Below are 123,469 nucleotides of genomic sequence, written 5' to 3'. Positions count from 1 at the left end.
CCCATGTGATAAACATGTGCATGTGGGGACCCGGGGATTCAAAAGGAGGGCCCCTCTACCCATCATGAGAAGGCTTTCCAAAAGGCAGGGATGAGAGAGCTGGGGCCTGCAGGTTGAGCAGAGCTGCCCAGGCAGAGGAGGGAGGAGGGGCTTCAGGCGATGGGAGGCCCTGTGCAAAGGCCCAGAGGTGAGAGAAAGCTGAGTGCCCCGGGGTGGCTGGAGAGGGGCCACTGGCAGGGCATGGGGAGTGGGTAAAGGCCCCCGCCCGAGTCACTGACTTTGGCAACTGAAAGGCTTTGCCAAGGATGTGCCTTCTGCTATGAGTGCAACCATCGCCCTTCACTCTCCTGATTGGCGGGGCTGGAACCTGGTCTCGCAGACACCCTAGACCTTAGAGCCAGGAGGTCAGTGGGGAGGAAGAGGGTGAGGGAGCCGCCCCACCTGAGAGCCGCGCTGAGCCCCTTCCTGTGACTTGAGTCTTCATGGGCACCTGGGCAGGGATTGTCCTGCTTGGCTGGGAATTGTCCATCCTCTGCTAACACAAGGGGAGGGAGAAGGTACCTGGGTTTTCCCTTTCACCTGCTGTCAACCTCAGGAAGTAATCTGAGCACTGCACAGGGAATCAGGAAAGCAATTGACTGCGTGGCCTTGTACCAGTCACTTCACCTTCTAGGAACTGGGCATCCTTTTCTGTAAAATAGTGAGCTTGAAATGGATGGTCCCTCTTTGCACTGGTATCTGAGTCAGAGGAATTTTCTCAGAGCCTGCTTCTTACAAAACCACGGGCACTGTCGTTTGATCCTTGTTTAGCTTTTATTTCTTCAAGGGGGTCGTTTCCTATTCTGCCTTCCTCTTGAGCTCTTAAGAAGCTCTCAAGGCCACTGACAATCAGAGGCCTGCCACCTCCTTTAAAACAGCCCCCCACGGAGGAAACAGAAACAATGGGAATTGCTTCTCCAGCAGCCCGGGTCCCCTGCCAATGAGAGGTGTCCAAACTGTTTATCTGGAACTACGGCTGTTCTCCCCAACCCCACCACACCCTCTGCCCCGCTCTCCCTCTAGGCTGAGGTTCCCCATGGCCAGGACTGCAGGATTGGCCAGGATTGGCCAAGAGAGGCCACCTTCTGGCCTTTGTCCCCTTCCATCAGCTACCTCCCAGCCCTGCACTGGGAGTTATCTTTCCCAAGGCTCAGCTCAAGGCCTCCTCCTCCATGCAGCCTTCCCTGAGCTCTGCTGAATGAACTGGTTCTTCTGGACACAGCAGCAAGTCTTCACTGTTTTTTTCTGCTCTGTTAGAGTTAGCTGTTAACACAGGTGATCCCACAGCCTTATGCTTGCATACAAATGGCAACCCACTTCAGTATTCTTGCCTGGAGAATCCCAGGGACAGAGGAGCCTAGCTTGCTACAATCCATGGGGTCGCAAGAGTCGGACACGACTTAGCGACTAAAGGGAGAGAGAGAGGGGGGCTCCCAAGTGGAGCCTGCTAACGCAGGAGACATAAAAGATGCAGGTTCGATCCCTAGGTCAGGAAAATCCCCTAGAGAAGGGAACGGCAACCCACTCCAGTATTCTTGCCTGGAGAATCCAATGGACAGAGCAGCCTGGAGGGCTACAGTCCATGGAGTAGGACAGAGTTGGACACGACTGAAGCGACTTAGTACACACATACAAATGATGTGTTAGTGGTGGGAAAGGAAGGGACAGAAACAGTACAAATCTCTATTGGAAGCCTGGTAGCACATCTGGAACAAAACTAGTCCCTGTTTGTTGCTTTCTGGCCAACATAGAACAAAGATCTGTGCAAAGCATGTGGTCTCCAGACACCTCCATGGGAAAGCCCAGCTCAGGAACAAGGAGGTAGACTATCACGAAGTTCTCCTTGTGTAACTACTGACAGCTCTAGAAGAGTCGCTCGAAACGAACCTGCTGCTGCCCTCAGCTGCCCCTCACTCTGAGCATGTGGACTGTGTGTGTGAGTGGCAGGGAGGGTGAGGCCCTGAGTTTCAGCTCAGGGGTCTGGTCACAGGCCTGCCCTAGGTATGACCTGGAAGGGAGTGTAGTTTGTTCCACACGCTGCCCGGCCTGACTGATGAGCAGCAGGACACCCAGAGGGAGTTGGGGGTGCAATAGGAGCGGATGAGTTCAGGGAGGTGAGGGCTGGGGGCCGTGGAGTTGGCGATGGGACATCCTGCAGGGTTCTTAGTGACAGAAGGCATGGCTCCTGGCTTTGAGCAGGTGAGGGTTGGACCTAACTTCTGTGATAAAGTCCCTATGAGGAGGGACTGTCATCAGCCCAATTCACGGATGAAAATACCGAAGCAGGGATGGTGAGAGACTTGCCTGACTGCTCTCCCTCCCCCACCGCTATCAGAGGGTGTCACCTCCATCTCAGTGCTCTGCTCCGGGTCGTCCAAAAGGCATTTGCTTCACTCTCAGCTGCTCCCTCTTTAGGGGGTCTCCCTTCCCGCACTTGAGTCAAGCTCCATGAGAGCTGGGCTGTTTGCTTCCTTGCGGCATCCTCAGTGCCTTGAAGATGCCTGTTGCACAGGAGGAATTCAGTGAGGCTTTGCCGATGAGGGGACAAGGAGAGAGGGAGTGCAGACAGCCGCGAGAGGGGGTGCTGGAACACCTGATACTGAGTTCTCGCCAAGGCTCAGTACTCAATGTTCCCTCAGGAATTCCTGGGGCTCTAAGCCAGCCTGAGGTCAGGTGTGTGGGTGTCTGCCTGGGACTTCTCCCCACCCCGCCAAGGCATTGACCCTCCAAGAGTCAGAGAAGGGTGCTTGGCTGTCTGCTGTCATTCACTGATCAGTTTCTTCCCTCTTTCACGTAGTCAGTCAGCTGTCCACGTACTCAGTCAGTCAGCTGTCACGTACTCAGCTGTCCACTAAGCATTACCTTCACACCTACTCTGGGCCAGACACTGAGATACGAGCGCCTGCAAGTAACCAAGTTCTAGTGTTTGCCCCTTGCATCCTTGGGGGGACGGACCAAAGGGAAAAACAAATGAGTGTACAACTGCTATGAGAGAAGGAAGTGAGGGACCTTGAGTGAGTGGGCAGCCAGGCCTGTAGGAGGACAGGACACCCTTGGGGCAGGGGTTGCTGCCAGGGAGAAAGCTTTGCAAAGCTGTCAGAAGCAGGGCAGCCTGCAGGAGGTAGGGGGCTCAGAGAAAGGGGAGCCAGTGTGGCTGGAGCACCCAGAAAGGGAGAGGGTGGGAGGGGAGTTCCGGGGAGAGGTGACAAGCCTCAGCAGAGAGGGTGAGTGGAGGGGCTGGTCCTCAGAAGGGGTTGGGGGGTGGCTGTGGAATCCATGGTTTGGAAAGACCCCCCGTTAGATGCCATGGAGACTGACTGGGCCTGGGTGGACCCTGCCCTGAGGGGTCTTCTGGGTGGTTCTGCAGACCAAGCCTGTGGTCAGGGTCCCGGAAGGACAGTGCTCACCGGAGTCCCATTTTTAATTTTTTTTTTAATTTCTTTTTCTTTTTTGTGTATGTGTTTAATTGCTTGCTTTACAATATTGTGTTAGTTTCTGCTGTACAACAAAGTGAATCAGCTATATGTGTCCATATATCCTCTCTCTCGGTCCTGCCCTGTCCCCATCCCACCAGGTCATCACAGAGCACCGAGCTAAGCTCCCTGGGCTGTGCAGCAGCTTCCCACTAGCTATCTATTTTATTTAATGTTTTTAATGAATTGTTTCTTATTCTTTTATTTATTTTATTTTCAATTGGAGGAGAATTGCTTTACAATATTGTGTTAGTTTTTACCACACCTCAGCATGAGTCAGCCACAGGTAGAGACCTATGCCCTCTCCCTCTTGAACCTCCCTCCCTCCTCCCACCGCATCCCACCCCTCTGGGTCGTCCCAGAGCACCAGGTTTGAGCTCCCTTCCTCACACTGCAAATTCCCACTGGCTATCTACTTTACATACGGTAATGTATATGTTTCAGTGTTGCTCTTTAAACTCATCGGTCCCTCCCTCTCCTTTCCCCATTGTATCCACACGTCTGTTCTCCACCATCTTCAACCCTATTGCTGCACAACGTAGTGTGTATATGTCAACGCCACCCTCCCAATTCGTCCCACATTCCCCTTCCGGCTCTGTGTCACATGTCCATTCTCTACATCTTCGTCTTTATTCCTGCCCTGCACGTAGGTTCATCAGTACCCTTTTTCTAGATATGATACGTGTGCATTTTTAGAAAACAGAAGTGGCGGGACTTGCCAGGGTGGATGCAGGGGAGAGGGAGAGAGAGGAATTGAAGCATTCTCTGGCTTTTGGCCCCAACAAGAGGGGAAGTACCAGCTGGGGGGGAGAAACAGAAGAATGCCAAAAGCCTTTTAAGCTCAAGGCCAAAAGGGCCGTTTGTTTGTTTAATTTGTACAATGCCTATGTGCTGGGCCAGAAATACAATATACACAAGCCAGCCCTAGGTTTTTCTGCTACAGCCACAGTATTTCCTGCACGGCCGTGGTCTTTTTTTACCTTGGAGCCTGGGCAGTCACATGACTGGCCCAGTCCCTGCCCTTGGCCTCCCAGAGGGAGACAGGGACTCAGTGAACACTCTTCCTGCTGGTCTCTGCTGGCACCGGGTTTGCTTAAAGGCACATTCCAGGCCTGGGGTGGGAGCGAGGGCAGGGAGGGCTGCTTGTGTGCATGCACGTGAGGAGGGTCGTGTGGAGGGAAGGAACGCACGCGACTCGGTAAAGTCCAGGCCCTGCTGGGTGTTTCATATCACCTGTCACGTAATGATCTTATAACCAAGCACGACCCTATGGGGCCTTCCCAGGACACATCTTCCCCCTTATGCTCTGCTTTAGCTCCTCTCTGAAGAGAACAGTATTTGATGCACATTTCCTGAGTTGTTTCTCGGATGTGAAAACCTCCACCAAACGGAAGATGCTAACTACGGGATGACCATGAGTACAGAGCCCCAGGACTGATAATGTTAACCCCTGTGACTCCGCCCTGTTCCCTCATCATCAGCACAGTTGGTGCAGGATCTAATCTCATACCCTGTGACCCCTGCCCTCACCTGGGTTTTTTGAAAGTGCTTTGCAGAAACCATTTGAGAAGCTTGGGGCTTTTTAGAGCATGAGCTACCCTTCTCCTTGCATGGCCCCACAATAAACCTTTCTCCGCTCCAAACTCGGACGTTTTGGTGTGTTTGACCTCACTGCACGTCAGGCACATGAACTTGTGCTAATGATATTGATATTATTATCTTCATTATTTAAACAAGGAAATGGAGGCAGAGAGGCCTCACGAGTGTGCAAAGTCCTACACGAGACTGCTTAATGATCATAAAACCAAACCCCATCTTCTTGGTCACGTTTTCCTTCCAGGTGGAGACTGAACCACTCTTTCTGCCCTGTACCCTTTCTTCCCCACCCCACCCCCCAACATACCTTATCCTGGATATCCAAGTGGTCTTTACAGTCTACAACCCCCTCCCCACCAGCACCTTCTCATTGGAGGGTGTGTGGGTCCCTCCCCAAGCTCAGGTAGAAGCTCCTTTGTGTGGCTCCCAAAACAATTGGCGCTCGCCGAGAGGAGAGTGTGTGGACTCCCTGCTCCCTGGGGAAAGGTGTGTCCTGCTTTCTTCCCACCCCACTGCCCGTGTTATGCAATTAAGCAATGCTTCCCCTGGTGTTGTCTCAAGAGGAGGAGGGAGGGGAGAGCCAGCTGTGGGAAGTAGGGTTTGATGGGTCAGGTTGGGAGGGCCTCAGGGGTCTAAGAGAGGATGTCCCTTGGGGAGCCTGCCATGTGGACTTTGGCACAAACAACTCCAGCAGCTGCTGAACCCAGCATAACTCTGTGTGTTGGACCCAGACGTACCCGTGCATGAGTTCTTTTAAACTGTCAAGGATTTAAATTCTTGAAAGGGCTTTTGTTTTATTAACATTTATTGTTCGTCTTCTGAATATTTTAGTTACTGAAGATTTGAATGGACGAAAATGAAAAACATTGGTAATTCCACGAGCCAAAGAAACTAGAGTGGGCTTTTTCCCCATCACTCTAGGTCAAGTTTTCAGCAGCACTGTGTGAAGTGATTGTGTGGCCTGCACCATAATCTATTATAATCACTTATTTAGGAGGTTTCCAACTATCTCTTTGAGATAAATCTTTGCAAGGTGTTTTCCAAATGGCGTGACCCTGTGGTGTGCCATGAAGCATGAAAAACTGAGGACTAAGGGGACACATTTCATGGGAGCTACTGTTTTTGTGATGAAGAAGGCATTTTCAACCCTTGTAGAAAGGATGCATTGCTTGATAAATGATGCTGGGGCAATTCGCTATTTATATACACATGTGCTCAGTTGTGTCCTACTCTTTGTGACCCCTTAGACTGTAGCTCACTAGGCTTTGTCCATGGAATTCTCCAGGCAGGAATACTGGAGTGGGTTGCCATTGCCTTCTCCAAGGGATCTTCCTGACCCAGGGATTGAAGCCAGGTCTCCTGCATTGTAGGCAGATTCTTTACCACCTGAGCCACTCCAGTTTTAGATTCTTTTCCCATGTAAGTCATTACAGAACATTGAATAGAGTCCCCACAATGAGATATGTCAGACCCACCAAGGCGACTATAACCAAAAAGGTAGATAATAACAAGTATTGTTGAACATTTGGAGAAATAGAAACCCTCATACATTTTTGGTGGGAATGCAAAATGGTACAGCCACTATACAAAACAATTTGGCAACACCTTGAAATGTTATATGCGGAGTTGCTATGTGACAAAGGAATTTCACTCCCAAGTATGTACCTTAAAAAAAGTGAAAACGTATGTCCACACAAAACATGTGGGCATCAGCATCACAGTTATCCAAAATGTAAATAAAACCCAAGTGAAGATTAGAGCAAAAAAGAAAGATAACAGAGCAGGGTGTTATTTTGCCAGTATTTGAACATCACCCTGATGTTCTAGTCAAGGCTATGGTTTTTCCAGTGGTCATGTATGGATGTGAGAGTTGGACTGTGAAGAAAGCTGAGCACCGCAGAATTGATGCTTTTGAACTGTGGTGCTGGAGAAGACTCTTGAGAGTCCCTTGGACTGCAAGGAGATCCAACCAGTTCATCCTAAAGGAGATCAGTCCTGGGTGTTCATTGGAAGGACTGATGTTGAAGTTGAAACTCCAATACTTTGCCACCTAATGCGAAGAGTTGACTCATTGTTAAAGACCCTGATGCTGGGAAAGATTGGGGGCGGGAGGAGAAGGGGACGACAGAGGATGAGATGGCATCACCAACTCGATGGACATGAATTTGGGTAAACTTCGGGAGTTGGTGATGGACAGGGAGGCCTGCCGTGCTGCGATTCATGGGGTTGCAAAGAGTTGGACACGACTGAGGGACTGAGCTGAATTGAACATCACCCTGAAGGAACTGACAATTATGAACTGACTGGTTTAGCCAGAGGTGGAGAACAGTTGGTTAAACTGGAGAGGAATTATGCCAAAGAACTACTGCTGAAACTGGCTTCACTGCAGACTTCCTTTGTTCCTTTGGATGAAACTATTAAGATAATCAATAGGTGTGTAAATGCCATTGAACATGTCATCATTCCCCAGATTGAATGTACTATTGCTTATATCATCACAGAACTGGATGAGAGAGAGAGAGAAGAGTTCTGCAGGTTAAAGAAAATGCGCACACATGGTAAGTAGCTTCAGTCGTGTCCAACTCTGTGCAACCCTATGGACTATAGCCTGCCAGGCTCCTCTGTCCATGGGGATTCTCCAGGCAAGAATACTGGAGTGGGTTGCCAAGCCCTTCTCCAGGGGGATCTTCCCAACCTAGGGATCGAACCCGCGTCTCTTACGTCTCCTGCATTGGCTGGTGGGTTATTAACCTCTAGTGCAAAAATACAGAAGAAGAAAAATATTCTTAAGGAAAAATCTGAGAAGCACTTGGAGCATTGAAGTGCAGCTGAGAGGTGACAGAGCCTGCTAATCTCTTGGCTGAAAGAGAAAGATAAATACCTTCTCTTTGAATAAGCTTTCCTGCTCTGGCTCTTTCAGAAAGCCTAACATGACACCATCTTAATCATGGTGTGCAGGTTAGGTATGTGTGGCTATGTATTTTTTGCCTAAGGCTTTACAATTTCCCTGGATGTCCACATTTATGGGATTACCTTTGCAGGATCGTAATTCAACAACCATTTATCACCAGTGAGATTTGTAGAACTTGCCCAGAAACTTGTAGAATTTATTCTGCTGAAGTGTCACCCTACTTCACTTACCAATCTGTTAGAACAGATTTGCTTACCAAACATATTAAGAAATTCCCCTTAGGAAACAGCAGTGGTCTCAGGCCAACACACACAGGCTAGGGACTGCTGGAGCACTCTTTGTTCCTGCCTACTCGCACACTTTGGCACCACTGCCTGAGATTGCTACAGCCACCCTTGTGTTAGTTACTGTGGGGCTTCTCTCCTCAAGTTTCATGAAAACCTTCACTTATTTTTCCTTGATTAACAGGCCTCTGTCTTGTCTGTCATGGGAACAGTTCTGTGAATTCACATGTGACTATGGTATAAACAATAAAATGATTTAAAATGAAAAAAAATTTTGTAGCAGCTCTGGATACTGACACACATCCACACAATTTATGTATCTGTTTCACCACTGATGGACATTTGGTGGATTGTTTTAAGCTATTACCAATAATATTTGCAAAAATATGCTTGTATGCATCTGAGTTTTCTAGTCTACTATTAACTATAGTAGATTACTAGTCTACTATAAACCAAACTGCTGTTTTTATAATGACTGATGTTATGACTGTCAGAGACTCTACTTTGAGTCATTGCTTTCTCAGATCTTCAAGATATTGAAAAAAAAGAGAGTGATCAGTTTGGTCTACAGGAACTTGAGAAATGTTATTGATCTCATCATGGTCACCTTGAACGCAGAATTGTTTCTGTTTATCATTAGATGCTTAGCATCTGCCAGATACAATTGGTATGGAAGTGGGTTCCATACCATGTCAAGTCAAGATAAAGTAATAATGAACCTTTCCTGAAGTTTTTAAAGATGAAGCTTCCGTTTCCTTATTGTAATATCTTCTCCTAATTAACCCATTCTGTGGCATGACCCCACAAACCGTCCAACCAGTCTTGATAAAAACAGCCATTGTGGGGAGATTTTGATACTTATATTTTGAGTCCTCTGAGTCCTGAAATTTTTAAAAATAGTATCCTAATAACTAGCTAGAAAAGTTCTAGACTCTAGCCTTGTGGGTTCCCTCTGTAACACTTGAAATCCATAAGACCTTCCCCACAGAATAGAAACATCCAAAAGCACATACATTCCTATACATATAATTGGGGAAAGCTGGTCCTTTCTTCACTGCTTTTCAATATTAAAACAAGTTGTAGGGTGGGAGGGAGCTTCACAAGGAAAGGAACATATGAATACTTATGGCTGATTCACATTGTTGTATGGCAGAAACCAACGCAAGATTGTAAAGCTATTATCCTCCAATTAAAAATTAAAAAAACAGAAAAAACCAAGTCGTAAACACTTGGAGCTGGAAGAAATTATCTAGAAGCAGTGTAAATAGATTAGGAAAAATGTAGGATATGAGAGCAAGCATTTGTCATTATGAAGCTTTTAACTAGGGGAACAATTGGACAAAAGGTAGGCTTTAGGCCTTAGAAAAGAATTATTCAAGTCACAAAAGAAAGGAAACACCCCTAGGTGTGACATGTGTAAAAAGTCCTCTCTTCCTCTAGCAGAGATCACCCCAAATTTGATTATGGGATTGTGCATTTCCTTTTTAAACTTCTCTAAATAGCTAGTATTATGGTGCTATGGTGAGTCTCCCATTCAAAAAGGAGCTGTAGAGGGGAATTCCCTGGTGGTCCAGTGGTGAGGACTCTGTGCTTTCACTGCTGATGGCCAAGGTTCAATCCCTGGTTGGGAAACTAACATCCTGCAAGCTATGTGGTGCAGCCAAAAGAAGCACACACACACGGGTACTTTTTTGCCTTTTTTCAACAATGAAGAACTCTCTCTCAACTCGAGCCAGAAGTTATTTCTCCTCCCTTTGAATCACCAGGGGCTTCCCTGGTGGCCCAGATGGTAAAGAATCTGCCTGCAATGCAGGAGACCTGGGTTTGATCCCTGGGTTGGGAAGATCCTCTGGAAAAGGGAATGGCTACCCACTCCAGTATTCTTGCCTGGAGAATTCCATGAACAGAGGAGCTGGGTGGGCTACAGTCCACAGGTTCGCAAAGAATTGGACATGTCTTAGCAACTAACACTTGAATCACTACATTCCAAACTCCTACATAACTTTACTGATTTTCACCTTGTATTTTATTTATTTATTACTTTATTTATGCATTTATTTTACACACTTGATTGTAAGTTTCTAGGGAGAACAATGCCTCCAAATTCATTTTGTAATCCTACTGAATCTAGCATATAATAAACGTGTACGTGCATGCTCAGTAGCTTCAGTTGTGTCTGAATCTTTGCAACCCTACGGACTGTAGCCCGCCAGGCTCCTCTGTCCATGGGATTCTCCAGGCAAGAACACTAGAGTGGGTTGCTATGCCCTCCACAAGGGGATCTTCCCAACCTGGAGATCGAACCGGTGTCTCCTTCGTCTCCTGCATTGCAGGCAGATTCTTTACCCACTGAGCCACCTGGGAAGCCCAATAGAATAAATGTTCAACCATAATTCATGCATATCAATATTAAAGATTGTGATGCACAAACAAGACTAAAAGAGATTCACGCAGGGAAGACAGAGATGGGTTGGGGTGGAGGGGACACTTTACTAAACCTACTGGTTCTCTATTCTCATTCTGAGAGAGAGAGTAAAATACACATTTTCAAGCTGTCAGAGGCTGTTGTCCAAAGTGAGTTTATTTGTCTTTCTGTTTGTCATGAAAGGTTCTTTCAAAGGTAGGAATTGTGAAGTTAGTTTTAAAGTAGCATTTTCTGCCCAAGAACATTCATTCTCCAAAGCTCCTCTGTCAGAAGTTTTAATATTACTAAAATCAGCAAGGACTCCTCCTGTCAGTGTTTTAGCACATCGTTCAGGCAAATGTACTTCCTGCTGTGTTTCACATCTCCAAGATGATCTTGGATGGACACCTTACCCACAGTGTTAACATTTCAGTTCTGTATTCTCATTCCACATCCATGAAAACACACAACTCTGGCTACTTCTCAATGGATGAGCTGAGCTGTATACGAGCTGTCTATTAAGTTGATGGAATTTCTATAGCAAGATGCATTGAACTCATTTTAACAAAAATTAGCGATGATATCGGCTTCCCTTGTGGCTCAGATGGTAAAGCGTCTGCCTGCAATGCTGGAGACCTGGGTTCGATCCCTGGGTCAGGAAGATCCCCTGGAGAAGGAAATGGCAACCCACTTCAGTACTCTTGCCTGGAAAATCCCATGGATGGAGGAACCTGGTAGGCTATGGTCCATAGGGTTACAAAGAGTTGGACACGACTGAGTGACTTCACTTTCACTTTCAGTGATGATATCAGTGTTAAGTTTCATTGCATACTTTAAGGGGAACATGAATAGAGAAAGATCCTCTCTCATTTCTTCATGCTCTTTTTGATCAAACTCTAGCCAGTCTCCTCTGACTTGAAGATACCTTAACCTTGGCCTGTAAAGACTGAAGCAAACACTAAAACATAGTTTCTAACAGCTCAAGGCTGAATAGCAAGACTGATCCTAGCTCCTCATTCGCATGCCTGCCTGAGAAACTCAAGGCTACTGAAAGAAAGAATTCACTGTTTGTTCCAGCCAATGTCTAACGATACAATTCCATGTCCCAGTCTCTGTCGGAGGGAGACAGTGGGCAACCCAAAAGACTGTCACACAGACTAAGCTCACTTTTTGTAGTTTTTCACTTCCATGACTCTTCAAGACCAAGCTCACTCCCTTCCCTCCTTTCTCAGTCTCCTCTTACAATGCCCAGTCACCTCTGTACAGATCAAAGCTGGATTCAGTTCAGGTTGGACTCTGCTTTATTACAACATCTATTATGGATTAAAATCTGTCCTTACCATTTTAACTGGTGTCTGGCTTTGTTTAATCTCTTTGACAACAAAAGTTTACCTAAGATTGTCTAGACAGTCCCTTAATGGTTTTGCTTAAGAATGAAAGGGGTATTGGACAATAAGAGGTAAGAATGAAAATGGTTAAAAGTACAAACTTCTGGGACTTCCCTGGTGGTCCAATGGATCAGACTCTGAGTTCCCAATGCATGGGGCCCAGGTTTGATCCCTGAACAGAGAACTAGATCCCATGAGCTGCAACTAAGGCTCAGCACAACCAAATAAACAAACGAAAATAAATGTTAAAAAAATACAAACTTCCAGTTGTGAGAAATAAGTCCGGGGATATAATGTACTGGATGGTGACTATAGTTAGTAATACTGTGTGTCAGAAAAAGAAAAATATTGTATATTAATGCATATATATGGAATCTAGAAAAATAATACTGATGAACCTCTTAACAGAGAAGAAATGGAGATGTAGACGTAGAGGATGGTCTGGTAGACACAGTGGGGGAGGGAGAAGGTAGGTCAAATTGAGAAAGTAGCATTGATATGCATATACTACCATGTGTCAAATAGATAGCTAGCAGGAAGCTGCTGTATAACACAGGGAGCCCAGCCTAGCATTCTGTCATGATCTAGAGGGGTGAAATAGTAGGGAGAGAGAGGCTCCAGAGGGAAGGGAGATATATATATATAATTATGACTGATTCGAGTTGATGTATGGCAGAGACCACCACAACACTGTAAAGCAATTATCCTCCAATAAAAAAAGATTAAAAAACCAATACTGTATTGTATTTTGGAAGTTGCTAAGAAAGTAGATCTTAAAAGTTCTCACCACAAGAAAGAAAAAAAAAGTAACTATGTGAGGTGATGGATGGTAACTAAATGGATTTAACAATATACACATATCAAATCATTATGTTGTACACTTTAGTAAAACATTATAGTCAGTTATATCTCAAGAACACTGGGGAAAAGTGGAAGGGAAATTTATATATCGCTGGTGGGAAATGTAAAATGATACAGCCGCTATGGAAAGTGGTTTAGCAGTCCTTCAAAAAGTCAAACTATAATTACCATATGACCCTCCCAATTCCATCTCAATATATACACAAGTGAATTGAAAACTGTCTCACAAAATTTGTGCAGGAATATTCAAAGAAGCCTTATTAACAACAGCCCAAAGTGAAAAGTTATGCATAGATAAACAAAATGTAGTACATACATTTATACAAGAAGCAACGGAGAATTCCTGGTGATCCAGTGGTTAAGATTCCTTGCTTCCAATTCAGGAGGCACGGGTTTGATCCCAGGTCAGGGAACTAAGATCCCACTTGTTGAGTGGCATGGCCAAAAAAAAAAGAAAAGGGGGCTTCCCTGGTGGCTCAGTGGTAAAAATTCTCCCTGCCAATGCAGGAGACATGAGTTCAATCCCTGATCTGGGAAGATCCCAAATGCCATATGCCGTGGAGCAACTGAGTCCGTGTGTCACAACTGTTGAGCCTGTGCTCTAGAGCCCGGAAGCCGCAACTACTGAAGTCCCCACGCCCTAGAGCCTGTGCTCCATGACAAGAGAAGCCACCATAGGGAGAAGTCTGCACACCACAACTTGTGAGCAACCCCTGCTCGCCGCAACTAGGGAAGAGACTGAGCATCACTGAAGACCCGGCATAATCGAAAATAAATAAAATTTTTTTAAAAAAAAGAAAAAAAGGGATGAAGGGCTGACACAGGCTGCAATATGGATGAACCCTGAGAACATTACACTAAGTGAAAGACAGCAAACACAAAACGTCACATGCTATATGATTTCATTTACATGAAACATGCAGAATAAGCAAATCCATGTAGACAGCAGATTAGTGGTTGTCAAGGGGGGGTGGTGGGGAGGAAATTGGAACTGACTCCTGACAGGTATGGTGTTTCTTGCGGTGGTGATGGAAATGTTCTGGAATGAGTTAGAGGTGATGATTGCATTTCTAAAGCCTAACTGTACACTTTAACAAGGTGAACTTCATGGTATGTGAGTTGTACCTCAGTTTCGAAAGAGAAACTGACAATACTTGCAGCTTGAGTGTTGTGGGGTAGATCATACCTATGTCACTACTTTCTGGTGATACTCACTAAAGGTGTTTGGGCTTCTCCTGTGGCTCAGCGGTAAAGAATCTGCCTGCAATGCAGGAGACACAGGAGACTCGGGTTCGATCTCTGGGTCAGGAAGATCCTCTGGAAGAGGAAATGGCAACCCACTCCAGTATTCTTGCCTGGAGAATCCCATGGACAAAGGAGCCTGGCGGGCTACAGTCCACGGGGTTGCAAAGAGTCAGACATGACTGAGCACGTGACTCACGCTAAAGTGTTCAACACTTTGGCAGGTTAAATTTAAAAAAAGTACAATGAAAGGGAGACTGGCAAACAGGTTATTGTGTGACCAGTTGTGAGTGAGGAGACACTTTGCATATTTATTTTCTTGGGGGATTAATGGCAGAAAGGAACTTTGGAGAGACACGGCGACAAGCACTTACTGTAGGGCAACCCCAAGCAAGGAGATTCTCTTCCCTTCCCAGGCAACCATATCCTGCCACAGCTTCATCCTTCGCTCCAAGCAGAGCACATGCTGCTCAGATGAAAAGCAAATCTCCCTGCAGCAGCCAAAGAAAACAAACACAGAAAAAGCAACTAAAACTGAGAGAGGAAGCAGGATTCTGCATCCTGGCTGATAACATCCTTAAAATCAAGCCCTCCAAGACGCATGGTCACAGCCATTACAGGAGACTGGGGGACACCCAGGACCAGGCTGTCCAGAGGAGAGACAGAGAGACGGTCCCTGGCCCTTAGGGTCATCGGCCCAACCCCCTCCAGCTTTGCCTTCGACATCAAAGGGATATCAGTGCCCTTCCAGTATAGGAAGAGGCCCAGTGAGTTCCTTTGACCATCTGTTTATTCACCAAATAGAAACTGAGATTCTACTGTGCCCAAGATAAACAGGTAGGCACCCAAGCCCAGCGATGGAAGGCCAGTCTCACAGTGAGGAAGTCGGCCGTGACAGACACATCTCAGCTTCTTTCTCGAGTCTGCCCAGTCCTTGCTTCCTTCCTTCAGCCACATATTCTTGGTATCCTGGCTTCTTCCGGGGTCTTTGTCTCTCCATCAAAGGGAAAGTGTCAGGAAGCAGCTGTGGTGGGGCACCTGCCTCTTTCTTGCTGACTAGGTGCTCTTACGCGAGACATGGGATCCTGTGTCCCTGGTACAGGGGTGGACAATGTACCCATTTTCTGACAGAGGACTGCTCGGAGGACGGAGTAATAAGGTGTCTCTGAGTTCAGAAAAATAAACGACCCAATCAAAAAATGGGCCAAAGAACTAAACAGACATTTCTCCAAAGAAGACATACAGATGGCTAACAAACACATGAAAAGATGCTCAACATCACTCATTATTAGAGAAATGCAAATCAAAACCACAATGAGGTATCATTTCACACCAGTCAGAATGGCTGCTATCCAAAAGTCTACAACCAATAAATGCTGGAGAGGGTGTGGAGAAAAGGGAACCCTCTTACACTGTTGGTGGGAATGCAAACTAGTACAGCCACTATGGAGAACAGTGTGGAGATTCCTTAAAAAACTGGGAATAGAACTGCCATATGATCCAGCAATCCCACTGCTGGGCATACACACCGAGGAAACCAGAATTGAAAGAGACGCGTGTACCCCAATGTTCATCGCAGCACTGTTTACAATAGCCAGGACATGGAAGCAACCTAGATGTCCATCAGCAGACGAATGGATAAGGAAGCTGTGGTACATATACACAATGGAATATTACTCAGCCATTAAAAAAAATACATTTGAATCGGTTCTACTGAGATGGATGAAACTGGAGCCCATTATACAGACTGAAGTAAGCCAGAAAGAAAAACAACAATACAGTATACTAATGCATATATATGGAATTTGAAAGATGGTAACGATAACCCTATATGCGAGACAGAATAAGAGACACAGATGCATAGAACAATTTTATGGACTCTGAGGGAGAAGGTGAGGGTGGGACGTTCTGGGAGAATAGCATTGAAACATGTATATTATCATATGTGAAACAGAACACCATTCCATGTTCGATGCATGAGACAAGGGCTCAGGGCCGGGGCAATGGGATGACCCAGAGGGATGGGATGGGGAGGGAGGTGGGTGGGGGGTCCAGGAAGGGGAACACATGTAAACCCATGGCTGATTCATGTCAATGTATGGCAAAAACTATTACAATATTGTAAAGTAATTAGCCCCCAACTAAAATAAATAAATTTATTAAAAAAAAAAAAGGTGTCTCTGAGTTGTGTTGACGGCAAAGTAGTACTCAAGTGTCAGGGGTAATAGAAAGTGTGCTTTGTTTCTCCACCTTTTATTTCAAAACACGTGGTTTGCAAGTAGCGCTTGGTCCTGACTTTTCACTGAGCTGGGTCAAGGGAAGTTGTGCCTTAGGATTTCTCTCCAGGAAGGAAAGGAGGGCTTCCTTTCCTGCCTGTGGAACCAGCTCCCAGCACTTCCTCCCCGCCCTCTTCGCCCAAACGCTGATCACAGCGCCCTCTGGTGGAAATTTAGAGCAATTGCCCTGTAGACCCAGGGCAAGCCCAAAGGCTCGGAGGAGTAGGGTGGAACTCAGGGCAGGCTGGAACTGGGGCGCTCCATGCTGGGAAGGGGGCGATACCTACAAAGAACAGGCTCCAGTCAGGTCCTACTGATTATTGTCATGCAGAATATAGACCACACATTACCAGTTATTTTGGATTTCCAAGACAAGCTAGAAACGTCTTATTGAAAAAACCAAAACCAAAACCAATTATATAAGCCAAAGGAAACAAGTGGTAGGTAAGCGTTTGGGCCTGCAAACCGTCAGGAAGCTTTGATTTCCATGGAAAAGATGAAAAGCATTGATATTAGTTAATCCCGACATATAAACAAGGAACAGTCTTGGTAACAGAAAATCTTCTATAAAATGTAAAAATCACAACTATGAAAATATTTGACAAAGAAAAAAAAGAACAAGTTTATTCACTTGCGTCTGAGGTTTCCCATTCATATTTACTTGTTACACTGATTTTTTTAACTTCTGATATTAACCAGGGGAAACTAGGAGACTTCATTAAAAAATCTGAGAGGAAAAACACAAAATAGAAAAAATTCTTTTCATTTTTTTTCTGTTATTTGAAAAAAAAAATTATCTTAAAGGTACATCTTCACCAGCTTCCAGAGTACCAATGTCCATGAGGGTGTATTTGAATGTTTTAGGGAAGAAATCCATACTCCCCAGTACAACATACAAAGCCTGCACAATTTGGCCTCATCCTGCCTACTGGCCTTACCTCCTACTATTTCCCACAGTGTCCTGATCATCATACCAAACTATCTTCCTCCAAGAGCATTTCAGGCCTTTTCAGAAAAGCATATTTCGAACTTCTCTGGTGGTACAGTGGATAGGAATTCGCACCTGCCAAATGCAAGTGACACGGGTTCAATCCTTGGTCAGGGAACTAGTTCTTACATGCCACAACTAAAGATTTCCAATGCCACAACAAAGACCTGACGCAGCCAAATAAATAAATAATAATAATAATAATCCTTAAAAAAAATTCCAGTTTCCATGCTACCTCCTACCAAAACCCCATTTACAGGATACCTCCTTCAGGCATAGTAAACTGTCCACTCCCAATCTCTGCTTTCAAAGTTCTAAGCCCATATCTCTAAGATAACAGTCATTTTGCCTATAATTATTTATCTATACATCTTGGGCATTGGAATCTACCCACAGGTGGGCTGTGTCTCTGACGGAATGTAAAATGTTGAAAACACCTCATAGATTAGAAGCTGATAGGGTAGGTTTTGCTCACCCAAGGCCTGGACAAAGCTAGATTTGTTGTAAGTAGGATAATTTAAAATAAATTTTAAAATGGTTTTATTTTTTAATTTTTTGAATAAGTCATCATTTTCACTGTTTAAAATGCAAAGGGTATAAATGTGTGTACAAGTTGAAAACTTTTCCTCTCTCCCATGTATCCAGTCACCCACTGTCTCTGAGTAAATGATGTTACTCATTGTTTATATCTTCTGGATAAAGTCCACATTCCTTTACACACAGTGTACATTGTTTTCTACTTGGGCTGGTCTATCTTCCCAGTCGTCTCTCCACCTCCAGCCTTGGCCCTCTACTTTCCAGGCTATGCTGAATTTATTTCCTCAAAATGCCCTGCTCTCTGTCACCTTCTTCCCTCACCCTGTCTTCATTTAGCAAAATGTTTCTATCAGGCTGGCCTCAGCAGGTCTGTGATACTGGTGTCCAGTGGGCTCCGAGACTCCCCTCCCCTCACTGAATTCTTCTCCCCTTCAACCTTAATTCCCTGTTTACCGATGTTTATCCTTCTCAGGCTCTGGACCTCTTGAGATCTGAGACTACTCATTACTAAAGACTAGCGACCAGCGTCTAGCCCACAGCAGGGCGGGAATGAAAGCGGCTCTCCTCCCACTGGACTCGTTCTCGGGGATTTCTGAGCCCTCAGCCTCTGGAAATTCTGGGATTCACGTTTGCCAGCTGAGGCATAACTTCTGAGGGTGTCTCTACCGCAGCGCCCCATCCCACCTTGCCCCCAATGCTAACGCAATCTGGATGTGTTTCCTCCGCGCAGCCTGAAGGAGGCGCCGGACTGACACACAAGTCATCCTGTGAGGGCTGTTCTCCCGGTTCAGGCCCCATTGAGAGGAGGAGGAGTGTTAGTCATGTGGAGGCGCAAGTTTGTGGGCCTGCAGGGCTATTTCTCTTTGGGAGTAGATAAAATAGCAGAGTGCTTTCATCATCAGTCTCTTTCCTGAGTCCAGTCAGCTCGTGGACACTGAAAAATCAGAGGTTCTGCTTTAAAGGGCTAAAAGGAAGATTCTGGGCCATGGTGAGCCTTGCTCCCTCCTCTCTGTGGGGACATTATAGACACTTAGCTGTCTCCCGATCATCCACCCCCTCCTTCTGCCTCCACGGGGCAACTTAACAGCCCTCTCTCAAACTTCAGCCCCCGCCTCACTGAATGTCAACTTACTCCATAAATTGTAGAGTACTGTAAAATGCAAGGTGGTCATTACCATTACTATTATTGATATTTTAACTCAGATTCTTAATGACACCAAAATTTACATGTAAGATAGTGACTCTGGAGTGTCACAAACGCCTACCATATATGTATATATTTTGTACAAGGGAGGCCCTAAAGAGGCTATTTAATTAGCATTTTATTTACTCAATTTTCAAAATAAAATCTCCTTACACTTTTAAGCCCACTTTACATAGCTGCTGCTGCTGCTTTTTTTTTTACAATCACTTTAAGGAGATCTTTGGTTAATGTTTGGCCTTACAGACTTTTGAGTTGCATTCTTCAACTTACTGTTTTTCTGTTTAAGTACTTCAGTTGTTTGACTAACAAACAGGCCTTCCTATGCATTTCAATAGCTCTTGTAATAAATTAACCTTATAAATAAGAAAATTCTTAGGTTCCCTTAAATTTCCCAACACTGTTTACAAGCTTGGGATTTTTTTTTTTTTTTTAGTTATGACATTTGTCATTAAAAAAATCTGAATCAAGTAAGCAATTGCATAATTTAATTTAAATTGGAATCTCCAAAATTTCCAACTATTCTCTGATATATTAAACTCTCTTAAGTGCTGCAAATTCTTATATCATATATACAAAGGTCATTCCTATATTTAACATTCATATAGTAATAAATGTAATGAATGTTTACTTCTATATTATCTCTGTAGTTAATTCTAAATCTTCCTATTGTTTCACTGAATAATTTAAAATATCTATTTATTTATTGTATTTATTTGGTTGCAGCATGTGGAATCTAGTTTCCTGACCAAGGACTGAACCTGGGCCCCCTGCAATGGGAGTTCGGCGGAGTCTTAGCCACTGGATTACCAGGGAAGTCCCAATATAGGCTTGAAATATTTATACATTATCAGGTGGCTTCCCTGGTGACTCAGTGGTAAGGAAGCTGCCTGCCAATGCAGGAGATATGAGAGATGTGGGTTCTATCCCTGGGTCAGGAAGATCCTCTGGAAGAGGGCATGGCAACCCATTCCAATATTCTTGCCTGGAGACTCCCGTGGACAGAGGAGCCTGGTGGACTACGGTCCATGGGGTTACAAAGAGTCAGACATGACTGAAGTGACTTAGCATGCACACACATTAGTTGGAATAAAAAAGGGAAAGTGACCACCAGGGTTAAGTTCAACTAAGGGAAAAGACAGAAGTGTTCTTGGGGTGCATGAGTTCTTGGAGAGCAGCAATTCAGGACATGAGGATGGAAACCATATTGTGCGGGGATTGGGGGAAGGGTAATAAATGAGGAATGAGAAAGTGTTTGTAGATGGTGACTATAGATAGCTCATTTAAAGGTGTGATTGTAAAGACGAAGAGAAAAGGTAGATCACAAAAGGTCTTTAAAGGATGAAAAATATTTCAGTATTTTTAGTGTGTTTAAATGCTGGAAAGAACTAAGACAGTGAGAGGAGGCTGAAGTTCCGTAGAGAAAGATGACAATGTGCTGGTTGGAGAGTCCGTAGATCCCAGGGTAGAAACAAGATCCCATGCACAGAGGCTGAATGAGCCTGCAGCAGTGGGAAGGAAATGAAAGTCACTCAGTCATATCTGACTCTTTGCAACTCCAGGGACTATATAGTCCATGGAATTCTCCAGGCCAGAATACTGGAGTGGGTAGCCTTTCCCTTCTCCAGGGTGTCTTCCCAACCCAAGGATTGAACCCAGGTCTCCCACATTGCAGGAAGATTCTTAACCAGCTGAGCCATAAGGGAAGCCCTCCAGCAGCAGGGGAGACCTGCAACCCAGCGAACAGGAGGAGAGGAAGAAGGTGCACAAACGGGTGGCGTGAGAGTGTGTACACTTAGGGGCTGGATTGAGGGAGCCGTATCTGACGCCTTCTATTGCCGTGAATTCAGAGGCCAGGCCATCTACTCAGAGTGAGACAGGGAGGCAGAGGGAGGAGGACATGAGCAAAGTAATGGGCCGGAGAAATCACCAAGGAGAAAACATGACGTCGCTGGTCACCGTTCAGTGAGCCTCCTTTCCTGTGTGCGTCTCCCAATTCTAATTTCTCAGAAGATCTAATTGGGTCACTTTGTTGCTATACACTACGGATTTTTCTTATTAAATAAGTTTTGGGTCAAGTCACCTCATAGATGGTTGGTTCCCTTATTGTTACTTCTGGTTTTGTGCTCAGGGTGGTAAAGGTGATTCCTTCAACCCAGGGGACACATTTGTACAGAAATAACCCCAAGGGGGGTTTTCTCAGAAAGGGGCTGTGGAGGTGGCACCAGCAGTGGTAGAGCTCACTAGTATCTTCAGTTCCAAAGTCCCTCTGTTTACTGGGAACAGAAAGACTACATTTCCTCCTGTCTCCAACAGCTTGCACACTCTCGAGTCTCTCTACCTCTCTACCCTTGTGGCTGTGGGACTGACTTCTGGCTTCTGGATGTGAGTAGAAGTGAGGTATAGATAGGCCTCTGGGTTGGACAGCTGATATTTGTCAAGTGGAGTAAAACTGAAGCTTTGTTCTCACCCAGACACTCCAAGGTCAAAGCTAGAGGCAGAAGCTGAGCTCTGCTGAAGTAAAGAGTAAAATGAAGTAAGATGACTACTCTTGGGGGTCAAGGAAAACTTTCCTTTTTGCCCTTGCACAGGAAGACTCCTTGGGGGGGTCAAAAAAGAAGGGGTGCCATTCCATAAGTGTGGACATGTATCCACAGGTCTCTGCAGTGGGATTCATCTTAGTAAAAAAAAAAAAGTTGCCCACACATATTGGGAAGGGTCCTACGACCAGTCAGGTGTGAAAAAAGAAGGTAATTGGCCAAAGGTAAGCCCAGAAGTGTTGCAGGAAGGGGGACCCCTTCCAGGGCCCAAAACTGGGCTCTTGTCTAACACTCGGAAATGAATTGTCCGAGGAGACACATGTGCTGACAAAGCAAGAGATTTTATTGGGAAAGGGCACCCGGGTGGAGAGCAGTAGGGTAAGGGAACCCAGGAGAACAGCTCTACCGCGTGGCTCACAGTCTCGGGTTTTATGGTGATGGGATTAGTTTCCGGGTTGTCTTTGGCCAATCATTCTAATTCAGAGTCTTTCCTGGTGGCGCACGCATCGCTCAGCCAAGATGGATGCTAGCAAGAGGGATTCTGGAAAGTGGACAGACACGCGGTGTCTCCTTTTGACCTTTCCCGAACTCTTCTGGTTGGTGGTGGCTTATTACTTTCGTATTTCTTAACAGGATCTCCTGTCATAAAACAACTCATGCGAATGGTTACTATGGTGCCTGGCCAGGGTGGGCGGTTTCAATCAGTGTGCTTCCCCTAACAGAAGGACTGTCCTATGTAAGTGATTTAAATCACCTCTAAACTGTGTTCCTCATTCAGGACGCTCTCATTCCTTTCTGAGTGTGTATTTCTGTCTCGTTTCTGACGTACTGTGCTCCTCCTCCTTAGAGAGGATGCCCATACCCTTTCTCTCTGGGGCTGTATTTCTGCCTTGCTTCTGTCTTAAATTAACCAACTGCTTCTCTGTGTGCTCTTCCACAGGTTATGCTGTGTCTCTAATAATAAACTTTGTACCTGTTTTTTAGAGTTTTTGCCTCTTTGACACATTCTTGATCTCAAATGGGGGAAAGAGCCAGGGCCACTTTGCTTCTGACCTCTATCCCCTGGTGGTCTGGTAGCTAGGATTCCTGGTTTTGATCCAGGCCACCCAGGGTTAGTTCCTGGGCAGGGACCTACAATTTCTCTTCAGGACTGCTCACTGCTGTTTCTCTGAGATTAGAAGCATTTACAACACTTCCCAGATCATCCCACTATAAAACCTCCCACACAAGAACGTTGCTTGCTTTCTCCTCTCATTAACTGAATAGAGGGGAGAGCAACCACCTAGAAGCAGGCTGGGTCAATGAATTACTGGTTCCATTGTCCATCTGTGTTGAATTCGGATATGAGTGAAAAAAAAAACTTTTACTTTGCCAGACTGTTGAGATTTTGAGATGGTTAAAATATTTTAGCCTATGTGACTCATAAGATTTCTTATGTGAAGGTTTTTTATCACCACATTCTAATAATCTAATTTGTACATCTACCCAAGAGAGATACACTGCTGAGTAGTCCTAATTAATAATTCTGTTGGCTGGTGGAGATCCACATTCCTGATAAAGGCCTGGCTTAACCAAGAGCAATATTTGTCTTTTAGACTTTTTTCTCTGCTTCCTGGCTTGGTACTCTAATCAAGTGAGTTTTATTTAGATGTATCAGCACCTCGAGGCAGACAGTGATGTCTCAGTAAGCAGAAGTTTCCCCCAAACTGACAAATTAGGGGAAAAGTCAACAACTCTGAGTCACATATGATAAAAGGATATTTTCCTAAATTTACAAAAGTCTGTTATAAATCAACAAGAAAAAGATACACAAGGCAATCTTCCAAATCAAAAAGGAAAAGAAAAGCAAATAACCAATAAGATGAATAGATCTTCAACCTCCCATTGCCTCTCATAAATTCTAGCAATGAAGATACTAGGGCTGCTAGTTGCACATTACTACTAAGGAATATCCTTGGTCCCCAAAATCACCCCAACTCTGAGCTCTGGTGAAATGGCATTTGGGGCAGCCTAGGTTCTAAGTGAGGTGGGTGAGGGTAGCACACTTGGTGCTCATCATGGGAAAGTTCCTCACTTATTTGGCTGTTGGAATCGATGCCAGCCAGTACCAATCTAGAAATACAGAATTTCGAGCTGATATCTCAGAGATCTCTAGCCATCATTTTACAGATGAGGAGATGGGAGCACAGAAAGGTCAAGTTACCTGTCCAGGTAACTATTTCTCCTTTGATGTTCCACATATGACTCACACCCACTGTTCCCAACAGAGCTCATCATCTTTCTCCCCACATGAGCTTTTCTGGAATTCTTTATCTTGAAGAATGGCACCTCCCAGCCATACCCAGAGAGCTATGCCAGAAAGCTGGGAGTCTCCATGGACCCCTCTCTCTCAATCTCAGTGTTCCATCTGTCTCCACCTCTTGCTAATCTATCTCTCCTATCCACAGCCCCATCGCCAGCTTATTTTGTTTTTGCCATACAGCGAGGCTTGTGGGATCTTAGTTCCCTGACTCGGGGTGGAATCCAGGCCCCCGTCAGTAGATGCACAGAACCCTAAGCCACAGGACCACCAAGGAGCTCCCTGACTCCCATCTCCATTATTGTTTTTCCCTGATTTGGGGTTACTTCAGCCTGAGCTAGGGCACCTCTCATTTAACCACCTTTGGCGTTTTTCCTTCCCAGAGAAGCCAGAGTGACCTTCAAACATCTTGGAGCCTGATCACGCCTCACTGCTGTTCTGAATCCTGAGGGGTCTCCATGTTAAGATGAGACAGGTGCATTGTGATCTGGCCCTGCCCACCTGTCCTACCTCAACTCCCAGGCTGCACACACAGGTACATTCTAATAAAGGGGGATTTCTAGTGGCTGTTCAAACATGCCACATGCTCTTGATCCTTCAGTTTCTCCACATTGCAGGGGCTGCTCCTTTGGCCCAGAATCCCCTCTCGGGTCACTCTCCAAAGCCCTCCTTTTTGTTTAAGTCTCAGCTCAAAAGCTCACGACTTGTCCTGAGATTTCCTTGCTTCTTCTGCTCACTTGCATTGCACCCTAACCTTACCTGCCCTCCGACATTATCCTCCCAGTCTGTCTTCTAGGGGCTTTGTAAGCTCCTAGACAGTGGGGCAGCTTCTTCTATATATTAAATCCCCAGGGCCAATCTAGGGGGAATGAGCAATAAATGTGTGTGGAAAGGAACAGAAGCTTAATCAACAAGATAGTTTCTCATGTCCGGGAGCTCAAGGGCAGTGTGGGGGATGGGTTCATAAGGACCTCGTGCTAATAGTAGGCTCGTGGGGTCTGGTATCTGGAGAGGCGATGGGGACCAGGTGTAAGTTTAAACACACACCTCATTCACAACACCACACTAGAAAAAGAAATCCAAGTCTTGGTCTCTGAGCATGATGAGAATATGTGCTCTTTGAAGAGACAGAGTGCACTGGCCTGGAGTTTCAAACAGGGTCTGTTTACAGGGAGATTTTGACTTTCCCTTTGCAGGAGGAACAGTGGAAGGGAGCTTGGCTCCTTTGCACCCTGCCCTCCTCTGCTCTCCTCCCAGCCTGCAGGGCAGCCCTTTTCTGTGACTGACCAATCCTGATGGTGGGAGGTGGCCGGCTAGTAACTCTTCAGAACCTGGCCGCACCTTAAACGCCAATCTTTGAAAGATAAACAAATGACCTCAAACCTTAACTTCTCTAAGAAAATCCACTGTTTACCCAAGAGCTTGTGTGAATGGAGCTGGTAAGGAGTAGCAAAAGTGGACTTCAGTTAAAGCAGTAAAAAGGAATTTTATAGGACCAGTAGGGAAACATCTACTTCTGCTTTATTAACTATGCCAAAGCCTTTGACTGTGTGGATCACAATAAACTGTGGAAAATTCTCAAAGAAATGGGAATACCAGACCACCTGACCTGCCTCTTGAGAAATCTGTATGCAGGTCAGGAAGCAACAGTTAGAGCTGGACATGGAACAACAGACTGGTTCCAAACTGGGAAAGGAGTACCTCAAGGCTGTATATTGCCACCCTGCTTGTTTAACTTATATGCAGAGTACGTCATGAGAAATGCCGGGCTGGAGAAAGCGCAAGCTGGAATCACGATTGCTGGGAGAAATATCAATCACCTCAGATATGCAGATGACACCACACTTATGGCAGAAAGTGAAGAAGAACTAAAGAGCCTCTTGATGAAAGTGAAAGAGGAGAGTGAAAAAGTTGGCTTAAAGCTCAACATTCAGAAAACTAAGATCATGGCATCTGGTCCTATCACTTCATGGCAAATGGATAGGGAAACAATGGAAACAGTGACAGACTTTATTTTTGGGGGCTCCAAAATCACTGCAGATGGTAACTACAGCCATGAAATTAAAAGATGCTTGCTCCTTGGAAGAAAAATTATGACCAACCTAGATAGCATATTAAAAAGTAGAGACATTCCTTTGCCAACAAAGGTCCGTCTAGTCAAAGCTATGGTTTTTCCAGTAGTCATGTATGGATGTGAGAGTTGGACTATGAAGAAAGCTGAGTGTCGAAGAATCTATGCTTTTGAATTGTGCAGTGTTGGAGAAGGGTCTTGAGAGTCCCTTGGATTGCAAGGAGATCCAACCAGTCCATCCTAAAGGAAATCAGTCCTGAATATTCATTGGAAGGACTGATGCTGAAGCTGAAACTCCAATACTTTGGCCACCTGATGCGAAGAACTGACTGATTTAAAAAGACCCTGATGCTGGGAAAAATTGAAGGTGGGAGGAGAAGGGGACAACAGAGGATGAAATGGTTGGATGGCATCACTGACTCAATGGACATGAGTTTGAATAAGTTCCTGGGAGTTGGTGATGGACAGGGAAGCCTGGGGTGCTGCAGTCCATGGGGTCGCAAACAGTTGGGCATGACTGAGCAACCGAACTGAACTGAAGAGTCACACCGAATGGAATGATTATGACAGGAGTCAGCTTGTGTTTCTTTTTTTCTTTTGCGTGTGTCTTTTGTTTTTGGCCATTCATATTCAGGAGTTGGTGATGGACAGAGAGGCTTTGCTGCAGTCCATGGGGTTGCAAAGAGTTGGACACGACTGAGCGACTGAGGGGAAAGAACTGAACTCCATCTCCATGAGGTGACTGGGTTTTAAAGGGTGAATGAGAGGAAGGGGTCTCAGGTGAAACTGACAAGCATGGGGGCAATGAGATGGAGCTGGGCCAGCGATACTGATTACAGTTCAAAGGAATGGTTCTCAGGCCCTTGAGAAAGACACCTCTGAGTTGTAGGAAATTCGTACACCTCTGGAAGGGACAGAGGGAGGATTCGCAATGGTGAAGCCTTTCGAGTAAGGGCTCTAAAAGTGAGACAGGCTGGGACCTGAGACCCTTTGCTGCAATGCTTGCACCTGGACAAAGGTGTCCTGCAGCAACAAAATACAAAGAAACTACAAGGGACAAAAATAGCTGTGTGCATGTGCAGTGGGGGAAAATTATGAACAAGAAGATACAAAAAGACCCCAAACCCAGCAAAAGCACCCTGCTTTGCACTGCTCATGCACCCTGCACCTAGGACCACCAAGGGGGTGGGCAACCCACTTAAGCTACCCCTCCAGCCCTGCCCTCACCCCCACATAAGGAATCAGCAGCGCCCCTGCCCCCGTGCCTCAGGGAGCAAGCAAGGGAATCTGTTACTTGTTTTTGCTTCCCAGTGCTGCAGCTCAAGTTCCAATATAGCCTTGCTTGAATTTCTTGCCTCGCCTCTGCCTCTTACTGATTTCTATTGATTAAGGAGGCCAAGAGCAAAGGTCTATAACAAGGAATGGAGGTGGGGATCGAGGGGCCAGTCCTGAGATGTTGGCAGCAACAAAACACTGAAACCTCCTGGCAACAGTGAGTTTTCTCAGGTAGGCATTTGAATAAGAGGCTGGGGCCATCCTAGGGGCTTGGCCTTATGCAGCAAGAAGCCCTGGTGGAGTTTATCCAGAGCATAGAAGTTTCCACGGAGCGGGTTATGGGCCCAAAGTTCTGCAGTTCTCAGAGCCATCTGCCAGTAGGAGCTGCTAAACGTTTAAAATGGTCCCTTTGACTTCCGCTTTCCCTGTTCGGTGGGCTCCAATCACGCAGTTAAGTGGGCCGTGCTGGAAGCCAAGGCGCAGTGGAGAGCGGGTGGAATGTGGGCGGGTGAGGGGTTGCGTCGCAGGCCTCCAGGAAGAGGGAGCAATAAAGCGAAAGTGTCCGCTCAGAGAGAGAGAGGGCAGCCAGGCCTCCGGCTTCGGTTTCCTGATCCCTGCCTCCCCCAGGGGCGTCTGAGCATCCCGGCCCGCTCTCTGGCTCATGTCCCTCGGTTACCGCCGGGTCCTCGGCGCCGCAGTTAGGCGTCCTCTCCTTGCGCACTGCCAGCCCCGCCGCCTCGGCGCGCGGAAAGGGTGCCTGGGCGGGTGACTGGACCAACCCTGGCTCCGCCCTCTCGCCCGGAGCCCTGAGCGCCCGGGCGCCCTCCTCACTCCAGACGCTGCCCCGTGTGCGCTCAGGCCCCCGCCCGCGATCGCTGGGTCATGGGCGCCGCCGGCTCCTCGGCTCTGGCCCGCTTGGGCCTCCCCGCGCCGCCCGGGCCCCGCTGGCTGGGGGTGGCCGCCCTGGGACTGGCCGCGGTGGCGCTGGGAGCCGTCGCCTGGCGCCGTGCGCGGCCCAGTCGGCGCCGGCGGCTGCAGCAGGTGGGCACGGTGAGCGAGCTGTGGATCTACCCGGTCAAGTCCTGCAAGGGGGTTTCGGTGGACGCGGCCGAGTGCACGGCCCTGGGGCTGCGCAGCGGCCACCTGCGGGACAGGTAGGGCCGGGCGCGGAGACAGAGTGCGACCTGCCGGAGAGGGGGTGGGTTGGAGGAGCTGGACCTTGTCCCAGGGAAGGAGAAGAGAGGTTTGCCTCGTGGGTTTCCTGGCTGCTTGTTGGGTCCCCTGCCTCTGATCTTGTAGCTGGAAAGGTCAAGTTCATGTCTGGTTCAGATTTGGAAAGGTAGTGGAGGCAAGCTGTTAGCTGCAAGTTTCTGTGCCTGGAGGGCTCAGTGAGGCCAAACAACCGAAAAGGCTGGAGTTTGGAGCTTGGAGCGGAGAAAACTTGATTGCAGGGCCTTGCAAGGAGACTGGTGTTGCAGGCCTCCCCCAAACCTCTCCTGGAAAGGATTTGACAAAGCTTTTTTTTTTTTAATTTATCTTTATTTATTTGTTGGTCTGCACTGGGATCTCTGGTTGTGACCTGTGAACTACTAGTTGCAGCACGTGGGATCCATCTCCCTGACCAGTGATCAAACCCTGGCCCCTGCACTGGGATTGCAGAGTCCCAGCCACTGAACCACCAGGGAAGTCCCTTGACAAAGCATTTTTAAAGCCAGGTGAGGGTCAGAAATAAGATCCTGCACAATTCTCTTGACTGGCTTACAGTGAAGTAACATAGGGGTGTCACAGGAGTTAATGTTATCATTCCTTAGGCTCCAGGAGGCCTGGAGCTGTGTACTCGTGGTCATCTAGTAGCTAACATCTTCCATTTGGTAAGGGTTTTCATATCTGTAAAACAGCCCAGGAAATATGTATCAAATACTATTATCTAGAAAATGTGTTTCAAATACTGTTATCTAGGCATGCTGTCGTCCATGGGTTTGCAGAGAGTCTGGACTTAGCCACTGAACAACAACAAGGTACTTCAAAGAGGACCTAAAACCCATGGACAGAGGAGCCTGGTAGGCTGCAGTCCATGGGGTCGTTAAGAGTCGGACACGACTGAGCAACTTCACTTTCCCTTTTCACTTTCATGCATTGGAGAAGGAAATGGCAACCCACTCCAGTGTTCTTGCTTGGAGAGTCCCAGGGACAGGGGAGCCTGGTGGGCTTCTGTCTATGGGGTCACACAGAGTTGGACACGACTGACGCGACTTAGCAGCAGCAGCAGCAAAGCAGAGATGAGGGAGGGACTGTCCTGAGAAAGCCCCACAGGGTCCTGCTTGCTTTACAAAGTCTCTGCCCCTCCCTGGAGGAGAGGCTCTATAAAAACATGGGGATCTGATTGCTTATCTCCAATGCTGCTGTTCTAAATTTTCTGATTCTTAGTATGAACGCAATAGTAGAAAAATAAAATGTTCTTGGCACTAGTGGGTAGATGGGAGCAATGCTGAAACCAAGTCTTGTTCAAGCACGCTGGCTTTGGCCTTGCCGGGGCTGGTCCCTCACCATTTCCAATCCCCGGGGAAGGTTCCTGAGACATGCTGGAGGTTGGGGCCCTGACCCACTAATACGTAATGAGCAGAGGGCAGTCTTCTGTTGGGGAGAGGAGATGGCAGGTGGACCATGAGTGTAATACTAGCCACTAAAGGAATACTGTGTCCCCTCCCCCAGAGGCAGAGTGGTCCTCAGTGAAGAACTTTGGGTAAAGTCCTTACCTACATAGGACCTGTCACATCAGAATTTCATCCTCCTCCCTCAGAAAAGGTGCCCTGTCATTTTTCTCCCCCCAGAGGTGAGCCCACAGACATACTCCTGGACACAGAATGGTGCAGCTGCATAAGGAGAAGGCCATCTTGGCAGGTGTCAACTTAAAAAAAAAAAGCACAACGTGAGTGTTAAGTTTTACCTGGGGCAAAATGAGGACTGCCACCCAGGAGCCAGAACCTCAGATAACTCTGAGAAACTGTTCCAAAGAGGCAGGGTGAAAGGTCAGTATGCGTGTGATTTGGGGAAGGGAGAATACATGTAATCAAGCACATATTTTTCCAGAAGATTTCTACTAGTCTCGTGAAGCTTTGCTAGTCATGAGGAACAGTCATCACCTTCAAGGATTTTAGTGCTTTTCCAAATATGAGGAGACATAAAAATTGGGCTCACAAAATTGGCTCCTGAAAATGTCTAACCATCTGAGGACCTGTCTTCTCAGTTTTTCCCAGAGCACAGAGTGCCTCATTTCCGCGTGCCACCCTGAACTTTCAGGAGGTGTTGAAGGTCAGCAGCTGCAGCAGCATCTGGTTTAATCCTTGTAGAGGTAGACGGCCAGTCCCTTGGCATGTGCCAATTGGTATTTGCGATAGGGAAGGATTCCAAACCCTAGAAAGAGTGATCAAGGAAGAATGGAACCTCCTTTTTTGCTTCCTTAGGATGAAGATGCTTTGCTGTCTGGCTGGGATTGATTAGCTGTGGTCCTGTGTCTAGAGGAGGGAGGTTTGCAGATTGGTTGTTGTGGGAGCCTTCTAGTGGAGGATGTCTACTGTCCTGAGTTCACTCCTGGGACACATGTATTCTCTCTTTGCTGAAGATTGCTCTTCCCTTAAAGAAATGTGGGCTCCCACGGCATGGAAAAACTTCAGGTTGTTTTAGAAAAGTGTTGTGTGAAGCTCACAGGGGATTTTCCATCCCTTTCACCCCAGATTTCTAATCCTGGAGAGTTATTTACTTTTGGTTGTGCTGGGTCTCCATTCCTGCACACGCTTTCTCTAGTTGTGGTGAGTGGGGCTGCTCTTCCTTGCTGTACGTAGAGTTCCCATTGCAGTGTCTTCTCTTGAGGAGCACAGGCTCTGGGTGTGCAGGCTCAGCAGTTGTGGCACACGGACTTCAGTTGCTCTGCACCCTGTGGAATCTTCCTGGACCAGGGATGGAATGAACCCTTGTCCGCTGCATTGGCAGGTGGATTCCTATCCACTGTACCACCAGGGAAATCCCTGGAGAGTTTTTTTAAGACTATAGTATCCTGAGTTTCCCATCCCAGGCCTATGGAATAGAAGTGAAACAAGCTCATGTGGGGTGTGTCAACTTAAAAAATAGTCACAACCTACAAGTTGAGAACTATGTTGAGTTCTAAGTTGAGTTCTATTTGGCGGGAATTTTTAGGACTTCAAACCCGGGAGATAGCATCTCAAGTGATCCTGAGAGAACTGGTCTGAAGAGGCGAAGAGAGGAGCCAGGTTATATAAGAGTTTTGCAACAAAGGGCAGGTAGTCAGTCTGATTGTCAAAAGTTTTTTGTAAATTAAAAAAAAAACTAGATATCCCAAGTTAAGGAATTTAGTGTTTTTCTATTATGGGAAGATGCAAGAGTCTGAGCTCACTGAAATCATTCCTCTGATATGCACCACACCTATCTTGGGCCAGCATCCTCTTTTCACACCCTGAGCTCCTCAGGGCTAGCGAAGGAAGTGGCTGTACTCTGATGGTTGCTGGATGGCAGGTATTCTTCCTGAGTTCCCTCAGGACTCACCAGCTCACAAAAGAGGGCTGAAATTGCTGCTGACTGGTAAAGAACCTGTGTTCCAATACAGGAGATGTAAGAGATACGGGTTCCATTCCTGGGTTGGGAAGATTCCCTAGAAAAGGGCAGACAACCCATTCCAATATTCTTGGCTGGAGAATCCCATGGACAGAGGAGCCTGGTGCACTACAGTCCATAGGGTCACAAAGAGTCAGACACGACTGAAGCGACTTAGCACTCACGTGACATCCTTGTTTGCTGATATGGCAGGAAATACTCTATTTCTCAGGTGTTAAAGTCTCCCTAGGTGATTTTGATGCTATCATTAGAGGGTTTTCTCTGGGACCATTAAGAAGGATCTGAGCTGATTCAAGTGTGAAGGATTAGAAAAGCCTCCTGATTGCTGGGAAGACTTGAGCCAGAGTGAAGACATAAATTCTCATGCTGCACATCCAGAGAAAAGGCACTTGTGCTCCCTTCTTCACGTGAAGCACTGATGCTACTTCACAGAGGTTCAGTGCTTGCCTGTGTGTCCACTTTTCATCAGGAAGAACTATTGTTTCCCACTGCATGTTGCCACTACTTTGCTGTGACTCTGGCTTCCATGGAAAGAGAATATTTTTCCTTCGCTTTTCTGCCTCTGTAGATGTCCGAAAATAGATGGAACTGTATCAGCATTCCCTTGTTTTGAACAATATATGCTTGAGATAGGATAGCATGGTGTGGAGACTGGGGTGAGGCAGGGAAGAGCAATGGAATACTTTTATTCAGTGGTTCATACCCAGCAGACACTGAACTAAGACCTTTCGACAGATAATATAATTTAAGCCTCATAGCAATCTTGTGGGCTAGATATTGTGTCCACTTTGCAAATAAGGAAATGGTATCAGAAAGGATGAGTATCTGACCTGAGATCACAGTGATCTCGGTGAGGCGGCAGTGAAATGAGATCTTAATTTCCTGCCCAGGAATTGAACCTGGGTAGCCTGGATGAGAATCAGGAATCTTAGCCATCTAGCCAGCAAGGGCTAGAGGCTAGAAGCCATTTTTTCCCTGGATCTTTGCCCCCAGTGAAAAATGCATTTATCACAGAGGCAGAAATTGTAAATGCCGATACAAAGTTTATTATTAGCAATGTGGAGAGAAAGGATGTAGGCAGCCCTCTTAGTGAGGAGGAGCCCACCTATCTCTTGTCTCAGAAAATGCTAACAGTTCTAAGTATCCAGCCTGAAGCTCACTTCTTTGGGCCCCTGTGAAATGCAAACAGGAGGCCAGTTGTAACTATCTAACCTGGAGTCCATCTATCTCCTACAACAACAAGACCGCTATATGCTGGAGGTATTTGAACTGATATCTCTGAGGGCAATACTCATGCCCTTGCTGTGAAGCCAGTATGTGATTTACAAGGGCAAGGATCACATCAAGTCTCAGGAGACCTCCAGAGAAGTCACTTAACCTCTTCTGAGCCTCAGTTTTTCATTGGCTAAAGAGGTTGAATATGATGATCCCCAAGTCCCTGTCTAATCTATATTTTATTTATTAAGCGATAACTGAAACTGGAAAACAAACTGGAAAGAACTCTGCTATAATGCTGTTATTCTCCCAACTTGAGATTTCCATCATGAAACTATGAAGATCTAGAAGGCAGGAAAAGGCCGCCTTGATTTATTTCCGTTTTGAACCTGTGTCTTTGGAACTGTCTCAGACACTGAGCGCTTCCTCTGTAAGTGCTCTGGGCCTTCAATTTCTAGAGCTGTTCTATTCAAAGCCTTTAACGTATCTGCAAGCACTGGGCCTGAGTGCCCTGAGCTTTGAGCTGGTTTCAAGACTGTCCAGCAAAAGGCTGACACTGGCTGTTTGGCACAGATTCTGGGCTGTCCTCCTTGGCCGTATGTCTCACCCATTGATAAATCCACCCCAGCCCTTTACGAAGCCAGCCCTTCATTTCTTCTGCACAGACTATTCCCTCTTGGAGACCTGAGTCCCCTAAGTTTATTATCCCAAGTGTCGTTCCCTCCTTCTTTTACCCTCCAGCTCTCTGTGGTGGGGTGCCTGTTTCCCTCCCTTTGCTGGCTCAGTCCTTCCCGCTTCCCAGGCTAGTCTGTCCGTTTAGAAATGACACTTTCCACCTGTCTTGCCCTCTGCTCCCTGAACACTGCTGTGGGTCGTTCAGGGCATCCTTTGGAGACTTTGTTCTGGGCTCTGCAATGCTCTTCATGCCACACACTCATGTTTTCTGTGTAAAATGAAGGTGCTGGCTTTCAGGGTTGCAGGTGAGGAAAAGTGGGTCATGATCAAATCCACACTGCAGACAGATCCTTTCTTTCCCATCTGGCAGAGCAGAGGTCATTATTCACTCCTGGGCATCGTTTGTGTGCGAGAGGTGAAAAATAACATCACGCTGGTTACAGGGTAATGGGAGTGGCTGGGGTGTGTTGCCGACGGCACTTTGCATCCTCTGTTGTGATCGTCCTGCCCCAGTGTCAGGCTGCTTGCAAGTTGCCTCTTGTCCCATCCAATGCAGGTCAGCGCAGAACTTCCAGCCACCACTTCTGCCTCTTCCCAGGGATTAACCCCCAGGTGATTATACAATAAACTGGAACTGGGGATGAGGCTTGAGAACCGGAGCACAGGGTTTCAAGTGGAGAGAAAGATGGGAGGTGAGAAGACTTGGCCCAGGGAGGGGCTGACTTATAGAAATAATGGGCCGTGGGGGTGTGTGACTCCTGTCTGGTTAAGCCTGGTTGTGTGGGGCTCTCAGAGGGTGGCTCATTTCAGAGCAGGACGGGCCATGTTGGAAGTTCAGGTGCAGGCTTTGGTGGGGTTCATCAGAGCAGGGCCACCCAGGACCCTGTGCCCAAGGATGAAGCTGGAAATAAGGAACAGAGCCCAGCCCTGAGGGAACCGTTGTTGTTCAGCTGCTAAGTGGTGCCCGACTCTTTGCGACCCCAGGGACTGTAGCACGCCAGGCTTCCCTGTCCTTCACCATCCCCTGGAATTTGCTCAAACTCATGTCCATTGAGTCATTGATGCCATGCAATCATTTTAGCCTCTGTCGCCGCCCCCTTCTCCTCCTGCCCTCAATCTTTCCCAGCATCACAGGGCTGTGACAAGGTAGGCAGGAAAGCCCTGGGTCACAGAACCCACTCTCACCCTGCAGGTGAATGGGCTAGGGAACCCTGAAAGCCAAAGACGCCTGGGAAAAAAAAAAAGGAGGCCCCCTCAGAGGATCGGGGACCTAGTACTGCCCAGCATCCTCAGCTCCCGGGAGAGTAGCCGCAGCAATGCCCAAAATGCCTTTGCTCTGTCACCACCGCCGCTGCCACCACTGTACCCTCACAGCAGCACACATGCCAGGAAGCTGGGCTCAGGACCCAGCCCGCGTCTGCTGTCTGCCAGCCTGGAGGCAAGTCCTCCAGCACTTGGACAGGGATAGGCTGTCTGAACTGGAGGGTCCAGAGAGGAGACGCCCTGCCAGAGTCAGAGAGGGCGGAGACCTGGCTCACCAGGTTATCTCACCATTCCATCTGGCTCCAGGCATATTTTGAAATGTCTCCCTCCTTCCAGCAGGGGCTGTCCGTTTTATCCTGCTCTTGTGTGGGAGGCCTCAGCTTTCAGTGTGGTTCAGTCTGCAGAGTTCCTCACCCACTGCACTTGTTCTGTCTCAAACAGTGACGCTGAAACTCATTTTCTCTAGGGGCAGCACACTTAGTAATCAAATCATATGTGTGGCATAAGCCAAAATATCAGTATATGCATTACTATAGCTAAGAGCATAACCAGCCTCCCATTCCATTCTTCAGCTCACTCTGCACCCCACGCTCTCCCTGGATGTGATACACAGAGTGTGAAAGCTGAGCCTAGGATGGGGGTGGGGTGGGGGGTGGGGACTGTCTAGAAGGTGAGTTCTTATCAAACACATGATTTGCTTAAGTCATTTTTTTCTCCAGCTTTACTGAGATAACTGAAATATAACATTGTGTAAGCTTCAGGTGTACAATGTGATGATTAGATACACACATATATTGTGAAATGATTCCCGTAATAAGGCTAATGAACACATCCTTCACCGCACATGATTTCCATTTTGTTGCTGTTGTTATCGTCAGAGCATTTGAGGTTTTCTCTCTTAACAATTTTCAAGTGTAAATACAGTATTATTAACTATAGATGTCATAATGTACACTACAGACATTTTTCCCCTTAGAGCTCAAAGTTTGTACCCTTTGACCACCTGAAGGTGCTCACATATTTCCCCCACTCCCAAGCCACGGCAGCCACCAATCTCCTCTCCATTACTTTCTTTTTAAAATATTTACTTATTTGGCTGCCCTGGGTCTTGGTTGCAGCATGTGGGATCTGGCTCCCCCCACCCAGTGATCAAACGTGGGCCTCTCACATTGGGAACGTGGAGTCTTAGCCGCTGGACCACCAGGGAAGTGCCCTACTTTCTGTTTCCGGCAATTCCCAGCTTATTAGATTTCACTTACAAGTGAGATTATACAGTATTTATCTTTTTCTGTCTGACTTACTTCACTTACTATTAATACCCTGAAGTTTCATCCATGTTGTCAAAAATTGCAGAATTTCCTTCTTTTTATGGCTAAATAATATTCCACCATATAGATATACCACATTTGCTTTCTTTTTAAAAATGGTCCATGGGGTCTCAAAGAATTGGACACAACTGAGTGGCTGAGTACACACATACAGACACGGCATTGGTTTATAACGTTATGTAAGTTTTGATGTGTGCCTGAAGAAGAAAGGCTCTTTACAGGTTTCCTGATCAAGGACCACATGTCCCAGCAAGCTAAACCCAGCAGAAGCTGGTTTGCATCCACTGGCGTCACACACATTCAAGACCTTTGTTTAGAGTTTCAGTCCACCTGGACCAGTAGTCATTTAGTCAGTCCCCTCTTGTTCCACAGAAGAAAGACCTGGAAGACCTTTTGCTTTAACCAGGGAAGTCTCTGACCAAAACAAAGTCCCAAAGTGAGCAATGTATGAGTCTTAGCAGTAGAGGAGGTCCCTACACCAGCCTCACCAGGATTTTGGGGACTAGGGATTTTCATACATTGGCCAGATGCTCTTTCCCAGGGTTCTTTGTACCAAACAAACTCCTTTTGGGGTCGGGGGGTAGCACCATCTCTTGGACCGAAAGAATTTGGCTAGACTTGGATATTGTCTAGAAATTGTTGGGTCCTGAGTTGGGGCAGAAAGAGTTTGGTTGTTTTTTTTGTTTTTAATGTTTATTTGGTTGCTCCGAGTCTTAGTTGCGGCACCTGGGATCTTTAGTTGCTGCATGCACACTCTTAGTTGCGGCGTGTGGGATCTAGTTCCCTGACTAGGGATCGAACCCAGGTCTTTTGCATTAGGAGCTTGAAGTCTCAGCCTCTGGACCACCAGGGAAGTCCCAGAGAGCGAGGGTGGTGATGAAATAGAAAGCTAGAGGGGAGCTTTGGAGTGGGTGGCAAAGGCGTTTCTGAGCGTGCCCTTGTTTGTTTCCTGGCAGGTTTTGGCTGGTGATAAAGGAAGACGGACACATGGTGACTGGCCGGCAGGAACCTCGTCTTGTGCTGGTCTCCATCGCCTATGAGGACGATTGCCTGATCCTCAGGGCTCCAGGCATGGACCAGCTGGTTTTGCCCACCAAGCTGCATTCTTCAAACAAGCTCCATGACTGCAGGTGCTCTGCTCTGGGGCTCCGGGGACCTGTGCCGGGACTCATCTCCATTTAGGCTCTCCCTTGTGCTCCACCTTGCCACACTTTGTACAGTAGATGATGAGACTGGCAAAGGAAATATTTAAGAGAAGTCTAGTCTGTTTTGGGATCAAGCCAGTGGTCAAGTGTGAGTGGGTGAAATAGAATACCGCATTAAGGATATTTAGATTTGCTTTCATCAGTTATGGCAGGACATGTGGACATAGAAATGACTGTCATGAAGAAAGAAGTTTTTTTATATTCACATGTGCCTGGAAACCAGAGGCCCATGCCATGCAGGACCACATGGGGAAATACGAGGGTCTGCCAGGAGGCAGAGGGAGCAGGGGAAACTGCAAGAGTCTTTATTCTGTTTTCTGCAGGCTCTGGGAAAATGGGCTCTGGGGAACAGGAGTTGTCCTTGGTTGTCTGTATCTGACCCTGGTGATTAGAGCAGCGGACGGTGGCCAGAGTGTAAAATGCAATGCGGGAGGTGGTTGGAGTGAGGACTTTGGATTGGCTGGTTTGCATATGAAACCCCAGTGTTTTACTATCTCTCTGAATTGATTAGCCCTTGAAGGGGGAGTTCCTTCAGCATCACCAAGTCCCAAAATATCAAAGCATCAAAAATAGGAAAAGTAATACAAATATAGAGAGGATACAGAGGGCCAGTCTTTAGGGTTTGTCTCCTTTTGTTCAAGTAGGACGGACTTCTATTCAGAATTGCCAGGCAGACAAGGGCTTTCATTAGTGGAGAGGTTCCGGCCTGTATCTCTGGGTTGAATGATATGGATGCTGAGGCTTTTCCTGTTGACTCTGTGGCCCCTGAGGTCTGAGATTGAAACTAATGCACCTCCATCAGGAGGTATGAGATTTGACCTCTGGCCAGACATGCACCTCAAGCCTGGGCTTCTTTCAGTCTGTGGGATCTTGCAGGGGCATCCAGTTCCATGACTTTTCAAGGTCTTGTCCTGTGCTAGCAGGGCATCCTAGAGGCTTAGACACTTGTCATGGGTGCTCCCTTTGTAACCACCTGAGATTTCTCAGCATGTGGAAATTGGAGAGCCTCAGAATGCTCCCTGCACCCTCATGATATGCTTTTATTAGCAAAGTGTCTGAACTGAAACCCATCACTCCAGGTTCTACAGTTTTGATAGCCTGAAGCAATCGTTCATTGACCTCAGTATTTCAGTTAATTATCTCAGTAAGTTTATGAGGCAGATATCAGTACACTTTACAAATGAGGAGACCAAGCTCAGAAAAAGTAAAGGAGATTCCTTAACAGAGCCATAGGGACGACGACGATGCAGTTTCATGGATTTAATTAACTTTCATTGTTAGTTTCCCAATTCACCCTGTATGGTGTTATTTTATCTTTTGATAGCGATTGTAGAGCTTCTTAATTACCATAAGGATTTATGAACGATTGATGTTTTCTAAAAAGTCCAAGCTTATGTTTTCAAGTGGGAGAAAGAAATGACTTTAAACCTGGACAGTCCAACGGAAGTTTTTTTTTTCTTTATAACTGAAGTAATAGTTTCCTTTGAAGAAGAGATTTCTCTAGCTGGGTTTCATTCCATTATGAGATACATTGACTACTGACAATATCATATAATTAAATATTTGATATGTCTTAAAGGAATCTACATAAAGTATGAAAGTGAAAGTCGCTCAGTCGTGTCTGATTCTTTGCAACCCCATGGACTATACAGCCCATGGAATTCTCCAGGCCAGAATACTGGAATGGGTAGCCTTTCCCTTCTCCAGGGGATCTTCCCAACCCAGGGATCGAACCAGGGTCTCCTGCATTGCAGGTGGATTCTTTACCAGCTGAGCTATCAGGGAAGCCCCACATAAAGTATATGTAAATTATAAAACACAATACTGAAATGAACACCTCTAGCACCATACCCAACTTAGGAAATACAACTTGAATGGGTTTATTTCTAGTACCTTCATGATATCCTGCCCCTCAGAGAAACCAGGGTTCCGAATTTCTTTTTTTCCTGTTTCCCACTACTCTCCTTTTTATATATGGATGTGCTCCTAGATAATATATGGTTAAGTTTTGCTTCAAGTTTATAAAATGTCATTACACAATATGTATTCTTCTGTAGCTTCCTGTTCTTTTCAACATTGTAAGATTCATCTGTTGCTTGTGGCTGGAAGCTATAGTTCAGTTTTTCCACTGCTGTGTAGTTTCCACTGTATGACTTTGCTACAACTTCTTTATGCTCTTCTCCATTAACTCGTGTCATTTTACAGGTTTTTTCTAGTGTGAAAAATGTCCTAAGAACGTTTTTGTACATATCTTTAATTCTTTAGCACATGATCTTAGGAGTAGAATTACTGAGTCTTTGGGTATCTGCCTGTTAATTTTGATAAGGAAATGCCTAATCGGTTCCCAAAATTGTACCAGTTTATACCTCACCGGAGTAAGGGTTCATTGCCTCGTGTCCTCATCAGTTAGATTTATTACCAGTCCTCATCATCTGGCTTTTCTTATATTTTAAATTCTGCAGGTATCTTTAAAATGAATTAGGTGGTATCTCTTTGTAGTTTTAATTTGCATTTCTATGCATTCCATTGAAATCTGGAGGCTAAATATTTTTTCTTTATAGTTATTGGTTCCTTGTGTTCTTTTTGTCTATGAAATTACTTTCTATGTTTCATGCCCAAGTTTTCCCTATTGATGGGGAGTTCTTTAGGTTGGATCTATACAAATCTCTGGTCAATTATAAGAGATGCTAAATCCTGCTTTGTGATTTATTTTTTTAATCTTTTTTATGGTATCTTCTGAAAAACACATTTTACATTTTATGGTATTCAAATTAATTAATCTTTTGGGGATGGAATCAGCCCTTTTTGTGTGTCTTAAGAAATATACTCCATTCCAAAGTTATAAAAAATTCTCCTACTGTTCTTTTTCTAAAACTATTGAAGTTTTGCCTTTTTTCACTTATGTTTTTGCATCTAGAGTTTATTTATTTTTTTTTTAGAGTTTATTTTTGATGGTGATTTGAGGTAGAAATTCAATTTGATTTCCTTATACAATTATCAAGTGTTCCAGTATTTTATGGAACAATCCATTTGTTTCCCAGTGGTCTATAATGTCACCTGCATCGTGGCATCTTAAGATCTTTGTTGTTGTTGTTGTCCAGTCGCTAAGTAATGTCTGACTCTTGCAACCCCATGGAATGCAGCCCGCCAGGCTCCTTTGTCCATGGGATTTCCCAGGCAAGAATACTGGAGTGGGTTGCCATTTCCGTGTCCAGGGGATCTTCCTGATCCAGGGATTGAACCTGCGTCTCCTGCTTCTTTACCACTGAGCCACTTGCTTCTTCAGGAAGTGTCAGTTATTTTCTGAGCTCTCTCTCCTTTGTACTGGATTCTGTATCCATTCCTGATCCTATCCGTCACTGTCTTAATTTCTTTAACTTTATATCTTGATATTGAGTAGGATGAGTCTCCTCATTATTTTATCTTGCAAGTGTCTTGACTATCCTTGGACTTCACACTTTATTTTATTTTTTAATCAATGGCACATTGTTATTGTTTTTATTTTATTTTTTTGGCCTCACTGTGTGCCAGGCAGGATCTTGGTTCTCCAACCAGGGATCGAACCCATTTCCACTGCAGTGGAAGTACAGAGTCCCAACCACTGGACTGCCAGGGAATTCCTTCCTACAAATTTTAGAATCAGCTTGTCAAATTCCATGTAAAATCCTTTTGGGATTTTGATTGGAATTGCATTGAATTTGAGGCTCCATTTAGAGAAAATTGAAATGAATTTAGTTATTTATTTCAAGATTGCCTGATTCATAGCAGCCCTTAAATAAATGATAGATCTCACATAGTTATCATCTTTATTGTTAATAGCCTCCCTATCCATGAATGTGTTATCTTTTCTCCCTTATTTGTGTCTTATTTTATTTAACAAAGTTTCATAATTTTCTGTATAATAGAATTGTATATCTCTTGTTAGATTGAGTCATAGACATCTTATCTCTTTGTCCTATTTTAAGTGACAATTAATTTTTTTTTTCTATTTACATTTGATAGTTTTTATTCTTTGATCATTGGTGAAACTTTCCAGTAAAACTGCCTAGATTTTCTTTGTAAAAGTCCATTCAAGCTTTTATATTTTCTTAAGTATCTTTAGTGAGTTATTTTGCTTTATGAATTAGTAGATCACTAACTTTGTTGTTGTTCAGTCGCTCAGTCGTGTCCAACTCTTTGTGACCTCAAGGACTGCAGCGTGCCAGGCTTCCCTGTCTTTTACTACCTCCTGGAGCTTGCTCAAACTCATGTCCATTGAGTCAGTGACGCCATCCAACCATCTCATCCACTGTTGTCCCCTTCTCCTCCTGCCTTCAATCTTTCCCAGCATCAGGGTCTTTTCCAATGAGTTGGCTCTTGGCATCAAGTGACCAAAGTATTGGGGCTTCAGCTTCAGCATCAATCCTTCCAGTGAATACTCAGGGTTGATTTCCTTCAACCCTGAACTAAATTAGATTACTAACTAATGTAGTTCTGTTGTGCTCACTCAGGGAGATGCAGTTCTTTTCTATGGGGTGTTGAGGATAGAACATTTCGTGTAGAAAGTATATGGAAGAAAGTGAACTTTTCATAAAATTTGGAGAGAATTGCAGGAGGTGGAATGACAGAAGGGTAGAGTCTGCAGCAGGGAGGGGAGAGAGGAAGGATTAGCTGGGGGGATAACTTTCAGGGGCACTGGATGGTTAGTTTTCCCCTGCCCTGCTGGTTGCTCTCTACCTCTCAAGCAGCCGGCACTAAGCTCACCTGAGTGGGTGGAAGTGTGTGCATTTACACAGGAGGGCTGTCCTGAAGGGGTTGAAGGAAGCGCTCAGCCCAGGGAGCAGATGTGTATGGAGTAGCAGACTGGTGGAGGAGAGTTTTAGGGGAAAGGCTGAAGGTGGTGAGGGAGAGGACCAGGAGAGGACCATGGGGTTGGAACCAGTGGTTAGTATGAGGCCAAACAGTGGCTCTAAGAAGAGGGTTTAGAGAGAAAGCTAAGGTCCAAGAAACTTCAGAAGAACAGCACGGAGATTTGACAGTAGGTGGGGTGAGTCTAGCTGTTAGACAAAGACTGTGGGCCTCGGGGAGCATCTCACTGTCCAACTCCGATTCCCTCACATCCATCACCCCAGGGGCCTTCAGCCTGGAGGAGGCACTCACAGGGAAGTGCAAACACCTCCCATGGTACCTGAGGGCTGGGGTCCCTTTAAGGGAATCAGTTTCCAGATCGTGGGATCTTACAGGTTCTCTCTCCAGCTGTGATGTTACCTGCAGGGGGCAAATTCTCTTCTCCACCTCTCCTTGGTACAGGAAAGGCCTGCCCCTCCCTTGTCTTAGTAGAGAGCACTGCCCTGGGAGGGAAAACCCCGTGGGGCCCAGGCAATAAAAGAATACTGGTATCGATAAAGGAGAATGTTTCTAATGACAGGGGTAAAGTCATTCTGCAAAGTCTTTGTCTTACACCAAAATGAAGGCACCTCTAGTCAAATTGTTGCTGATAAATTATTAAAAACACTTTTAATGAATGATTACTAAGTGCCAAAGATCACAGAAGGATTCAAAGGATGAGTGGAATTATTGTAAATCAAATTCTTACATTCCATCTGTGAAGACAGTGGATTCTAAGAGTTCTCATCATTAGAAAAAAGGAACTTAAAAGAAATATGAGATGAGGACTGCTAAGTAAACTTGTAATCATTTCATAATATATGTAAGTCAAGTCGTTATGCTTTATACCCTGAACTTATGCAGTGCTGTATGTCAATTACGTCTCCATAAAACTAGGAAAACATTTGTCTCCCCTTTGGCTGCCCCAGGTGGCGTGTGAAACTTCCTTAACCAGGGTTGGAACCCATGCCTCCTACAGCGGAAGCATGGCATCTTAACCACTGGACCACTGGGGGAGTCCTAGACTGGGAAAAAATTTGAAAATAGTTTTTAGAATGTGGGCCATAAAAGAAGTCCTCAATCATGTATTATTAAAAATAGTTTTTAAAAATAGCTATCAAACTACCCTGGCATTTGAATTCCATTGCATGCTTTTAAAAGCATAATTTTATTTTAATATAATTTGTATATATTTATAATATTAAGGTATAACATATACATTATGATATAATTTTACTTTAAATGTTAATATTTACAATTCAATGGAAATTTAATGTTTCATAACAAATTAAACTTATAAAAATACAGATGGACCTAGAGAAAATCATACTAAGTAAAGTAAGTCAGAGAAAGACAAATATTATATGCTATCACATATATGTGAAATCTAAAAAATATTACAAATGAATCTATATACACAGCAGAATCACAGATATAGAAAACACAGTTATTGTTTCCCAAGGGGAAAGGGAGGGAGAGAGGGAAAAACTAAGAGTATGAGATTAACAGATATGAACTAAATACATAAAATAGATAAGCAACAAGGATTCACTGTATAAAACAGGGACACACACAGTGCATGCCTGCTCAGTCATGTCTGACTCTTTGTGGCCCCCTGGACTGTAGCTCGTCAGGCTTCTCTGTCTATGGGCTTATCCGGAAGACAATACTGAATTGGGTTGCCATTTCCTCCTTCAGGGGATCTTCCTTACCCAGGGATTGAACCCAACTCTCCCTGAACTGGCAGGTGGATTCTTTATGGTTACTTGGGAAGCCCATAAAACAGGGAACTATATTCAATATCTTGTATAACTTATAATAGAAAATAACTTGAAAAAGTATATAGCTCAATCACTTCTATTTGAAACTAACACAATATTATCAATCAACTTTATTTCAGTTAAAAAAAAAAAGAAGAAAAAAGTTTACATGTCAACTTGCAATTCTATGAGCGGTGCATAGCTTTTTTAGGGGGTATATAGCTTTTATCTTTTGAGGTCACTCAAGAAAAAAATCCTTGAAGACCACTTCGTTATCTGGTGGAACCTAAGTCCACCTTGTGAAGCAGGTAATGTATTATTTACAATTTGTAACTGAGACAGAAGGTCAGAGGAGTTTAATGATTTGCTAAAAGTCATAAGATTAGAGGTGGCAGAGTTCTAATTTGAACCAGGTCTACCAGACTCCAAGTTCAGGGTGCCTCTACCACACCATGGTCCCTCTCCCTTTCTGAAGCATCCTAAGTCCTTGCGACTTAAAGTTTGGTCCGTGGACCAGCAGCCTAGGCATCCCAAAGCTTGTTAGGAATGCAGAGCATCAGGCTTTTGAAACAAAACCGGCATTTCAGCTGTAACTGCATGAGTTACAAGCATCTGACGAGTTCTTCCGTGCTCCCTCCCGCTCTGCTTCTGCCCAGTTTTGGCCCACGGACCACTCATTGGTCTCCCAGGATGGTCAGATCCCAGCAGCCTAGCTCTGCCACCTTGACCCCACCAGTCAATGTGTTGATGTACGAACATGACCCCCCTGCTCTCTGTGACCTTTCCAGGGTGTTTGGTCTTGACATCCAGGGCAGGGACTGTGGCGACGAGGCTGCTCAGTGGTTCACCAACTTCTTGAAAACGGATGCTTTCAGGCTGGTTCAGTTTGAAAAGAACATGAAGGGAAGAGTGTCAAATGAAATTTTCCCTTTTTTGGACCAGAATTACCAGGTGAGCTTGCAGGGAGCTGCCCTTCCCTTCTGGCTTCCTTCTGGGCCCACAAAGAGCCTCCCTTGGGGCCCCAGTTAGGAAGGACTGATGCTGAAGCTGAAGCTCCAATCCTTTGGCCACCTGATTCGAAGAACTGACTCATTGGAAAAGACCCTGATGCTGGGAAAGATTCAAGGCAGAAGGTGAAGGGGGATGACAAAGGATGAGATGGTTGGATGGCATTACCAACTCGATGGACATGAGTTTGAGCAAGCTCTGGGAGTTGGTGATGGGACAGGGAAGCCTGGCATGCTGCAATCCATGGGGTTGCAAGGAGTCGGACACGACTGAGCGACTGAACTGAACAGAACTGAGGGATGACCCAGGGGGGTACTGACGGCACTACCTGGACAGGTGTCAAGGACAGAGCAGATGAGCTGGCAGGCCAAAGTGAGGTTTATTTGCTTATGTGCTCAGTCATTCAGTTGTGTCCGACTCTTTGTGACCCCATGGACTGTAGCCCATCAGGCTCCTCTGTCCATGAGGTTTGCTTGGGACTAAATCCAGGTCTTCTAAAATCACAGAAACAGACTTGATCCAAGTCCATCCTTCACAGCCAGTGGGGCATGATCATTTCTGGTGTTTAAAAGGCACCTCCCCTGAGTCAGCTACAGCCCCCAAACCAAAGGCTTTGATTCTTCAGTGAGATGAGGCTCAAAATGCATCTCGGGGTGTCTCTCCCCACGATCCCTGAACTACAAGCTCCTTGAATGCTGGGGTTTTTTATCTGCTGTATTCACACTATCTCCCCTCCTAGAACAGTGTCTGATGCATAGGCGGTTGCTTAATAAAAGCATGGGAGTGAATGGCGCAAGCAAAGGAAATCAGGGCTAGAGCAGAGCTGATTGGCAGCAGACCCTTCCCCTGTCTGGTGATGGTGGTGGTGATGAGGCAGGGGACTCAATGCTGGGCGGGAGTGAGGAACAAGAGATGAGGCTGCAGGGTAGCCTTGGCCCTACTGCTTTCTGTGTGTGCCAGGGAGCCCCATCTGCGCCCCCGGGGTGGAGGTGGGGGCTGGGGTCAGGAACCCTGCTCCGGCGCTGACCTGGCCATTTCCAAGCCGGCGGGCGGAGTCACCTCTCCCTCCTGAACACAGCTCTCCCCTTCTGCACTCTGTTGGGTTGGCTTCTGGGCTTCGCCTGGCTTGGCAGCTGGGCTGAGCCCGTTCCGCGGGCAGCAAGGCCTGACGGTGCCGTGTCCTTGGCGCAGGTGGCCTACCCGGACTGCAGCCCCGTCATGATCCTGTCGGAAGCCTCCCTGGCCGATCTGAACACCAGGGTGGAGAAGAAAGTGAAAATAAACAATTTCAGGCCAAATATCGTGGTGACAGGCTGCAGTGCTTTTGAGGAGGTAAGCGGCTCTCAGCTTTTATGCACGATGACTAGAGGTGCTGCTCCCGAGTCAGCGCCAAGTCGGACCCCCTGAGGATGGCCAGGTTGGTGGTTTGAGAGACTCGCCTGCATCTTGCGTGGTTGTTCCCTTATTGCTGCCGCTATCTCTTCGCTGGCCTCAGGGGGGCGCTGCTCACCCTTTACTGCTCTGGCCCCCAAGCCAGCAATTGGAACTCCCAAATTGTAGCAAGTCTGGGTCTAGACTGGGGCTTTCCTGGTGGGTCAGCGATAAAGCATCCGCCTGCAACGCAGGAGAGGCAGGTTTCCTCTCTGGGTAGGGAAGACCCCTGGAGAAGGAAATGGCAACTCTCTCTAGTATTCTTGCCTGGGAAATTACTTGGACAGATAAGCCTGGTGGGCTACAGTCCATGGGGTCGCAAAGATTCAGATTGAGCCACTAAACAACAACAGCAGGACTAGGCTAGAGTGTATTGATAATCATAGCTCAGAGATAGCTAAAGGGAAAAAAAATTTGAAGAGAACAGCCCATTTTTGTACCTGTACCATCCAAGAGCGCTGAAAGATTTGAGACTTCTGGAAGCTCCAGACCCCAAAGTGGAGGCCAGGAGGATATAGGAGATCTACCTGTAAACTGGGACCTGGAGACATCTCACTCTGTGGCCTGAATTATCTCCCAGAGGACTCATATGCTCTGCTATGTGGTTGGAACTAGAAATTTTCACCCTCCAAAGACTCAGCCCCTTTTAGCTCTAAAAGGACAACCACATCAGCACCTTGTACCTGCAGCCTGTATGTGAAATATATATAGTTGTGTGTTACTCTGTAATAACAAGTACTAGGAGTCTTATTAAACATTGGGATTATATTATAAAGCTTAACTTTATAAGCACTGGAAATAACAGCAACCAATACCATTCGTTCATTGTTTACTGGGTGCCAGACACAGAATCAATGGATGGCTTCATGCAAATTACTCTATTTGTTCCTTAGGACAATGCTGTGAAGTCTGTACTATTTTTTCCTTTTTATAAGGGAACAGAAGCTTGCAGGTGTTACACAACTTGTTAGGCATGGAAGTAGTGGCTTTGGATTAGAAGACAGGACTTACAGCTCCAGCTTCTGAGGAGTGGAGATCATTATTCCAATCAAGAGATCCCAAGAAGCTAATTCTTAGAGGATCTTAAATACCTTCTCAATTCTTTGCTCCCTTGGTTGACCCCCACATCCTTTTGTGTGAGTAAAATGTGTCCCGTTTGCTGGTAAATGTTGTTCTTTAGGATAAACCTTTGCATGGAGGCTAGTATAAATCCTCGTACATGAAGATACTTCATTTTATTTGATAATGAAAGCAATAACTAGGGTATACAGAAGTTGTCTACTTGTTGATATTATCCTGTTGTTTGTTATCTAATGTTTTGAATCCCTCTCTACATTTGTTAAAAAATTTTTAATTGATTGTAATTAAATTTTTTAGTTAAAAATGATTTTTAAAATTGATCATCTATCACAGACCTGGCACTGTGGCCCATAATAAGAATCCTGGATACAGACATGAAAAGATACACACCTTGCCCTTCAGAATTTCCTGATAGGAGAGGAATGGCTGGGAGGCAATGGCAGGCCAGCATGAGGAGAGCTTTAATGCACACACTTATCAGGGGCCAAGGATGCTTAGAAGTAGAAGTGCCTACACCTGCCTGGAGAAGGGAGGCGTGGGGGCAGAGAAGTGTCAGATCAAGCTACCCAGGAGCTGTGCTGTGAAGTGTGTTGTTGTGTGTGCTGGCAAAGGGGAGTGAGGGTCACGGTGGGTAAAGGAGGCCACCAGTTAGAAGGCCTAAAAGCAGCACAGGCTGTTACATTAAGGGTGCCTGGGATCATTTCAGAATCACAGGGACGCTGCAGGTAAAGGAGAAGTGGCATGAGGTGGCTGGACCCGGAGCTGGCTAGAGTCCATCATGCTGAGGAGGTTGGATTTCATTTTTTATAAATTAAAAAATCTTTTTTTCTGGCGGCACTAGATCTTCATTGCGGCAAAGGGCTTTCTCTACTTTTAGCACACAGGCTTAGTTGCCCCATAGCATGTGGATCTTAGTTCCCAGAACCAGAGGTTGAACCCGTGTCCTCTGCGTCACAAGGTGGACTCTTAACCACTGGACTACCAGGGAAGTCCCAGGAGTTTAAATTTTTATACTGTGGGTAAGGAAGAGTTGGTCATGATTTTGTGTTTTTTTTTTTTTTAATAAATTTATTTATTTTAGTTGGGGGCTAATTACTTTACAATATTGTAATAGTTTTTGCCATACATTGACATGAATCAGCCATGGGTTTACATGTGTTCCCCTTCCTGGACCCCCCACCCACCTCCCTCCCCATCCCATCCCTCTGGGTCATCCCATTGCCCCGGCCCTGAGCCCTTGTCTCATGCATCGAACATGGAATGGTGTTCTGTTTCACATATGATAATATACATGTTTCAATGCTATTCTCCCAGAACGTCCCACCCTCACCTTCTCCCTCAGAGTCCATAAAATTGTTCTATGCATCTGTGTCTCTTATTCTGTCTCGCATATAGGGTTATCGTTACCATCTTTCAAATTCCATATATATGCATTAGTATACTGTATTGTTGTTTTTCTTTCTGGCTTACTTCACTCTGTATAATGGGCTCCAGTTTCATCCATCTCAGTAGAACCGATTCAAATGTATTTTTTTTAATGGCTGAGTAATATTCCATTGTGTATATGTACCACAGCTTCCTTATCCATTCATCATGATTTTGAATGTGGAAGTAATTATTATTTTCATGCACCCAACAAATATGACCAAACTGCATAATACTGCGAGTTGCACATTTTTACCCTGGCATCTCTCTAGAAAGTGCTTGGAAAGTTAGGGAAACTGAGGCAGAAACATCTGTGCCGTGCTTCTTCCCCAGAGGGAGATCAGCCCGCCTTACCTGAAACCTGCATCAGAATTACCATCAGGCCTGTGACTATGTTGGCAGCCCCATCCTAGGTGACTCTTGTGCAAACAGTGCGCAGGAAAGTGCTGATTTAGGAGGGTGAGGGGCAAGGGTGACAGAGGGGGTGGGAGAAATAGGAGTGCTGACGTGCTCTGGGCATCAGCTGCCTGATGGAAGAGACTTGTTTTTCTCCCCAGGAATAACCCAGATTTGGTGTGACCTGAAGTGGATACAATTTGAGGGGGCTCTTTAAGAGAAGAAAAGAACAAAACCAAGATTAAGTGCAGGGTCTCAAAAGGGTCCAGAGCTTGAGGCTCAAGTCTCTCCAGAGACATTCCCAGTAAACCTACCTATTTCTGCCCTGTTCTGTTTTTCTGTGCTGATGACTAGAGGGTGCAGAAGTTCAGAGTCATTAGATACTTGTTAAACACAGAATGAAATGAGACTCGGTATTAATAATGCTGAAGACTGATCAGAAATTAGTCCATGAAGCAAAAATTCTTGTACAAGACTCCTGCTAAGCTGGCCCATTCTTTGCTGAGACACTTTCTTTTAGAGAATACAATTTTTCTTGATTTGTCTCCACTAAAGATATTAATTTTAGTTTAAGATCTTGAACCAGAGGAAGAAGAAGAAAAGATACTCCCATTCCTGGCTAAAGAATTTTTGCTTTCCTGTAACTTGCCAACTAAGAATTTTTGGCTCACCTCTAACTTGTCAAACTGAACCTAAGGCTGATGTAAGCCTAATTATATTTGCTTAGGCAGTTTGAATGGGTGGAGCCTTATTTTTTCAATTTAAAAAATGTTAAGTGACCTTGTACTCCCAAGTCTATTTGTTGTTTTTTTTCCTGCATTGTGGTGGGCTTACAGAAGTAGTATGTAAGGTAGACTATTCTTATTTGAATAGAAGAGTCCTTTGGAAATGCATATTAAAAAAAATCTTTACTATAAAATGATGCTAATGTGGCTGATTTATTCTCCTTTAAGTTATGAAGCCCAAGAGTTAAGGGTCTGATGCAGTAACCTGTCTACCTGGCACCATCTATAACCCTTCCAGTTAGCAAGACTCTGTAAATATTAATGTATTACATTAATATTAATGTAAATATTAATGTAAATGATAATGCACCTAAATATTTCATAGACCAACTAATAATAAGCATAGTGCAAAAGTTCAGGCTGTTGTTTATTGCAAAATCATAGAGCAATAGGAGGATGCATTGTGCAACATTTACGCTTTGTGACCCAAAGCACTTTGTACTTTTTCCATGTAATTCAGAATATTAAGCAGATTTTTTTAAAGCGGTTTCCTTTTGGCCAATGTGGTATGCTTGAATTCTGGGAATGTAGAGCAATGAAGTTTAAAAAATAATAAAGTTTGGACTTCCCTGGTGGTCCAGTGGTTAGGAATCTGCCTTGCAATGCAGGGGACACGGGTTGGATCCCTGGTTGGGGAACTAAGATCTTTATATGCCCTGGAACAACTGAGCCCATGTGCCACAACTAGAGCGTCTGTGAACTGCAACGAAAGATCTCCCATGATAGAAAGAAGATCTTGAGTGCTGCAGCTGGGACTCTACAAGCCAAATAAATAAATAAACAAATAAATATTTAAACAAAATAATAAAATTGACCAATGCTTCTTATCTCAGTGACCATTTCCCGTCTACTACTAGCCCCCATATGTAGCCTTCCCTGGTATCAGCATCACTCACTTGGCATTTTTTAACCAAGAATGAATCTATACTGACATCATAATCACCCAAAGTCCATAGCTGGCCTTAGGGTTCACTCTTGGTATCGTATGCATATGGTTGACTACAGGGGCTCCCCTCATCACTTTATGGCATGCCTTTCAAATAGGGGTCTCTGTTCTCCTCCAGGGAGCTTTTATGACCTCCCCACTTTGATGGGGAACCTCGAAGGACCTCAGGGAAATTAGTCCTGATTTAGAAAAGCCAACACGATGAGCACATGGCAGACAGGAGTTCTGGATGAAGGGAGCAGTCAGACATTCATGTTCCTCAAGAAGTTGTCGATGGTGTTACTGCCTTTACTTAAGGAGATCTCCCTATACCTTTGCTTTTTTGATTGCATCTTGGTATCTTGAAATATTTGCCACAGAGACTCTCAGGGGCTGAGAAAGAGGGGCAGAAGTCTGTGAAGCTAGAGCCTAGAGAGCTTCAGCTCCTCTTGTTGCTGTGTAGTCACTCAGTCGTGTCCAATTCTTTGCGACCCCATGGACTGTAGCCCGCTGGGCTCCTCTGTCCATGGGATTTCCCCAGGCATGAAGACTAGAGTGAGTTGCCATTTCCTTCTCCAGGGGATCTTCCCCACCCAGGGATCGAACTCCTGTCTCCTATGTCTCTTTATCACTGAGTCACCTGGAAAGCGGGTTAGGAGCAGATTAAATGTCTTGTAAACTACGAAATCTAACTGAACTTTTCAGGCTTCTCGCTTTATATGATAGTCACGAGGTCGGCTTTACACAGATATGTGGCTTTGATATATGAAATTCATCAGCACTTGTAAGAAGAAATGAAACAGGGGTACTAAGGAAGCTGAGCGGAGAGATGGCATTGCTGCCTGATGGGCTTGCATTCCTGTGGCCGCAGCGCCCTCGTGTGGCGAAGTGCGTCTAGTCTTGTTAGCTCCTTCCAGGCCCGGGCGCCAGGAGACTCATCACTTCCCGATACAGGAGATGTATTACTGGTCACACCCCCTGGGAGGTCACGGTTCTTCAAGAGGCGAGCCAGGCGCTATGACCGTCTTGCAGTGTTGCATTTGAACATTGCTCGTCAAAAATCCTGGCTAGAATATAGAGATTCCATTTTACATGACTTGACTTAGCGACTGAACGACAGCAACAAAGGATTTTATATGATGTGGCCTTGCCTTTTACAAGAATTATGACATAGTTCATCCCTCAATTAGTTGTTTGAAATTCAGAGTTTATTTCCACTGTTGACTTAAAAAATAGTCACAACATAGAAGCTGAGAATTATATTTTATTCGGTGGGAAATTTTAGGACTTCAGACCCCAGAGACAGCATCTCAAGTGACCCTGAGGGAACTCCTAGGAGACGGGGGTGGGGAGCGTTGGAGGGGGGGTGTTCAGGTTGTATAGAAGTTTTCGATAAATGTCAGGTAGTCTGAACATCGAAAAATTATTGTTAATTAGGGAAGACCAAGTATCTCAGGTGGCCCTAGCAGTAAAGAACCCACCTGCCAGTGCAGGGGACATAAGTGACGTGGGTTCGATCCCTGGGTTGGGAAGATCCCCTGCAGGAGGAAATGGCAACCCACTCCAGTATTCTTGCCTGGAAAATCCCATGGACAGAGGGGCTTGGTGGGCTACAGTCCATGAGGTCGCAAAGAGTTGGACACGACTGAGCGACTAACACATACACACACACACACAGATATCTCAAGTTAAGGAGTTTAACCCTTTTCTTCATGTGGGAAGATGCAACATTCTGGGCTCACTGAAATCGTTCCTTTCATATGCATCTCAGCTCTCTGGGGCTGGTATCCTGGGTTTTTCACCTCCCAGTCTCCCATCCCAACCCCCTCTCCCTCTCCTCCCCAACCCCCTTCCCAGCTCCTTAGTGCTGACCGTGGGGAGTGGCTGATGGCAGCTTGATAGCAGGTATTGTTTTTCCTGGGCGTCCTCTGGGCTCAGGAATTCACCTTTGGAGGGCTGATGGCTGTGACATCCTTGTTCATTGATAAAGTAGGAAACACTTCATTTCTTACATCACAGAGTTTCATAAATGACAGTTGGGAACCCAAGGCATCCACAGAAACCCCCTTACCTCAGTCATATCCCGCAGAGATTTCTGAGTTGGGAAGATGCAGTTAGGCACTGGACTTCCTTTTGTGCATTTGCTAAGTCTCCCCAGTAGGCCTGGGGTGGGGGAGGGGTGGTCTAGTGTTCCCTGAAAGAGGTCCTAGCATGATCACAGCCTGGTCATCAGCAGGGGAGGGGAGACGTTACCTGCGAGGCCCCATTCCCCCCTCTGCCCTGCCTCCTGCAGGAATGGACTGGTCTCTTCTCCGTCTCCAGGGCAGTGAGCTACCAGCTGAGAGGATTGGATGCCCCACTGCCTCACTTGGAAGCTGGATTTCTCACCAAATCCTCAGATTCATGGTCTCCAAAAGCTCACTTGGGTTGAGATCAGGAAACAGATTTTCAAGGCAGATTGCACATGGCTCACAGTCTCGAGTTTTATGGTGATAGGATTAGTTTCCGGGTTGTCTTTAGCCAATCATTCTGACTCAGAGTCCTTCCTGGTGGTGCACGCCTTGTTCAGCCAAGATGGATGCCAGTGAGAAGGATTCTGGGAGATGGTCGGACATGTGGTGTCTCCTTTTGACTTTTCCTGAACTCTTCTGGTTGGTGGTGGCTTATTAGTTCTGTGTTCCTTAACAGGACCTCCTGTCGTAAAACAACTCATGCAAATGATTACTAATGATGCTTGGCCAGTGTGGGCGGTTTCAGTCAGTGTGCTTCCCCTAACATATCTAGTTATAGATACTAATGGTGTATGGAGCCTAGAGTGAGGTCCTATCCCCTGATGCCTCCCATGTCCCCTTTGGTTCCTTGACAAAGGATTGGCTTGTGAAATTCAGGCTTTACAGATGGCTTTCCTGTTAGTAAGAGAGGCCTGTAACATATTTTCTTCATAATATATGTGTGTGTGTGTGTGCGCGCACACATATGTGAATGCTATATGCATGTGTGTGTGTGTGTATATATATATATATTTGTTTATGGGCTTACCTTGTGGCTGAGCTGGTAAAGAATCTGCCTGCAATTCGGGAAACCTGGATTCGATCCCTGGGTTGGGAAGATCCCCTGAAGAAGAGAAAGTCTACCCACTCCAGTATTCTGGCCTGGAGAATTCCATGGACTGTGTATAGTCCATGGGGTTGCAAAGAGTCAGACACGACTGAGAGACTTTCACTTTCATATATGTATATATACTGTAATTAATACAATCTCCATATTTATGTGTTTATATGTATGTATATATACTTGTGTATGTGTGTACAGATAGATAGGTATATAATGTGTGTGTGTGCCCAGTCGTGTCTGATTCTGCAATCCTATGATCTGTAGTCCACCAGGCTCCTCTGTGCATGGAAAATTCTCCACGCAGGAATACTAGAGTGGCTAACCATTTTCTACTCCAGGTGGTATCAGTTCAGTTCAGTCGCTCAGTTGTGTCTGACTCTTTGCGACCCCGTGGACTGCAGCACACCAGGCTTCCCTGTCCATCACCAACTCCAAATATGAATGGCCAAAAAAAAGACGCATGCAAAAGGAAAAAAGAAACACAAGCTGACTCCTGTGATAATCATTCCACTCAGTGTGACTCTTGAGTTCATTTCGGTCGCTCAGTTGTGTTCAACTCTTTGCCACTCCATGGACTGCAGCACCCTAGGCTTCCCTGTCCATCACCAACTCCCAGAGTTTACTCAAACTCATGTCCATTGAGTCAGTGATGCCATCCAACCATCTCATCCTCTGTCGTCCCCTTCTTCTCTGGCCTTCAATCTTTCCCAGCATCAGGGTCTTTTCCAGTGAGTCAGTTCTTTGCATCAGGTGGCCAAAGTATTAGAGTTTCAACTTCAGCATCAGTCCTTCCAATGAATATTCAGGACTGATTTCCTTTAGGATGGATGGGTTGGATCTCCTTGCTGTCCAAGCGACTCTCAAGAGTCTTCTCCAACACCACAGTTCAAAAGCACCAATTCTTTGGCATTCAGCTTTCTTTATAGTTCAACTCTCACATCCATACATGACTACGGGAAAAACCATAGCTTTGACTAGACAGACCTATACCAGCTGGTATAGAGATGGGAATAGTTAAAAGTTGGGTGGTTAAAAGCCCTGCTTCAGAATCAGAAAAGTTTTCAAACCTAGCTGCTGTGACCCTGAAAATATTTTGTAAACTTTCTCTGCCTCTGTATATTTGTGTAAAAATAGGACCATATTAATTCCTCCCCTAGTCATGAGGTTTGAAGGAAATCCCAAGGCAGACATTGGCTGGACCTTCCATGGTTTAAGGTTGGAAAGACAAGGCAGGGCGGTTGGCTATGGCCGGTCAGGACCAGGGGTGGTGCTGAATGGGTGCATCTTAGAACTGACTTCTCTTGGGCCATGTCCCACTCATCAAAGAACTGTCAGATTGTAACTTGGCTTCCATTGCAGCTTAGCAAAAGGAAAGAGTGGGCAGTCTTGCAAGCTTTCCACTTCTCATTATATATCATCAACTTGACCTGGAGTTGCTTGATGGTTCTCATGGCAAACTGGCCCCTGGAGAAGATGTATTTTGTTGTGCTGACAGAGGAAGGCTTCTGAGGCCCAGTCAAGAACTGTGTCCTAGAACTTCTTTGTTGGTCCAGTGGTTAACACCCCATGCTTCCAGTGCAGGGGGCGAGGGCTTGATCCCTGGTTGGGGAACTAAGATTTTATGTGCTGTGTGATGCATCCAAAAAAAAAAAAAAAAAAACAACTGTGCATCCCAAACCCTCCTTCCTTTGAGTCCTTTCTGGGGTACTTAGTGGCATCCTCTTGTACTCTGTTCTTCTGCTAGCTTCATAGGAGCAGCTGAAGAATAAACCAGAATAAGGGTGGATGGAGCCTTAATTTAAAAGATATCTTCTCCTTTTCTCCTAGGACACTTGGGATGAACTTCTCATTGGCAATGTAGAAATGAAAAGGATTTTGGCTTGCCCCAGGTAAGGATTCTTGCAAGACTGGACCTCTGGGGCGTGGCAGGGTCTCCGGTTCTTAACTGTCCCTTGACCCTTTGTTACTGTGTGACAGGTGCATTATGACCACGGTGGACCCAGATACTGGGGTGATTGACAGGAAGGAGCCACTCGAAACCCTGAAGAGGTAGAACGTCTATGTGTCTGGTGTATTTTTATATTATCCCCAGCCTCGAACCACTTGTGGCTATAGGTGCTCTGTCTGAGCACCTTTGTGCCTTCTGGTTCTTTGTGTCTGTTATTAATGTCAGTGAGTATTTGTTGCCTCCTTTCTGTTTTTTTTTTTTTTTTTCTAGATGACTCTTGTAGAGTTTTGGACAAATTTTCGATTGTATGATTCCACATTTTGAAATTTTCATCTCTCTGACTTCGATTTTTAATAACCTTTACACATCTATTTCCAAATTAAGACCTTGTTTGCAACTCTCATTTATTTATTAGAATCAGTATCAGGAGGATGAGAATAATTGAATTGTATAATGAAATAGTTGAAAGGGGGAATGAAATGAGTTGTCTGAGTTTGTTTAGTCAAGAGCTTCTTTTGTATTAGGGTGTTTTGTTACTTATAGAATTTTGGCTGACTTTCGTTCTCAATACAGAATGTATTTTTAAACTTAAGTTAACTTTTTCTGGAAGTTGTATTCTGTTTCCCTTTCCTCTGTTTCTTGTTGTTTCTAATGGGTTTAAGTTCCAGAGGAGATTACTTCTTAAAGCCTTCAGATTTGCAATTCTATTTTGTTTTTTATTTTTAAGACCCAGTGCAGTGATTATTTTTTATTTAGACAAGCCTTTAAAAAAATTAACCTCAGTAACAGTCCAATCCTGCCAACAGCACGTCTGTCTTCAGTTTTGTTTATCAAAGACCCCAGGTTTGGAGTTATAACCGTGGAGGGGCAGAAAGCCTGGCGTTCAGGGGAGGTCCATTGTGATATTGTATGAGCACTTATTTCCCATGTTTATGAAGCTGAAGGTACGCATGTGAACAAAGTATTTTAAGTGACATGTACAAGTTTTTCATTGGGACTTCAAACTGAAGCCGTAGAAAAGTTGTTTAGATTCTCAGGATATTCTAGAAAAACCAGTTTATTTCCAGTTTGACTACTTACCCAGACTTCTCTGTCCACATTTTAGAAAAGGTTTGCTAGTTATTTATAGAGAAGCTGAGCATGAAAGCTGAATTCCATTGAGAGCACCTAGATTATTCCCTTCTTGTGCCTGAGGGTGAATTTTTGCTTCTTTCAGTTACCGCCTGTGTGATCCTTCTGAGCAGTCAATTTATAAGTCGTCTCCACTGTTTGGAATCTATTATTCAGTGGAAAAAATTGGAAGCTTCAAAGTTGGTGACCCTGTGTACCAGATGGTGCAGTGACAGAACCACCAGGTAAGGGACAGTCTTTGTTTCTAGAGTGCAGAGCCTTGAACCCAGAGCCACATTTTCTTGTATGGAGATGTTTTTCTGTTCTGCTGCTGTAACTCCTGGGAGAATGAACAGTTTCTGTTCTTATCTTTGGAGCTGGAAAATGCCCTTTATTTATTTGTTTTGAACAAGTTTTGTTTTAAAAAATATTTATTTATTTATTTGGCTGTACCAGATCTTAGTTGCAGCACGCAGGATCTTTGATCTTTGTTGCAGCCTGCAGGATCTTTAGTTGCGGCATGTGGGATCTGGTTCCCTGACCAGAGATTGAACCCCGGCCCCCTGCACTGGGAGTGTGGAGTCTTAGCCTCCGGGCCACCAGGGAGTGCCTGACCTTTATTTTTATTCCCTTCAGCAATCAGTGTTCCTCCTCCTTCCCACTTCCCCAGCCAGTTATACAATGTGGATGCAGGAGCCCCAGCAGAAAGATAGGTTTGGGTCCTGGTTTGTTAGAGAATATCATGAAGGAATAAGTAAGTGAATGATTTTCCAGAGTTCTATATTTGCTTTTTCTATCTCTAATAGAAAAGTGAAGGGGAGATACATAGACTATTCAAAGTCAACTTGGGGGAAATATGTTAAATCAAATGCTTTTTATCAAATGTAGTTTAAAAATACATTTAAAGTTTGAAAAAATCAGTGCAACGGAGTAGGGTGCCTGGATTCTGAATCTCGAGGAATAAAATACTGTTCTCACCTTGAGTTCATCGGTCAAATAAAATTCAGACTCCTGGAGTGAAATGCCTACCCCCTAAATTATAGGAATGGGGGAAGTCAGTCAGAAGACCTCAAATTGAAGTTTATAAGTAACTCTCCTCACAATATCCAGAACCCTGATTTTAAAATCAATTTATCTCCAAAACTCTTGAATATCTTTCTAATTCTGGCCTGGCTTTCTCACCTTCTGGCCTGCCTGTCCTTCAGGACCCATGGCACAGTGGTTTAGACCATCTAGACTGAGCCTTAAGTAGACTTGGATGTGTAATCCTAGCAGCCCCCTTTCCCAACTTGGTTGAGTTGTTTAATGGCTCTTAGCCACAGTGCCCTTATCTGCAAAGTGGGAATAATAATAGTACTTGCGAAAACAACCAATAAAGGTTATTTTGAGAGTTAATTCATATGAAGTTGCAGCATTGCCTGAAAAGTGGTCCATAAATAAGAGCTATGACCTTTCTTGTCATCACTGCAACAACTTCTCCATGTAAGACCCAGCGTCAGATGCCAAAGTGGGTGTAAAGATGAGAGAGGGTGGACAAAAAAGAAACTTCTACTGGTGATGGTCAGGCATGCACATAACCATATTGCATCTTTCATATGACATTATACATACATGTTACATATTTCTTCAGTTCTACAATGCTTATTTTCCCCACATTTTAAAACCTCTGAGATTTTCTTAGATTTTGAAGTCTTTTATTTTTTAATTAAAGAAAGTTTGTTTAACTGATTGTGCTGGGTCCTAGTTGTGGCATGAGGGATCTTCGATCTTTGTTGCAGCATGGAAACTCTTAGTTACGGTATATGGGGTCTCATTCCCTAACCAGGGAGCGAACCCAGGCCCCCTGCATTGGGAGCTTGGAGTCGTAGCCACTGGACAGCCAGGGAAGTCTCTCAAGATGTGTTTTAGAAAAACCTTAATGTGTACAAAATAATGGTGTTATCCTAGGATTGACGTATCTTGGATTTGATCAAGTATAGTAAAGACTACAGAAAAGCTTGTGAAATTCCCAAGTTCTTACCATTTCTAAAAGCATCTGGGGAAAGTGGACTCAAGCCTGAGTCATCTAACTTGACCTGATTCTGTGTCCCTGCTGGTCAGGCCGCCATTGGCTGGACTCAGATTGATGCCTGAGCCAACATCTTTCACATGTTGTTTGCATTTGACAAAACCAGTGGTCTCAGAGGTACCTTAGCAAATAGGGGTCCACTGTATTCAGTTTAGTTCAGTCACTCAGTCATGTCCAACTCTTCACAGCCCCATGGACTGCAGCACGCCAGGCTTCCCTGTCCATCACAAACACCTGGACATTGCTCAGACTCATTTCCATTGAGTCAGTGATGCCATCCAACCATCTCATCCTCTGTTGTCCCCTTCTCCTCCTGCCTTCAGTCTTTCCCAACATCAGGGTCTTTTCAAATGAGTCAGTTCTTTGCATCAGGTGGCCAAAGTGTTGAAACTTCAGCTTCAGTATCAGTCCTTCCAATGAATATTCAGGACTGATTTCCTTTAGGATGGACTGGTTGGATCTCCTTGCTGTCCAAGGGACTCTCAAGAGTCTTCTCCATGGGATGGGGAGGGAGGTGGGAGGGGGGTCCAGGAAGGGGAACACATGTAAACTCATGGCTGATTCATGTCGATGTATGGCAAAAACTACTACAATATTGTAAAGTAATTAGCCCCCAACTAAAATAAATAAATTTATTTAAAAAAAAAAAAAAAGCAAAAAAAAAAAGAATCTTCTCCAACACCAGAGTTCAAAAGCATCAAATCTTCAGCACTCAGCTTTCTTTTTGGTCCAACTCTCACATCCATACGTGACTACGGGAAGAACTATAGCTTTGACTAGACGGACCTTTTCGGCAAAGGAGTGTCTCTGCTTTTTAATATGCCATCTAGGTTTGTCATAGCTTTTCTTCCAAGGAGTAGGCATTTTTAATTTCATGGTTGCAGTCACCGTCTGCAGTGATTTTGGAGCCCCCCAAAATAAAGTCTGTCACTGTTTTCATTGTTTCCCTATCTATTTGCCATGAAGTGATGGGACCAGATGTCATGATCTTAGTTTTGTGAATGTTAAGTTTTAAGCCAGCTTTTTGACTCTCCTCTTTCACTTTCATCAAGAGGATCTTTAGTTCCTGTTCACTTTCTGCCTTAAAGGTGGTGTCATCTGCATAGCTGAGGTTATTGATATTTCTCCCTGAAATCTTGATTCCAGCTTGGGCTTCATCCAGTCCAGCATTTTGCATGATGTACTCTGCATATAAGTTAAATAAGCAGGATGAAAATACACAGCCTGATGTACTCCTTTCCCAATTTGGAACCAGTCCATTGTTCCCTGTCCGGTTCTAACTGTTGCTTCTTGACCTGCATACAGATTTCTCAGGAGGCAAATAAGGTGGTCTGGTATTCCCATCTCTTGAAGAATTTTCCATAGTTTGTTGTGATCCACACAGTCAAAGGCTTTGGCATAGTCGATAAAGGAGAAGTAGATGTTTTTCTAGAATTCTCTTGCTTGTTCTATGATCCAGTGGATGTTAGCAATTTGATCTCTGGTTCCTCTGCCTTTTCTAAATTCAGCTTGAACATGTGGAAGTTCTCGTACTGTTGAAGCCTAGCTTGGAGAATTTTGAGCATTACTTTGCTAGTGTGTGAGATGAGTGCAATTGTGCGGTAGTTTGAACGTTCTTTGGCATTGCCTTTCTTTGGGATTGAAATGAAAACTGACCTTTTCCAGTCCTGTGGCCACTGCTGAGTTTTCCTAATTTGCTAGCATATTGAGTGCAGCACTTTTACAGCATTATCTTTTAGGATTTGTAATAGCTCAGCTAGAATTCCATCACCTCCACTAGCTTTGTTCTTAATGATGCTTCCTAAGGCCCAGTTGACTTCACACTGCAGGATGTCTGGCTCTAGGTAAGTGATCACACCATCGTGTTTATCTGGGTCATGAAGATCTTTTTGTATAGTTCTTCTGTGCATTCTTGCCACCTCTTCTTAATATTTGACTTCCCTAGTGGCTCAGATGGTAAAGAGTCCGCCTGCAATATGGAAGACCTGGGTTCAATCCCTGGATTGGGAAGATCCCCTGGAGGAGGAAATGGCAACTTATTCCAGTATTCTTGCTTGGAGAATCCCATGGATAGAGGAACTTGGTGGGCTACAGTGCCTGGGGTCGCAAAGAGTTTCGAACATGACTGAGCGACTAAGCATAGCACACTTCTTAGCATCTTCTGCTTCTGTTAGGCCCATACTGTTTCTCTCCTTTATTGTGCCCATCTTTCCATGAAATGTTCCCTTGGTATCTCTAATTTTCTTGAAGAAATCTCTAGTCTTTCCCATTCTATTGTTTTCCTCTATTTCTTTGCATTGGTCACTGAGGAAGGCTTTCTTATATCTCCTTTCTATTCTTTGGAACTCTGCCTTCAGATGGATATATCTTTCCTTTTCTCCTTCGCTTTTGCTTCTCTTCTTTTCTCAGCTATTTGTAAGGCCTCCTCAGACAACCATTTTGTCTTTTTTGCATTTCTTCTTGGGGATGGTTTTGATCACTGCTTCTATACAATGTTACGAACCTCTGTCCATAGTTCTTCAGACATTCTATCTATAAGATCTAATCCCTTGAACCTATTTGTCACTTCCACTGTATAATTGTAAAGGATTTGATTTAGGTCATACTTGAATGGTCTAGTGGTTTTCTCCACTTTCTTCAATTTAGGTCTGAATTTGGCAATAAGGAGTTCATGGTCTGAGCCACAGTCAGCTCCTGGTCTTGTTTTTACTGACTCTATAGAGCTTCTCCATCTTTGGTTGCAAAGAATATAATCAATCTGTTTTTGGTATTGACCATCTGGTGATGTCCATGTGTAGAGTCTTCTCTTGTGTTGTTGGAAGAGGGTGTTTGCTATGACTAGTGTGTTCTCTTGGCAAAACCCTGTTAGCTTTTGCCCTGCTTCATTTTGTACTCCAAGGCCAAACTTGCCTGTTACTCCAGGTATCTCTTGACTTTCTACTTTTCCTTTCCAGTCCCCTGTGATGAAAAGGTCATCTTTTTTTGGTGTTAGTTCTAGGAGGTCTTGTAGGTCATCATAGAACCGTTCAACTTCAGTTTCTTCGGCATTAGTGGGTGGGGTATAGACTTGGATTACTGTGATATTGAATGGTTTGCTTGGAAATGAACCAAGATCATTCTTCCATTTTTGAGATTGCACCCAAGTACTGGATTTCATACTCTTTTGTTGACTGTCAGGGCTACTCCATTTCTTCTTGCCCACAGTATTAGATATAATGGTTGTCTGAGTTAAATTCGCCCTTTCCGGTCCATTTTAGTTCACTGATTCCTAAAATGTCGATGTTCACTCTTGCCATCTCCTGTTTGACCACTTCCAGTTTACCTTGATTCATGGACCTAACATTCCAGGTTCCTATGCAATATTGTTCTTTACAGCACAAGACTTTACTTCCATCATCAGTCACATCCACAACTGGGCATTGTTTTTGCTTTGGCTCCATCTCTTCATTCTTTCTGGAATTATTTCTCCACTGATCTTCAGTAGCATATGGGTACCTACCGACCCGGCGAGCTCATCTTTGTGTCATATCTTTTTGCCTTTTCATACTGTTCTCTTTCATGGGGTTCTCAAGACAAGAATACTGAAGTGGCTTGCATTCCCTTCTCCAGTGGACCGTGTTTTGTTAGAACTCTCCACCATGACCTGTCCAACTTGGGTGGCCCTACATGGCATGGCTCATAGTTTCATTGAGTTAGACAAGCCTGTGATCCAAATGGTCACTTTGGTTAGTTTTCTGTAATTGTGGTTTCCATTCTATCTGCTCTCTGATGGATACTCCACTATATTGCTTAGTCTCAAATCCCCTCAAAATCAGATCCTTTTGTGTTGCAGTGGTTGGAAGCAAGGAACACCTGTGTTTTGCTCACACCCAGCTGTTTCCAGTTGTCTCCCCTCCCAGGAGGCCTTGTGTTAAAGAGCCTAAGATAACATGTTACTTTTTCCAGTTCTTGTAGGGTCTCCATGAGGTAGATGTGATAATCAGCGTTTCAAAGGGCAATAAACAAAGACTCAGGTCAACTAAAAGGACACCTGAAGCCTGTTAAAGGTTCTCAAGGGAATTCCCTGGTGGTCCAGTGGTTAAACATCTGCCATGCAATGCAGGGGACTCGAGTTCTATCCCTGGTCAGGGAACTAAGATCCCACATTCTGCAGAGCAGAACTGAAAATCTGTGAGCCACAGTGAAAGATCCTGCCTGCTGCAACTAAGACTCGACAGCCAAATAAATAATATGTTAAAAAACGGTGCTTTTGGAAGGTCTTTCTGAGAGCTGTGTGTGGGACAGACTGGAAGCGGGAAAGATAGGGAAGATCAGGCAGGTGTGACAGCATGTGATTTAAGTGGGGCGGAGGTCACAGGTGCAGAGAGGCAGTGTGGAGAGCCCAGATTGTCAGCATGACACAGATGCTGTTTGACCTTTGGTCCTAAGTTCCCTTTTGGCTTTTTCATCACCACTCCCCTGCACAGACCCCGAGTGCTTCCTGATGGCTGTCTCTTGCTTCTTTGCTCTGAACATGCTTCCACTTCATGACGGTCAAGTGTCAGCCCCTCAGAGTCCCACCTGGGGAACATGGTATCTAGTCATCCCTACTGCCTGACCCTCAATGGTACCAAGGGCTTCCTCTCTGGTGGGCATTTCTCTTGGGCTTTAAAAACAATAACCTTGCCCCTTTACTTTGATGGTGAGCCTACTATCGTTTCTGATTCTGGAGGGTCTCCTTTTTCCAATAGGTTGATTAAAGCCATTAAAAAACTAGCTATTACTACTTGCACAAGGGTTACTTAAGTTGGTGTTTTTGGTCCTTTTAAAATACAATTATATAGAAGTTTATCTGTTCCATTATAAATGCAATTCATGATCATCACAGCAAATGTTGAAGACACCAGAAATGAGGAAGAAAAAATCGCCCATTGTTACTGTTTGTAAATTTTATTTTGGTTGTTTTTTATTTGTTTGTTTAAGGTAGCCATGATCTATATGATATGTCATGATCCGTATGATAGACTCATATATGTCATATATAATGCAAGTATTTATTGTATATAATTTATATATACAAATATGTATCTGTTGACTAAAGAAAAACGCACAGCCCAAAAGTTGTGAGTGAAGTCTTATTGGAGGATCTTACTGAGGACTGTAACCTAGGAGACAGCCTCTCAGGTAGCTCTGAGGAACTGCTCCAAAGAGGTACGGGAGGAGCCAGACACATGGAGTAGAACATCCAAGGATTAATGCTAATCACAAAGAATGAAAATCTCAAGTTAATGATTTTAGTACTTTTCTATGTTTGAGAAGATGCAGGAATCTGAGTTCATTGAAATGGTTCCTCAGATATGCATCTTAACTATCTGGGGCCAGCGTGTAAAGCACAGAATGCTGTTTTTCTACATCCTGAATTGCCTTCAGGGCACACCTTCCTTGGGCAGCTGCAAGGACTGATGGCTTCATTCTTGTGAAACTGGGGTGGGGGGCAACACTTTTTGTTTACTGAAAGGGCAGGCAGCATTTCCTGTCCACATACCATATGTCACACATATACATGTATATCTATGAACTCTGAGCTTATAAATATGTATCTAGGAATTATAAACCATGTATCATAAGCACTTTCATGGTCCTCCAGCTTATTCAAAGGTCGTTTTTGATGGCTTCCTAATGTGACATGACACTTTGTAAAGACCACTTTATACTATTTGACACTTGGGCTATAATCCAATTTTGTTACCAGTAAAATTCTAGTAGACACAGTTGTGGCTTCCCAGGTAGCTCAATGGTAAAGAATCCACTTGCCAGTGCAGGAGACACAGAGATACGGTTTCAGTCCCTGGGTGGAGAAGACCCCCTGGAGAAGGAAATGGCAACCCACTCCAGTATTCTTGTCTGGAGAATCTCATGGACAGAGGAACCTGGGGGGCTACAGTTCCTGGGGTAGCAAAGACTTGGACAGGACTGAGTGACAGAGCGCATACACGCTGTTGGATGCAGAGCTTTGTAAGATTGTTTTTCTGTAAGTTAGATTTCTAAAGTGGAATTATTGACTTGTGGGGTATAGGCATTTCTTCAGCATTTTGACCAATTGCTTTCAAAAGGATTCTTCCCATCTGCCCCCGACTTGTTATGTGAGAAAGATCCTTGGCTCTGGCCTTTGCCAGGCTCATTTGGTGCAGGACATACTTTATATTTCCTGTATTTTAACCTTAATAAGTGACTGGTTTGTGCATGTTTGAATTATTTATGACTGGTAAGAGAAAAAAAATAATCAAAGATTCTTATAATTTATTCAGATTTCAGCATCTGAGAGGCATTGATCAACACTGTTATGACCACAGCAGCACCACTATCTGGGCAAATCCTTATTACCCAGCCGGTAATTTCATCCTGGAAATGAACCTCTTTTTGGAGTTATGAATGTTCTGAGTTAATACAAGGAAAGTATTAAAGGTGATTTGGGAATAAGAACGCATATAGATTTTAGGTAATGAAGACTTTTAAAATAAATAAAATTGTCCATAAAATTATTTGGAATCTGATGGTAGCTATTATACTTCTTTAGTCCCTGACGTTAATACTGATGAGTAAAAGAAAGTTGAAAGAATCAACTGAAAAGCTACAATTTTCTTCTGAATGTTTATATTTTATTATGTATTGTTGTGTATTTTAGGAGAAATCGGAAACAAAAGAGTTCCAGTGTGCCTTAACACGTTAACACACAGATCCATCTTATTGGGTTTTACATTGCCATTGAGTCCTGTTGAGTTTTGCTCATGTGGTTTTGTCCCCACCATTATGGAATTTTGTTGTATTTGAAATGGAAATTATTCTGCAGACTTTGTTTCTTTATTTGATTATGCCTCTGTTAAGCCATGTAAAAGTAATTGTAACTGACAGGGACAAACAGTACAAATTCCAAGTATGATAAAGAAGGGAATGGGATTTGAAAGCAAAAGGAATTTTGAGAATAAGAGTAGGAGGAAGGAATCATGAACCTGTTTTTTTTTTTTTTTAGATGCAAGTAATTTTTGAACTATTCTGGTATAACTAAACAAGAATTCTCACTGATGTAACATGTGAATGAATGAACTCACCTATAATTTTGTGGTTTCTTGAATATCACTGAATATATTGAATAAATGTGATTCTCAATGGTACTTTTTCTTTGGTATTTCTTTTTAAAAATACTTATCTATCTATTTATTTTTGGCTGCGTTGGGTCTTAGTTTCAGCATGCAGGCTCTTCATCACAGCGTGTGGAATTCTCTGTAGCTGCAGCACCCTGGCTTAGTTGCCCCTGCAGCATGTGGGATCTTAGTTCCCCTACCAGAGATCAAACCCATATCCCCTGCACTAGCAGGTGGATTCTCAACCACTGAGCCATGAAAGTCCCAAACATGGCCTGATTTTGTGACAAGTGCCTGACGTCAGTGCCTTACAAGGATTTGTTGTTATTGTTCAGTGGCTAAGTCACGTCCCACTCTTTGTGACCCCATGGACTGCAGCATGCCAGGCTACCCTGTCCTTCACCATCTCCCCAAGTTTGCTCAAATTCATGTCCCTTGAGTGAGTGATGCCATCCAATCATCTCATCCTCTGCTGCCCCTTCTCCTGCCTTAAATCTTTCCCAGCATCAGGGTCTCTTCCAATGAGTCGGCTCTTAGCAGAAGGTGGCCCAAGTATTGGAGCTTCAGCTTCAGCATCAGTCCTTCCAATGCATATTCAGGGTTGATTTCCTTTGGGATTGACTGGTTTGTTTTTCTTGCTGTCCAAGGGACTCTCACCGAGTCTTCTCCAGCACCACAATTCGAAAGGGTTGTCAAGGACATTCCCTGCTGCCTTGAAGAAGCTGCAGGACCTGTGCCAGTATCCTCTGCCGTAGCCAGGGTTCCTGGCAGATGCAGCTGCATCTCTGAGGCTTTGTGCCTGGAGGAGCCAACCAAGTGTGCAGTCCTGTAGAGGGCAGTCTCTGCTCGGCTTTGCTGTTCGGAGCTGCGGGCAGTGGCCCTGAATACCTGGGCTTGCAGGTCCTGAGACCCTGGTGGCGTGTCTCACCCTCAGATTCCCACCCGCCCAAAGCTCCCCGGCCCCAGCAGCCCGCAGATGAGGAGAGTGGCTGAAGGCAGCCAGGCGCCCTGCGAAGGCACCGGGGGCCCATTGCTCCCTATTCCCAAGAGGGATCTGCCGGCTGCCTGATGCGTCCTGCGAACTTTAAAAAAAAATTTAGGTTAAAGAAACAACCCACAAATACGTAAATAAAATGGTCACTCGTGGCGATCATGGGGGAGGGTACTTCGCTTTGCAGCCGTAGGCGGCGGAAGTGGAGGAGGCGCTCCCACCGCCCATCCACAGCTCCCCCGGGCCACCCCTCGGGAGAAGGACACGATATTCCGATCTGCCGGAAAGGGGTTCAGGAGTCGTCCTTCCTTTGGACTCCGGGCCAAGGGCCGCACCTCCCCCAGCAGCCCCGGGCGGCAGGCGCGCTCCCGCCGGGCTCTGGTTGGTGCGTCCCTGGTGGGTCCCGCCGGAGTCTCCGCCGCGCCCGCGATCGCTGGGTCATGGGCGCCGCCGGCTCCTCGGCACTGGCCCGCTTGGGCCTCCCCGCGCCGCCCAGGCCCCGCTGGCTGGGGGTGGCCGCCCTGGGACTGGCCGCGGTGGCCCTGGGAGCCATCTCTTGGCGCCGCGCGCGGTCCCGGCGGCGCCGGCGGCTGCAGCAGGTGGGCACGGTGAGCGAGCTGTGGATCTACCCGGTCAAGTCCTGCAAGGGAGTGTCGGTGGACGCGGCCGAGTGCACGGCCCTGGGGCTGCGCAGCGGCCACCTGCGGGACAGGTAGGGCCAGGCGCGGGAACAGCGCGGGATGGGCTCGGAACGCCAGCTGAAGCAGGGGAGGCCTGTAGGATCCTTCCCGTACAAAATAGGATCTGGCGAGGTGGGGCGGTGACGGGGGGAGGCAAGGAAAAAGAGAAAAGGGGGCCATCATCTCCCAACGGCAGACCCAGGGTCCCGACCTGCCTTCGGGATATGGCTGTATTTCCACCTCCCACCGGCTCTCTCGCGGCTTGCGCTCCAGAGGAAGTGCGGCATCTTCTCATTTGTCCCCAGGTGTCTGCCGGTGCGCGAGCAAACTTCAGCTTAGTCTAGCGGGAAACGCGAGCTTCACAGGCTTAGTCCCGGCCACGCTATTTTTAGCAATTATCTCTTGAGAACTTGGGGACACAAGGAGCCATGGAGCCCAGCCTCAAGGAACACACCAAGGTGGAGCACATAATCGTAATAACAGCAGTTAAAGCTTAAGCTTCTTGCAGCTTAAAAAGTGCTATTGCATATGTTATTTTCTCTAATTCTCTCATGCACTCTTCTATGGGTAAAAACAACTGAGCGTTCAGAGCCACACCACCGTGAGTGGAATCATGGTTCTTGTTTCTTTAGCATGCTGGTGCTCTGTAAACACTGGTTTTATTCTACCTGGGTGGTCATGACCTGTGTGAATTTCTGGGGTTCAGCAAAGATGGCCAGGGCCCAGAGCAAGCAGCTTTGTCCTCTTCTGGGTCTGGCTTCAGCCTCATTGTAAGGCCACACTTCAGGCTGCCTCCCAGACCAGCCCTCAGTTTCTGCAGGGAACAGGCAGGACTGATGCAGGCTGTAAATTTCCCTCTTCTGGCTGCCCAGAGGGTAATTCATGAGGAAGTGGAAAGGTGAGCTGTTTTTGTTATCATCCCATCAGAAAATGTGATAAAGAGAAGCAAACACAGGCTTGCAGTCCTAGATGATAATTGACTCAATGTGACAAGTGCCAGGGAAGCCAGAGGAAGGAGCGGGTGGAAGGACTTCCTAGATGGAGCTGAAAATGTAGTCTATACACATTGGACTATTATTTACCCAGGAATGAAGTTCTGATCCATGCTACAGCATAGATCTTAAAAACATGTTAAGTGAAATAATCCAGACACAAAAGGACAAACACTGTATCCTTCCCAGTTATATGCAATATCTAGAATAGGCAAATTCATAGAGAGGGAAAGTGGATTAGAGATAGCCAGGGGCAGGGGCCAGATGGGAATGAAATAGGTAATTATTGTTTCATGGATACAGAGTGTCTGTTTGGGATGATGAAAAGGTTCTGGAAATAGATAGCGGTGATGGCTGCACAACATTGTGAAATTATTTAATGCCACTGAATTGTGTGCTTAAATATGGTTAAGATCCTATTTTTTTCATGTCCATTCTCTGTTTTTGGAGATTTGCATTGTTTTTACTTTTGGCATCATGAATAATGCTGCAGTGAACATTGGTGCGCAAGTATCTATTTGAGTCCCTGCTTTTAGTTCTTCTGGGTATATGCCTACGAATATGCTGGATATTTTATGCTGTGTGTATTTTACACAGTGAAAAAATTGAAATGAAAAAGAAAGGCTGGTATATGTGAGATCACAGATGGTGAGAATGACTGGGAGGGCAGCTTCATTGTAAAGGGTCTTGCAGAAGAGCTAGGGTTTTATTCTAAAAACTGAAACTATGGGGGAACTTTGCATGAGGGTGACGTGATTAGATTTGTATTTTAGAAATACTAGACTACCACTATTACAAGGAAGGATTAGCAGAAAGAATATTCAAGTGCTGGTACTAGGGGTCTGGGACAGGATAGAAGTGTGTCCAGGATGAGGAACTGCTAAGAGGAAGCTCCTTTAGGAAAGGACTTACACTAATTTTATTTTTTAGCGGGGCTGAGCAACTCAGCCACCTGCCGGAGGTGGTGATCTTAAGTATCTGCCATATTTTTTACTTATGTCTGTGGATCTCTGGGGAGGGAGAGAGTGGGACAAATGGAGAAAGTAGCATCAACATATGGAGAAGGCAATGGCAACCCACTCCAGCACTCTTGCCTGGAAAATCCCATGGACGGAGGAGCCTGGGAGGCTGCAGTCCCTGGGGTCGTGAAGAGTGGGACGCGACTGTGCGACTTCACTTTCACTTTTCACTTTCATGCATAGGAGAAGGACATGGCAACCCACTCCAGTGTTCTGGCCTGGAGAATCCCAGGGACAGGGAAGCCTGGTGGGCTGCCGTCTATGGGGTCGCACAGAGTCAGACACGACTGAAGCGACTTAGCAGCAGCAGCAGCATCAACATATATACACTATCAGGTATAAAATGGATAGCTGGTGAGAAGTCGCTGTGTAGCATGGAGAGCCCAGTCCGGCACTCTGTGATGACTTGGAGGGATTGGATGGTGGGAAAGGAGGGAGGATTTGAAGGGACAGGATGTGTGTATAATTACAGCTGATTTGCGTTGTTGTATGGTAGAAACCAGCGCAACATTATAAAAATTAAGAAAATGAAAAATAAAAAAAATATGAATGGCCCCAAAAAAGATACATGAAAAAGAAAAAAAGAAACACAAGCTGACTCCTGTCATAATCATTCCACTCAGTGTGAATCTTCAGTTCAGTTCAGTCACTCAGTGTTGTCTGACTCTTTGTGACCCCATGGACTGCAGCACACCAGGCCTCCCTGTCCATTACCAACTCCCAGAGTTTACTCAAACTCATGTCCATTGAGTCAGTGATGCTATCCAAGCACCTCATCCTCTGATGTCCCCTTCTCCTCCTGCCTTCAATCTTTCCCAGCATCAGGGTCTTTCCATTCAGTGTGAATGGAAATGACCAAAATGTTAATGTGTCCAGCTTCCTGGATAGCTGAAGCTCCCTCTGTGCAAATGCATCGTTTGTTTTTCTTTTCCTGGAAAGAGTTCATTCTATTGCTCTTCTTTCTCTGTTTCTCTTTGTTCTGGGAAGTACCTCTAAACCCTGGGTACTGAGCCAGAAGAGAATATTGTCCATATTAACAATAGCCCTTTTGACAAATTGCAGAAGTCACAGCTCTGATTACTGAAATGTTAACTTTTTTGAAAGGTGGGAGTGGATTTGGTGAAGTGTAAGTGGCACTGATTGCTGTTCAGCTCGACTCCACACTCTGTGAACAATACAGCAGTGTCTTGTTTCCACCAGCAGGAGTGCCTCCTGGTGCCAGGCACCATGCTTCTTCGTCTTTCTCTGAGATATCATCTACTTAGGGCAACTGAGATGAAGATATAACTTCTTTGATTTCTGTGCCATAAAGGAGCTCAGAATGTTCTGCAGATATTTTGTTTGATGCGTGAGTGATTATTATTAAACACTGTGAAATGAACTGACAGATTCAGTCTTGCTGGACTGATGAATTGATGTTTAGGACAGACAGACAGACGCACAGACACACCAGGCTTACAGTGAGGAAATCAAAGATGACAGTACACCTCTGAAGCTCCCCCAGAGACTGGCTGTCTGTCATGGTGGTCCATGCATATCTTGTGTTTTGAAAATGGCAGGTTTTGGCTTGTGATCAACGAGAAGGGGAATATGGTTACAGCTCGACAGGAACCCCGCCTGGTCCTGATTTCCCTGACCTGTGAGGGTGACATGCTGACCCTCAGTGCAGCCTACACCAAGGATTTGCAGCTGCCCATCAAGACACCCACCACAAATGTGGTGCACAAGTGCAGGTAAGAAAAGGATAGACCTTAATCTTGATGTGAATATTTCTTCGTACAGTTTTGGCAAATTGTGGGCTGTGGAGGGAATTCAGAGAAATGTTATCAATAATTAACTATTGATTGGAAGTGTACCATATGTAGGGTCAAGTTCTCAACATGGTGATGATCTAAAAGAAGGTGGGAAAGGGGGCAACTTCAGAAAAATATGTGTCGATGTGGAGCAGAGAAAGAAAAGTCTTTTGCAGTAAATTATGGAAACAAAGGCATATTGACATAACATCACCAGAGGATAAAGGATGCAAATCGGGGCAGAAGGAGTGGAGAGAGGATCCTAGAAGAGGTGAGGTTAGATCCATGTATTACCTTAGAATCATCTCTGTTGCCTGGAAAGAATGGGAACTTTCCAAATCTGAGTTATGGAAGGAGTCACAAATGGCTATATGACCTAATGAAAGGAACATCCAGAATAGAAAAGAATGTCTGCAGTCAGAAGAGTGATCTGACCTGCAGATGCTCAGCAGTCCCTGTCACAGTGAGAGTAGATATTCAGCTAGGAGGCTGCTCTGTACAGAGGCTCTTTCCTCAACATCAGGACAAGGGGGCAATTATTCCAGGAAAAGTGGCTCTGTCTTAAGAAATCATGTCTAGAGTTGTTTTTTTTTTTTTTAATCTTATGGGAAAGTCAAAATATGATCTAATTGTACTGTTGTAACAATGTCTGCATTTTGAATTAAAATGCAGTGTGAATGCTAAATTAGTCCACAGCCTATTATAGAGAATAGTATGACATCAAAAAATGTAGTTACTTGACTAGAAAAAAAAATGAAGTTACCTTAAAAAGTTAAAGACCCCCCAAAACTCATAAAATGCAAAATTAATATAATTTCCATAATATCAGACTTGTAAATATAATGTTTTAATTTTAATTTGGGGCTTCCCTTGTGGCTCAGCAGTAAAGAATCTGCCTGCTAATACAGGAGACTCAAGTTCAATCCCTGGGTCAGGAAGATCCCCTGGAGTAGGAAATGCAACCCACTCCAGTATTCTTGCCTGGAAAATCCCATGGATAGAACGAGGCTGGCGGCTACAATCCATGGAGTCGCAAAGAATCAGACATGACTTAGTGACTCAACAACATTTTGGTGGTTTTTCTGATTATAAAAGTTATACATATTCATTGTTTAAAATTGGAAAATACCAAAAAAATAGAAAACAAAACCCTTCTGAGACAACTATAATTCGTATTTTGATGTATCTTCTTTCTGTCTCTAATCACTAATACTTGAAAAGCCATTGAAATAGTACAGAAGGCTGTCTTGAATATGATTCACATACTTAAGTGGACATGTTGAGTATTTTTCAGATTGTTAAAAAAGTCTTCAAACATACCATTTTCATGTTGGTGTGATATTTCATCCCATGAATGTCTTTGAATGCCTTTTGACATGTCCCCAAGATTAAATATTTGGATTCTTTTCAGTTTTTTTCTAGGTATGAAGAAGGATGTGATGAATAACTTGGCATAAGTCTCTGTTCATATCTTTTATTATTTCCTTAGGGAAAAAAATTTAGCAGTGATTTCACCAACAACAAGAGTATGACTCCTGTAGACTTTTATTTATTTACTTGGCTGTGCTAGGTCTTCGTTGCATGGACTTTATCTAGTTGCGGCGAGCAGGGACTACTCTAGTTGTGGTGTGCAGGGTTTTCATTGCCGTGGCTTCTGTTGCAGAGCATGGGCTCTAGGGCATCCGAGCTTCGGTAGCTGCAGCTCCAAGCTCTAGAGGGCTGGCTCAGTAGTTGTGGTGCAAGGACTTAGTTGCTCTGCAGTATATAAGATCTTCCCAGATCTGTGTCCCCTGCATTGTCAGGTGGATTCTTTACTGTTGGGTCACCAGGGAAGCCCTCCTGTAGACATTTGATAGATATATCTATATATTATATACATACATATACATACATATATATGTATATACTACTAAATCATTTTGCAGAGTGGTTATACCAGGTATATATTTACCAGCAGTTTATATATGTCTCATTTCATTTTGACCATTATGTTCAAAAATCTTTTGCCATTTTTTTGAGAAAAAACGATCATTTCTTATTGATTTAATTTGTATTTTTGATTGTCTGAGGCAGACTTTTTAATATGCCTATTGCAATGTGTATTTCATGTTTCTCCATATTCTGGTTCCTGCTTGCTGCCAGGGTGAGATATTTACCCATAATTTCTTGTGGTTAACAATTTTTCATTTAACTATTGGTTCACTTGGAATTATGTGGAAGCTTTCCCTGGTCCCATACAGGCTTTTGGTCCATTCCCCCAAAAACGACACAAGGGCATGTTGGGAAATTGCAAAATAAGGAGGCTTTGATGTGTTATAGATGAAAGATGCCAAAAATCCATTGAACTTAGATTTCCTTTAGCAACCCAGGCTATTCTCTTGTGAAGGAGCTATAACTTCAGCTCACTTTCCTAAAGATTTCTGATACGTTTTGAGGGCCAAAACTTTCAAAAGTTCATGATCATAGTCATACACTTGTTTTCACAGCTTTCAGATAGATGTTTTCCGAAGATTTTATGAGCCCAAATTCTCGTATCTTCTCATACCTAAAAAAACAATAAAATCTGCCCCTTGTGACCTGCAGCAACCTTCTACTAAGATGTGTGCTTGATCGCACAAATGCTCCGTCACCAAAATCACATATGGACAGACCTCCCCCCACCTCTATGGAGCATTTCCTCAGAGCTATCTGAGAGGCGGTCTCCTGGGCCATAGTCCTCAGTAAGTCCCCAAATTAAACTGAACTCACAGCCCTCATGTTGTGCATTTTTTTCAGTTGACACCCCCAGTTGGCCTCATAGGTACCCCCAACTCTTAGCATACCTCACCCACATCACCCCCAACTCTGGCTGGCTCCCGGTATGCACTTCCGACAAACTTTGGCAGACAGCACACACAGTGAGCATGTATAGGAAGGTAGCTTAAATCTACAGGCCCAGGAAAGACCACAAACTTAAGCTTTAGTGCCACTTTTGAAGGGAGAAAGGGAATCTGACAGCATTTGGCCTGATGATTTTCAGGATTGAGAGAAAGCATACAAGCTTAAGAATTCTGCCATTTAAGAGAGCAAGAAGCATGGAGTAGGTGTATCCAGAGAAGGCCTGAGAAAGCTTCAGAATCCCCACCAGGACTGATGCAAGGTGTTTTTCTCCAGAAAACAGTTGGTAAAGACTGGAAGAGGTGACTGCTACTTCAGATGCACAGCCAGCAACACAAAACTCCAAGGAATGCAAAAAATCATTAAAACATTATATTGCCAAAGAATTGTAATTATTTTTCACTAACCTGTTTCAAAGACACGGAGATCTGTGATGTGCCCAGTTAACTGAATATAGCTGTTTTAAAGACACTCAGTGATATATAAGAAAACATAGGAAGATAATTTGATTAAATCACAGAAACGGTAAGTGGACAAAATGAGAAGTTAAAGAGGTAGAAATCATAAAAAAAAAAAAAGAACCAAACAGAAATTCTGGAGGGGAAGAATAAAATGAATGAAATTAAAAATGCGGTGGAGTGCATAAACAGCAGAATAGATCAAGCAAAGGAAAGAATCTGTGAGAATAAACACAGGATCTTTGAAATTATCTAGTCAGACGAGAACAACAACAAAAAAGAGTGAATAAAACCTATGTGGTCTATGGGATATCGTTAAAAGAAACAATTTGCGAATTATTGGAGTTCCCGAAGGAGAAGAGAAATAGAAGGTGGCAGAAAGATTATTTAAAGCTAAGAAATTCCCAAATCTGGGAGAGATTTGCTATCAACCAATGTGATGAAAGGGCTTCCCTGGTTGGCAGAGACTTTTTAGATATGACATAAGAAGCACAAACAAGAAAAGCAAAAATAAATAAATGGGACTCCATCAAACTAAAAAACTTGTGCACAACAAGAGAAAACTATCAGCAAAATGAGAAGAAATATTTGCAAAACATGTATCTGGTAAGGGGTTAATAACTCAACAGGATAAAAACTCAAACAATCCAATTAAGAAATGGGCAGAGGAACTAAGTAGACATTTTTTATAGAAGACATAGGTCCCTTGATTCTGTCCTCTTTCCCAAACTTCAGCATTTGCAAAACATGATCATGATTTATGTTAAATTATAAACCACCTCTATTCTTACTTACTTGATCTTCTTCTTTAATTTGATTCAACTTTTAAAAAACCTGAAATATGGAAGGAAGGAAGTGTTAGTCTCTCAGTCGTGTCCGACTCTGTGATCCCACGGTCTAGCCCGCCAGGCTCCTCTGTTCACGGGATTCTCCAGGCAAGAATACTGGAATGGGTTGTCATTCTTTTCTCCAGGGGATCTTCCTGACCCAGGGATCCAACCCAGGTCTCCTACATCTCCTGCATTGGCAGGTGGATTCTTTACCACTGAGCCACCTAGGAAGCCCCTGTTATCATTATACCAGACTTTTAATAAAGATTTCTGTCCAACTGGGTGAACCATATTTTTGCAGCAATTTTATTTTATACTAATACAGTAGGTTTCTTCTGGAGAACTCCCTCTCTTTTCAAACCCATGATCTCATTTTATTCTGCCTGCATTCCTTCCAGGCAAGGCATCACAAGGCTGCATCTGCCTTTCTGGTTTATAAAATAGATAAGCAATGAGGATTTACTCTATAGCACAGGGAATTACATCCAACATCTTACAATAACCTATAATGGAGTATAATCTGCAAAAAAGCTGAGTCACTATATTGTGCACCTGGATTTAAACCAATATTGTAAATCAACTATAAAAAAAATGGAGAAAAGAGGGATTGAAATTCTGTCTTTATTTGGGTTTCCACGTGGTTCAGAGTCAGGGCCAGGCTAAAATGACGTCTTCTGGTAATGAAGGAATTACAGCGATGTCACAGCAAGGTGCAGCCTTTCGGATCTGTGCAGGACGTGGCAGGGTGTCCAGGCTGTCAAAGTCATGCCTGTTCTTTGTCCCCATCCCTCGCAGAGTGCACGGCTTGGAGATCGAGGGCAGAGATTGTGGCGAGGCCGCGGCCCAGTGGATAACAAACTTCCTGAAGACGCAGCCCTACCGTCTGGTGCACTTTGAAGCCCACATGCAACCGAGAAATTCTCACCAAGTAGAAGACGCATTCCGACCCATGGACCAGGTCAGAGGATCATCCCTTGGTTTTTGGCCTTCAGTGTGTGTCCTATGGAAGGCAGGCTTCCTTGGAAGGGGAGAGCATGGCACATGTCTGCTGAGATCAGATCTGATCTTTTATCTTTTGTGATCTCTTATGACAAAAGCTGTTACTTCTGTCATAAGCTATTGGTAAAAAATAAAGCCCTTCCCTTGGAAGCATCATCTGTGTTTCTTGATTTGGAGGACTCTTGCATTTTTGCCCGAGAGCAAAAATTCCTACTTATAGAAGCTTCTGGTGCCAACATGGCTTCAAAACTCGTCTAGGTCAGCATCTTTCCCAGGCCCTCTGTAATTGCATGAGGAGTCCAGCCTTTTTACACTGGGATTGCCAAGTTGTGTCAGATCTCAGTGGGGTAAATGAGTGTGGGTATGGAGATCCACAGATTTAAAATGACCAGACTGGCCCTTAAAGGAATAAGGCTGTAAGAATTCATCCTAAGAGTGAAACATACAATGCTTTGTGATACCGTTGCCACAGCCGTGTTGAATGTTGATTTGCAGGTTGCATGAAAAATACATATCCATGGAATCAGTGAATATTTTTTATCATACCTAATGAGGTCATCAAACCCAACCACCTTATTAAAATCAACGTGTGAGAGTTTGGAGGATGAGAAAAGGGCAGCTCTAGGATTCTGAGACCCCATTATCTTCACTCCATCATGCAGTTCCTATTATCTGCAAGGCTATTGAAAGCTTCTGAATTGCTGTGACTTTGCTATAAAAAGAAATAGAGAAATACTTAGAAAGATTGCGTGGGGAGGTGGGGTGAGGGAGGGAGTGGAAGCTTCCAGGAACCACACCCATGTGACCTCCGAGAAATGCCTTTGTGTGTGTCACGCTCTAACAATTCTTCTTTCCTCATCAGATCCCGTACTCAGATGCCAGCCCCTTCTTGATTCTTTCTGAGGCATCGTTGGCAGATCTCAACTCCAGGCTAGAGAAGAAAGTTAAAACAGCTAACTTCAGGCCCAATATCGTAATTTCAGGCTGTGGTGTCTTTGCAGAGGTAATGCTATGCCTCCCTTGCTCCTTTCCTTGGACTTAACTTTTTTTATTTTTTATTTTTTAAGGTGTGAGAGTCTTTGATGCTTGATTAGGTTATTCTGAAGGATGCGCCTATTTTGGGGGGGGACTACAGTGCCTCCTGGTGGAGAAATGTACACAGAACAGTCTGGGGCACTCTAACCTGAGGTGCCCAGCATTTTGGACTGTTGTGAAACATACAAGAGACTCATTTTATGATTAAAAAGCAAAAACAAAACTCCAAAGTACACATATGAAGAATAATACACACTATTAGAGTTAAAATTCTGGGTCTGGAACTTTCTCTCTGGCTTGTGATCAACAAAGGACTGGCAGGCTTGTTTTAACTCTGGATTCTTGTCTTCAGCCCCTTTTCTGTGAGGGTAAGATGGTCAGGACCACAATCAGACGTCCTTCCTTCTTATTATTGCCTTGAGTCCCTCACCCTTTTTTTGTATCTCTCAAAATCTCCACCCTGGAAGACTCAATTCAGATCCCACCTTTTCCTTAAAACCTCCCTTGACCAGAGCAGGAGAGCCTGAAAATCTCTTCTTTAAACCACCAGCACTAGGCTTGCTTGCACAGATCAACCGGCACAGGGGTGCTGCCTTATAATGCTTTCTCTCCAGTTTTCTGGACCTTTTAAAAGGAACACTGACCATTCACTTTTCATGTGTATGTGCTGTCTCCCCTTCTAGATTTGAGGTGCACAGTCCATCGATTTGATTTGTCCTTAAAGTAGGCACCAGTGACCCAGGCCGTAGACAAGTGCCCGAGGAACTTCCTGGGCCGGAGAGCTTTGTATTAACAAGTGCTCCTCTGGAGATGCAAAGGGAAGTAAGGTTACTGGCCTCCTCTAGCTTTGTCCCTATCCAGTCAGGGGAGAGACAAGGTAAACAGATGCAATGATTAAGGATCTTAATCCATTTTAGGCAAGCAGGAAAGGATATCCTACAACCTAGAGTAATTCCCCCTCTCCACAACCCCTCCTCTATTTCACCTGCTCCCTGCCTCAGCCCCTACCTTTGCCTTCCCCACCACCTCCAGTCAGGCAGGGTCAGTCAGGGTGGCTTCCTGAAGAGATGAATTTCGTTTTTATTTTTATTTTTAAATTTTTATTGGAGTATAGTTGCTTTACAGTGTTGTGTAAATTTCTGCTGTATACCAAATTGAAGCAGCTATCAGTTCAGTTCAGTCGCTCAGTCGTGTCTGACTCTTTGCGGTCCCATGGACTGCAGCACGCCAGGGCTCCCTGTACATCACCAACTCCCGGAGTTTACTCAAACTCATGTCCATTGAGTCGGTGATGTCATCCAACCATCTCATCCTCTGTCGTCCCCTTCTCCTGCCTTCAATCTTTCCCAGCATCGGGGTCTTTTCCAATGAGTCAGCTCTTCACATCAGGTGGCCAAAGTATTGGAGTTTCAGCTTCAACATCAGTCCTTCCAATGAACACCCAGGACTGATCTCCTTTAGGATGAACTGGTTGGATCTCCTTGCAGTCCAAGGGACTTGCAAGAGTCTTCTCCAATACCACAGTTCAAAAGCATCAATTCTTCGGCACTCAGCTTTCTTTATAGTCCAACTCTCACATCCATACATGGCTACTGGAAAAACCATAGCCTTGACTAGATGGACCTTTGTTGGCAAAGTAATATTTGTACCTATATCTCCTCTTTTTTTGGATTTCCTTCCAATTTAGGAGCATTGAGTAGAGTTCCCTGTGCAGGTTCTCATTAGCTATCTATCTTATACATGGTATCAATAGTGTATATGTGTCCATCACCATCTCCCAGTTCCTTTCACCCCCTCGTCCCCCTTGGTATCCATGTGTGTTCTCTATGTCAGCATCTCTCAGCTTTGCAAAAAACTTTGTACCATTTTTCTAGATTCCACATATGAGTGACACTATACAGTGTTTATTTTTCAGAGATGAGTTTCAATTCCGGTTTTACAAGTGAGAGGAAGGGGAGCATTCTATTTCAGGGGAAAGAATTGACAGATCAAAGGCAGAGGGCGGAAACAGGAAGACATGATGTAAAGTCAGCCATCACTGATGGAAGTGGCTGCTTAGCTGTCAAATCCCATGACGTCCCCCCCACAGCGGTGAGTCAGGGCTGGGGCTCCGAAGTGCTCATTTGACTTATGTACTTTGGCTCTAGGACTCATGGAATGAACTTCTTATTGGTGACGTGGAACTGAAAAGGGTGATGGCCTGCTCCAGGTGAGACGCACGCGCTGCTGCTTGAGAAGGGGAGGAGAAGGGGAGGACGGTCTGCTTTGCCCGGTGTATGATGCCCTGTGTGTGTGTCCAGGTGCATTTTAACCACAGTGGACCCGGACACCGGCATCATGAGCAGGAAGGAGCCACTGGAGACCCTGAAGAGGTAAGACTACACGATTTAATATCTCTTCGAAGAAGCATGGAGAACACCATGCAGGAGTATTCTTGAAGCAGTAGAGAGTCCTAATGACTAATTTGGGAAATATTCCTGGGTGCTTTGGTCTCGGAATGCCTACTTGCACAACTAATTTTACTTTTCATTTAGAATTTGTGATCCAAGCACACCAGTTAAAAAGCAACAACACGTGGTTTAGATATTTTGACCAACTTTACTATGGACTTCCCATTAGGTGACCTCACAAATTCATTAGGTGTGATAAAGGCTTTCTGGTGCTTTAAGAAATGCCTGACTGTTTTGGAGGAGCATGTTGAAGTATGCAGGAGTGAAGTGAGGTGATACCTGGAGCGTGCTGAAATTTTAGCAAAAGTGCACATGGAAAAATATGTCAATCTTGATAAATAGAATCTGGGTGATAATTAGGTGGGGATTCATTGCACTATTTTTTTTACTTTTTTATGTTAAAATTTTCACAGTAAAATTTTTTAAATGTAAGTGACAGATAGTTTAAATTGTATAGACCAATATTTATGATAATGTTCATTTTGAAAAGCTGATTACAAAATTGTATATATTGTACTGACTTTTTTATTTTATTTTCCTTTTTAAAATATATAAATTCACCTGAGTAGCTAAAAGGCTGGAAGTCTGTAAACTGAAATATTAATGGAAGTGCTCTTTTGGTAATGGAATTATGGGGAAAATATATATTCTGATAGGTAGCCTCTAAACTTTCTATAAGCAACCTGCAGTAGTTTTGCTAAAACAATTCACGATCCATGCCCTTCTGTGCTGTTTTCTGCCAAATCTGGAGCCAGGACATGGTGGAAACCCTCAAAGTGACGCTCATCTTCCGTGGTGTTCCATTTTGAATGCAGGATCACAGGTGGGGTGTCAGGTCTCATTTCTTCAGTCCCTGAGGCCTTTGGCTTGGACCCTGACATGCATCCTCGGGTATTACTTGCAGAGGAGGAGAGGGAAGATGGGGGTGGTGGTAACTTCTGCTTTAGACAAAGCCCCAGAAGACTTGAGGAAGGAATGCAATGGAAGTTTGGCCATCTGACATAAAAGGCATAATGAAGAGCACATTAAGAGGAGCTTATACTGGGACTTGTGTGACCAAACTTGTTCCCCTGGAATGGGAGTCTGTTTTGTTCCATCTTTCACCAAGCTCATTGGTCCAAGCTCTTTCGACCACCAGTCTCCTTTAATCAGCACCCATCCCTCTCTTGGGCTTCCCTAGTGGCTCAGATGGTAAAGAATCCACCTACAATGCAGGAGACCCGGGTTCGACCCCTGAGTCAGGAAGATCGCCTGGTGGCTACCCACTCCAGTATTCTTGCCTGGAGAATCGTATGGACAGAGGAGCCTGGCTGGCTTCAGTCCATTTGGTTGCAAAGAGTCAGACACGGCTTAACATGTACACATACATCCCTCTCTGCTGATCCTGCTGTTCCAGAAAATACTATCTGGCCCCTTCCTGGCAGGCTGAAGCCTGGGGGTGAGGGGTCTGTCCCAGCGACCTGCATTAAGACCAGGCTACAGCGAGGTGGACAGTCGGCATTCCAGGGCCAGGCCACATGGCAGAGAGAAGGAGGTCAGGAGCAGAGTTAAACAGGATGGGTTGGAAGGAGGTTGGGAGGGGAGATTCCGAATTACTGAGGTGCAGGGCAAATGGTTGCTTTTTCTCTGGATCCCCACCATTGAGTGTGAATTTGCAGAAACATTCAAAGAGGAGGCTACGCCTGGATGGGAGGGGAGTTTGGGGGAGAAATCATACATGTATATGTATGGCTGAGTCGCTGTACTCTATATCTGAGACTATCACAACATTGTTAATCGACTGTGCGTGTGTCTGTGTGTGTGTGTGTGTCTGTGTGTGCTTAGTCACTCAGTCGTGTCTGACTCTTTGCAACCCTGTGGACTGTAGCCTGCCAGGTTCCTCTGTCCATGGAACTCTTCAGTCAAGAATACTGAAGTGTTTTGCATTGCCTTCTCCAGGGGAATCTTCCCAACTCAGGGATCGAACCCGAGTCTCTCATATCTCCTGCTTTGCAGGTGTATTCTTTACCATCTGAGCCACCAGAGAAGTCCCATTAATTGTCTATATTCCAATACAAAATAAAAAGTTTAAAAAAATAAGCTACAAGGATATATTGTACAACACAGGGAGTATAGCCAATATTTTATAATAACTATAAATGGAGTCTTATCTTGAAAAATCATGAATCACTACACCTGTAACATATAATATTGTACATCAACTATGCTTCAATTAAAAAAAGAGAAAAGAAGGAAAAAAAAAGAGTCGGATAAGACTTAGTTGTTGTTGAACAACAACAAAAAGTTAATAGGTAGAAAACTTAAGATTTACACATTTCACTCCTTGTAAATTTTATCACCTCTCAAAAATAGTTAAGAAATGTTAACCCTAGGAAATGATATTCCAGCTGAACTGTTTCGAGGTGAAATTTGCTGACATTTGTGACTTACTTGGAAAAAAATGACGATGGATTGATGGATGGATAAATACATATGATAAAGGAAATACAGTAAAATGTTAATGTGTAGGGTCCAAATGACTGGCATTTGGATGTTCTCTGTAAAATTCTTTGAACTCATCTGCTTGTTTGACGATGAGTGTTAGTCACTCAGTCATGTCTGACTCTTTGCGACCCCATGGACTGTAGCTCACCAGGCTCCTCTGTCCATGGAATTCTCCAGGCAAGAATACTGGAGTGGGTAGCCATTCCCTTCTCCAGGGGATCTTCCTGATTCAGGGGTTGAACTCGGGTCCCTTGCATTGCAGGCTGATTCTTTACCATCTGAGCCATCAGGGAAGCCCAAGAGAGGGATGGGTGCTGATCAAAGGAGATTGGTGGTCCAAAGAGCTTGGACTAACGAGCTTGGTGAAAGATGGAACGAAACAGACACCCTTTCCTGCATTGCAGACAGATTCTTTACCATCTGAGCCACCAGGGAAGCCCCATCTGTTTGAGGATGGTCGTAATGAAATGTTGGAGAAGACTTTATTAAATGTGTTTGGAGACTCCGGAGGGGAGCGAGTCTGAGAAGCTGCAGCAAAAGACTAGTGATTTCTCCAAATGTGCTGGCTCACTCACTGTTAGCACAAACTGGAAATTCTTCCATCTTCCCACTTTCCTGTGGTTGCTGAGGAGCTCTGTGGAGGAGGAAGGCAGGGCAGGTGGGGGAAAGCGCCCTGCCATGGTGTTAGCAGTCCTGGTTCTGTCCTGTGATCAGCAGGCTCCTCTCTAGCTCAGGCCCTCGCTGTTCCTCCCTATGAAGTCAGTGGAGCAGGACAGACCTCCATTGGTTCTGTGTACAAGCCAGCCAAATGATTTGGAGAACTGACTGTCACCCATTTTATACATCATCTTGTTCTCTCCTCCCAACAGTGCCTGGTGCCTGGTACCTTTCCTTCTGGATTCAGAAAGTGTCTGTCTTTGGGGCCAGTCCTCTGAATCTTTGGTGCCCCTCCTTCCATTGGGATCTTGTGTTTATAGAAGGAGGAAAATTGACCCCTGGGAGCAGCCCAGCTCTCCGGATCTCCTGCAGCCCCTCAGCAGCCCAACCAGTCCACCTTAATTGCTCTTAATACCCCAGGAGACGGGGCAGCCAGCCTAGGTGTCTTCTCCTGTATCTTACTGAGATTTAAATTGCCATAGATGCCGTAATTTATGTCCCTCCCAGGACAGACGGCCATAAATCGGGAAGAGAAAGGCCTGGGCCACCTGACATAAATCACAGAAGTGAAGCAGAGTGGTTTTGGGGGCCTCCTCTCTGCTCCCTGGCTATCCTCCTGGGCAGGGTAGCTGGGCGCTCTGCCTTCCCTGTTCCCGGGTTCCCTGTGCCCCAGAGCTGTGCTGCTGCAGGAAGGCAGGTTCTCAGCTGGGAGACCAGTGCTGAATGGCTGCTGATCGCAGGCCCAGAGGAACCTTTGTCTGGAAATACTCACAGTGGAGGCTGGTCTGCTGGCAGGAAAATATGAAGAAGGAATTACTCTTTTCTTTCTGGAGGGAGAGTGACTCCCACCCTGATCCCACAGGAGCAGTGTGGGTCTGTCATTGTTCCTTTCAATAGGAAGAAGCAGCTCATTTGTTCTGTCAATAACGTGTTTTGTTAGATGCAGGAGGACTTGGACAATGACATTTGCTGCTCTCCGCCTGTGTCAGGCTGTGCTGTGCTGAAGTAAAGACAGAAGGATTTGGTGTGAGTGATACCATGGGAGGAGACAGCTGCCCCCCATCCGACCAGGCTCCATCATCCCCTGCCCCCGTAACTGTGACACTGATAAGTCAGTTACGTGCTTGATATTTCAGTTTATTTGTAAAAACTGACCTCATAAGAGTAAGTGGCTTAGTGGTAAAGAATCCACCTGCCAGTGCAGGACACACAGGAGAGGAGGGTTCAGTCCCTGGGTCAGAAAGATCCCCTGGAGAAGGGAGTGGCTACCCACTCCAGTATTCTTGCCTGGAGAATCCCATGGACAGAGGAGCCTGGAGGGCTTCAGTCCACAGGGTGGCAAAGAGTCGGGCAAGACTGAGAGACTGAGCACACACGCATGGACTAATAATACCTCTCCTGGTTTATGCTTCCCCTTGGTTAGAATAAAGCAATAAATACTATTTTTTAAAATAGATGATAAAATACATAATGATCATGTAGATTGTGGTTATTGATAGGCTCAGCTTATGAGCTTGCCACATTCTGAGAGAAGGAAAATCCTGGAGACACTTCTTTCCATTTTCTGAGGCTGCATTAAATGCAAGGCAGCCCAACCTGCTCAGCCTTCAGCCCCTCCTGTCTGTGGTGTCTTCACAGTGCTGTTTTATTCCTGACCTAACCATACACATAGCAGATTGGGAGTCCTCAGAAGTGGCCTGTGCCCTCGGTGAGGACCCAGCGGTGATCAGAGACCCAGCTTGCAAACCATGGTCTGGGCATTGACCAGTACGTGAGTAAAGCAAGCAGCTCTCACCAGTCCACAGCACTTTATAGGTAACAGTTTCCACTCACACCACACCCTTAAGGGTGGAGACCTCTGTTTAAGTGAAACAAAATGTGTGTCTCCCATTAATGTGGTGTGTGTTTCATATTCATTGGAAGAAAAAATTCGCTAAGGTGATTTTATTTATTTATTGGCTATGCTGCTGCTACTGCTGCTGCTGCTAAGTCGCTTTAGTCGTGTCCGACTCTGTGCGACCCCACAGACAGCAGCTCACCAGGCTCCGCTGTCCCTGGGATTTTCCAGGCAAGAACACTGGAGTGGGTTGCCATTTCCTTCTCCAATGCATGAAAGTGAAAAGTGAAAGTGAAGTCACTCAGTCGTGTGCGACTCTTCACGACCCCAGGGACTGCAGCCTACCAGGCTCCTCCATCCATGGGATTTTCCAGGCAAGAGTACTGGAGTGGGTTGCCATTGCCTTCTCCGTTTATTGGCTATATTGGGTCTTTATTGCTATGAGGGCTTTTCTCTAGTTATGGTGAGCGGGGGGCTACTCTTTAGTTGTGGTGCTCGGGCTTGTCACTGTGGTGGCTACTCTTGTTGCAAAGCATAGGCTCTAGGGCGTGTGGGCTTCAGTAGTTGCAGCTCTCGGGCTCTAGAGCACTGGCTCAGTAGTTGTGGCGCATGGGCTTAATTGCTGTGTGGCATGTGGAATCTTAACGGACTGGGGATCAAACCCATGTCTCCTGCGTTGGCAGGTGGATTCTTTACCACTGAACCACCCGGGAAGCCCAAGAAAGGTGATTTTACATGGGTTTGTAATTTATTAATCTCATCATCAGGGTTTCCCTGGTGGCTCTGATGGTAAAGAATCTGCCTGATATATAGGAGACCTGGGTTCCATCCCTGGGTCGGGAAGATCCCCTGGAGAAGGGAATGGCTACCCACTCCAGTATTCTTGCCTGTAGAATCCCATGGATAGAGGAGCTTGGTGGGCTACAGTCCATGGGGTCACCAGCCACCACAATCCTATCATCAGCCGCAAAAGCAAAATGTGTATATTTGGAAGAAAAAAAATCAAAGAAGATCCATGTATGAGATCATGCCTTGTTTTCAGTCTCTGGAACAAAAAGCTTGGTGTGGCTGTGAATTCACAGACAGTGGACAATATCGCCTCAGTCCCACAAGGGGTCGCTGTTGATCTCGTTTGTCGAGTCTCCCCACAGCCCAACAGCGACAATGTCCGCAGGAGCGTAAGTGGGACCAAGCTGGGGGCTTTTGGCAGTGCCGCGCCTACAAACCAACTCCTTGGCCCATCCCTGAGCAGGTTAAGGGGCTGGGCTGGGAGGGGTGGCAGCCCCTGTGGGTCCTCCCTTCCTAAGTTACCTGGAGGCAGAGTACCTGTGTGCATGAGTGGTGACGGCAAGGGGCAAGGAAACCCGTGCATGGCTGAATGTTTGTGCAGAATAAATATTAACCCCCTCACCTCTTCTCATGTGTGTATGTGTAGTACCCAGGAGATACAAAGATCACCAGGGGTCACATCCCTGGTGGGAAAAGTCCTGACTCTGAAGTGAGCCAGACCTCAGTTCTGGCCTGAGCCTGACCACTTAGATCCTGGGCAAGTCTGTTACTCCTCTGAGACCTCCCTGTGAAGTGGGGGTGATACATATTCCCACATAGGCACATTGTAGGGATTAACAGATAATCTGTATGATGTTCTTTGTAAACTGTCAGTGTTTGCACAGAACTGACTCTCAATCCCCTCACTGAGATAATCAGAGCCTCAGGCTACCCAGCTTGCAAGAAGCAGAAATCCCAAGTCATAAAGTGCCCAATCTGCTTCCATCCTGAAGAAGTCACCCTCCAACAGACACATCTCCAAATGTCCCTGGTATTGCAGGCTGAGAGCGGAGAGGCAGGCTAGGAGACGTGCCTGGTTCCCAGGGTCCAGCGTCATTGCAGAGACCTGACTGAAGAGCAGGGGAATGTTGTTGGCCAGGCAGGACAGGCTGAATCAGTGGCTTAAGGTTCCCATCCACTTGTTGATTTATTCATTGGCTCAAACGACCTCATTTCGAGTGGCTTCAATGTACCAGGTGCCGTACCAGGCTGTTGGCATACAACAATGACCAGAACAGACATAGTGCCTGCAGATGGGGGGAGAGGCTAGAGATTTCACCCTCCCCATTTTCTCATTAGCCACCTCTGATTTGCAGAACAAAATTAGGCCTGAGTTGTTGCAATAGTTTTCTTTCTCAGAACACAGTAGAATGCAAAAGTGCTTTCCATCAAAATGATATAAAAATGATTAAAGTTGGAGTTAGATTAAATGAGAGACAGAAGGAAAACTTTCTCCTGGTGGAGGTAGAGGAGGGGAGAATCTTTCCATGTTATTCATGCACATCCCATGTATACTTTTCCTGGTGATTCTTGCATTTTTTACCTGACAAAGATGTGAATTTGTTGTTGTTTAGTTGCTCATTCATGTCCAACTCTTTTGTGACCCCGTGGGCTGTAGCCTGCCAGGCTCCTCTGGCCATGGGATTTTTCCAGGCAAGAATACTGGAGTGGATTGCCATTTCCTCCTCCAGGGTATCTTCTCCACCCAGGGATCCAACCCCAGTCTCCTGCCTTGCAGGCAGATTCTTTGCGGTTGAGCCACTGCGGAAGCTCCAAAGATAGGAATACTGCTCCTAACAGAGGGTTTTACACCAACACGTTCATTTGTTCAACAAATGATTGTGGGTCACTGGTGGCATGCAGGGCCCAGCCTTGGGTGTGAGTGGTACAAGGGAGTTAGTCACATTTCCTGCTCTCCACAGACTCTCTGTCTTGTAGAACAGACAGACGTGCTCTAACAGTCTAGGACACAGCACATGCGTGTTCAAGGGGCAGCAGAGAAAATCCACGATGGGGAGACCACTCCTAGCCGGGGGATCATGAGTTTCTTTCCTAGGACATGTGGCTTTGGAGTTGGGCCTTGAAGAAAAGGTAGAATTCTAGTGCTTGGGGAACTGGGGGAGGGGAGCCCACAGAGGAACCACCAAGCCAAGGGGAAAAAAGAGAATTGTCTGAGGATGCCTGAAGTGAGATTATGACAGTGGAAGAAAAAGTGAGAAAATTCAAAAGACGTGGGACAGGAAAAACCTCAGGACCTGACAGCTATGAAAGCACTGGAAAGTGAGGGAACTGGTGTAAAGGATGACTTCAGGCCTCTCAGCCCGACAGACTGCTCAGCTCAGGCTGTGGTTCTGAGCACAAGTGTGGAGTCAGGAGGAGAGATGCCGAAGGAAGTGATAAAGTAATGTCTAAGCATATTGAGTCCCTAATTCCTTAACGCCGAAAAAGGGAATATTCCAAAGAGAAAAGAGGTGGGAACGTGGCCATTGGTTACACTTTGGTAGTTTGTACACTGGGCACAACCCCAGGAGGCGCTGTTCTGTGCTCTTGAAGGGAACAGCGCTCGCTGGAGCGGGGCAACATGGCGGCCCTGTGTGGGGTGGATCCCTCAGCCGAGAAGAGATCACGTACAGTTTGAGCTCTTCCTTCTGATTGGCTGTGACTCATTATGGTCTTTTTCCTGTTGCAGTTACCGCCTGTGTGACCCTTCTGAACGAAAGTTGTATGGAAAATCACCCCTCTTTGGACAATATTTTGTTCTGGAAAACCCAGGGACCATCCACGTGGGAGACCCTGTGTACCTGCTCGGCCAGGAATAGGAATTATATGTCCTGGAATAGCAGATGCCTTTAAAAGATGTCCTCAAAACTGACAACACTTGAAACACCGTATTTTGGAATGGGGCATTTGATTCCTCGGCATTTTCTTTAGAACTGTGATCTCCAAGTTTTTCATCTTTCTGTGGACTTCTTCCTCCTGTCCCAGTGCTTCCAGCATCCCGACGTACAAAGCAAAGAAAGGTTTGATAACTTAATAGGACTTCAGTAAGTCACCTAAATGACAAGGCGGGATTCTAAAAATCGCTTGTTTAACTATGACTGTGGAATAATTCTTTCTCCTTCTTCTCCATTCACCTACTCATAACCCCCATCATCTCACTGCTATGCCTTAGGGAAAAGGAGAGAAGAGAAAGAGTGGGAGATCGAGAAGAATGTTCTGGAATCTTTTCTTACCCCGTGCCTGGGCATGCAATGGAAATTAAATAGCACTCCCAATAAGGCTGGGCTGTCACTTCACTTTTCCCCTCAAGTCCTAGACAGGCTTTTGAAAGGGTATAAAGAGCCTGACTTTTAGTAAATACTTAGACGTTCATTTTCCCTAGATCATTTTGGATCTGGCACTATTACCTCTCAGTGTCCATGGGCATTTGATGGATCCTTCACGGCACACGGTGCCTCTGGGCGGCAGGACAGCAGAGGTGTCAGGGAAGGAAATCAACTCATGAGAGCAGACTGTCAGACTGATATGGAATAGGAGGAACGGAAGACAAACAAAATCTTCCTTACCATGAAACAGAATATCAACTATATCCCATTGGTGAGACCAAACTTTCCCCAATATACAAGAGAGAACAGTCGCGCTAAGTAGAGGAGGCACTCTTGTCTCATGTTGTCTGAGATGCTGTTGATGTTGCCCTGGAAAACGATGCCCAAAGAAATGGTCAAGAGAGGACACGAGGCCACCTAGTGGCATTGTCACAGCTCAGCCATGCTGTTGAAAAGATGGAAACATACAGATGGGTTTTAGTTTTCTATCCTAGAAAATTTTTTTGAAAGAAACTGAGGCACCCTCCGGAAAAGGCAATGGCACCCCACTCCAGTACTCTTGCCTGGAAAATCCCATGGATGGAGGAGCCTGGTAGGCTGCAGTCCATGGGGTCGTGAAGAGTCGGACACAACTGAGTGACTTCACTTTCACTTTTCACTTTCATGCACTGGAGAAGGAAATGGCAACCCACTCCAGTGTTCTTGCCTGCAGAATCCCAGGGATGGGGGAGCCTGGTGGGCTGCCATCTATGGGGTTGCACAGAGTCAGACACAACTGAAGCGACTTAGCAGCAGCAGCAGCAGAGGTATCCTCTAGGTACTCCCTGCTTCTCTGCTGTGGGAATTTGGTCCTAAAAGCATGGCTGTGCTGTCACGGGGTCCTTCTGGATCATGCTGGTCCCATCAACTCAAGACTGGTTGCTCCTCCTCAAAACCAGGATGAAAAAGTTCTGAGATCCATGGATGAGAAGAAACATGATTGTGTGATCTGAAATAAACCACTTTATTTCAGGTTTTTAGTAAAATCTTTCAAAGGCGAAAAGGAAAACATATGTCAATTCACTTAACCAGTATCTAATTTTTCTCCTGATCAAATTATATAATTTTAGTATCTCATGAAGTTTATCTTTCATTGCCATTTTGCTCTTTGTATTAGGAAGCTAAGTCATGAAAAATGCATTTCAAAACTGCAAATAAATGGAAGCTGCTTTGACTAGTTTCATGTTGTACTCACTTCTTGGCAAGAAGTCAGACTTTGAAGCTGATGGATGTGAATGGGCAAAACCAATCATTCTGTCACCTCACACACACACACACACACAACATCCTCAGGCATACACTCGTCTTTGAAGGGCTGAACGTAAACATACTTTTTTACCTGAAGCTGTGCACTTGGGTTTCATAAAAGCGGTTAGTAATGGTTGGAACCTAGCCTAGCTCTGAGGTTAAGTAGGTAACAGGTGCACGTATATATGTTTTCTGGCTGGTGAGTCATTGCGATTTGTTTTCCCCATGCTTGAAGTGAAGTGGAATTAGAATAATTAATCAGTCATCCTTGGCCCATCACCTTCCCCAATAAATTCACTTTATGCTGAAACTACAGATAGATTAAAGTAAAAATATTGGGTTGGCCAATACAATGGAAAAACCCAAACAAACTTTCTGGCCAACCCAATAAGAATTCAGCAAGTAGCATTACTAATTGGACCTTGGAAATCCATGGCAGAATGCACACAGGATTTAGGAAACCATGTGATTATCAGTTCTGTTGAGAGCAGCCAATACTTAGACAGTGATGAGAAACTCAAGGTTGGTTTGGTGGCTGGCCCTAGATAGTATTCAGGGGCAGGGTGAATGCCTTAGACTGGAACCTCTAACCCCTTGTCAATAGTAACAGCCATTTCCCGAGGGACTCAGTCTGTGTCAAAGGCCACACTCATGCAGACCCTGTCCTGTGCATTGCAGAGCAGCCTTCCAATCGAAGGGGTACCCTAACCCCCTCCTCATTTGTGCAGAGTCTCCTTCTGCTCCTCAGAGTGTGAGGAAGATTCCAGTTTTAAGACAGAGGTTCCAGTGACCTCTAGAATCTCAGAGTCATTGCCAAGCTTTCTGTCAGTAAGATTTAAAAACCATTTACTTGTGTTTATTTTATATTTAATGAGTTGGTTAATGCCAAAGGCAGGACTGAAGTCTGGTTTATTTTGGAGACTGAACCTTTGCACACAATTCCACTTGAAGTAGAGGGTCAGGAATAGAGACCATCGCAGACCCTCAGAGAGGTCTCCTTAAAGCTGTGGACGATGGGCTTTCATGGTCAGACAAACAGCCACTGTCAGTGTGTGTTTCGTTCTGGGTGGCAATGTCTTCTGCAGCCGCAGCAGAGAATTACAGACCCACAGCTGGAGACCCTGCAAAGGACCGTGTGGGAAAAAGCCTAGGCCGGCTGCTTAAAGGGCCACATTGCCAGCTATTCCCCAGAAAAATTCAGATGATCACAAATAGGAGTGAGAAACATCACACTTACACACAAGGGCAGAAAGAAATCAGAAAAACTCCTCGTCTCCTTCTGCCTGTAGTGGTACAGGGTGAGGAGGGAGGGCTTGGGGGAGGGCTGCCTGTTTGCTAGAACTGTGTGAAAAGGTCAGGAGAGCTTGACTTAGCCAAGCGTGACTTTGGGAAACCATCTGTGAGGCTGTTACCAACAGTGACGGTAGGCAGGTGCCCCCCAGAACTCAGTGACGAAGCAATCCATGGTGGCCAGTAACAGATACTGTGGAGTCACTCAAAGATGCCAGTGACTCTCAGACCTGTTGATACCTTAACACTGCACATCACTAAGTCTGACTGGGTCTGGGGTGTTCTGAAAGTTTGTCTGCAGTGTTAGTCACTCAGTTGTGTCCGACTCTGCAACCCCATGGGCTGGAGCCCTCCAGGCTCCTCTGTCCATGGGATTCTCCAGGCAAGAATACTGGAGTGGGTAGCCATTCCCTTCTCCAGGGGATCTTACCGACTCATAGATGGAACCCAGGCCTCTTGCAGTGCAAGTGGATTCTTTACTGTCTGAGCTTGCAGGGAAGCTACTAAAAAAATGAATTCCCTGGACTAATAACTTTGGGAAGTCTGGCATGCCTCACTCTTCTTCCAAAGGCCCAGCAGCCAGTACAGGGCGCCAGAGAGAACTACAGTGAAGAATTCTGTTTGGGTTTAACACTGCCCTCCCCCAGAGGTCTATTTCTGGTCACCTTTTGGGAAGCTCTGCACTGATCTCTAGAGGGAGGACCAGCCAGAAATGAGCTCCGTGCTGAACCAAAGAGGTTGTTCATGGGAAGAAGGAAGACAATAAAGGGCCCCTGCCACGTGGAAGAGACCTCTCTCACTGGACCAGAAGGATGCTGCTGCTGCTGCTAAGTCGCTTCAGTTGTGTCTGACTCTGTGCAACCCCATTGACTGCAGCCTACCAGGCTCCTCAGTCCATGGGATTTTCCAGGCAGGAGTACTGGAGTGGGTTGCCATTGCCTTCTCCCCACAAGGATGGGACTGGGCTAAAAGGTTAAAGGGAGGTGTGGAGAGGGTGTCTTAGATCAGCTCTCCTTCCAGAGGCCTTAGGAAGAAGCAATTCCTTTCTTTGGACTCATTTTCCAGACCTGCTTTCATGGTTAGATGAAGTGGATCAGAGTGAGAGGCGAAAACCCAGGCTCTCCAGTCCTGGTCTTACAATAGCATGTAACACAAGGGCTCCAGGGTGCTTCACGGGCCAGGGAGGCCCCATCCCCTGTCTGCCGGCTTCACCTTTCTATGGCAACTTCGCTCAACCAAAGTTGCCTCCTACCACATTAAGCAGAATTACCCCAGGGGTGCTAGTGCCCCCGACCCTACGTACACATTCACTTTATACTATTATCTCATACCAGCAAGAACAGACATTATTTGCTTCTACCGCTTTCTTAGAAATGGATGCATGAGTTATGATAGCATCTTAAGTTACCCAGTTTCAAGAAAGGGGAAGGATCTGACTCAGTACCACGATGTTCTTAGAACTGGGATAATAAAAATGTACCTGAGGCATTCTGCATGGACTGCATTGTCTTCAGAGGAGAAGGCTCAGGCCACAGCCTTGATTCTGATCCTGCTCTCCCTCAAAATACAGCTGACGGGACCTGGGGGACCACGTGGTCCCACGCTCCGTGGTCTAGCTCAGAAAGAGGAGTTGCCTTAATCACATTATTAGTCTTTCTGGACAGGCAGTCGGCTGTATTAAGGAAGAAAGGAACCTGAGAAGTGACTTCCCATTTGACTTCTTCCAAGGCTGGTTTTATTAAATGGGTCAAGTTCATTCATATTTGATTATTGACAAATCTCATCTCTTCACCCTTGGTGGTCCTCTGTCGTGCTCCTTTACCTTTAGAGAACATTTTATTTTATTGTATTTACTTTTAATACTATACTAGCTTTGAAAATTTTTTGTGTTTAATTTTTTTAAATTATTTATTTGGCCACCCTTGCAACACGTGGGCTCTTAGTTCCCTGACCAGGGCTCGAACCCACACTCCCTGCAGTGGAAGTGTGGAGTCTTAACCAGTGGATCACCAGGGAAGCCCCCTCCTAGAGCATTTTAGGTGGTTTTTCCCTCTGCCTCCCTCATGAGGCCCTCAGCCCCTGATTCTTCTTCATCCTTGGAAGCCCCTCGTCTTCCTGCCTGTGTCTTCAATGGTCAAGGTTCTAGTCCATATGGAGCTTGGTGGGATCTAAGTCAAGTCAAGTTCAAACTCCTATGGGCTTTGCTGGGAGTATTGTAAATAAGATATTGTTGTCATAATTATTTCTGATTAATATTTTTACACCTAATAAAGTCTCAAAGTGATGGCGTGTACTTGGTCTAGGGGAGGATCATCTTCCAGATGACTTGCCAGCAATTAAAGTGGCTTGTTAGTCGGAGGCCCAGGACGACCGAGGACAGCTGGAGAGCTCTTCTTTGCAAGCAGCTCTGGTTAACATCAACTGGGAAAGCTCTTTGTAAACACATGAATAATTGATCGTCCCGCGCTCACATAGCTACCGAGGATCTGAGCCCGTATGACTCATTTGCGAGCCATTCCTGTCGTCTGGATGCCATAACATTGGAGGAATGATGATCGTTTCTTGGAGATTCTTCTGTGGCCAGAGTTGCCAAGACCAAGGCTGTAATGGTTTGTTATGATGACCTTTGTTATTCCATTAGGCTCAATTGCTTTAAAAAATGATGTGTGCATACTTTCGGAACGTTTTTACCCTTTACGTTGACCTGACATCATAGTTTATATTACAGAATGTATTAATGACAGAGGAGTGTTTTCACGTCCCAAGGACAAATTTTAACAACCATAATCTGCCCTCAGTCATCATAAATATAAATGTATTGGTCAAACAGATCTCGTTAATGTGGCCAAGATAAATGCAAGCCTATATTTTAAGACAGTTGAAGTCCTAGAGAATATATTTGGAGCCTTTTGTGGGACTCAGAGATCTTGTATATGTGCTATCAGAAGGTTGAGAAAATTAACATGTTTCCCCCTTGGGTTTGGCGTTGGACAGATATTAACGTCTTGGGGATGTCGAATAAGATTGTTCACATAGTTTCTGGACACCATTAATGCCTGGTGGAGTGAATCTTGGTTCTTAAAGCTGTACTCTCATTATGGTCCCAGGGCTTTTGAAAAGAAAGGAGATACAGATCTCAGCTCAACCATATTTCCCTGTATCAGAATGTGTTTTAAAGTTTTAATTGTATTAATCTCACTTGTCCCAATATCTTGCTTCCTGTGGGAGGAGGTGCTTTCCCACAGATGTGTGTCTGACGTTTTGCATCATCTCAGTTGGCAATGTGTATGTTGGCAGATAATGTTCTGGATGTGAGCTGTCGGAAGGGTCAATAATTTTCCTCTTTTTTACGCTACGCTCAAAAGTGTGGGTCTTTATTAGTAGTATCCACATTTCAAGCTTCTCAGGCAGAAAATAAATACTTCTTCTAAGAAGCCCTTTCTCATCATGTTTTTATACTGAACCATGAAAATGTATTTAAGGCAATAATGTCTCACATGCTACCCCCGAGAGAGCAGACTGTTTATAGGGGTGAGTTCATCTCCCCCAGATACGGTAAACATGGTGCCATCATTAACCTCTTTGTGGATTACAGTCACCTGGCAATGATTGATGAGCACCTCAAATAAAACCATTTACCCTTCTTCCTTTAAAGGAGTCCTTTGAGAAGAATCTTTCCTTGTCAATTTGCTATAGCCTCTGGCAAAACACACATGGGGCACTTTTTAAAAAATAATTTTTATTGCAGTATAGTTGTTTACCAGGTGGCACTAGTGGTAAAGAACTCACCTGCCACGCAGGAGACCTAAGAGACTTGGGTTCAATCCCTGGGTTGGGAAGATCCCCTGGAGGAGGTCATGGCAACCCACTCCAATATTTCTGCCTGGAGAATCCTATGGGCAGAGGAGTGTGGCAGGCTCCTCAGTCTATGGGGTTGCAAAGAGTTGGACATGACTAAAGCGACTTAGCATGCACACACACAGTTGCTTTACAGTGTTGTGCTTCTTCTGCACAGTAAAATGAATCAGTCATACATATACATATATTCCCTCCCTTTTGGATTTCCCTCCCATTTAGGACACCCCAGTGCATTGAGTAGAGTTCCCTATGCTATACAGTAGGTTCCTATCAATTGTTTATTAGTATAGTATAGTATCAATAGTGTATATGTGTCAATCCAACAACAAAAACTGAGGCACGTACACCCAAGTTCATAGCAGCCAAGAGTGGAAAACGAAATGTCCATTGACGGACGAATGGATAAACAAATTGTATCCATGTAATGGAAGATGATTCAGCCTCAAAAAGGAAAAAAATTCTGACATGTGCTACAACATGAATAAACCTTAAGGACATTGTGATAAATGAAAAAGGCCAGTCACAAAACGACAAACGCTGTATAATTCTACTTATACGAGGTATCTAGCATAATCAAATGTATAGAAATAGAAGAGTTGTGATTGCCAGGGGCTGGAGGAGAGAGGATGGTGTTTATTGTTTAATGAGTGTGGGGCTTCAGGTTTGCAAGACCACAAGAGTTCTGGAGAGGGATGGTGGTGGTGGTTACAAAACAATGTGAAAATACATAATACTGCTGAACTGTTCACTTGAAAATGGTTAAGAGTGTAAATTTTATGTGTATTTTACCACAAACAAAAAATAGTAATATTAAAGAAAAAAAAATGAGGCACATCAGAGGCTTAGAGTTGAATTAATCCAAACTGTAAGGCCCCTTCCTGGAAAGCCAGTGCAGGCTACAGCTGCTGTCAGAGCCCCAGCCTTCTCCTCCCAACACCCCAGGACATCAAGAACTCTTCTTACTGAAGCTAAAGAGAATAAGAATTTGACATGTAATGTCTTTGAACTTGACTGAGAGTGGGATAATTTAATTTCAGGCTTTAACTTCTTTGGATCTTGTAAGAGGATTAAATTTTGGTCTTGCGACTCCCTAGTAACTTGATACTGGGAAGGGTAAGTTCAAGTGTAGAACATCTTATTGTTGGGATGCTTTTATGATGTAAATTAAGATATGTTGGTTTTACTGTGTAACTTCTGATGGGCTATGTTGGTCAACGTAGTTTGAAATAATTTGAGACGGAAAACTGAAGAAGAGCTACATTTTTCGTCTTGAATATAGAAAAGCCTTGGGAAACACAATGTACTTTACTGACCCTTCTCAGAAACTTATAGGGGAAAAAATCCACACTGCCTGTCGGGGAAGGTGTCTAGTGGAGCAGTGGCTGGTTTGGTGGTGGGGAGCCAATTCCCGCTCTGAAGGTGCTGTGCCCCTTCTGGTTGACCATTCATTGTTGTTGTTTAATCCCTAAGTTATGTCTGACTCTTTTGTGACCCCATGGATTGTAGCCCACCAGGCTCGTCTGTCCATGGGATTTCCCAGGCAAGAATACTGCAGTGGGTTGCCATTTCCTTCTCCAGGGGATCTTCCTGACCCAGGGATCGAACCAGGATCTCCTGCATTGGCAGGTGGGTTCTATACCACTGAGCCACCAGGGAAGCCCCTGGTTGACCATAGGCATAATGACTGAACCCAGTGGGTTCAAAGTACAAAAAGTTGAGGAATTTGGGGACAGCTATAGTAATTTCCCTCAGGCTGCTTGAGTATTCATATTTATTTCTTAGGCTTCCAATGAACAGGCATTAATTAGTCTTGGCCCCTCCCAACTTCATCTCATTCTTCTTCTTAGGAGAAAAATGATTTGTAAACCCGGGAGTAGCAGCTGAGCTCTGCTCCTCCTCCTTACTCTTTCTTCCTGGGCTCAGCCCACCTTCAAACTGCTGGGAAGTCTCCTTGGTCCAAGTGGTCAACTTGGCAGAAAAACCTTGCCCTAGATAGGCAGGACAACTGTAGTTGTCCAGTGCTTCCTGAGGCTTGGTGGATAAATTTTCTATTGAGATTCTGTATTAGAAACTGTTGTCTAATTACTTCTATATTATATTCCTCAAGCACATCCTCAGCCTGGCTTTATTTTTTTCCCGGTAATAAAGCAGATATTTGTTGTTCAGTCTCTCATTTGTGTCCAACTCTTTTCGACCCCATAGGCTACAGCACACCGGGCTTCCCTGTCCCTCACTATCTCCTGGAGTTTGCTCAAACTCATGTCCATTGAGTGGATGATGCCATCCAACTGTCTCAATATCTGTCACCTGCTTCTTCCCCTGCCCTCAATGTTTTCCAGCATCACGGTCTTATCCAATGAGTCAGCTCTTCACATCAGGTGGCCAAAGTATTGGAACTTCAGCTTCAGCATCAGTCTTTTCAATAAATATTCAGGGTTGATTTCCTTTAGGATTGACTGATTTATTTGACCTCAAAAAATCGGACGTTTGATCTGAAACTATGTCCACACACTAATTGTACTCTGCCATTGTCAGGTGCCATGAAGTCTGCAGAACAAGCTCATCCACTGCATGCCACTTGATCCTGATGATCCAGTGAAGTGGATGGATGGGAAAGCCTTCCGTAAGCCATTTCAGTATTATAATCACACTTGCCCTTAGTTGCATAACTCATGTCATGGAGGTTTGGAAAGGTTAAGTAACTTGCCCACGTTATAGGTGATGGGCTAGAACAGAACTCAAGGCTTTTGACTTCTGGCAACTTGCTGCTAAAAATCTGTTGGCAGTGTATGTGTATAACTGATTCACTTTGCTATATCCCTGAAACTAACACAACATTGTAAATCAACTATACTCCAATAAAAATTTAAAAAATCTGTTGGCAAGAATTCAAAGTATCTTCGACTGGAATCTGGTTTAATCCTACATTTGAAACATTCACTTGTGACTTAATGAAGGGAACTTTAAGACTGTTGTGTGCAGATTGCAGTGTGTTTGTGAATCACCCAACAATTTTATTCAAAGTGGCTATTCCTGTATCTGACTCTCTGATATCCCCATGTGGTGGGTCTGCAGTGAGACCTAGGAATCCTTTTTAGAAAGGCCTCAAACTGTTCTAACCTCTTACCTCATTCCCTGCAGACTGAGTCCTCACTACCACTGTCTCTCCCCACTCTAATGTTGACATTCTCTCTAATGGTGTGTAAAGAAATGTTAGCTTTCTTTGAGAAATGGAACTCACTAGCATATATTGTGGTTAAACACGGATATGTCCATGTTGGGTGACCGGTTCATGCTGATCCAAACACGCGTCTCCCAGCTCTCTGAGGACCCTAGCGCCCACATCTGGAGGCAGTGGGAGTCCACCTGTGTCCTGAAATAGAGCAAAGCTCTGAAGGCAAAACTTGGATGGACCTCCAGGCAGCTGAGTTAACTCCCACATCATTAACTCATCCTAATTAATTGCGCAAGAAGGGGCAAGGCTTGAGGCTGAACAGTTGTGCATAAATTGTGTAACAAATGCCTGTGTGAGAATGTATGCATGAGGAAATAATGAGAAAGAGTGCTTTGTAAGAATATTTGCTTCTTTTTATTTTGTTTATTTTAAATTAATTTTTAATTGGAAGGTAACTGTTGTGTGGGCCTTACAGTCAGAATTAAGTAGCAGTGAAGGTGATAGTTGCTCAGTTGTGTCCAGCTCTTAGCGACCCCATGGACAGGGAGCCTGTCAGGCTCCTCTGTCCATTGAATTCTCCAGGCAGGAATACTGCAGCAGGTAGCCATTCCCTTCTACTGAGAATCTTCCCATCCCAGGAATCAAACCCAGGTCTCCTGCATTGCAGGGAGATTCTTTACTGTCTGAGCCACCAGGAAAGCCCAAATATTGTGTATTAATACATACATGGAATCTAGAAAAATAGTACTGATGAACCTATTTGCAGAGAAGGAATGGAGATGCAGACATAGAGAATGGACTTGCAGACACCGTGGGTGAAGGAGAGGGTAGGATGATTTGAGAGAGTAGCATTTGCTTCTTTTTTAAAATCAAGTGGTGGGACTTCCCTGGTGGTCCAGTGGTTAAGACTCTGCATTTCCACTACAGTTGGCCTAGGTTTGATCCCTGGTCAGGGAACTAAGATCCTTACAAGCTGTGTGATCAAAACAAATCGAAGCAAAAATCAATTGGTGCCTTTTAATGAATCAACAAGTAAGAAGGAAGTCCAAAATATAGCATTAACAATGTAAAGAACATGGGGGCCATTGGTATGGTTTTTCTGTGTGTTTGTTTGTTTTGTGTATATTTTATTTTTCCAGACAAGGTAAGGGTTAGGGATGCTGGTGAGAAATTGCCACATTCTCTAAAAGCCCACGGAGATTCTGTCTGTTAACTGGTTTTCCTCTCTTTCTACCTCCCAGCCAAGCTTCAGAGGAAACTCTTCATGTGAACTGGAAAAGATGAATTTCAAGCTTCATTGAGAGCTTGAAAACCTTAAATCCTCTTTGAAAAAAACATGCCTGTCCAGAATCTTTGGTCCCAAAGAATTAGAAAGCTTTTTTCTTGGGCTGTGGAATTGTTGCATTATTAACTATGATAACTTAAGTTACTGAATAGAAGGATGTAATAAATCTGAAGGTATTTGTTCTGGTTTGTGACTAAGCAAAATTGTATAATATTAAATCAGATGTTGTTATAAACATATGAAATGGCACGTTTTTTCCCAGCTTGGGGCATTGTGGCATGAAGCTTCTGGGAATCTCAAAACAAAAAAAAAATGTTTTTACATTCTTGCATCCCGAGTCTGGTTTCTGCTAGGTTTTCTTCTTTCTGAGCATGAATGCTAAATAAAAGTGCTTCTGTTTAGATCTTTGTGTTTTCCCAGCAAGTTAGCAAGGCTGACTAGTGATGTTCTTACTCCTTTGCAGGCTGTTCTACAGGGTAGAAGGAAAGGCCTGGGATGTATGTACGTGTGTGTGTGTGTGTCTGTGTGTGACTGTTGAATGGAAGGGATGAATGGCATCCTACTACCCTGGCATGTCTGGGTTGGAGGGATTCTTAGACACAAGCTAGTTCACCAACCTCCTCATGACCCTGGAGAGAGTGGCACAATTGCCTCTGGTAAGTGGTTATGTTGGCCTTGAGCTTCTACCTCAAAGTGGTGGTAAGGCTACTGTGTGGTGCACAAAATGATGAGAAAAAACTACAAAGAAATCATGACATACAGAATGCCAAAGAGGGATTATAGTTTTTCTTGTGTTGGCGCTTAGGGGTAATTTTTATTTCCCTAGTTTCCAGGTGTATTATTTTTCATAATGGAGAAAATAAATTGATATTCAAAACATAACTATAGCCTTAAAAAAGTTTGAGTATTTAACAATCATCTTTAAGAAAGATGATTTGGGATTTTTATAGCAAATTGTTTAGAGCCACATTGTCCAACATGGTAGCCATTAGCCATGTGGGGTTCCTGAAATATGGCTGGTCCCCCCAGAGATGTACAATATGTGAGAGATGCACATCCAGTTTCAAATACATAGTGCAAATAAAAGATTGCAAGATAGATCAGCAATCATTTTTATAATGATGATGCATTAAAATGATAACAGTTTGGAAATATTGGATTAAATTAATTATTTTTTAAAATTTATTTTATTGAAGTATAGCTGTTTTATAATGTGTTACTTTCTGCTGTATAGCAAAGTGATTCAGGTATACATGTATATGTATACACATATAAACTTTTTCATATGCTAAATGGTGTATTTTGATTATTATAGGATATTGAGTGGCATTTCCTATTCTATACAGTAGGACCTATTGTTTATCCACCTGTATATAACAGTTTGCATCTGCTAATTCCAAACTCACAAGCCATTCTTCCCTACCCTCTCCCTTTGGCAACCACAAGTCTGTTCTCTATATCTGTGAGTCTGTTTCTGTTTCATAGATACATTCTTTTGTGTCATATTTTAGATTCCACATATAAGTGATAGCATATGATATTAATCTTTCTCTTTCTGACTTACTTCACTTAGTATGATCATCTTTATGTTCATCCATGTTTCTGCAAACAGAAACAACCTAAATGTCCAAAAACAGATGAATGGATTAAGAAGATGTATACAATGGAATACTACTCAGCCATAAAAATGGATTAGCTATCAATAATTTAGTAAAATTATTTTCACCTTTTTTTTTAACCTTTTTGGCATGACTACCAGAAAATTTAAAATGACGTATGTGGGTCTTGCATGAAGAGAGAAGATTAGCATTCTTTTTGACAAGGGTGGGGGAGGCCTGGACAACACACAGATAGTTAAGGCATTGCCACCTATTTGGTAACATCTGAACATGGTTTTGAGAAAGGAGAGTGACAGCTTAATGAGTGTGAGGTGTCCTTTTAGGATGATACAAAGGTTCTGGATCCAGATAGTGGTGATGGCTGCACAATATTAAGAATGTACTAAATGTCACTAATGGTAAATTTTATGTCATGTGTATTTTATCACACACACACACACACAATTATGTATGTGGCTTATATTATCCTTCTGTTTTCACGTGTTTCAAGTAAAGAGGTAGCGGGTATGGCTTTGCTTAAAATAATGTCTCTAGAAATAAAGAGAGCTTCCCTGGTGACTCAGTGGTAAAGAATCCACTTGCCAATGCCGGAGACATGGGTTCGATCCCTGGATTGGGAAGATCCCCAGGAGAAGGAAATGGCAACCGGCTCTGGTTATCTTGCCTGGGAAATCCCACGGATAGGGGAGCCTGGTGGGCTACAGTCAGTGGGGTTGCAAAGAGTCAGAAATGACTTAGTGACTGAACAGCAACAACAAGAAATAGAGAAAAAAGTGAAAAGAGGCAAGGATGGACTGAAGATGATTGGCGGAGTTTAGAACTCTTTTCTCTCTTCCTTCGGTGAAAATGTTAACACTTTTCATGAAGCCCCTGGAGGCCTTGGCTTCACGCGGTCCCTATCTCTTCGCAACACCTTCGTCTAACTTGTCTCATTCCACTTTTCCACCACACTTGGCATGCTGCCCACTGCAGGGTTTCTCACTAAAGATAACTCCTTCCCTAAAATTCCTCAGTTATGTGGTGTTAAGGAATTAGGGATCTTGACAGTTGAAAATAAAATAGAACACTCAGATCAGGCTCCACAAGCCTCCTGCCTCCCAGATACTGTTGACTGAGAAAAATGAAAGTCTTATCTCTGCATCTCTGGAATCCAGCTTCTTCAGTGTACACCTCATGAGGCAAAATGGATCTGTGGTGTCAGGAGTCAGGACAGTGGTCCTGGGGGCTGGAAGTGAGAGGAGGTGGCAGTGCCCAGGTTGGGGCTTCGCGAAGGGCTTGTGAGTGTGGCCAATATTTCGATCTGGGTGCTCCTTCACTCAGTAACTCCATGTGGTGAAACCATTGAACTGGCCACCCTATGTGCATTCCCCATCAATACAAAGTTGAAAAACAAACCACCCTGGGAGGTGGATACTTTTTTGAATGTTGAACGACCAGCCCTGGAATGAGTGAACCGGTGTGGCTGGTGCATACCCACTTCCAGCGGGACCTGGATTGGCAAGGCCAAGAGGCGGAGACCTCCGGAGGCCCCATCCCACGACCTTCCATGTGGAGCTTTGTGAGTGAGCAACTTACCTCAGACAATTCACCTTTGTACTTTCTCTCCTGTCTCTGCATTTGGGGCCCCCACACACTTGGAGGTCAGGGAGGGAGGGGTGTGAGCATGAGTGACTCTTACCAAGAGGCGGGCTCAGCCACTGGTGTAGATGAGACCCCCTCAGGACAGTCACATTCTTGGGAGAGATTAGAATTCTTCCCCTGCTGTAAATAGACCCCCGTGAGGGGAGGGGGAACTGCTCCGGAGCCACCAGGCCCTGCGGTTATCACCTACGGAAATCCTGTGTGGTGGTAAATACAGCCTCAGCAAAGCCTGGAGAAGAGATTACAGCGGGGAGCCAAGGGGGGGCTGCTGAGGAGGCTGCCGTGGGAGGTTATTAACCAGATAGGGGCGGGAAACCAGAGGCTGGGGGATTTGGGTTGGAGGAACACAGGAGGAAATGAGGGAGGAAAAATAAACAACTGAGATTAGCAAGCTCACTTGCTTCCTCCCCTCCACCCTTTTGTTTTGTGCTTGGAAGAGGTCGCCCCTGAGATCTCCTCTTCTGCAGACAACACCTTGGAGGCTGATTTTGTAAACTGGGCCTGGCTCCTGCCTCCTGTCTCCTTCCCCCATACCCAGCTTCACACAGTGACTTGCCCCCCAAAGCCAGCCTGTGGCAGGATTCCCACATGCTCCCGCCACCCCGGTCCCCACCTCTACAAGTGCAAAGTGCCCGAGGAGATGTGTCCAGTTGGATCACCAGGGGCACCAAATGCTGAGTCTGTCAGGGAGCTGGTTCAGGGGAGGTTCATGACAATATTGTTGACCCTCGGAGAGGTTTTCCTTTCTTTGGATCACAACCAGAAATGATCAGATGTGGCCCTACACTCAAGTGCTAACGTTCAGGTCCGCCAGCCTGCTGGAAGTCAACTGGTTCCCTTGGAAAGACTTCAGCCCCATAAGACAGGTGAGAGGGAACTGGAAGGTGACCAGTAAAACCGCCTGTCCAGACCTCAGCTCTGGCTGTGCTGGTTGGGTGACTCGGGGCCAGGCTTCCTAACCTTTGTGAGTCTTCATTGAAACAGGCATAAAATAGGACTGAGTATGTTAATGCACCATCCTTCATGTGATACTACTGAGGCCTCATGTATACAGGAGGATCTGATAGCAGGTGTGTAAAAGTACTTTGCGAACTGCAGAGCGCCTCCCTGGGAACTTTCTTTCAATATCCTAATAAAATTAGCTAACCCTCAATGCTTGCTACTTAAGAGAAAAGCTGCTTGAGACTTTCCTGGCAATCTAGTGGTTAAGAGTCTACTCTTCCACTGCAGTGGCCATGGGTTTGATCCCTGGTCTGGGAACTAAGATCCAAAATCCTGTGGGGCCATGGCCAATAAATAAATAAATAAATAAAAGAAGGAAGCACCTCAATAGAAAACCAAGTCCTTGGGATGGCATTTTGGGGTCACATGTGAAATCACTTTGTTCTCAGTCCACCCCTGGGGCCTTTCTCTCCCGCTCAGACACATGTCTGCACCAGGGAGCAGATTCCCACCCTCAACTCACCTCTTGTACAGCAGTCAATGCCTTTATAAGTTCTTTCTTTCTTTCTTTTTTAAATTAATTTTTATTGGAGTACGGTTGCTTTACAATGTTATGTTAGTTTCTGCTGCACAGCAAAATGACTCACCTATACGTAGACATTCTTTCTGCATTGCTTGTTTAGGCCCAGTCCAACGAGCTCCCTGTCTGTGAGGCCTGTCTCTCTAAGCAGTTTGAAAACGTGAAGTGCCAGGGTAGTTATCTGGAGAGAAGGCAGGCTAGGAGCAGCTTATTGAAAGCCTTTCTCCTGCTTAGCTGCCCCCTGAATAGGCTCTCTAAAGATGATGAGGCGTTACAGGCCAGGGAGAGGTCTTTTTTTTTTTAATTTGGACCATTAAATTTTTTTTTAATTGGAGGATAATTGCTTTACAGCGTTGTGTTGGTTTCTGCCATACAACAATGTGAATCAGCCATAAGTCTACATATGTCCCCTCCCTTTTGAACCTCCCTCCCACCCCATCCCACCCCTCTAGGTTGTCAGAGACCACTGGGTTGAGCTTCCTGTGATATACAGCAACTTCCCACTAACTATCTATTTTACATATTATAATGTATATGTTTCAAGGCTACTCTCTCAATTCGTCCCTCCCTCTCCACAAGGCTGTTCTCTACGTTTGCGTCACTATTCCTACCCTGCAAATAGGTCCATCAATACCATTTTTCTAGATTCCATACATATGTGTAAATATATGATATTTGTTTTTCTCTTTCTGACTTACTTCACTCTGTAATAACAGGCTCTAGCTTCATCCACCTCACTAGAACTGACTCAAATTCATTCTTTTTATGGCTGATTAATATTTCATTGTATATATGTACCACAATTTCTTTACTCATTCATCTGTTGAAGGACATCTAGATTGCTTCTATGTTCTGACTACTGTAAATAGTGCTGCAGTGACCACTAAGGTACATGCGTCTTTTTGTATTATGGTTTCCTCAGGGTATATGCCTAGTAGTGGGACTGCTGGCTCATGTGGTAGTTTTAGTCCTAGTTTTTTAAGGAATCTCCATACTGTTCTCGATAGTGATTGTGTCAGTTTACTGATGCAGACCATTTTAACGTCTTTATTGAATTTTTTACAATATTGCTTTTATTTTTTTTTTCTATGTTCTGATTTATTGGCCATGAGGCATTTGGAACCTTAGCTGCCTGACCCCTGCATTGGAAGGTGAAGTGTTAACCACTGGACCACCAGGGAAGTCCCATGCGAAACATCTTAAAGACGTTCATAAAAAGCTTATTGAGCACCTACTATGGTCTCCATACAGTTAGTCATCAGCAAAACAGACACAGCGCTGCAATCGTTAATGGAGCTTCCGCTACAGTGGGAAAGCCTGGCGTGAAACAGCTAATGACACATATAACTAATTGCAAGTGTGATGAACATTACCGAGGGGAAGTTCAGGGTCCCAAGAGAACATTTCAGCCTAGCCCTGAGGGATAACTACCTCATGCAATGCATGGTGTGGTGCTGGTTAGAAGGGAGACTCTTTCCCAGCAAAGGGAACCTACATATGAACATATTCTTCCCTGGGAAAGGACATGATGCCATATATTCCATATATAGAAGGACAGCCACAATTATATGAAAAGACTATTAAAATACTTTCCTCTTTTCTGATTTCATCTCTGTGTGTTTATTTTCTTCATGTACTTCAATGAAAACAATATACCACCGTAGACTGAATACAACAGTGAACACCAGCTGTCTTCTGTTAAGCTAAACATAAAGATATTTGCAGAAAGATAAAATAATGCCACTTATCACTAAAATTTTGGAGGGGAGATATAATCATTTTTAAAAATTTGGTATTCATGTTAACATTAGTGAGCTGATTATTGCTTTTTAAAAGACTTACTAAATTTATTTTTTAATTTCTCAAAAAAAAAAAGAAAATATCTGCCTTTTCAGGAGAGAAACTGGAGGCACGGTCTCCTTGTCTTCAGCCATCCCCTTGGTGGAGCACCCACCTTGAAGATCTCCTCCCCTCAGGCCAGCCTGCTCTCTCCCGCTTCACATGCTGCACTTCCGAGAGCCCCTGAAACTCCAGAAATCCTTCCCTGGTTCCCTTGGGTACCCTTGCTGTTCCCCACATTGATCTCCACTCCTGTGGATGTCCAGACCCAGAATGCAAGAGTAGATGTCTGGGTGAGGTGCCTAGGCCCACACAGTATGACCGGTGGGGACATGGCCACCTCAAGGCTTGTGCTCAATAGGAAAATATAGATTCTACCCAGCGCCAACCAGCCAGCCATTCTGGAATGAGTGTGAAGTGTTATCAGATATTTTGCTGAGTTTTGAAAAGAAGTCAGACATCAATATTTTAAAGCCTAGTGTGGTTCAAGTTTCTAAAAATCATGATATGGGCCAAAACAAAAGTCTGGGTCAGATTTACCTGTGGCTGCTTTGCTACCTGTGTGTATAGGCAAAGTAGTGGATTCTTTGTACCATCTACATTTATAAAACCAAAAATACTTACCTATGCATTCATTCATTTGATAATTCTCTTCACCTCTCCTGAGCTGGTACTACACAGGGAGTTAGGGAAAGCAGATAACTAAGATGCAATATATCCATAGCTAAGGAATGTCAGTGTGACGTGATCTGTGCCCAGCTGGGTCAACCTCTCCCCTGCTCCCATAGCACCCGTACACTGAACACACTGGCTGGAAACTCACATTTTGCTGGGCTGTGTCTTCCTAACTCTGTGACATCCTACTTACGCGCTACCTGAACCATATACTTCAGTTCTGTGCCCCCAGCTTCTAACCTGACACAGGACCTAACACATTGTAGTGGTTTTGGAAAAGTATAAGGACTGACAAGTGAGTAAGCAGCTCACTAATTACGTGTCATTCAGGGCAGTGAAAACAAAGAAGGGTCTCCCTGTGTCCAACTTCTATTCCCACCTTCAACCCCAGCTTTTGAAACTCTTCTGTCAAGAAAAAAGCAAATGCTAATTGTTCTAAAATAGGCCATAATAGGGGCCTCCCAGGTGGCACTAGTGGCCAAGAACTTGCCTGCCAATCCGGGAGACGCAAGAGTCGTGGCTTCGATCCCTGGGTTGGGAAGATCCTCTGGAAAAGGAAATGGCAACCCACTCCAGTATTCTTGCCTGGACAATCCCATGGACAGAGGAGCCTGGCAGGCTACAGTCCGTAGGGTTGCAAGTAGTCGGACACGACTAAGCACACACACAGGCTAAAATAATGTAAAGAAACAAAACCATAGAAATCAATAAGAATGAAAGTATTATCTCTGAGAGTCAAAGTCATTCGTTCATTCAAAAAAAATGTCAAGGTGAGTACCATACTCCATTGAAGAGATGGGACCATTAAAGAAAGCAGATTTTAAAAATCAATATTCATGTGAAGTCTCAGTGTCATGGGAAAACCATGGATTCAGGAGTCAGATCATTTGGCTTCTTGTCCACCTTTCCCACTGTAAGATCTGGAGCAACCTACTGACTGCATTTGGGCCTGTTTCCCTCTCCTGTAAATTGAGAGGTGAGCAGAGTATTTCCAGTGTGACTTTTGGCTTTCACACAAACTGTGATTCCTGGCAACCAGTTGCCTCTTCTGAGACCACCTAGCCTGGCAGTAAAAATAAATAAATAAATAAAATAAAGAGCCTATGCCTGCCTCCCTCTCCAAGGGTGATCAGAGCCTTGCTCCCCACAGGACAGAAGAGTGAATAATAGTGCAGTGGAATTCTCACGTCCTTCCCTCTTCCTTGAGAACTAAGGGACTGGCTCAAAAATATTGAGAAATAAACAGACCATTCCAGAGCCCTTCTTGAGGGCTCTTTAACAGCACTTGGATGCTTGGCATATTTATCTGGATTTCAGTATTTGAAGGCTGAAACTCTGCACCTCTCCACTGACCCTGCAGCATTCTCTAACTGGGGCTTTGGAGATATCCATTAGGAAAAAGAGCTGAAAAATGCTTCCTCGAGGGAAGGGGAAATCAGGCACTATCAAGAACATTCAGTCTATAACATCATCTTCCTCTGGGATTCAAAATTCACTTAATGTACTATATTTATCACACAGTGAGTCTCATTAACTGTCTTATTCAGAACTTCTACTTCCTATAGTTTACTTCTTTTGGCCCATAACTTGTCAAATTTCTTATACGGCTAGTACATTGAATTTCAACCATTAGCATTTGTTTATTAAAAACAAAACACAAATAAAATTGCAAACAATCAAACAAAACTTGGTAAATAGCAAGCCCATGTTTTCCTCTTAAATTTCTTTAAGATCAGAGAAATGTTAAAAAAAAAAGTTGCTAAGGAGATTTCCATACTTTTTAAAGAAATGTCTTGGAGCAATCCTAAAATTTGGAGTTTCCTAAATAAGTTAACTATTTTTAAATAATACTTCGGAAGCTTTCTTTTCCACAAAAGATGATCAACTAGCAAAGGGTGCCAGCTTCCATCTAGAGCTGAATCTTGCAGAAGTGAGAGGAAGTTGATGGATGTCAGAAGCTAAGAGAGAAACTGTAGAACAAACAGGATGTGATGACTAATTTTTTGTGTCAACTGGACAAGCCAAGCGGTACCCAGAAATTTGGTCCAACATTATCCTGAATGTATCTGTGATGATGTCTCTGAATTAGATTAATGTTTGAATTGGTAGACTGAGTAGCAGATTACCCACCCTAATGTGGGTGAACCGTGTCCAATTAAAGACCTGAATAGAACAAAAAGGCTAAGAGGGAATCCCTTCTACCTGACTGCTGAACTGGGACATCAGCCTTTTCCATAGTGAAACTGAAACATTAGCTCTTTTGGGGTCTTGAGCCTGCCAGCTTTTGGACTGGAACTTAGACTATTGGTTCTCCAGGTCCTCGGGCCTTTGGACTTGGGCTAGAACTACACATCAGCTCTCTTATGTCTTAGTATGAAAAATCTAGTAGTAAAAATACAGAATTCAGCAGTTGGATTAAAAGTACTTTTTTGCTCTTAATTTAAAATATATATGGGTGCTATAAGGTGTGGACTTGTATTATGTATGAAATAATAGCATAAAGGTTGAAGGGGAGTGGATGAATGGAACTATACTGTTGCAAGGAAATTTTTTTATATTTCATGCAATGTTAGCTCTAAGTAGCTAGTTAAGAATTCCTAAAACAACTACTAAACAAAAACAAAAGCAAAAAAAAAAAAGTGCAAGGAGGTAAAGCCAGTAGAAGAATGGAATGGTAAAAAATATTCAATTAACTCAAAGAAGGGAGAGCATAGAGAAATAAAAAACAAAGGGGAGATATACACAATGGAGTATTACTCAGCTACAAAAAAGAACACATCTGAGTCAGTTCTAATGAGGTGGATGAAACTGGAGCCTATTATACACAGTGAAGTAAGTCAGAAAGAGAAATACCAATACAGTATATTAACACATATATATGGAATTTAGAAAGACAGTAATGATGACCCTATATGCAAGACAGCAAAGATGACACAGATGTAAAGAACAGACTCCTGGACTATGTGGGAGAAGGTGAGGTTGGGATGATTTGAGACAATAACATTGAAACATGTATATTACCATATGTAAAACAGATGACCAGTGCAAGTCCAATGCATAAAGCAGGGCACTCAAAGCTGGTGCTCTGGGACAACCCAGAGGGCTGGGGTGGGGAGGGAGGTGGGAGGGAGGTTCAGGATGGGGGGAACACAGGTACACCTGTGGCTGGTTCATGTCAATGTATGGCAAAAAAACACCACAATATTGTAAAGTAATTAGCCTCCAATTAAAATAAATAAAATTAAAAAAAAAAAACACAACAAATGGGAGAAGCAGAAAGCAAAGAGCAAATGGTAGACCTCAGTCCTACAGAGCAATAATTAAACTAAATGTAAATAGGCCAACTAAATAGGCAAAGTTTGTAACAGTGGATAAAAAAGCAAGACCAAAAGTATCTGTTATCTTCAAGAGAGGTACCTTAAGTATAAGAAAATAGATGGATTGAAAGTTAAAGAATGGACAATGACATATGAGGCAAACAAGAGTATAAGAAAGTTTGAATGGCTATATTAAAATTAGGCACAATTAACTTCAAAGCAAGACATAGTATCAGAGATAAGAGAGGCACTTCATAACAATAAAATGGCAAAAGATGTATCAATTTTGTTTATCTTTTTCAAAACCCATTGTTTTATTTCACTGATCCTTTATAGTTTTTAAAAAATTTCTATTTATTTCCTCTCTGATCTTTATTATTTCTTTCTATTGACTTTGAACTTTGTTTTTTTTTTTTTTCTCTTTTAGATGGTAGATAAGATTGTTTATTTGAGGTTTTTCTTGTTTATTGAGGTAGGCCTGTATCACTAAACTTCCTTTTTAGAACTGCTTTTGGTGTCTTCCATAGATTTGGAGTGCTGTGTTTTCAGTTTTCATTTGTCCTGAGGTATTTCATGATATTCTCTTTGATTTATTTTTGACCATTGACTTTTTAGTAGATAAATTTAGTGATAGATGGACTTGATCATATCTCTAACTTACTCTTAAATGATCAAAAAAAGCACACTTATAAATACAGATAAATTGATAATGAAAATGCAAATGGGACAAAATGTAATTAGTTGGTAAATTTGGGTAGACTGATGGGAGTTCTGGCACTATTTTTTCAACTTTTCTTTGTTTCAAATTATACTACAATTATAAGTTATAAACAAAATAAATGGGGAAAGGATTGATTACTACTAAGAGTGATTAAAATTGTGGGGGTTAAAGGCAATCATATATCCATTCCTAAGGGAATGGATAAATGTAAGATGGTATACATAATGGAATATAATGCAGCAGTCAAAATTAAAAACATGTATATACATAAAACAACATGTGTAGATCTTTAAAAGATACTGTTACATGACAAGAGTAAGAAATACAATGAGATAACACAGCTAATATTATGCGTAAATTAAACACACACAATAATATCATGATATTTATAAGTATGCACGTAAATAAGAACATTAATTAGATACTCTGGGGTGAGTGCTTATGGTAGAGAGAAAAATGGGATTCAAGCTGAAGGAACAGAGGAAAGAAATAATAATAAAGTAGAAGTAAAATAGGAGAGGAGACTTGCAAGGACTGATGATGATGGTATGCCATGGATGGAGAAATAGGATCAAATATCTGCTGCTGCTGCTAAGTCGCTTCAGTCATGTCCAACTCTGTGCGACCCCATAGACTGTAGCCCACCAGTCTCCACCATCCCTGGGATTCTCCAGGCAAGAACACTGGAGTGGGTTGGCATTTCCTTCTCCAATGCGTCAAAGTGAAAAGTGAAAGTGAAGTTGCTCAGTCGCGTCCAACTTGTAGTGACTGGTGTCCAAAACAAAACAAGGAGCTGGTGGAAGAAATACTGAGTCCCTTTCAAGATGCCTCTTAGACTTATGTTTTTATTCACTGATTCATTCATGCAACACAGAGTGACTGTGTAAGAAGCACCTTGTTAGCTGCTTGGTGTTGGTGGAAGAAATACTGAGTCCCTTTCAAGATGCCTCTTAGACTTATGTTTTTATTTATTGATTCATTCATGCAACACAGAGTGACTGTGTAAGAAGCACCTTGTTAGATGCTTGGTGAGCAGTTTGAATAAGATAGGAACCTTTCTTGTTCTCACTTAACAGTTCAGGACCTGACCTAGAAGAGTGAGTCTTAATCATATGCCACTGGAGAAGGCCACGAGTGGTGTTTGAGATGAAGAAAAGTCCAGAATAATCATTTTTGCTGAGTTTGCACTATTCCTTCTGTTTCTATGAATGGATCACAAGAAGCCACTTTATCATTTCCTCTTAATTTATACTTCCTTGCCATTTGCAGTATTCCCTCCTAATTCCTGGTGTCTATAGTGTATTATCAGTTTTGTTTTGATTAACTTGATCTGTTAAATAGCGCTTTGTAGTGTTAAGCATGGAAATGTGAGGCCTGAGCTGGGAATTCAAGTCTAAAATTCACTTGAACTTTACATTCACTGTCCATCCCATTCATCAGGCCCTTGTTACTGTAGTGTCTGGTAGACACGTCAGGCCCTTCTTATGAGAATGAAAGCTCTTTCCACTGTGTTTACCTCTACAATAATACTACACAGTTACATTGAATTAATATTAAGCAAAAATGTGCTAATATTGAGTCTGGATAATCTACTTGCACCATCCTGATCCTTAGCTTCTACCCTGATGCCCACAGTGAGGTCTAATCAGGGCTATGGTATGCAATTAGAAGCATACTTCTAATTCTTTAAAAAAGAATTTCAAGTATTTTCACAAACTTTAGCATGAATTACTGTGTTGTGATTTTCGCAGTTGTCAGCAGCTCTGGCTCCAACTAACGAGAAATATATTTTCCCACAGACAATCTAGGATGCAAAACACATTGTTCAAACTTTTTTTTTAAAAAAAACAAATAATTAAAATAAGATATTGTGAGAGCTTTGAAGTGCCTGGGGCACAATGACAGGTTCCTTTGTTGAACAGCTGAGTTTCCTAATGCCAGTCAGCTAGATCCTTATCACACATTTCTGAGCAGGAGACAATGAAAAGGGCCCAGCATGAATAAAAGAACAGATGAGAAATGTGCTGTGATAAAGGCTGAAAAGGAGGCCTGGCAAGTGCCCGGATCCTCAGAGAAGACAAATAGGAGGTGGAGAGAGAGGTACACTTTATCTTCAGTGTTCTTTTTATAGCTCCGATCCGGAATTGTTTTCCCTTGAAAATGAATGGAGTGCCGGTGGAAGCTGCTTGGCCCTGTTCTCTGGCCTTTTCATTGCACCCTGCAGCCATTTTAATGAGTTATTTCTCACAGTCGCCCTACCAGTCAGGTCGTCATCAATATCCCTGCTTTAGAGGCACAACTTAAGTGAGGCAAGAGCTGAGGGGTGACTCAGTAATGGGCTTTAACTATGTGAGGGTCACGTGGCTGAGGATGGGGAACAGCTGTCCTCCGGACCCTCTCCTGAGTTCAGAGCGGAGACTGTGGGCAGAACTTCAGTAAGGAGAGATGGATATTAGAGTGAGAGAGAGCTCCCAGTCTAGGGGGATAGTGCATTAGTACTTATTGTACTACCCAGGGATTGAACCCCATCTCTTATGTCTCCTGCATTGGCTGGCAGGTTCTTTACCACGAGTGCCACCTGCAAAGCCTAGGAGGATAGTACTAGCTGCCAGATCAAAAAGCCTTTCTGAGAGAAGGAACCTGTCTTCTTTTTGGTTTGTACCACTGTATCTTCCCTGGTGGTTCAGATGGTAAAGAATCTGCCTGCAATGCAGGGGACCTGGGTTCGATCCCTGGGTTGGGAAGATCCTCTGGAGAAGGGAGGAGGGCATGGAAACCCACTCCAGTATTCTTGCCTGGAGAACCCCATGGACAGAGGAGCCTGGCAGGCTACAGTCCATGGGGTCACAAAGAGTCGGACACGACTGAGTGTCTGAACATACAGCTTGTACTAGATACACGCATTCCCAGAAAATTAACGTTCAAGTGATTAGTTAATGAATGATATGGCCAACTCTTTACATAGCGATCTTTCCACCAAAGCTTGAGACACGTTCATCTTGGCTGACTTGATCTCCCAAGCAGGAGGGACCAAATGAGCCTACAAGGTCACTACTTTGCTTGGGTTCTGTAATTATCTTTTATCTGGTATTGGCTCTGTCCAAGTCAATTGAAAATTTGGTCAAGTCAGTACCTTTTTTAAAGGTTTTTTTGATGTGGACTATTCTTAAAGTCTTTATTGAATTTGCTACAGTATTGCTTCTGTTTTACGTTTTGGTTTTCTGGCCATGAGGCGTGTGAGATCTTAGCTTCCCAACCAGGGATTGAATGCATATCTCTGCATTGAAAGGCGAAGTTTTAACCTCTGGACCACCAGAGAAGTCCTAAGTCAATACTTCTTGACCATCTACTATTTGAAAGGCAATAGGCAAGGCTTTGAGTGGCTTACAGAGAGGAATTTGTCATGGCTCCTACCCTCAGAAAGCAAAAGGTAGATTGGGAGAGAAAGAAATACATACAGCTTCTTACAATACACATATCTGAGAATATGAGAAGTGTTTTCTTAGAAATCCAATCAAAGCTCATGAGACCACGGAGAAGGAAGTGATACATTCCAGTTTGGTGAGTGGAAGAGGAATGATAATTAAAAACACAAACTAACATTACTGTGTACCATGCAGATGATAAGTGGCTTGTTTATGGATTATTTTGTTTACATCCTTACAATAATGGTATACAATAAGTACTAATGCTATTTTCATTTTATTCATGATAATGTGGAAGCAGAGTAAAGTCAAGTAACTTACTAGCAGGCAGCAGAGGCAAAATTGAAGCTAGCTTTCTGGCAGATATTAAGCTAAATCTTGAATAAAATGGACATATTTAGCACATGCTAAAGTCCAATCTCTGGGCCAGATGTTTCATGCAGGTAATTTGCTTACTTCTCATGAAAACTCTGGAAGTTATATTATCATCCCCATTTTAGAAATCTGAGACTCAAAAAAGTGTAAATGACTAAGTTTCATAGCTTAAAACATATCAAAGATGCACTCAAACCCAGGCTAGTGTGGTCTCAAAAGTTGTTATTTTCCCCCAGTGTCCATGATGTTGCCTTAAGAAAAAGAAATGGCCAGTGAATGGTCCCTTAGGGCCTCTGGAACTGCAGGAAGGCAGTCATATCCAACTGAAGGTACTGGGAGATCTCAGGCATGGATCCTGAAAAGCCTCCAGACCATTGTAGGGACACCCGTATAGATGACCTGCCTGTAGCATTGATGCCTGTAGCAATAGCAGACATCAGGTAGAGTGTCCAGCATTTCAAAACTGGTCAAGCTGTCTGTAGAGCTTTGTATTAGTCATCTATGGTTTCATAGAAAATTACTGCAAATTTAGTGGCTTAAACCAACACTATTCTGATCTCACAGTTTCTGTGTGTCAGGAGCTTGGACACAGCTTAGCTGTGTCCTCTGCCCAGGCTCGCACAAGGCTACAATCAGACCATCAGTCTGCTGCATTCTCCTGTGGAGCTGAAGATCCACTTCCAGTCTCATTCAGATTGTTGGGAGCATTCAATTCCATGCAAGTGTAGCTCTCCTCAGCGCCTGGACACTGCTTCCTTACCATTGGAGTTCACACCAGAGCTGTTTGCTGCTTCAGGGCCAGAAAGAGAATGTCTCCTGGGGAAGAACCCAATCCCCTTGTAAGTCAGATCCACTCAAGATAATCTCCCTTTCCCTCATAGCTCAGTTGGTAAAGAATCTGCCTGCAAATCAGGAGACCCTGGTTCGATTCCTCGGTCGGGAAGATGCCCTGCACAAGGGATAAGCTACCCACTCCAGTATTCTTGGGCTTCCCTTGTGGCTCAGCTGGTAAAGAATCTGCCTGCAATGCGGGAGATCTGGATTCGATCCCTGGATTGGGAAGATCCCCTGGAGAAGGGATAGGCTACCCACTCCAGTATTCTGGCCTGGAGAATTCCATGGACTGTATAGTCCATGGGGTTGCAAAAGAGTCGGACACGACTGAGCGTCTTTCATTTTTTCATTTTCACCTGATTTGAGATCTCAATTACAACCGCAAAGTCTCTTCATCTTTTCTATATAAGGAACACTAGTCAAAGAGTGACACCCCACCCTGTTTACAGGTTCTGTCCCTACTCAAGGGGAGGGGATTGCATAGGACATAAACACTTGGGGGCTGGAATTTGGGATTGTCTTAGAATTCTGCCTGCTGCTTGGAACTCATTGCTGGTGCCCACGGGTGCTCCAGTCTCCCTCAGGTGAAATCAGACCCCATAGTCTACGCAGGGCCAGAGCAGAGTCTGCTTATTGGCTGCATGTACTTTGAAATTTTTCTCTCCAGTTCTCCCTTGTGAAGGGCCCATCTGTCACCCCTCAGTCAGTTTTGGCCGTGGGTCAGCATTTCTGGTGAAAGATTTCATGGGAAAGGGGTGACATTTATGCCAGAAGTTGACTTGGTGATCAGCTTTGGTGAGTATTTTTTAATTAGTTCTGCTTCCCCTCTCTCCCATTGTTGTTGACGGTCAAGACGAGTTGGACATATTATTTTTTAAATGAGGTAAAGAGGAAAAGGTCAAGGTTAAGGCCAAATACTTGAAAGGAAGCAACGTGTCTGAGGATATCTAAACGTCATTTGATGGAATCAGCTCCTAGACTTGAAGATTTTATCTTTAAGCTGTCTTGGGAAGCTGCATTTTAACTCAACCAAGGAACTCTTATAAATGGAGTTGAATTGCTTTTTGAAGAATTGTCTATTGAAACCCCACCTTAGGTTTTTTTCCTTTCTTTTGTTTTGTTCTGTTTACGATTTTCACGCACACACACAGCTCCAAAAAGAATTGGACTATCAAAGAAAGCTAAGTGTGTGACACTAAGCAAATTTGTAAGAAAGCAGTTTAGGGATTTCAAATTCATTTAAAAATGTCCATCCTTTAATATCATTAGACAGTTCATGGCATAGTTCTGCCAAAACAGAGACAACTTTTTCTCCAAATTCGACTCTGATGGTGAGCTAGTTTTTTGAGAATGGAAACAAAATTAAAGCCAAACAAAACTCCCTACCGTTGTGATCAAAGGTTGATTTTTACAGTATCCTCAAGACTAAAGAGGCATTTATTCCTACTGTCCTCTCCTGCTTCAGTGATTAAGTCTGCTCAGAACACAAGCAGTTCAGAAAGGCTCAGCTCCTACAGCTGTTGGGTGTGAAAAGTTTTGGCTAGAGAGGAGGGCAGAGAGATTTTTGGGAGGTCCACATCTGGGGCCAGACGGGGACCAGAGTGAGTCTGGAATATTCTTTCAGTTTCCATATTCTCCTCAGCACCCACCCATTTCAAATAGCTTCAGCCTTGAAAGCCTTGATGACTTTAAATATCTTCCTGGGTCTGTAATGAAGATGCTTGTAAATATTACAAGAGATTTACCACTTCAGTGTGAAATTCTCCGATAACCGGCAGGGAGTTTTTAAACACAACTGGCAACAAGAAGCATATGGTCAGAGATTCAAGTTACTGCTTTTTTTTTTTATTGTTGTCTGCCAAGGACAATATATTTTTTTCCCTTCTTCAAAATAAACACTGTGCAGGAATGTGCCTCAGCAAATGGCTGGGGTTCTATTATATTTCATGCAGCTTTCTAAACAATTTCCAACCCTGGGCTGGCCTGGTGTCAAACAGAAGGCAACCAACAATAGCAAAATCCCATTAAAGCTGAGAAGGTTCCTTCCTGAGGTGAGCCTGGCCAGAAATAGTCATCTTGGCTCCTTTTCTGGTTTGGCACCAGGGACTAATAATGCACGGTCTTCTAATGGAAATTATCTAATTTCATCCAAGAGCTCCTCCAGAGAGAGCCGGGCTGACGCACTAACAGTCAATATAACAACATTCTTCTTGAAGTGCTGAACAATGGGTCTTTGGAGAGACTGTGATAAACCACGTCAGACTCCGGACAAACACGAGTGTAAAAATAGGCATCAGAGGCACTGACACAGCCACCTAACTTCTCAGGAGGGAGGCCACAGAGGAGGGTTTGTGCAGAGTGCTTGCTGGGAAGAAGTCATCAGACCTGGTGGGAGAAGGAGAGTGGGGTGGGAGAGAGAAAGAAAAGACAGAACAAGATTAAGAAAGGACAGGGGCAGGGTGGGGGAGGGATTAAGAGTGTTAAATGAAACAGAGAAGCGTTAATTCTCCATTTGTGGCACAAAATATTCAGCAACTGTGCATGATTGGTTAACATAAATCGTGCTTTGGGTGTGAGTCCCATTACCATCAGGGGGCTGTTTTTCAAACACTATGTGTAAGAAATGGCCAGCAGGAAATAATGTTCTATTTAAAGGTATAAATGCTTCATTTAAAAATAGTGGTTCTATTTAAAATATAAGTGCTAATCCCATTTCTTAAATGTTCTTCATTAAAATAAATGTACACTTCCGCAGTATTAATAAATATTGAAATATATACAAGAAAAAGAAAATTTGAATTTCTTTTTTTTTTTTTTTAATAAATTTATTTATTTTAGTTGGGGGCTAATTACTTTACAATATTGTAATAGTTTTTGCCATACATTGACATGAATCAGCCATGGGTTTACATGTGTTCCCCTTCCTGGACCCCCCACCCACCTCCCTCCCCATCCCCTCCCTCTGGGTCATCCCATTGCCCCGGCCCTGAGCCCTTGTCTCATGCATCGAACAAGGAATGGTGTTCTGTTTCACATATGATAATATACATGTTTCAATGCTATTCTCCCAGAACGTCCCACCCTCACCTTCTCCCTCAGAGTCCATAAAATTGTTCTATGCATCTGTGTCTCTTATTCTGTCTCGCATATAGGGTTTCATATAAGAAAAAAAGAGACATATCAGAGTTCTGTGAAACAGATATATGTAGAAATATGCACATATATGAGTTCTATAGCACTATAAATTACAAGTTATATAAAGAATATATATAACTATATCTATGTCTGTTTCGAGGGCTTTCCTGGTGGTGCAGTGGTAAAGAATCTGCCCGCAGTGTAGGAGACACAAGAGATGCAAGTTTGATCCCTGGGTCGGGAAGATCCCCTGGAGAAGGAAATGGCTACCTACTCCAATATTCTTGCCTGGAGAATCCTATGGACAGAGGAGCCTGGCAGACTGCTGTCCCTGGGATCACAAAGACTTGGATACAATTGTGAGTGACCGAGCACACATGCACATGTCTGTCTAGCTTTCTAGTTAGCTAGCTATTCTATAAACTATCCCAAGAGGACTAAGACCGATAGGATCACCCTGAGGCATACACCTAGTTTTATGTTCTTCATGTTGTTACTTGTTTCATAAATACTTTCAGCACCAATTAAATTTTAAGCTCCCCAGGATAAGAACTGGCTGTGTATCTAATGCTTATCCACATTAAGACAAATAAGCATCAGCCAACACTGGTGATTGATTGATCAATTAATTGATTGAATCATATTGTCTTAAAATGTCAGAAGATCTACATGCATGGGTATTTCAAGAAATAAAGATCGAGTCTTCCCTGGTGATCCAGTGTTAAGAATCCCTCTGCCAATGCAGGGTACACAGGTTCGATCCCTGGTCCGGGAAGATCCCACATGCTGTGCGGCACTAAGCCTGTGCACCACAACTATAGAAGCCCACCTGCTCTAGAGCCTGTGCTCTGCAACAAGAGGAAACACTGCAATGAGAAGCTTGAGCACTGCAACTAGAGAGAATCCCTTGCCCGCTGCAACTAGAGAAAGTCTGCATGTAGCAATGAAGACCCAGTGTAGCCAAAAAAACTAAAAAATTGAAAACTTCAAGACAAAGTAAATCAAGGCTCAAACCTATGGCAACACTTTTGCACCTACCACCCTCTTCTCTCTCCCGACCAACAGGTATTGAAGAAAATAGTCTAGGGCCAGCAGTATGGAAGGGCTTCCCTAACCACAAGGCCCAAAGTGAATAGATCACAATATATTTTCTCTTTGGGCCTCACATGAGGATTTGCAACTCTAGACTGATGCAGGAGAACATATTCTAGCTGCATTCCCCCCATTGGAACAATATTCAGAGACTGAGTCAAGATGGAAGCTGATGTCTCACCAGACCCTTCCCAAATACAGACATATGTTTAACACACTGATAACACTTGTGTCTGGGGAGGGAAATTCTGCAGCTGAGGAAAGTTAGAGTGAAAAGGCAACTTCTCAGAAAATACTTTTTTTTCTTTTCAAGGCTGGAATATATAACACTATTCAAAAATTTTAAATTAAATTTAAATAAGATAGTATTAGAGTATTAGTATAAGACAAAATGACATTCAGGGCCAAAAGCGTTAAAAAGAAAATGAGATATTAGCATCAACATCTAACAACATCAAAATATACAAAAGAAAACCGATAAAAATTCAAGAAGAAACTGATATAGACAAAAAATAAGATGAAAAATATAAAATAAGTAATAATATAGTATCATTTTAAATTACACACATAGTTAATAGCTCTGTGTAAAATGATATTCAATAGAGAACACATATTATTTTTAAGAATATTAAAAACAATTAGAACATACACTGAGCCCCAGAGAAAATACAAACAATTTCCAAAGTAAATGAAATCATACCAGTTGCATTTTCTGTGTGCAAAGCAATAAAAATAAAAATAATCAGAAATGTTTGTCACATCCAAGCATAGAAATGTCCTTTTAAGTTCTTGTGTTTGAAAGTAAATCAAAACTACTTATAAATAAACTATAAGAAGGCAAAGAAGGTCAGTTATCAAAACAAATGAGATATGATCAAAGCCCCAGTGGCTCAGTGGGTAAAGAATACACCTGCAATGCAGGAGATGCAGGTTCAATCCCTGGGTTGGGAAAATTCCCCTGGAGGAGGGCATGGCAACCCACTCTAGTATTCCTGCCTGGAGAATCCCATGGACAGAGGAGCCTGGTGGGCTACTGTCCAAAGGCTCACAAACAGGTGGACGCAACTAAATGACTAAGCAAGCACGCATACTCAGAGGAAATTTTGTAGTTTTAACTTGCATTTATTTTTCAGAAAATGAAAGGTTAAGAAATAACCAAAGCATTCAGTTCAGGAATAATAGCAATGACAAAAAGCTAATAAATATAAAAAATAAAAAATAATAAACTAGAAAAATATTAAGGTGCATGCATATTTAACTACTTTAAAAAGAAACTGGGGGATTTCTTCTACAGAATACATTAAAATGGACATTGTCTAATATCTATTTAAAGAAAGTAGCAGTAAGAACAATTTCTGTTGTATTTTGCTCAAATTATTAGAATTAAATGATATAACACAAGTAAAGGATTTGATGCAGAGCCTGGCACCAGAATAAATGTGTGTGGTCTGATTCTTTGCTGCCCTATGGATGGTTGCCCACCAGGCTCCTCTGTCCATGGGATTTTCCAGGCAAGAATACTGGAGTGGGTTACTGATTCCTCCTCCAGGGGATCTTTCTGACCCAGGGATCAAATCCATATCTTCAGGATTGGCAGGCAAATTCTTTACCACTGTGCCACCTGGGAAGTCATGCAGAAAAAATATTATTTAGCAACTGTTATTACCATTAATTTTATGTGTGCCTGACAGGGAAGTCACAAAGAAGATCATTTTGAACTTAAAAAATCTTTTTTTTTGATTTATTGAACTGAAATTTGCTTTGAGATAATGTTTCTCTCTGTTCCAGTTCCCCCAATCTCAAAACCTAGAATCCATCTACCCTCTTTTATACTAACACTTTCCCAAATATATGGCCAAATAAGACAGGCATCATGCCTGTGCATAGTCCTTGCTTCTCTTATTGAATTCAATATGCCAAATATTTATCTTTTCCTTATGCGAGATGGAATCCCATGTTCTACCTTCTATGTTATTCCCTGAGCCTGCCATTATTTGCTATTGCCTTTCTCTTTTTGTAGGAATCTATCTGATGATTTGGTCAATGCACAGTTAGTTCAAAGAATTACGTCTTCACTTAATATTGTAAATGCAATCAGTTTGTTTTGTTAACGCCTTTATTTATCTTTTCAGTAGCACTGTTGGCTCAGTAAGTCATTGAGAACCATTTACTGGGAATCTACTATCTGTCAGTCCATGTACTAGTAATGGTGCATACAGAATGAATAAGACAGTCCCTGCTTGGAAGGGATCCTGAGCAAGGTGTGAGTATATAGGGGCAATTGTAATGTGGGGAAACAGGGGCTGTGACCAAGGTAAATGCAAACTGCTTTGGGACTCCAGAGGAAAACTCCCAGTATTCATCAAATAATGAATGGAAATGAGGT

General features: G+C 44.2%; 2 protein-coding genes, 1 long non-coding RNA gene, 1 other non-coding gene and 2 pseudogenes across 4 annotated transcripts; all 6 read left to right on the top strand.

Annotated features, from left to right (window-relative positions):
- Positions 1-2,181: 2,181 nt before the first annotated feature.
- Positions 2,182-8,004, top strand: LOC145505184 (V-type proton ATPase subunit D-like; annotated as a pseudogene).
- Positions 8,005-28,193: 20,189 nt separating this feature from the next.
- MTARC2 (mitochondrial amidoxime reducing component 2) lies at positions 28,194-66,765 on the top strand. Its single transcript, XM_081495412.1, has 8 exons — positions 28,194-28,539; positions 37,452-37,625; positions 45,115-45,277; positions 46,526-46,666; positions 56,318-56,379; positions 56,468-56,539; positions 57,655-57,793; positions 65,904-66,765. The coding sequence occupies exons 1-7, from the start codon at positions 28,268-28,270 to the stop codon at positions 57,779-57,781; spliced, it is 1,011 nt and encodes a 336-aa protein (XP_081351538.1). The 5' UTR covers positions 28,194-28,267; the 3' UTR covers positions 57,782-57,793; positions 65,904-66,765.
- Positions 66,766-67,987: 1,222 nt separating this feature from the next.
- Positions 67,988-91,211, top strand: MTARC1 (mitochondrial amidoxime reducing component 1). The gene is made up of 7 exons (XM_081495411.1): positions 67,988-68,440; positions 71,979-72,152; positions 77,173-77,335; positions 78,239-78,379; positions 80,559-80,620; positions 80,712-80,783; positions 89,357-91,211. The coding sequence occupies exons 1-7, from the start codon at positions 68,169-68,171 to the stop codon at positions 89,484-89,486; spliced, it is 1,014 nt and encodes a 337-aa protein (XP_081351537.1). The 5' UTR covers positions 67,988-68,168; the 3' UTR covers positions 89,487-91,211.
- A 9,276-nt stretch (positions 91,212-100,487) lies between these two features.
- On the top strand, positions 100,488-100,560 carry TRNAG-UCC (transfer RNA glycine (anticodon UCC)). Its single transcript has one exon. It is a non-coding gene; the product is annotated as a tRNA-Gly (tRNA).
- A 2,110-nt stretch (positions 100,561-102,670) lies between these two features.
- LOC145508154 (U6atac minor spliceosomal RNA) lies at positions 102,671-102,787 on the top strand (annotated as a pseudogene).
- A 14,641-nt stretch (positions 102,788-117,428) lies between these two features.
- Positions 117,429-121,557, top strand: LOC145507920 (uncharacterized). The gene is made up of 2 exons (XR_014055239.1): positions 117,429-117,651; positions 120,152-121,557. It is a non-coding gene; the product is annotated as an uncharacterized LOC145507920 (long non-coding RNA).
- The last annotated feature ends 1,912 nt before the right edge of the window (positions 121,558-123,469 follow it).

Source organism: Giraffa tippelskirchi, chromosome 5 (assembly GCF_054371585.1).
Source record: "Giraffa tippelskirchi isolate mGirTip1 chromosome 5, T2T-mGirTip1v1.2.pri, whole genome shotgun sequence".
NCBI classification, from domain to species: Eukaryota; Metazoa; Chordata; class Mammalia; order Artiodactyla; family Giraffidae; genus Giraffa; species Giraffa tippelskirchi.
The sequence above is the reverse complement of the archived record's forward strand: the minus strand, read 5'-3'. Positions and strand labels throughout refer to the sequence as shown.

What these genes read in the sequence shown, in the direction of transcription:
- MTARC2 (XM_081495412.1), top strand. Translation starts at nt 28,268, where the DNA reads ATGGGCGCCGCCGGCTCCTCGGCTCTGGCCCGCTTGGGCCTCCCCGCG. An exon ending in AGGATTTTGGCTTGCCCCAG is followed by an intron (nt 56,380 to 56,467) that starts GTAAGGATTCTT and finishes ACTGTGTGACAG; the next exon opens with GTGCATTATGACCACGGTGG. An exon ending in CCACTCGAAACCCTGAAGAG is followed by an intron (nt 56,540 to 57,654) that starts GTAGAACGTCTA and finishes TGCTTCTTTCAG; the next exon opens with TTACCGCCTGTGTGATCCTT.
- MTARC1 (XM_081495411.1), top strand. Translation starts at nt 68,169, where the DNA reads ATGGGCGCCGCCGGCTCCTCGGCACTGGCCCGCTTGGGCCTCCCCGCG. An exon ending in AATGTGGTGCACAAGTGCAG is followed by an intron (nt 72,153 to 77,172) that starts GTAAGAAAAGGA and finishes CATCCCTCGCAG; the next exon opens with AGTGCACGGCTTGGAGATCG. An exon ending in AGGGTGATGGCCTGCTCCAG is followed by an intron (nt 80,621 to 80,711) that starts GTGAGACGCACG and finishes GTGTGTGTCCAG; the next exon opens with GTGCATTTTAACCACAGTGG.